The sequence below is a fragment of the Nycticebus coucang genome, chromosome 20 (genome assembly GCF_027406575.1).
Source record: "Nycticebus coucang isolate mNycCou1 chromosome 20, mNycCou1.pri, whole genome shotgun sequence".
Taxonomy (NCBI): domain Eukaryota; kingdom Metazoa; phylum Chordata; class Mammalia; order Primates; family Lorisidae; genus Nycticebus; species Nycticebus coucang.
The window spans coordinates 21,535,243-21,679,421 of NC_069799.1; the positions used below are offsets into that span (position 1 = coordinate 21,535,243).

General features: G+C 38.7%; 1 long non-coding RNA gene across 3 annotated transcripts; it reads left to right on the plus strand.

Moving 5' to 3' along the window:
* The first annotated feature begins 3,234 nt into the window (after positions 1-3,234).
* LOC128573007 (uncharacterized) lies at positions 3,235-107,251 on the plus strand. 3 transcript variants are annotated; one of them, XR_008376293.1, is made up of 6 exons: positions 3,235-3,405; positions 22,034-22,129; positions 24,969-25,062; positions 36,616-36,780; positions 51,916-52,015; positions 103,509-107,251. It is a non-coding gene; the product is annotated as an uncharacterized LOC128573007 (long non-coding RNA). The 3 variants fall into 3 exon arrangements; XR_008376295.1 differs by lacking the exon at positions 36,616-36,780; XR_008376294.1 differs by lacking the exon at positions 24,969-25,062.
* The last annotated feature ends 36,928 nt before the right edge of the window (positions 107,252-144,179 follow it).

Below are 144,179 nucleotides of genomic sequence, written 5' to 3' on the forward strand. Positions count from 1 at the left end.
GAAAACTGTAATAGGGATTTGCTTATTTTCATTACAAAAAATATTTGAAAATTATTAGGTTATTTTATGTGATTGTCAACAAAATAGTACTACAGATAGCATATGGAACAGGAATTTTTTTTTATTTTATTTTTTGAGAGACAGAGTCTCACTTTGTCACCCTTGGTAGAGTGCCATATCATTACAGCTACGGAAAGAGAATCGCTTCCTCAAACTTCAAAATAATTGTTGCTTTTCACAAGATGATGCCAAAGGCAAAGAAGGAAGCTCCTTCCTCTTCCACCCCCCAAATCCAAAGCCAAAACAAAGGCATGGAAGGCCAAGAAGACAGTGCTAAAAGGTAACCACAGCCACACAAAAAAAGGATATTCAGAAATCACCAACATTTCGACGGCTGAAGGCTCTGTGGGTCCTCTGGAGGCAGTACACATCCCAGGAAGGGCTTCCCCAGGAGGAACAAGCTTACCACTCTACCATCATAAAGTTCTCCCTGACTATGGAGTCTACCATGAAGAAGAGAGAAGAAGACAACACACTTGTGTTCATTTGGATGACAAATCAACAAGCACTAGATCAACAGACTGTGAAGAAGCTCTATGACATTGATGTGGCCAAGGTCAACACCTGGATCAGGCCTGATGGAGAGAAGAAGGCATATGTTTCACTGGCTGCTGATTATGATGCTTGGATGTTGCCCATCAAATTGGGATCATCTACACCAATCCACCTGTTTAATTTTAAATACAGGGTGGACATAAATTTTGTGTGAAATATAAATAGTAAAGTGTTTTATTGTTTTATTTATTTTTTGAGACAAGAGTCTCACCGTGTCACCCTCAGTAGAGTGCCATGGTGACAGCAACCTTAGACTCTTGGGCTTAAGAGATTCTCTTGCCTCAGCCTCACAAGTGGCTGGGACTACAGGCACCTGCCACAATACCTGGCTATTTTTTTGTTTCAGTTGTCATTGTTGTTTAGCTGGCCAGGGATGGGTTCGAACTCACGAGCCTGAATGTATGTGGCTGGCACCCTACCCACTGAGATTTGGGCACTGCCAGTAAAGTGTTTTAATTTAAATTGAAATAGTGAAGATTTGGCCTGTTGCACAGTGGTTACAGCGCTAGCCACATAGACCAAGTGTGGCAGGTTTGAACCTAGCCCAGACCAGCTAAACAACTGCAACAAAAAAATAGCTGGGCCTTGTGGCAGGCGCCTGTAGTCCCAGCTACTTGGGAGGCTGAGGCCAGACAATCACTTAAGCCCAAGAGTTGGATTTTGCTGTGATCTGTGACGCCATGGCACTCTACTAAGGGCAACATAGTGAGACTCTGTCTTCAAAAAAAAAAAGAAAGAAAGAAAGAGTGAAGTTTCAAGTTTAAATAGTAAATTGTACATGAACTTTATGTCCACATTGTATATATATTTTTACCATAAAAATATGTATATAATTGCTAATATGTTGTTTCCATGAGTGAAAAACATGTATTTACTTTGTGTGTATATTATAGCACATATATATGTAAATATAATTGAAATTGACAAAAGGATATAATTTATATTCATGGCTAAATACAAACATCCCTTAGGCACAGCTGTATCCCAGAGAAGGCACAAAGCCCTGTGTAAAAAGAGCTACAGAGTTTGTTAGGAAAAGTTCATGTTGTAGCTGATCCCTTCTCCCAGGAAGTATACCACATACCCCTACATTGTGCGTATTATTTGGGAGCTTAAATATCACCTCCTGCATGAAGCCTCCTGCAATGCCAACTCCCTCACTGAAGACTAGAGGGAATTTCACCCTTCTTGGAACTGCCATAGCCAGCCTTTGCTTTAACTGCCTATGTTTTTCATCTGTTTATAAGATTATGAAATTCTTTTTGTGCATGTTTTTACCCAGACATCATGATGTATCCCTAAGGTGTTGGTCATGATTGCTGCATGAAGGAAAACAGGTGTGACAGGGATTGAAGTACATGCTTGGGGGAGATGGGCTAACCTTAAGTGCAGGGTAGCCCTTCCACAAAGGCTCAGTTATACACAACAGAAAGGTTATACACAACAGTTGTGGAGAGTTAAGGTAATTACATATGTGGGCTGCTTGCCTAAGTATTGCCACTCGCTCTTTCCTCACATGTTCTTTCCCCACAGCCCCCATGAAGAAGTACCAAGCATCAATGTTTAACACATGCTTACTAACGAGGGACTGATCTTATCTCATTCCGGAACATTGAGTTACTTTGGGGACTGCCCCTAAGTCACAAAACGTCTCTAGGCTTGCCAGGAGACTGTCCTGTTCTCAGTGTTTCCTTTTAATGTGATAAGAATCAGTCACTGTGCTTGTAAGCATGTGTGTTGAAAACGCCTTCAAAGGAGAGTCTGACTCCTATTTTAATAATAGGAGCTCAAGCCTAGCACTGACTGAACACTCAGTAAATACATTTTCATTTCTTTAATCAAAATTTGTTAAACCTTTACTGTGGCTTAGTACATACTCAGTGGTTAGGGTGTCAGCCACATGCACTGGGGCTGGTGGGTTCAAACCTGGCCTAGGCCTGCTAAAACAATGATAAAAACAACAACAACAGCAACAACAAAAAAATAGCCGGGCTTTGTGGCGGGCACCCATACTCCCTGCTACCTGGGAGGCTGAGATAAGGCAATCGCTTACCGGTGGTTCTCAACCTTCCTAACACCGCAACCCTTTAATACAGTTCCTCATATTGTAGTGACCCCAAACATAAAATTATTTTCCTTGCTCCTTCATAACTGTAATTTTACTACTGTTATGAATTGTAATGTAAATATTTGATACGCAGGATGTGTTTTCCTCTGGTCCAAAGGGGTCGCGACCCACAGCTTGAGAACCGCTGGAAGCCCAAGAGTTTGAGGTTGCTGAGAGCAGTGAGGCCACAGCATTCTTCTACCCAGGGTGACATAGTGAGACTCTGTCTCAAAACATAAATAAATAAATAAATAAAAACCGTTACTGTATGGCAAGCACAGAGGACTATCAAGATAAATAAAGTCATGGTACTTGCCCTTAATAAAAAAAAAAAAAAAAAGTTCTGTTGTGAAGAAACTGTTAGCATTCTGGTCTCTTTCAGGGTCCTGTCAGTAGGCATTCCTGTCACTCAAGGTGAGAGGTGGGGCCTGAGGCCCTATCCAATCAGGGATGCTCCAATATGAACTGTCCATTCAGATGCACAGCCTGAAAGAAGAAGGCGGCTCCGGGAATGGAGCAACGTTTCTCTCTAGAGCTGGGCGCTGAGCTGGGGGCTCCTCTTCAGCTGTTCCGTTTCCTGGAGATTCCAAGTGTCTCTGTAGCAGCCTCTTGCACCCTGTGACCTGCAGATACTGGGAGATCTGTAGGGAGGACAACGGGACATCCTCGAAGCTTGGAAAATAGTGAGTATAGGAGACTGGGCGTCCTGAGAGGGGGAGGGGCGTGGTTGGAGCCAGAAGTGGCTGTGGCGGACCAGGCAGTTTCCCTTCAGTTTTAGAGTCTTCAGAGTGAAGTTTGCCACTGGCACCCCTTGGCTCTCGGACCCCTCTTGGCAAAAGGTGGAGTGGGGCAGGGAGTTTGGGCCCTGTTGCTTGAAGCCTTCCTGGACCTGTTACTTGGACCATGGCCCAGAGCTCTCTCTGAGCAGCTGTGTGGCTGCAGCGCTGCGTGTCCCTCCCACGTGGTGACAATGGAAGGGTCCTCAGGGAAGAATCCCAGCTGAGTGTATGGGGCTTGTTCATGGGGGAGCCCGTAGTCCGCGGGACCCCCAATCCCTCCATTTTGTTCAAAATAAATTTAGGGCAGGGCTCCCTGGCTCACTCTGTTGCCGAACCAGAAGAGGCTCCGTTGCCTGCTTTTGTAGTTAAACAGGGACAGGGAGTTGTTTCCTTAAAAGGCTTTATTATCAGAAAGGCTAGTAATTCCGGAGGACAGCGAGAGTAATTTTGTAAATGTTGTTTTGTCTGTGTAACAAGTTTAATAATTTATATAATTTCAAAAGTATACTAAAAAATGTTCTATACTTAATGTGATTAACAACATGTAGGCAAATTAAATGCACATAACAATTAAAAATCTAACCAAAAATCATCATCAATGAAACATCATTAAACATGCTATTAACTTGTTCTAAAATGCCTCATTACTTCCTCATTTTTTTTTCAAGATTATTACCTTTATTCCCTATTTCTGGTTTGGCCTGTTTGACTGACTTACTCTTCCTATGTTTTAAAGTGCATTCTCAGTTCATAAATAGCTAAGGAAGGTCGTGGGGGTGTCTGTGTCTACCACATTCTCTACTTTTATTTATTTTATTTTCATATCTGTGAAATTGATTTAAATGGAAAAAATCATTATGGTTAAATTGACTTGCAGGCTGTGCTGGTTAATTTTGTTTCTTGAAATTTGTAAAACATATGAATGGTATACATTGTATTTATAACATTAAAAAGCTTATAGTATAATACAAGAATAACTATGAAGATCGTACTTAGGTAATCGTTGGGTAATTATAACAATACTTTAGATAGAAAGTGTTGGATATTCTGAAAAATCTTGTTGGTTGTATTATTTGTACTATGTTACTTATACATTTAAACTTGTTTTTAATGAGTTGGGAACTGTTCAATAAATTGAAGCAGTATATGGACTTTAAAGTTTTTACATCTATGTTTTTTAAAAAAAATTATTTATTTATTTATTTGGAGACAGAGTGTCACTTTGTTGCCATTAGTAAAGTGCCACAGCAACCTCAAACTCTTGGGCTCAAGGGATTCTCTTGACTCAGCCTCCCAAATAGCTGGGACTACAGGTGCCTGCCACTTTTAGAGAGACTATTGCAGGACTAGAAGCTTAGTCTTGGCTAGTTTTAGAGATGAGGTCTCACTCTGTCTCAGGCTGGTCTGCAACCTGTGCACTCAGTCTGTCCAACTGCCTTGACCTCCCAGAGTGCTAAGATTACAGGCATGAGCCACTGCACCCAGCCTATGATTGTGTTTTAATACTCTATAATGGCACGTTGATTTTTTAGTACAGCTACTCCTACTTGTTTCCTTTCAACACTCAGAGAGTTTATGGCTGGAGAAGTTGTATTAAGGGCCTTGACGGTGGCACAGGCCAATGGAGTAATTTTCAGATTTAGTCCAGTTGCTATTGTTTGTATGACAAAAATGGCTAAAGTCGTGTATTTAGCAGGGCTAAAAGGTGTAGGTGGCTATTATAGTTTTCAGGGAGGTTAATATCTTAAGTTATTTTAGACCAAGTGGACTTAAAATTATGTAACCAGTGTAGAAAAGGGGTTAATTTTAGCAAACAGGGTTTGCCTGTATTGTCACAGGGATATAAGAAAAAGCCTGGGTGCCATAATATAAAAACTGTCTTCAGGGTAGCTTGGTGTGTCTATTGGCATAAGAACAAAGATGGTTAAGTTACAGTTAAGTAAGGAATTATTCAGGTTAGTGTATCAGAATGGGCACCTTTTAAACGTAATATGTTTATGACTAGTAGTTTCAGTTTTCAGTTGTATAGGAACTATATATTTTTTCGTGACAGTAGTGGTTGTTTTTTAAATATAAATATCTCAGTATATCATAATGTTGTGGATATATGGCAAAAGTGTGACAATTCTGTTAAGTTCTGGCTGGTTCACACCTCCATTTGGCATGAAGTAAATACCTGTTCTATATAAGTACTTCTAGTAAGATAGAAATGAGACATATTTATGACATTTTGGGTTGAAGAAATCTATATGTTTTAATGTCAGCTAAATGGGACAAGGTTCTGGGATGAGCACACAACCCTGTATAGTCTCAAGAGGATGATGACTAGGAATTGTATCTCTTCAATCTTTTTTTTTTTTTTTGCAGTTTTTGGCTGGGGCCGTGTTTGAACCCGCCACCTCTTGTATGTGGGGCCTGCGCCCTACTCCTTTGAGCCGCAGGCGTCGCTCTATCTCTTCAACCTTAATGTGGTGTTTCCTCCAGTCTACTTTTTGTAGGCCTCAGCTGCTTGTGCAGTGAGATATAGCTTGAGTGGAGTGTGGTGGGATGAGGCTTCTAGTCCTGCAAGTTTCATTGCTGTGGTGTGATCAACAGAACATCTTTTGGACTAGTCTTTTTTTTTTTTTTTTTTTTGTAGAGACAGAGTTTCACTTTATTGCCCTCGGTAGAGTGCCGTGGCGTCACACAGCTCACAGCAACCTCCAACTCCTGGGCTTAGGCGATTCTCCTGCCTCAGCCTCCCGAGTAGCTGGGACTACAGGCGCCTGCCACAACGCCCGGCTATTTTTTGGTTGCAGTTTGGCCGGCGCTGGGTTTGAACCCGCCACCCTGGGTATATGGGGCCGGCGCCCTGCTCACTGAGCCACAGGCGCCGCCCGGACTAGTCTTTTTTTTTTTTTAAGTTATTTTTCTCTGGCCCGTCTTTCCAGTTTTCGAGGTGGTCTTGGTTACCAGGATAAAAGGGATGTACATTTTCTGTAGGGGTTGACTGGGGTCAGGGAAGAGAAAACTTGTGAATAAGGGATAACACTCCTGCATTTTTTGTACATAGTTTTGTATTTTAAGATTAAATTCTGCTGGCTTGCTGCCTATAGCTCAGCAGCTAGGGCGCTGGGCACATAACCGGGACTGGTGGGTTCGAACCTGTCCCAGGCCTGCCAAACAACCATGACAACCACCACAACAACAAAAAATAGCCAGGCATTGTGGTGGGTGCCTGTAGTCCAAGCTAGTTGGGAGGCTGAGGCAAGAGAATCACTTAACGCCAAGAGTTGGAGGTTGCTGTGAGCTGTGATGCCAGGCACTCTACCCAGGGCAACAGCTTGAGATTCTGTCTCAAAAAAAGAAAAAAAAAAGATTAAATTCTGCTTGCCCTGACATTTGCATTGAGACTGCCTGAAAGGGTTTCTTTTCTTTTCTTTTTTTTTGAGACAGAGTCTCACTATGTCATTCTCCGTAGGGTGCCAGGGTGTCACAGTTCACAGCAACCTCCAACCCTTGGGCTTAGGAGATTCTCCCGCTTCAGCCTCCCAAGTAGCAGGGATTGCAGGCACCTGCCACAGCCCAGCTATTTTTTTGTTGCAGTTTTCATCGCTGTTTACCTGGTTCAAACCCGCCTGCCTCTGCGTATGTGGCTGGAGCCCTAGCCACCGAGCTATGGGCACAGACCCCATCAACTAGTTTTCAAATGGCATTATCTTCTGGTATGGTGGGAGTGGTTTTTTTAGATCTGTTGTCTGTTTAGGGGTTGTTTCTTGTACAAAGGAAATACTAAGTATTTATTTTTTGATTATCTGGGTGAATTGCCTGTTTCCAGCTTATGGCGGAGGGAACTCGGGTGAGACTTTTTTGCAGAAATGTGTCATGTCATGAAGTCGTTTAATGACCTGCCATGTTAGACTTCTGGGTAGCATGATCTGTCCGTGGATGTTGATGAATTAACTATTCTTTTATTATGGAATTTTTCTGTTTTCTTTTTTATTTATTTTCTTATAAGTGGGATTGAAATCAGATAGGTGTAGAGGTGGCATTAAGGGGTTGTTACTGTCAGTCCTGCAGCTTGCTTTGCTGCAGTGTCATCCTCTGGGTTTCTGTTGGCACAGGATTGTCCTTTCTGGTATTCAGAGCAGTGCATGACTGCCACCTTGCGAGAAAGCAAGACAGTTTCTAATAATTGCATAACTTCCGAACTGTTTTTGTTATTTATTTATTTATTTATTTATTTTGAGACAGAGTCTCACAATGTTGCCCTCAGTAGAGTGCCATGGCATCACAGCTCACAGCAATCTCTAAGTCTTGGGCTTAAGTGATTCTCTTGCCTCAGCCTCACAAGGAGCAGGGACTGCAGATGTCCGCCACAACACCAGACTATTCTGAACTGTTTTTATTTTTATTTACCTGTTTATTTTTTGAGACAGAGTCTCACTTTGTTGCCCTTGGTAGAATGCTGTGGTGTCACAGCTGACAGCAACCTCCAGCTCTTGGGCTTAGGCGATTCTCTTGCCTCAGCCTCCCGAGTAGCTGGGACTACAGGGGCCTGCCACAATGACTGACTACTTTTTGTTGCAATTGTCACTGCTTTTTTTTTTTTGTTCTTTTGCCTAGCCAGGGCCAGGGTGGACACTGCCACCATCGGTATATGGGGCCGGCACCCTACCCACTGAGCCACTGCGCCACCTCTAAACTGTTTTTAATATATGTAGTTTTTCTGGTGCTAGTCATCTCCTTTTTTTATACGGCATTTTGAGTCTGAGGAATTAGACAAGAAAATTTGGCCGTGTGCGGTGGCTCATGCCTGTAATCTTAGCATTCTGGAAGGCTGAGGTGCGTGGGTTGCTTGAGCTCACATGTTTGAGACCAGCCTGAGCAACAGTGAGACCCCTTCTCTACTAAAAATAGGAAAACTGAGGCAAGAGGATCATTTGAGCCCAAGAGTTGGAGGTTGGTGAGAGATATGATGCCACGGCACTCTACCCAGGGTGACAGCTTGAGACTCTATCTCAAAAAAAAAAAGAAAGAAAATTTGGGGTCCATATAAATGTTTAGTGCTTTTCTTTTTGACAGTTTTAATGTCCTGGTTAGAGCAATTAGTTCAACTTTTGGGCCCAAGTCCCTGGTAGAAGGGCTTTTGTTTCTGCAGGCCTTTCTGCAGTCACTACTGTATAACTTGCCCTTTGTATACGTTTTTCAATATAACTGCTTCTGTCTATATAAATAGTTCAGTCTACCTCTTCAGAAGCATTATCTGATGTGTCTCCTTGGCTAGAAAAGACTTGTTAAGGGAGGCGCCTGTGGCTCAATGATTAGAGCACCAGCCCCAAATACCAAGGGTGGCAGGTTCGAACCTGGCCCCGGCCAAACTGCAACAAAAAATAGCTGGGCATTGTGGTGGGCGCCTGTAGTCCCAGCTATTCAGGAGGCTGAGGCAAGACAATCACCTAAGCCCAAGAGCTGGAGGTTGCTGTCAGCCGTGACACCACAGTACTCTACTGAGGGTGACAAAATAAGACCGTGTCTCTTAAAAAAAAAAGAAAAGAAAAGACTTGTTTAGTTAAGTCTAGACACTAATGTTCTTTTGGTTCATGAGTAAGGTTAGAAGTAGAGTGGCTGGGTTCAGTCAGCTATTACTTCTAACCATATTTCAGGTTTAGTAATTAATATAGATTGATATCTTTTCATCCTACCTGCAGTTAACTGTAAGTTGCTTTTTGGCAGAAGTAGGAAGAAGACTTGATGAGGGACATGAACCATAGTCAGTTGTCCCAAGGTGAATTTTTCAGTTTCTTTTGAAAGATCACCAGTCACAGCCAGGATTTGAAGACAGCCAGGCCATCCAGTAGCTGTAAGTGGAATTGTTTAGACATATATGCGACTGGTCTGGGAATAGTGCCAATTTTTTTGTATCAGTACACAAAGGCCAAACCCCAGTTCCCCATCTTTCATGCACATATAGAAAGAAGGGTTTTGTTAACTTAGGCCAAGGGCAGAGGTCCTAGAGAGACTTTAACTTTCTCCAGGGCTTTGTCTCTCTCTCTCTCTCTCATACACACACACACACACACACACACACACACACGCACTGTCTTTTCAAGGCCTGATACAAGTGTTTAAGAATTAAGCCATAGGGCTTGCCGCTCATGGCACAGTGGTTATGGTGCTAGCCACATACACTGAGGCTGGCAGGTTCAAACCCAGCCTGGGCCAGCTAAACAACAATGACAGCTGCAACAAAAATTTAAAAAAAGCCAGGCGTTTTGGCAGGTGCCTGTCGTCCCAGCTACTTGGGAGGCTGAGGCAAGAGAATCACTTAAGCCCAAGAGTTTCAGGTTGCTGTGACCTATGATGCCACAGCACTCTACCAAGGGTGACATAGTGAGACTCTGTCTCAAAAAAAAAAAAAACAAAAATAAAAAAATAAACTTAGGTACTATTAAAATGTTAAAGAGTTTAATTTATTGGAAATAATTATAAAAATTAATAATTATAAAAACAAATTTTAGATTAGGCATGCTGAATACTTTTGAAAATGGAAAGCTTTTTGGAAATAATAGTCCAGAAGAAACTGCAATTAACCAGAAATCTTTTTACAGCTCTCAGGAGATGGTGATGAAAATCGTGATTTCTTTTCTAGTAGTGGGACTTCATATATATTTTAAAATGTTGAAGAAACAAGCAATGATTATTGAAATTTCGAATGAAAATGACAAATAATGATGTACAAATCATTTACTTTTCTTCTCTTTCTAATGAAACCCATTGATTTATTTTGAAATCGCCCTTCCAAGCCCATTGATTTCGGTTATTAATGATGAACCAAAGCCTGAATATTAAGTACCTTATAACCTAGTCTTGCTCCCCTCATCACAAGAGTAGGGATGGACTCTCTAAAATGTCCTTATATAACAAACAAATAGCAATTCATCGATCTTCAGGCATGAGTTGTAGTTTGGAGGTCCCAGAGTAGGTGGGGTATGCGGTGATTGAAGGCAAGGCTCTCACAAGGTGCATAAGAAAGCAAACCAGGCATGGTGGGTCAGGCTTGTAATATTAGCACATTGGGAGGCTGAGGCTGATAGATCGCTTGAGCTCAGGAATTGGAGACCAGCCAGAACAGGAGGGAGATTGGTCTCTAAAAAAAAACAATAATAATAATGATAGTCTGGTATAGTCCCAGCTACTTGGGAGGCTGAGGAAAAAGGATCCTGTGAGACCAAGAGATTAAGGTTGCTGTGAGTTGTGACACCACGACACTCTACTTAGGGTGATAAAGTGACACTCTGTCTCAACAAAAACAAAAAAACAAAAGTGAAATCAAATCAAATTCTTGAACCGATTGATTGCAATTATGTATTGATCTTATTTGGACTATCCAAGGAAGCTTTCCTAGTTTTTTAATCAGAAGAGAATTGTCAATTTGTGTTAGATAAGCTTAAATTTTGTTTTCTGGTAAGGTGATGTTGATATGCAGAAAATTATTCATCAAAAAATTGTAGCTCAGGCATGCTGAGTACTTTTGAATATGGGAAACTTTTTGGAAATAAGCCTGAATATTAACTCCCTTATAACCTAGTCTTGCTTCCCTTACCACAAGAATAGTGATGGACTCTGCAAAATTTCTGTGTATAAGAAACAAACTTCTTCCCAAAGTAAAAACAGTTGCCTTCTATTGTTTTCCTTTTAATTCTTTATCTGCTGCAGAAAATCCAACCACTCTTGGAGAATGGCTTTTTGTTTTGTTTTGTTTTCTTTCTTTTTTTTTTTTTTTTTTTTTTTTTAGCAGAGTCTCACTTTGTCACCGTTGGTAGAGTGATGTGGCATCACAGCTCACAGCAACCTCAAAGTCTTAGGCTTAAGTGATTCTGTTGCTTCAGCCTCCCAAATAGCTAGGAATACAGGCACCTGCCACAAAGCCCTGCTACTTTATGTTGCATTTGTCATTGTTGTTTAGCTGGCCTGGGCCGGGTTTGAACCTGCCAGCCTCAGTGTATGTGGGAATTCTCTCCTCAGCCTCCAACATCTGGAGGGTGTGTTTTGTCAGGAACATGTCAGGTGGCCGGTCTGGAAAGATTGGGAGTCCGAGAGCAGCACGCTGTATGTACCAAATATATCAAGCTCTGAGGAGTGAGTTTTGTTATTGTCTATTCTTTTTTTTTCTTTGTAGAGACGGAGTCTCACCCTATGGCCCTCGGTAGAGTGCTGTGGCATCACACAGCTCACAGCAACCTCCAACTCCTGGGCTGAAGCGATTCTCTTGCCTCAGCTTCCCGAGTAGCTGGGACTACAGGCGCCCGCCACAACGCCCAGCTATTTTTTGGTTGCAGTTCAGCCGGGGCCGGGTTTGAACCCGCCACCCTTGGTATATGGGGCCGGCGCCTTACCGACTGAGCCACAGGCACCACCCTGTTATTGTCTATTCTAATAGAAGTCTATTTCTGACAGTGCATTTTTGGTAATCTTAGAAATAGCCTTTTCTATGAAGAGGCATTGGGCCTTATAAAGAGGCATTGGATTAAGTCACTTTTAGAACAAATATACCTTAGAAAATTCTAACTTTAAGTGACCAGAAGATGGATTCTTTAAATTAAAAACAAAAATTCCTTAATTAAAAAAAAATTTTAGAGAGCTCTCATCATCTTAAATAATTGCCTTATTTATATTGATAAGAAGACCAAATTCAAAGAAAAAACATCAGTGTTGTTTGCTACCCTTAAAAAACAGATGCGCATAAATATGAATTAGACAAATGTTACTCCACCTTAAATCGCCCTCCAACTTATCTTCCTCTCTATCTTCAATTACCTATTCCTGATCTTCCAGAAGATCTTTTAGATAATAGGAGGGCCCGAGCTCCCCCACTGCACAAGGCAAACAATTGTGTGAGTGGCCCCTGTTTGTATCCCTGTTTTTTACCTTATTTGTGGCCTCATTTACCCAACCTGTGATGTGTTTGTGGTTTGTCTGTGTATTTCCCTTATATATTGAGGAAAATAAATAAGAAATGCACATGGGAAGCTCACTGTCTTGGAAACTATGATAAAGTGTTTTTTTCTTTCCTTTTTTTTGTTTTGGAGACAGAGTCTCACTCTGTCACCCTAGGCATAGTACCGTGGCATCACAGCTCACCACAACTCTTGGGCTTAGGTGATTCTCTTGCCTTAGCCTCCCGAGTAGCTGGGACTACATAAGCCTGCCACAATGCCTGGCTATTTTTTGTTGCAGTTGTCACTGCTATTTTAGCTGGCCAGGGCCAGATTCGAAGCCGCCACCCTCGGTATACGAGGCTGGCACCTTATGCACTGAGAAAAAGGTGCTGCCCTATGATACAGTGTTTTAAGAAAGGGTTTACAGTTTACCATGTGCTAACCAGTATGTATCCAGGAAGATTAAGAACTTTGTGTAAATAGGAATAACTCCAATGCCTTATTGTTCAGGTGATCATGGTATCCCTTAAGATAAAATTAGTTTTACACCTGTTATTAAAGTTCAAGTGTCCGAATATTGTAAAACTGCCACTTCTGTAATATTTCTAAATTTGCTAGATTCAACTGTAAGCTTATGTTCTTGATTTTAAGCTGCTACATTCTATAAGGCCTAAGGGCATATTCTCCCTACTTAGGCCAGAAACTATAAGGCACAGTTTAGTCCACAGGATCACTTCTTCCCTGCTCAAACTTTGTCCCCTAGCTATTCTAAGAAACTGAATGTTCTGGTTTCCTGCTTCCTGCCGTAAACTCTAGGCCTAGTAAACGAATTAAAGACACAGGTCTTGTCCTTTGTGGCCATATGAGACTTAGGGGAACAATGAAAAGACATTAGAAAAGACACCTGTGTTGTGGTTTTGATACCAGAATTTCTTTCTTCAGCAGGTCTTTGGTCTTGGAGATTCCAGAAGTGAGCCCATGGGCCACAGATCAGTGATAAAGTGAGATTTTGTTAGACAGAAAGGCATGCAGAGGGAGTGGAGAGTGCCAGAGCTTCTCTCAGGGAAGAGGAGACCCAAGTCAGAGGGTAAATATTGACGTTTATCTAGGGGTAAATATTGACCCTAAGGCAAATTTTAGCCAAAACTTGGTAGATAAAAACACCTTTATAAGCTAAATGAGTGGTTTTTTTTTTTTTTTTTGAGACAGAGTCTCAAGTTGCCCTGGGTAGAGAACTGTGGCATCATAGCTCACAGCAACCTCCAACTTGGGCTCAAGCTATCCCCTTGCCTCAGTTTCTCTATTTTTAGTAGAGATGGGGATCTTACTTTTGCTCAGGCTGGTCTCAAACTTGTGAGCTCAAGAGCTCAAGCAAACCATCTGCTTTGGCCTCCCAGAGTGCTAGGATTACAGGCATTAGTCACTGCGTCTGGCATAAAAGAGTGTTTCGGTTTTTTTTTTTTTGAGACAAAGTCTCTCTTTTGTCACACTGGGTAGAGTGCAATGGAATCACAGCTCACAGCAACCATAAACTCTTGGGCTTAAGTGATTCTGTTGCCTCAGCCTCCCAAGTAGCTAGGACTATAGGCACTTGCCACAATGCCTGGCAATTTTTTGGTTGTAGTTGTCATTGTTGTTTGGCAGGCCCGGGGTGGATTTGAACTCGCCAGGTATGGTGTATGTGGCTGGTGCCCTAGCCTCTGAGCTACAGGCACTGAGTCCCATAATAGAGTATTTTAACAAATAAATAAATGCAGTCCCTCCCCTACTACAAGGTTATTACATTTTTGCAGCTTTTTATTTTCCTCTGGGGAAAGGATTGAGATGTGCGCTCCTTACTCAAGGTAGAAAGTCCCAGGGATGTTTTAGGTTATTTTGTTCATAACCTTGCTAGATTCCCAGGGGTTGTGGCCTAGAGAAGGCAACCTGTTTGTGCTCTCTTACCAAAAAAACAAACAGAGATGGGGAGTCCTTGTCTAGCCCTGAGTGAAACAAAACAAAACAAAACAAAAACTATCAGTGTTATGTTCCATAAAATATCTCTCATTAGTAAAATGTAATACTTTGGCTGTTTAGATTGTTTAAGAGGCGGCGCCTGTGGCTCAGTCGGTAAGGCACCGGCCCCATATACCAGGGGTGGTGGGTTCAAACCCAGCCCCGGCCAAACTGCAACAACAACAACAAAAAAAATAGCCGGGCGTTGTGGCGGGCGCCTGTAGTCCCAGCTACTCGGGAGGCTGAGGCAAGAGAATCGCTTAAGTCCAGGAGTTGGAGGTTGCTGTGAGCTGTGTGAGGCCATGGCACTCTACCGAGGGCCATCAAGTGAGACTCTGTCTCTACAAAAAAAAAAAAAAAAAGAAACTGAATCTTTGCCAAAAAAAATAATAATAAGATTATTACCTTTTAAAGCTAGTAATTAGGCTCAGTGCCTTTAATTCAGTGGTTACAGCGTCAGCCACATATATTGGGGCTGATGGGTTCGAATCTGGCCCAAACAAAAATGACAATTATTACAAAAAATTGTGGGGTGTTGTGGTGGGCGTCTGTAGTCCCACCTACTTGGGAGGTTGAGGCAAGAGAATCACTTAAACACAGGAGTTTGAGGTTGCGGTGAGCTGTGACACCATGGTACTCTACTGAGGGTGACATGAAATTCTTTCTCAAAAAAAAAAAAGCCTTCTGATTATCAGTTTAGCCAAGTGAATAATTAACTTCATAGTAAACTGTGATTCTGTTTTGTGAAAAGTGGTTTGTTTTATCATTTAAGAGTAAGAAAAATTAAGACAGAAAGGAAAATAGCATTGTGTAAGAAAGAATGTTGTGTGGTAAATTTTGTCCTGAAACAGAACAGTTATTTAAGACAATGAAAGGCAGGGCAAAAAAAGAAAAAAGAAAAAAAAAGAAAGGAGGTTTTGGGTTTTGAATGTTTGTAGATTGTGTATTTAAATGAGGCTCCTAAAAGGAAAGTTGTAAAGGAATTTACATGTAATCCATGTTGACTATGTATTGTCTTTAGAATGTTTTGGCTTATAATCTTGTTTGAACGAATGCTTTAAGCCTTTGGTATTTGACAAATCTTCCAAAATCAAAACTCTAAATTTGGACTTTTCTTTTTTGAGACAGAGTCTCACTTTGTGTCTATTGGTACAGTGCTATGGCATCACAGCTCACAGCAACCTCAAACGCTTGGGCTCAAGCAATTCTCTTGCCTCAGCCTCCCAAGTGGCTGGGACTACAGCTGCCTTCCACAATGCTCGTCTATTTTTTTTTAGAGACAGAGTCTCACTTTGTTGCCCTTGGTAGAGTGCTGTGGCCTCACAGCAACCTCCAACTCCTGGGCTTAGGCGATTCTCTTGCTTCATCATCCCGAGTAGCTGGGACTACAGGCCCCTACCACAATGCCCGGCTATTTTTTTGTTGTTGTTGTTGCAGTTTTGCCTAGGTCGGGTTTGAACCCACCACTCTTGGTATATGGGTCCAGAGCCCTACCCACTGAGCCACAGGCACTGACCAGCCACAGGCACTGACCAGCCACAGGCACCACCCAAGGTAACTTTTAAGACATCTGATATGCCGTGCTCCAGACACACACTGGAAGCTGGCAGCTCAGTGCAAGGCTGAAACTTCAAGGGACTTTTCTTAATTGGACTTTGAACTGAATTTTGGGAAAGGCGTGGGGGATATCACATGGGGAAAAGTAAAAACTCATATGTGTATTAGCCCACCACCACAGTACTACTAAGGCCTGAGTAGAGAACCCAAGAGGAGTCACAATCTCCAAAATCTAAGTGCTGAAAAGTAATTAATATCAGCACCTGCAGAAGCAAGCTGATATTTATACCCCAAATTAAAATATATTGAAGTCTCAAAAGGGAAAATAAAAGAGGATTCAAAACAGAGAGGAGACTAGAAGCTAGTCAGCGAATTGAAAACCTACTCAATTGGTTCCCCTGGTTAACTACTCTCCTATTCACTCTTGTAGAACCCCTCATCCTACTCCTCCTAGAACATGTGTGAGAATGAAGAAGTAAAAGTTTGATCAAAGATTTGAAGTTCCCCAAGATCAGGAGTAGGGAATGAGATGGTGAGCTGGTGGGCCAGGGCCCACCTCATCCTTTCCCTTTCCTCAGAAAATAGGGATGGGAAGGGAGGCTGAACAGGGGACACAGGGGATGAGGCCTTGAAGAACACACACAAGATAAGATCTTGCTTATTTCGTGTTACACACACAGGCAGGATAAGGTCATGCTGACCCCATTTGATTCTAAAAATGGTTTTGTATCTAGCTATTATTTTACTTAACCAAGTAACTACAAGTGCCGTACATGCCGGTTGTGAAGTACATGCTGGTTGTGGAGTCCTGCGGCTTGCTTGCTGCATCATCCAACCTATGAAAGCTGTGTTTTAACCGCAGTCAGTGCTGCTTTCCCCAGTTCTCCCTGAGGCTTGTGGAGACAGCCAGCCTTCCGGTCTAAATAAAGGCTCCTTATTGGTATTTTGACGATTATTTATCTGGTGGTCTTTTATCGCCCCATAAGAAGTTTCGTTTAGAGGTGTATGAGAGTATGTGGATGTGGTGTGACTGAGAGTACTCTGAGGGTGGAGTTAGACCTCCCTTCACAGAGCCTAGGGGAGTGTTGGTTTGCTCCTCTGGCTAAGTGGCAGCTACAGTGGGAAATCAAGGTTGCCCAGGTTAAGAAATGTGTGCATGTGAGTGCTTGGAGAATGATTGAGATGAGTAACAATAGGTGGGGTTCACTGTCCCTTCACAGGGTGAAATGATTGTGTGAGTGGCCCCTTCTTCCCTGCTCCAGCTTTGCCCCCGGCTATTCTGACAGAAACTGGAAGCTCCAGGTTTTCTGCTTTCTGTCTCAGACACAGGTCTAGTCTTTGGCAGCCATGTGCCCATTTGAGAATTAGGGGGAAAATGAAAGACATCAGAAAGGATGCCTGTGTTGTAGTTTTGTTATTGGAATTTCTTCACTGAGTCCTTAGTTTGGAGGATTCGAGAATTGAGCCAATGTTCCACAGATTAGTGATAAAATGGGATTTTTTTGTATTAAGGGTTATGCAGAGAGAGTGGAGACTGCAAGAGCTACTGGCAGGGGGGAGGAAGCCCAGGTCAGAGGGCTTAGGTCCTTGGTCTAGAGGTAAATATTGGCCCTAAGAGATATTTTGGCCAGGATGGGGTAGATGGAAAAATACCTTTATGAACTGAAAGGGTGTTCTAGCAAATGAATAAATGCAGCCCCTCACCTTGGGCAAGATATTAGGTCTTTGCTGCGGTTTTTGTCTGGGTAGGGGATTAGGGTATATGCTCCCAAGTCAGGGTGGAGCCAACCAAAATGTTCAGTGCTGCTTTGTTCATGACCTTGCTAGGGTACAAAGGGTATGGCCTGCAATGTGCTTCTGCCTAGAGATGAAAGTATGAGTTTTGAGCTCACCTTGAAAGAAAATATTACCATGAGAATGTGACCACTTCTCACTCCCTACCTTAGGAATGTGACCTTTTGTAACTGTTCCAGGAGATAGCCCCAGGAGCTGCAGCAAATGTTTACTATTAAGCAAATATTTGACTGTTAGTCTTGTCTTAAGACAGTTGAATAGTGAACTAGAGTTCTTCTTATCTAGTTAGAGTCCCAGGTGTGTGTATTCTCTCTTACTTTATTAGAGCCCCTGGCATGTCTGCTATTCCCGCCTACTTTGTAGTTTTTGCCTTTATAAGTTTGTAAAAAACTGCTGTGCGGGGCTTGAGTTCTCGGCTCCTAAAAGAGTTGTGAGTCAAGCCCCAGTATACTGGAATAAAAATCCTCTTGCGTTTTTGCATCAAGCGACGTCTCTTGCGGTTGATTGGGGTGGTCAGAGCTCTGGGCTGAGTGGGGGGTGATGCCCCAAGTCTTTCAACCTAAGCCTGAAAATGGGGGTTCCCTGTGCAGCCCTGAGTGGGAAAATGTTATATTGTGTGTCAATGTTATAGTTCATAAAATATCTCTCATTTGTTGCTTAAATTGTTGGGGAAACTGATTCTTTGTCAAAGAATAAGACTCTTGCCTTTTACAACTTCTAATTATCAGTTTGGCTGAGTGAATGGTTGACTTCATAGTGAACTGTGATCCTATTGTATGGCAGGTGGGTTTTTGGGAATGAGAGAAAATAGACAGAAAGTAAAATGGCATTGTGTAAGAAAAGAATCTTGTGTGATAAATTTTATCCAGAAACAGAATGTTTGCTTAAGAAAGTGGAAGGCATGGCTTGGCACCCATAACTCAGTGAGTGGGGCACTAGCTACATACATCAAAGCTGGTGGGTTCGAGATCTACCTGGGCCTGCTAGATACCTGTTTAGAAATTGCAAACCTTTGCTTCTCTACTTTAAATGTTCTTGCCTAATGAGTTTGTTTCAAATACTCTTTACTCCTTTTCTTATAATACTTAAGAGGCTCTGAAGACTTCTCCCCTACCTGTATATCGTAGTTTTCTTTCTATTCTCTTCATCTAGTCTTCTTGTGTTCCCCCCAAAATTCTAACTGTAAATTTATGTTCTATCAAAAAAATATATATATGCATATCTATGTATATATACACATATATATTATGTACTATGATGTTGGAAAAGTTTTCCTTGTGCCAATTTAAAATGGGAAAATGTGGATACCCAAGTTTGCCATTGTGGATAAGCCTGCATTGGATTTTAGCAAAGAAGGGAAATATGTACTGTTTAGGTTCCATCTGAAAGCTCCATCAGTTCTATGTAGAATACGATGAAGTGAATGTGGCCAGGAGTGGTGCCTCACACCTGTAATCTTAGCACTCTGGGAGGCCAAGGCAGGTGAATTGCCTGGGAACATGAGTTTGAGTCAAGACTGAGCAAAAGTGAGACCCATCTCTAAATAATTGCCGGTTGTTATGGTGGGTGGCTATAGTCCCAGCTACTGGGGAGAATGAGACAAGAGGATCGCTTGAGCCCAAGAATGTGTGGTTGTTGTGAGGTATGGCACCACAGCACTCTACACAGGGAGGCAAAGTGAGAACTTGTCTCAAAAAAAAAAAAGATGCAGTACATACACTTGTATAGAAGATGTCATTAAAGGCCTAAAGTACGTCATAGTTCTGACAAACAAAATAATTAGAAAAGGCATGCATTCTAGTATGTTGAAAGGCTATTTAAAGACCTCCTTACAGGTTACACAACATGATAAATATCTCTACCTTGAGCTTTGCATAAAACTGTTTTTCTTTAAACTTTCTTTTCTTTTTTTTTTGAGACAGATTCTCACTTTTTTGCACTTGGTACAATGCTCTGATATCATACTTCACAGCAACTTGCAACTCTTGGGCTATAGTTATTCTTGTCTCGGCCTCCCGAGAACCTGAGAGTACAGGTATCCACCACAAGGCTCAGCTAGTTTTAGAGATGGGGTCTCGCTTTGGCTCAGGCTCATCTCCAACTTGTGAGCTCAAGTGATACACCTGCCTTGACCTCCCTGAGTGCTAGGATTACAGGCATGAGCCACCATGCCCAGTATTTTTGAACTAGTTTTTATCAGATTCTGATTTACTTCATTTGGCCAGTACTGTCACAGCAGTGAGATTGTGTCAGCACTTGTGAATCAGCACCTGCTACGAATTCATCCAAGTACAGTTAATGTTAATTTCATTCACTCAGTTATGGTTTTCTTTGACACATGTTCCATTTTAGCGTTCAGTAGATTCTCTCTATTATAAACAAGTAGTTTGGGGGGATTTTCCAACTGATGTGCATAAACCAAAACATTTTTTGTGAAGGTCTCCTTTCTTCTCAAATTTTCTTTTTATAAGGTAAAGACTCTCACCCATATTTACTGCCTCAATCATTAACTGGGACAAATTCAGCCACTACAATTTAGTGTATGTTTGACAAAATATTGTCATGGGACAGAATCACCATTGAGCTTATTGGAAATTCAGAAATTCAAGCTTCCCCATGTATCTTCTGAATCAAAATCTGTTTATTGTTGTACACATTAAAATATTAGAGGTACAATTTAACTCACGATGACATTTTTAGAGGAGAAATATACACAATGTATACTATTTGATGGAAATAAGCCACAACAATCTACATGCTCATATTGGTGGCCTTATTTTTGTATTGTGTCACACAAAAATGCATAGTATCTACACTGGTTCTGTGGATGTATGCCATCCTATTTCCACAGTGTTGGAGAACACATGAGACAATTCATCTCTCCTATACACATCTTATTGCATAATCCCACTCACTCATATAAATCAGAAACAGCTCTCTTCACTCTCTCACTTAACTGAAAGTGAAATTACATCTCCTCATGGCTTCTTGGTAAATACATTTGATTTTCTTTTTTTTTTTTCAGGAAATATTGATATTTGAAGATGTGTCTGTAGAATTCTTTATGGATGAGTGGGCCTTCCTGGACCCTGCTCAGCAGAATTTGTGTGAGAATGTCATGTTACAGAACTACAGAAAACTGGTTATTCTTGATGAGGATAACTCAAATACACAATTCTTAGTCTACACTAAGCATTTTATATTCTTTCTTTGCAGAAAGTCTTTATGGAGTTTCTTCTTTGATTACATGAGTTTATGTGTGTATATAGGCATAAGAAAAACTTAAAGACTCCTCAGTATAAGGAAGAAAATATTACAGATGTTCTATCTTAATTTTAATCTTATGCTTTCTTCAGCTGATGTATGTTTTTCACAAGATTAATGGTAATTTTAGACAGTGGCATAGAATTATTGCCTATAACTTTAAGTCAAATTTCTTTACTTTTTTTTTTTTCAGATAGAGTCTCACTATGTTGCCCTCAGTAGGGTGCCCTGGTGTCCCAGCTCACAGCAAACTCAGAATCTTGGGCTGAAGTGATCCTCTTGCCTCAGCCTGCCAAGTATCTAGGACTTACAGGCACCCACCACAATGCATAGCTGTTTTTTTTTTGTTGTTGTTGTTTTTGTTGTTGTAGTTGTCATTGTTGTTTGGCATTCCCAGGCTGTGTTTGAACCCACCAGTCTTGCTGTATGTGGCCCACACCCTAGCCGTTGAGCTACAGGAGCCGAGCCTCTAGCACAGAGGTTCTCAACTTGTGGGTCGTGACCCCTTTTTAATAATGAAAATACATTTCAGCATTAGGAAGGTTGAGAATCACTTCTCTAGCAACAAATTTTATTTCAGTAGTACTGGGTAGTGGAACTAAGAATCTTTTTTTTTTTTTTTTTATTAAATCATAGCTGCGTATATTAATGTCATCATGGGGCACCATACACTGACTGTACAGACCGTTTCACACATTTTCATCACACTGGTTAACATAGCCCTCCTGGCATTTTTTTAGTTATTGTGTTAAGACATTTACATTCTACATTTACTAAGTTTCTCATATACCTTTGTAAGATGCACCGCAGGTGTAATCCTGGAACTAAGAATCTTTAACGTTTAAATATTTTTTAAGTGTTCTAAAGTTAGTGTAAGAAACTTCTATTCATAGATTATTCCTTCAGGATTTCCTAAAATGTTCTGTTCTCTACTTTAGCAAGGTACTAGATTGTTAATTAGAGAATCCCAACGAGTCATGTTTCTTTCTCTAATAAAACAGGTCTTGGTATCTCTAAGCCATCACTTATCACCTCTCTGGAGAAAAGCAAAGAACCCTGGAAAGCAAAGATACAACAGACAGTAGTCAAGTACCCAGGTAGGTTGTACTGAATGATGCAGGTAACACTGGTCAGAGGTCCCAAGTTGAAAGTGGAAACCAAACAGCACAATGTGATTAGGAAAGCTTATCTCCAATAGAAATGGTGTCTGAGAAGCGTAGCTTTCATTTGCAACTCAGTTCTTATTTTTATTTTAGTTTTATTCTTATTTGCTCCTTGAAACAGAATCTTACTCTGTTGCCTCAGACTGGAGTGCCATGGCATGAGCCTAGCACAGAGCAACCTCATCCTTCTGGGTTCAAGTCATTCTTCTGACTCAGGCTCCTAAGTAGGCACCGGTATAGCCACAATGCCTGGCTAATTGTTTTCCAATTGTTTTTAGTAGAGATAGGGTCTTGCTCTGGTTCACGCTGGTCTTGAACTCCTGAGCTCAAGAAATTTTCCTGCCTTGGCCCCTTCGAGGTGCTAGGTTTACAGATGTGTGCCACCATGCCTGGCCATGTTCTTTATGTATTTTTTTTTAAATCTTGTTTATGTGGGTTTTTTTTTTTTTTTTTTTTTTTTTTTGTGGAGAGAGAGTCTCACTTTATGGCCCTCGGTAGAGTGCCGTGGCCTCACACAGCTCACAACAACCTCCAACTCCTGGGCTTAAGCGATTCTCTTGCCTCAGCCTCCCGAGTAGCTGGGACTACAGGCGCCCGCCACAACGCCCGGCTATTTTTTGGTTGCAGTTTGGCCAGGGCCGGGTTTGAACCCGCCACCCTTGGTATATGGGGCCGGCGCCTTACCGACTGAGCCACAGGTGCTGCCCTTCTTTATGTATTTTTGAATGTCTTTACTTTTCAGTGATATTCCTTCCAGGTAACAGTAAGAACTAACATCCCATAGCTTATAAACCACTGCAGTGTCTGACTGCTCTTCCTTTGCTTTTTTTTTTTTTTTTGAGATAGAGCCTCAAGCTTTTGCCCTGGGTAGAGTGATGTGGTGTCACAGCTCACAGCAACCACCAACTCCTGGGCTTAAATGATCCTCTTGTCTCAGCCTCCCAAGTAGCTATGATGACAGGCACTCGCCTCAATGCTTGGCTACTTTTGGTTGTAGTTGTCATTGTTGTTTCACAGGCCCAGGCTGGATTCGAACTCGCCAGCTCTGGTGTATGTGGCTGGCGCCTTAGCCACTTGAGCTACAGATGCTGAGCCTCTTCCTTTGCTTTTAAGGTCATAAAGATATTTATGTGTTTTTGAGAATGCCTGTGATATTTTATTTTGAATTCTCTTTAGGCCGAGTGTGGTTGCACATACCTGTAATACTAATAGTCTGTAATGGCTCGGTGCCCATAGCACAGTGGTTAAAACACTAGCCTCAGACAACAAGGGTGGCATGTTTGAACCTGGCCCAGGACACCTAATAGTCTGTGAGGCCAATGTAGAAGGATTCCTTTAGCTCAGGCAGACAAGACCAGCCTGAATAAGAGTGAAACCCTTTCTCTACTAAAAATAGAAACATTAGTTGGGCGTGGTTACTCTCACCTAAAATTTTAGCACTTTGAGAGGCTGAAATGGGTGGATTGAGTTCAGTAGTTTGAGACCAGCCTGAACAAGTGCAAGACCTCATCTCTACTAGAAAAAGCTAGCTGGGCATTTTGACAGACACTTGTAATCCCAGCTACTTGTGAAGCTGAGGCAAGAGGAGTGCTCAAGTCTAGGAGTTTGAACATGTTGTGAGCTGTGATGCCATTGTTGCAGGAAGACAAGGCCCAATAGAGAGAAAGAGAACCCAAACACCACGTTTATTAGAGGAAGGGCTTTATTTACTAGCCAGGTTATGGCATAGAAGAATTCCAAATGGACATGTTCCCTGACTGGCTTAGTCTTTCCCTTTTTATTGACAGTCATAAAGTTCCACCCTACACGTTCCTTTCTCATTGGCCAGTTTGAATTAAATGGGAGATTCTATGCTAATCCAGCCCATACAGAACTACAGGATTTCACATAATTTGGAAATTTGCAAGTTCCAGGAAGTCAAGTTTACAAATGCCCAAGAGCTGAGACACCATGGATAGTACCCTGCAGGTGTATCCTTGTGGTCTCCTTGAGAAGACCTGTTCTCCTAGATCTCACCCTTCTTGGCTATCCTCTCTCATTCCCCCCTTTGAGACTCCAATATATTTCAATTTAGGGGTCTCAATATCAGCTTGTTTCTCTAGGTACCGATATCAATTACTTTTTAGCACTGATGTTTTAGGGACTGTGACTCTTCTTGGGTTCTCTACTCAGCCTTTAATATTACCATGGTGGTGGGCTAATATACATAGGAGTTTTTACTTTTCCGTGTGAAATTCCCCCTCCCTTTTCCCAAAGTCCAAAGTCCAATTAAGAAAAGTCTTTTTTTTTTTTTGTAGAGACAGAGTTTCACTTTATGGCCCTGGGTAGAATGCCATGGCATCACACCGCTCACAGCAACCTCCAACTCCTTGGCTTAAGCAATTCTCTTGTCTCAGCCTCCAGAGCAGCTGGGACTACAGGCGCCCGCCACAATGCCTGGCTATTTTTTTTGCAGTTTGGCTGGGGCTGGGTTTGAACCTGCCACCCTCGGTATATGGGGCCGGCGCCTTACCGACTGAGCCACAGGTGCCACCCGTAAGACAAGTATTTTGAGGAGTTTCCTCAGGCTTCAGCTGTGTGTTCGCCAGCCACCTCCAGGTATGTGGCTGGAACAGGGCATGTAGACTGTTTTAAAAGTTACCTTTACTTTCCAAGGGGCAGTGAAGTCCTACTCAGCCAGCTGTGATGTCTCCAGGTGAGGATTTCCTTTTACCTTCACTGCCTCGCGTGTGCTCAGGATAATGTTGTGAAGTCCTTTCTACCTTGGTTTCAGGTTGAGAAGTTTCTGATTCTATACCTGGACTTGGTCCCCTGAATCCTCCAGAGGGAAAGGATATACAGACAGAAAAGACTGGAAGTCCTCAAAGGTCATTGCTCCATATGACTAGATTCCTGGGAGTACTGTCAGTTTACCTTAAACTGGTTGCAGGTGACACACTGTAGACAGTTTTGGCCAGGGCTGCCAGGTGGGAGATTTAGAGGTACTGGCCCAGCAACTTCATCAAATACTCCTGTCACCACGGTGGCTCCTAGAACCTGGGGGACTGCTACTCGTCCATCTGGCATCTTTATTCATTCTCTCTCCATTTCCTGGCTCCTCTCTGCTGCTAACTGTTCCTTCTCTTCCCAGGAAGTAGATAGGTGAGTGCTCCAGAACCCACAGGATGAGGGGAGCCACTCACAACACCTGGTATGATTTGGATGTAGAGCTTTTTGCCTCAGTACCAACCCTATTTTTCCCTTTAGTGATGGTGGAAGCGTCTCCTTGATGTTCAAGATAGTGCATCACTTCTTTCAACCTTCTGGAGTTTCCATAGTGCCTCTAGCGACTGAAGTATCTCTTGCTAAGGCTTAATGTCCTTTTCTCTGGAATTTAATAGTTCTTTCTCCTTTTATAATGCCCTGTGTACATGGAGAGTCAGAAAAGCATTCACATTTTTCTGTTGACTTGGGTCTAAGGTTCAAGTCAAGGCAATTAACTCAGCCTTTTGAGCCAATGATTCTTGGGGTAGGTAGGGGCTTAGCCTCTACAGTTTCTGTTAAGGTAACCACTGCATACCCAGCTCACCCCTCACCTTGGGCTGTTGTGTAGCTGCTTCAGTCTACATACAAGTCCCAGTTTGCAAATGTTTAAGGCTGGTCATGCAAGTCAGGTCTGCCCTAGAATACACATTATTTACAACTTCCATACAGTCATGTTCAGTCTCTCTTCCCCTGACTGCTAAGAGCATGGCTGGGTTCAGGGTGTTCTCTAGATGTCATAAAAGACAGTCCATGTCTCAGGCGTGGCCCCCCTGGGTAGGGTGCCCTTAAAAAAGGTCATTGACATATTGGAACAGCACAAATTTTTTTTTTTTTGTAGAGACAGAGTCTCACTTTACTGCCTTCAGTAGAGTGCCATGATGTCACAGGACTCACAGCAACATCTAGCTCTTGGGCTTCCGCGATTCTCCTGCCTCAGCCTCCCGAGCAGCTGGGGGAGAAGCACAAATTCTAATTCCTCAGCCTGGAATTTCTGGAGGTCACGAGCCAGCAGTTGTCCAAAAATTGTGGGTGTTTTGAACCCCTGGTGGCAACCTAATCCATGTGTACTGGATTGCAGTTTCCATGTCTGGTTTCTCTCACTGGAAAGTAAACAGACTCTGGCCTCCCAGAGCAAGACTTATACTGAACAAAAGCATATTTAAGTCCAGGCAAGTGTGTCACTTGGCTTCTGCTGGCAGCAGACTCAGCAGAGTATACAGATTAGGCACAGTAGATACAGTGTTACAGTTGCACCATTTACTGGGAAATTCCCGTTTCAGGTTTTAATTTTTCCTGAAGTGTCTATATAGACACAGTAGATAACATTTATTACTGCACAAATTTTTCCAGTGTGGCGAGTCTTAAGGCTTCAGAGTAAAAATAACTACTGTATATAATTATATATTCTTTGGCCAGTCTCTTAGTGCCATTTAACAGATTAGTTTACTAAAACAGTTATGTCTTCTTTTATGAGTTGACAGTACAGACAAAGCTGGGATTTAATATAGGTGGGCGACAGCCTCTTTTCTCTTTAAACCATTTTTCTCTCCAATTTCTCTCTTTACTAAAGTCAAATTATAGCAGAAGTAACTTTGTTGCCAAAATAAACTGTACCTTCAGTATACTGATTATTCGCATAAAGCACAGTAAGAATAATTCATTCTTAGCCATCTAAGCTCTTCTTTCCTTTGTAATTGGCTTTGCTGGAACCTTTTATAAGGAATCTTAGGCTGGACTTAACTGAAAGCTTTCACAAGCTCAGGTTTCATCTGTGCCATTAGATACCTGTATGCATTGGGTAAATTCCTCTTCTCTTGGGGTCCCAAGCATATTTCGATTCCTGGACCCATCAACAAGCGACTTTCATTACCTTCATTACATGTTTCCCACAGATCAGGAAACATTATTGATGGGTATCTGGCCAGTTTTCCAAAGGGCTTATTTCTTTTTCTTTTATTTTTTGTTAAGTCATTTGTACATAGATCATAAATACATTTATGCCGATATGGAAGTCAATGTGTTGATTATTTGTACAAATTGGAGTGCTTACATCCTACTAGTCAACATACCTTTCACCTCATTTACCCAATTACAGCATTAAGACATTTGTGTTCTACACCTGATAGATCAAACTTGTACTTGCAATGTGCTCCATAGGTGTGGTCCCTGTACTATCCCTCCCTTTGATAACCCACCCCCCTCCCCTTCCTTCTCCCTCCCCTTCTCTCCTTCATCCTCGGCTAAAGTTGCATTTCATTTTTCATATGCAAGTGTGAGTGATTATAAATTGGTTTCACAGTAGTACTTAGTGCATTGGATATATATTTTTTCCATTCCTGAGACTTTACTAAGAAAAATATTTTTTTTTAAACATTTTTTATTTTTATTTATTTATTTATTTATTTATTTATTTTTTTTGTGATTTTTGGCCAGGGCTGGGTTTGAACCCACCACCTCTGGCATATGGGACTGGTGCCCTACTCCTTGAGCCACAGGCACCGCCCTAAGAAAAATATTTTACAACTCCATCCATGTAAACATAAAAGAGATAAAGTCTCCTTTTTTTTAAGTGCTGCATGGTATTCTATGCTATATATACACCACAGTTTATTAATCCATTCATGGGTTAATGGGCACTTGGGCTTCTTCTATGATTTGACTATTATGAATTGAGCTGCAATGAACAATCTGGTGCAAATATCTTTATTGTTAAATGATTTTTGGTCCTTTGGATATACACCTACAAGAGGAATTGCAGGATCAGATGGCAGGTCTACATTTAAATCCCTGAGTGTTCTACAAACTTCCTTCCAAAAGGAATGTACTAGCTTGCATTCCCACCATCATGTAGAAGTGTTCCTTTTTCTCCACATCCACGCCAACATCTGTAGTTTTGAAATTTTGTGATGTGGGCTACTCTTACTGGAGTTAGATGGTATCTCAGAGTAGCTTTAGTTTGCATTTCTCTTATGATTAAAGATGGTGAGCATTTTTTCATGTGTCCGTAGACCATGTGCCTGTCTACTTCAGAGAAGCTTCTGTTCATGTCTCTTCCCCACAATGAAATGGGATCACTTGTTCTTATCTTAGTAATAAGTTTGAGTTCTCTGTGGATTCTGGTTATTAGACCTTTGTCAGAAATATAACTTGCAAAAATCCTCTCCTATTCTGAGGGCTGTCTATTGCTTTACTTGTTCTTGGCAATGCAGAAGCTTTTTAATTTTATCAGATCCCAGCAATGCATTATTGATGTTGGTTCAATTGCCTGGGGGGTACTCGTCATAAAGTATTCTCTCAGGCTAATTTTTAAAGCATTTCCCCTACAATTTCTCTAAGAATTTTTATAGTTTCATGTTTTAAGTTTAAGTCCTTTAACAAGTGAGAGTCAATTTTTGTTAGAGGAAAAAGAAGTGGATCCAGTTTCAGTCTTTTACAGGTTGCCAGCCAATTCACCCAGCACCATTTACTGAATAGGGAATCTTTCACCCAATTTATATTTTTAATAGATTTATCAAAAATCAAATGACAATGAGTGTCTGGATTCACCTCTTGGACTTCTATTATGTTCTATATATCTACCTCTCTATTTTTGTGCCAGTACCTTGCTGTTTTGATCACTATCGATTTACAGTATAGTCTGAGGTCTGGATGCATAATTCCTCCCGATTTGCTTTTTATTTCTGAGTAATGCCTTGGCTATTTGAGTTTTTTTCTGTTTCCATATAAAACGAAGTACAGTTATTCCAGGTCTTTAAAGTATGACAGAGGTGCTTTACTAGGGATCGCATTAAATCTGTAGATTGCTTTAGGTAGCATAGAGATTTTAACAATGTGGATTCTTCCCAGCCATGAGCATGGTATATATTTCCATTTGTTAACATCTTCAGCTATTTCTTTTGTCAGAGTTTCATAGTTGTCTTTATAGAGAACTTTCACATCCTTAGTTAGATACACTCCCAGATATTTCATCTTCTTTAGTGCTATTGTAAAGGGAATAGAGTCCTTGATTGTTTTTTCCCCTTGACTATTGTTGGTATATATAAAGTCTACAGAGTATTAATTTTGTATCCTGAGATGTACCATATTCCTTGATTGCTTCTAGGAGTTTTGTAGTTGATTTCCTGGGATTTTCTTTATAAATAATCATATCATCTGCAAAGAGGGACAGTTTGATCTCCTCTGGTCCTATTTGGACTCACTGGATTGCCTTCTTTTGCCTGATTGTAGTGGCTAAGACTTCCATTACAATGTTAAAAAGCAGTGGAGGCAGTGGACATTTTTGCCTGGTTCCTGATCTGAGTGGAAATGATTTCAATTTAACTCTATTCAATACGATACTGGCTGAGGGTTTGCTGTAGATGGCCTCTATCAGTTTAAGAAATGTTCCTTCTATACCTATTTTCTTAAGCGTTCTGATCAAGAAAGGATGCTGGATATTATCAAAAGCTTTTTCTGCATCAATTGAGAGAATCATATGGTCTTTGTTTTTTAATTTATGTGATGTATTATATTTATGGATTTACGTATATTGAACCATCCTTGGGACCCTGAGATGAAACCCACCTGGTCGTGATCTATAATTTGTTCGATGTATTGTTGGATTCTGTTTGCTAGAATCTTATTGAATATTTTTGCATCAATATTCATTAGAGGTATTGGTCTATAATTTTCTTTTCTTGTTGGATCTTTTCCTGGTTTCAGAATCAGGGTGATATTTGCTTCATAGAATGAGTTGGGAAGTATTCCTTCTTTTTGTATGTTTTGGAAAAGATTAAGTAATATAGGTACTAGTTAATCTTTAAAGGTTTGGTAGAATTCTGATGTGAAGCCATCTGGTCCCGGGCTTTTCTTTTTGGGGAGATTTCTTATAGTTGATGCTATTTCAGAAGTTGTTATAGGCTTGTTCAACGTATCCACTTCTTTCTGGCTAAGTCTAGGAGGGTGGCATGTTTCCAGGTATTGATGTATTTCCTGCAGATTTTCATACTTCTGAGAGTAGGGTTTAATGTTATTTATTAAGGATTTGTTGAATTTCTGAGGAGTCTGTTGTTATTTGGCCTTTATCATCTCTGATGAAATTAGGGATTTTACTCTTCTACTTCTGGTTAGGTTAGCCAAAGTTTTATGTATTTTATTGACCTTTTCAAAAAACCAACTCTTTGATTGGGTGACCTGTTGTATGATTCTTTTGTTTTCAATTTCATTTAGTTGTGCTCTAATTTTAGTTATTTCTTTTCTTCTGCTGAGTTTAGGGTTGGAAAGTTCTTCCTTTTCCAGTTGATTGAGATGTCCCATTAAGTTGTTGACGCCTCTCTTTCTGTTCTCTTGAGGAAGGCTTGCAACGCTATAAATTTTCCTCTTAGGACTGCCTTTCTGGTATCCCAGAAGTTCTGATAGTTCATGTCTTCATTATTGTTTTGTTGCAAAAGTTTGGTAATTTCCTTCTTAACTCATCTATGACCAAGCTATCATTCAGCATGAGGTTATTTAGTTTCTATGTTTTTTGTATGCGTGTGCAGATTGCTGTTGTTACTGAGTTGACCTTTTATTCCATGATGGTTCGAGAAAATACAAGGAACGATTTTTATTCTTTTAAATTTGCTGAGATTAGCCCTGTGATCTAAGATGTGATAAATTCTGGAGGATAATCCATGGGCTGATAAGAAGAATGTGTATTCAGTTTTGTTAGGATGAAATGTACTGTACATGTCTGTTAGATGCAAATGTTGAATGGTTAAGATTAAGTCTAAAATTTCTTTGCTTAGCTTCTTTTTGGAGGATCTATCCAACACGGCCAAAGGAGTGTTAAAATCTTTGACAATTATGGTGCTGGGGGAAATCAAGTTGCTCATGCCTGTTAGAGTTTGTCTTATAAATTGGGGTGCATTCTGCTTGGGTGCATAAATGTTGATAATTGAAATGTCATCATGTTGAGTGTTGCCCTTAACAAATAAGAAGTGATCATCATTATTTTACCTTACTTTAATTAGTTTAAAGCCTATTGTATTTGCAAATAAAATTGCAACATCTGCTTTTTTTCTGATTTCCATTTGCCTGAATTATAGATGATCATCCTTTCACCCCAAGTCTATGTTTATCTTTTAAGGTAAGGTGAGATTCTTGAATGCAGCAGATGTCTGGCCTGAGTTTTATTTCTTTTTTCTTTTTTTCTTTTTTATTAAATACTAGCTGTGTACATTGATATATTCATGGGGCATCCTTCACTAGCTGCACAGACCGTTTACTAAGTTTCACATATACCCTTGTAAGATGCACTGCGGGTGTAATCCCACTAATCCCCTTCCTTCTACCCACCTCCTCCCTCCTTCCTCTCATTTTCACCCCTCCCCCTATTCTTAGGTTGTAACTGGATTATAGCTTTCATGTGAAAACCCTAAATTAGTTTCATAGTAGGGCTGAGTACATTGGGTACTTTTTCTTCCATTCTTGAGATACTTTACTAAGAAGAAGATGTTCCAGCTCCGTCCATGTAAACATGAAAGAGGTAAAGTCTCCATATTTCTTTAAGGCTGCATAATATTCCGTGGTGTACATATACCACAATTTATTAATCCATTCGTGGGTCGATAGGCACTTGGGCTTCTTCCATAACTTAGTAATTATGAATTAAGCTGCAATAAACATTCTGGTACAAATATCTTTGTTATGATGTGATTTTTGGTTTTCTGGTTATATGCCCAGTAGAGGGATTACAGGATTGAATGGCAGATCTATTTTTAGATCTCTGAGTGTTCTGCATATCTCTTTCCAAAAGGAATGTATTAATTTGCATTCCCACCAGCAGTATAGAAGTTTTCCACTTTCTCCACATCCACGACAACATCTCTGGTCTTGGGATTTTGTGATATGGCCTAATCTACTGGAGTTAGATGATATCTCAAAGTAGTTTTGATTTGCATTTCTCTCATGATTAAAGATGATGAGCATTTTTTCATATGTGTGAAGGCCGCACGCCTGTCTTCTTCAGAGAAGTTTCTCTTCAAATCCCTTGCCCAGCCTGCGGTGGGATCCCTTGTTCTATTCTTGCTAATGCATTTGAATTCTCTGTGGATTCTGGTTATTGAACCTTTGTCAGAGACATAACCTGCAAATATCTTCTCCCATTCTGAGGGCTGTCTGCTTGCTTTATTTACTGTGTTCTTGGCTGTGCAGAGGATTTTTAGTTTGATCAAGTCCCAGTAGTGTATTTTTGAATCTGCTTCAATTGCCCGGGGGTTCCTCCTCATAAAATACTCGCCCAGACCGATTTCTTCAAGGGTTTTCCCTGCACTTTCCTCTAGTATCTTTACAGTTTTATGTCTTAAGTTTAAATCTTTGATCCAGTGAGAGTCTATCTTAGTTAATGGTGAAAGGTGTGGGTCCACTTTCAGTCTTCTATAGGTTGCCAGCCAGTTCACTCAGCACCATTTGTTAAATAGGGAATCTTTTCCCCACTGAATGTTTTTAATTGGATAGTCAAAGATTAAATAACGGTAAGTAGCTGGGTTCATCTTTTGGTTCTCTATTCTGTTCCAGACATCTACTTCTCTGTTATTGTGCCAATACCATGCTGTTCAGATCACTATGGATTTGTAGTATAGTCTGAGGTCTGGTAACGTAATTCCTCCTGCTTTGTTTTTATTTCTGAGTAATATCTTGGGTATTCGAGGTTTTTTTCTGATTCCATTTAAAATGAAGTATTGTTTTTTCAAGATCTTTAAAGTATAACAGTGGAGCTTTAATAGGGATTGCATTAAAATTGTATATTGCTTTGGGTAGTATGGACATTTTAACAATGTTGATTCTTCCTAGCCATGAGCATGGTATGTTTTTGCATTTGTTAATATTTTCAGCTATTTCTTTTTTTAAAGTTTCACAGTTCTCTTTATAGAGATCTTTCACATCCTTTGTTAGATAAATTCTCAAATATTTCATCTTCTTTGGCACTACTGTGAATGGGATAGAGTCCTTAACTGTTTTTTCAACTTGACTATTTTTGGTATATATAAAGGCTACTGATTTATGAATGTTCATTTTGTAACGTGAGATGCTGCTGTATTCCTTGATTACTTCTAAGAGTTTTGTAGTAGAGTCCCTAGTGTTTTCCAGATATACAATCATATCATCTGCAAAGAGCGAAAGTTTGATCTCTTCTGACCCCATATGGATACCCTTGATTACCTTTTCTTCCCTAATTGCAGTGGCTAAAACTTCCATTACAATGTTAAAAAGCAATGGAGACAATGGGCATCCTTGTCTGGTTCCTGATCTGAGTGGAAATGATTCCAATTTAACTCCATTCAATATTGGCCTGAGTTTTTGTATCCAGTCAGCCAACCTGTATCTCTTTAGAGGGCAATTTAAGCCATTCACTTTAATTGAGAGTAATGTTAAACCATATAGAGTTTTGCGTATTTAGTTTTTCGAAAGTCCAGCAAATGTTTTTAATCCTTTTGCAACTATGGTAGTTGAAATTTGATCAAAAGTTTCTGATCGAGTTTACTTTGTTGGTGGAGGATTGTGTTGTTCATTATGAAGGATAGGTCTGAGAATATCCTGAAGAGCTGGTTTAGTTATGGCAAATTTGTTCAACATGTGAATGCCATTAAAGTATTTAATTTTTCCATTATAGATGAAACTCATTTTAGCTGGATACAGCATCCTCGGTTGAAAATTATTTTGTTTAAGAGATTGAAGGTCGTTGACCAACCTCTTCTAGCTTGAAAGGTTTCAGCAGAGAGATCTGCAGTCATTCTAATGTTCTTCCCCTTGTAGTTTATGGTTTTCTTATGTTTTACAGCTTGTAGAATTTTTCCATATTAACTTCGGCAAAGTTAATTATAATGTGTCTGAGAATTATTTGGGTTGAGTCATGCCAGTGTTCTGAAATTGCTATCTGAATTTCAGAATCTCTTGGCATGTCTGAAAAATTTTCTTTGATTATTTGATGAAGTAAAGCATCTGTTTTCTTTACAACAACCTTATCACCTTCAAGTATTCCTATAAGGTGAATATTAGATTTCTTCGAATTATCCCATAGCTCACTGAGAGAATGATCTGTTTTTGTTCTCCACTTTTTTTCCACTTTGAGCACTTGGAGAGTTCAATATCTTTGTCTTCAATGTCAGAAATCCTTTCTTCTGCCTGCTCCATTCTTTTACTGAGGGATTCTACTGTATTTTTCTGGTCTTTGAGAGCTGCAAATTCTTGCTTCAATGTGTCAAAATGTTTGGTCATTTTGTCTTTGAATTCGTTGAATTCATGAGACATCTTTTCAATTACTGCTTTGAATTCTAATTCCATCTTTTCCTCCATTCGATTGATTTTGTTTTCTATCCAAATTCTGAACTCGATTTCTGACATCTCAGTTATTGGTTTATTAATGGGATCTCTTGCTGTGTCTGCTTTATTGTTCCTTGGGGGTGTTGATCTACTTTGATCATTCATGTTGCCAGAGTTTTTCCACTGATTCCACCGCATGATTGTTTTTCACTGTTGGCTAGGCCTTCAGGTAAGGTGAAATTGGATTGGGAGTTCCTGGAGTTGTGGTTAACCAGCCCTTTTTTTAAGGATCTGGGACTGATGACTGCAGCTTTTCCCTCTTTAGCTTTGCAAAGTACCTGTACAGTATTACAGTCTGAGGCTGAGGAAACCTGCTTGGTGTGTTGGGGTTAGGTGGCTCTGTCTTTTATTCAGCTGGTTCTTGTCTGATCCTGGTGGATCAGTGACTCTTGTGAAGTCTTAGCTGTGGAGAAAAACAAGCAACTAAGACACTCCCCACACCCCCCACCCACATGGACTGGAAGAGGAAAATCAACCCTTCCCATTACTGTACAACTACAGTACCACGCGAGAGGGTCCTTGGGTGATTGGCCCATGTTAGAGGTTCCAAACCAATTGACACAGTCAGTACAAATTCTCCAGTGGGAGAGTTCAAGAGGTCTCCAGCAACTAGATGTCAGAAGTCTACTGGCTGCTCACATTTGGCTTGATCTGGTGCTCTATGGAGTCAGAAAGGCCTACCCGGTAGCAGAATTGGACCAGGGGGCTGAGTCTCTTTCTCCACTTTGCTCCTTTTTCATGCCCAGTCACTGGTGAGGGCTGCAGTCCTGCTCCCTCCAATAAGCAGATGTTCCAGGGATTAATACCTGTCAGTCAAAGGAAGGTCAGTGCCCTCACGCCCTGCCACTGCCCTCTGATACCTGTTAGCTGGGGGCACTGAGGCCTGCCTGCCTCAAGTGCTCAGTAGCCACTAACATGTGTTCCACCTGGACTCAGTCTAATCCTGAGGGTACCAAGTCAGCAAAAGCTTTTCTCCCTCAGCCACTGCACCTTTGCCCCTGCTGCTCTGCAGCACAGGTACCCCTATAGAGTGAGTTCTGGTTTCTTCTGGCAGTCCTCAGAGTTGAGGAGGTGTCGCTCCAAGATTAGACCTTGGCTGGATCACTCTATTGGCAGATCTTTGTGGAAAGTGATACTGTGCAGTTCCCCTGCCACTGCCGAAGCTAGGGAGTTCTGGCTATTAGAGCAGCTCTGGGAGTATGTGGCACACAGATCCAGCAGCAGGCTGGGGGATGCTGCACACAATTCTGGCATTGTCTGGTGCTCAGTGGCTTTGCCAAGGAGAGCGCTTGGCTCATGATTCTGGCCGAATGGGATGGTGGCTCTAGAAGTCTCTTGCTGGGTGGGGAGCTGTGCAGAGGCAGGGAGGGTGCCAGGTACAGGGCATGGGACCCTCGGCTCTAGCAGTCTCTTGCCCTGTGCAGCACGGAGGCAGGGAGCTTGTTGGGTGCAGGGCAATAACGCATGGCTCTAGCAGTCTCTGGCTGGACGGGAGCTCAGCACAAATTCAGGGAGGGTGCCAGGGACAGGGGCGGTACACACGGCTCTAACAATCTCTGGTCTCACATGTCTCGGAGGCAGGGAGGGCACTGGAGGCAGGGTGCTGATTCCTCAGCTCTAGCAGTCTCTGGCCAGGCTGTGGGTGGGGTGCTTGGTGTGGTAGACTGTTGGGGTGGCACTGCTCTTGAGCCTCCTCCCACAGTCTCTGCAGAGGTTGGGCTTCTGATTTATTAGGTGAGGGGAGAAGGGTGAACTGGAAGTTCAGAATGGCAGGGAAAACGTTAGTTCAATTTTTCTGCCTGGCAAGGGAGTGCTCAGAGTCACAGCAGGGTCCCTCTGGGGAAGTAGTTTTCATTTCCTCTAGCTCTCACACATGGAGTGAGACAAGAGGTCGTCCTCAGTTCACCACGAAGCTGTAGAAAAACTGAAGTTTCCTTTCTTGGAGTTGCAGCTTGCATCAGCAGAAGTGATGTTATCACACTTCCCTCTTGGCTTGGATCCCAGTCTTCAGCTTAATTGGGTACATTTTGGATGTTTTCCTTCCCTCTGGACAGGAGTTCTTGTTGGAGGCTGCCTCCAGTCGGTCATCTGCCTAGAATCACCCCTGTGAGGATACAGAGAGTCAGCGAGAGACTTCTGGACCCCAAGAAGAGGACTAAAACAGTGGAAAACCGGCAAGTGGTTGCATGTGTTTAATCAGTCTAAACCCGCCCACAACTGTAAGTTCAGTAGCAGCGAGACTGCAAACCAGAAAGGCCTTACCTGTGAACTGTTTTGGTGTCTTTGGACTTGGCACTCAGTTGGACTGCCTTGGGGAGAGCCTGAGTGGGAGTGCAGAGAACTTTGGCCATTGTCTACGGCCCCAGTCTGAGCTGCTGAGCCAGATGGAGCTAATAGTGTTTGGCTGTGGGCCACAGGGAGCCATTGTGAGTGATCTGCCCCGGCAAGCTCTGCCCTCAGGGTCGCAGAGCTAGAATTGGGTGGGAGCCAGTAACCTAGCAACTGAGTAGCCTAAGGGTGGGATCTGAGCCACCTTGCAGACCCAACCCTCAGGGACAGAGTGACACTGGTTTTGGCACACTGAATAAGTGGATAGCCACTTCAGGAATGATTCCAGCAACAAGCACTTTTTCTGGAAAAGCTTCTGCTCAGCAAGTTTACAAGTTCAAAGTGCCTTTTAAGTGGGCTGAAGAGAGATTTAGGGTGTCTACCTACTGGGGTTTGAGAAATCAGCAGCCTCCAGTCGTATCAGAACTGTGATTAACATCTCATAGCCCTGAAGACCACGTGTTACCCAGACAATATTCAACAAAATATACATACTGCTTTGTTTTTGGTTGTGTTTTTTTTTTTGTTTCTTTGTTTTTGTTTGGTTGTTTTTTTGTTTATTTTGATGTTGTTGATGTTGTTTTGTTTTTTAATTTCAACCTTTTCCGTACAGATATTTTTTCTTTATCAATTTTTTTAGTTAAGTTATAATTTCTCATTGCTGCCTTTTTCAGTAACTAGAACTTCATTTTTGCTAGTGTTTCTACCCCTATTAATTGGTTTTTCACCCAATTTTATCCCGTAAAGTTTTTTGTTTGCTTGTTTTGGTTTGATTTATAGCATTTTTTGTCTTTTCCTCTCTACTTGGTGGAGGTGGGGTACTGTGTATGATCAGGTGAGCAAAGAGCTGCTGACTTCAAGTTAACCACCAAACTGGGCACCCCCAGAAGGTGGATTTTTTTTTAAGGTTGTGTCAAAGTACCCTACTGTACACCTATATTGCTCTGTCTCCCTCTGTCTGTGCCTCTCTTCTTTTTGACAATATTCCTTTTACCCTCCCCCTCTCCTTTCTCTATTTTTTTTTTCTTTTCACTCGGTCCTTCTTTCTTTCATCCCTTTTTTGCTCTTCAACTTTCTCACCCTTCTGGTCTTGTACCAGAAAGGACTCATTGAACCTTTAGTCCACAGGCATGAGAACTTAAAAAGCAAGAGAAAGTGAAAGGAAAATTAGGGCAAGGAAACAGACAAAAGAAATCAATCATGAGGAAGAATCAGCAAAAAATTCCAGGCAACATGAAGAACCAGTCCAGAACAACCATGCCAAGGGACCATGAGGTAGCTACTGCAGAAGATTCCACCTATAAAGAAATGTTAGCAATGACAGAAAGGGAATTTAGAATACACATTATGAAAACAATGAAAGAAATAATGGAAACAATGAAGGAAACTGCTAATAAGTGGAAAATAACCAAAAGGAAATCCAAAAACAGGGCTGCAAGACCCAAGCCCATCTAGTCCAGCAAATAACACCATAATCATTTCCGTATGAGTCTTAATTTTAGTAGATCTTCTGATGCTTTGATTTTCCATCACACTTCCAGGTCTGGGCATACTTTCTTAATTTGAGAGCAATGTATCTAATAGCGATTCCTCACCACCTTCACTGTTGTTGAGGTGGTGAGAACAACTGGTAGCGGCCCATCCTAACCTATCTTCCAGGGTTCCAGGTTGGTGCCTCTTTAGCCAGACTGAGTCTTCTGGCTGCACACAGTTCTGTTCACCAGCAGTGGGGATCAGGGTCGCATTGGGGTTTTTTTGTGCTGCCTTTATGGTTTCCCGTCTATGCCAGGTTGATGTTTGCAACGCCTGCAATGCCTTGAGGAGAGAGTTCTGCTAGTCTCTCATCTCCCAGCTGGGGAATCAGTGGCAGGGGTCTCCCAAACATTATCTCATAGGAATTGAGTAAAAGGGCAAAGAGAAGAAGCCTCACCCAATTTTTGCCAGTTTCTAGGTGTAACTTATTTAAGTCTTCTTTAAGTCTTCTACCTGTTCTAAACTCTGGGGCCTATAGATGCAATGTAATTTCCAGCTTATGCCCAGGACCTTTGCCAACTCTTGAGTTATCTGGGCGATGAATGTCAGGCCATTGTTGGACCCTATCTTTAAGGGTAAACCAAACTGGGGGACAATTTCATTTAAGATTTTTTTACTACTACTTGTGGTGTTTCTGATTTAGTAGGGTAGGCCTCAGTCCATCTGGAGAAGGTGTCAATAAAAACTAAAAGATATTTGTATCTATGCTGGGAACGGTCCAACTCAGCAAAGTCCACTTCCCATTGTTCCCCTAGAAACTCACTGTGGAGTCTGGTCCCTAGAGGCATCTTAGGTCCATTCCCAGCATTCATTTTTACACACGGTTGGCAACAAGACACCACCCACTGAGCTATGTTCCTCTGATGGGGGATATAGATGTCCTTCTGGAGAAGTTCAATCAGTTTAGTGCCTCCCAAGTGGGAACAGTCATATATTTGATGCACAAACTCTCTTCCCAGCTAGGCCAGGACGAGGACGAGGACATGCTGATCAGACAGAATTAGGGAACCCTGGGGGCCTTTGGAGGCATATAGCTTATTTCCTAGTTCTCTCTCTCCTGGGGTGTATGCTGGCAATTCAGGCAGTGCCTGAGGAGCGAGGGCAGGAAGTATTTTGAGTGGTTCAAACAGCTCTCCGGGGAACTCTCATGCTGTGTGGTCAGCTAAAGCATTTCCTTTAGCAGTGGAAGAGTCTTCAGCCTGGTGCCCACCACCTTTTTGGGTAGCCAGATGGCTTCCAGGAGAGTTAGTATTTTTTTCTGGTTCTCAATTTCTCTTCCTTCAGAGGTCAGGATCCCTCTTTCCTGATATAGGGCCCCATGAATGTGTATTGTGGTGAAGGCATACTTGCTGTTGTATAGATGTTGACTTTTCCTTCCCACACCGCAAGGTTTGGGTTACAGCAATCCGTTCTGCCCACTGAGCAGAAGTTCCACGCTTCAGAGCCCAGACCCATATAACTTGATCTAAAGTCACTACTGCTGTTCCAGCATAGCTCACCCCCTATGAAACGTAGCTGCTTTCATTGGTGTAGAGGTCCACTGCTCCTGCCTCAGACCATGGCTCATCTGTCGCATCCTTTAAGTCCAACACCATGTAGTATCCATGGTCTGGAGGAAGCAGGCTCAGGAGGGCATATGAGTTGGGCACAGTAGGGTGGATGGTTTCCACCCCCTTGTTTACTTCCCATAAATCCTGGACAGGTCTGCAGTCATTTGTACCCAGTTTCTGGACTGGCAGCAAGGGCGTTTTCCAGGCTGACTGGCAGGGACTCAGGATCCCAGCATCTTTCAACCTTCTGATGTGAACTGCGATGCCCTTCCTGGCCTTTAGAGAGATTGGATACTGTTTAACTCTTACCGGTTGGGCTGACTGACGAGGCATATAAAGGTTTCTCAATGTCTGCATTGAGAAATGGAAGAGTGGTGGGCAGCCAATCCCGGGGGATTATTTTCTACCCTGACTCCAGGAATTTATTTCTATAGCTGCGTCTGGAGAGCATGTCCTGTAGGTGAGATCTCTCCACCCAGGAGGTGGTATTCTTCTGATAGAGGGCAAGTCAGAAGAATCCAGGATGGACCTTGCAGAGGGGATTGGTAGTTAATTTCACCTCCCCATCTCCAAAAGAAATTGTGGCTAGTAGTTTTTGGAATAAGTCTCTCCCCATCAAGGGGTATGGACATTCTGGCATCACTAGGAAGGAGTGGGTGTCAGTTCCTTTTCCTAAATTAGTTATTCTAGTCCATGGGTATGATTCAGTGTACACTATAGCTTCCGGTATGGTTGTTTGATACTTTAAGAGTGGGCCTGCCACTTCCCTTAAGACAGAGAAGGTGCAGCTGGGCATTGTGGCAGGTGCCTGTAGTCCCAGCTACTTGGTAGGCTGAGGCAAGAGAATTGCCTAAGCTCTGGAGTTGGAGGTTGCTGTGAGCTGAGATGCCACAGCACTCTACTGAGGGTGATAAAGTGAGATTCTGTCTCTACAAAAAAAAAAAAAAAAGACAGAAGGTGGCTTCAGTGTACACAAGGAAGTCTACTGTTTGGTCCCCAATGTCCAAAGTTACCATGGGCTCCTGGGGGCCTAGTGGTATGGGGCCCACGCCCCTTTGCTCCAGTTCTAGAATGGGGGCCGTAGGAGTCAGCTGGCTCCTCTTTTTCTTGGGATACTCATTTTTTTAATGTCTGGTTTCTTTGCAGTAGGCACACTGGTCTTACTTCAGTGGGATTCTGTCTCTCTTACTCCTTTTTTCCCCCTTCTCTTCTCTTCTTCCTCTTAAATCTTTGGTGGAATCCCAGTCCTACAGGGTAATGTCTAGTACCCGGGCTAGCTTCTTTGACTATTGGATATCTGGGTCATCTCTATTGTTAAGCACTCGTTGGGCTACCTCTACTAGATCAGATAACAGCTTTCTCTCAAAACCCTCTATCTTTTATAATTTTTTTGTGGATATTTGGGGCTGACTGGGAAACAAAGGTGATATTAATAGCCTGTCTGTTTCCCAGAGCCTGGTGGTCTATTGGAGTATAGAGGCAGTAAGCCTCTAGGAGGTATTCCAGGAATGCAGCTGGGCTCTCATCTGCCTTTTGAATTGTTTCTCTCACCTTTGATAGGTTAATGGGTTTTTGAGCTGCTGCCTATATGCTTTTGAGGAGCCTGTTGGTAATTGTTGAGAGTCTTATGACCTTCATTGGTGTCGGGGTCCCAGTGTGGGTGGACACAGGGAAACAGATTCTGGCAGGTGGGGTCCAAAGTGTTTGTCCATCTGGATCTAGAACAAGCTTTTGGGCTTCCCTAACAATTCTGTCTCCCTCCTCACATGTGAAAAGCATCTGTAGCAACTGCTGACAACCGTCCCAAGTTGGTTGATGGATAAGGAAGATTGTCTCTAAGAGTGAAATTAACTTGTGTGGTTGCTCTGAGAAGGAAGGGTTCTGTAATTTCCAATTATACAAATCACTGGTAGAAAAGAGAACATACACCATAAGTGGTTGGATATTGGAACATACACCCTTAGGTAGGGCGTGTGACCTAGCGCAAGGGTAATACTGGGGCTGGAGATGAAATAGTGGACACGGCGGGATCTGACTTGGGATGAGGAAACTGGTAAGGATGTCCACTACGAGTATGCGGAGCACTATGCATTTGACTCAAGTCAGGAAAAGGGGCTTCCTCTGCTGAGGGATGTTGGGGATGGAGTGGTGGAGGAGGAAGAGGCTCTGTTATCAAATCTACAGCCTCCAGGTTCTCAGTAGGTTTGGGGATTACAAGCTGAGCTGGTTCATTTGCTCCTCATCCCCTCCTCCCATGCTCCCAACCTTACCCTACCTCACCCCTCCTGGCCCTTTTTCCATGTGGTTTGTGTGAGGAGAATATTTCCAGCATTTGAGCCTTTTGTACAGGCTTTAAGATAGGATGGCCTTTCCATAATTATGTTGATCCAGACTTGAATATAAGGGATTTGAGATGCCTGGCTTCCCAAAGTTTATTCTCTATACCTGGTAGGCTAGCAGTAAATATGTGCCGCCCCCTGGGGGCCATCCCACTCCAAAAGTGGGCCACTCTCCCACAGAATTTCTGGAGATCAAAGGCATTGACCTGATACCCCTCCCCATGGGCTCTTTGCTGAAACTCAGCAAGTTTGGAAGCTCCCTGACCCATGTTTTTAACTATCCTATCTATAGGGGTACACTGAAAGTTTATAATCTTTTGGCTGAGTATGGCATAAGCTTTTTCTATGAGAGGTTTTAAGAAAGCTTGTGCTGCTAAATCTTGGAGAGAGGCCACTTGGGAGGGCACTTGGGAGGCCTTGGATCTAGGACAGGGTAAGCACTATTTGGCCAGGGCCCGGTATAGCAGAGGGGATCCCGGAACCAGGAGGGATAATGAAAAAAATAATGGGCAGTATATTCCCAGTGGTCAGAATACCTTTCCAGTATTCCATGATAGGCTTTTTAAAGAAAGAATACTCCCCTTACTATATCTACAGGTTTAACAGAGTGGCATCTCCACAAGTCTCATCTTTGTCTAAATCAGCAATTTAGATTTATAGGAAAAGTAACAGGGTGACAGAAAAGTTAAACCAGTAGGTCAACCAGGTGTGAATTCTGGAGCCAGTATGGGATGATCACATACTAGAAACATTCTCACGTGGTTGATGATACCCAAGTTGATCACATTCTGGCCTGTGCCACACATAAGTCCCATGTCCAGTTCAATCCCTAGCATGACAAAATTCTTTATTATGCTGATCAGGAAAACAGCACTGTATAGTAATTTTGCAGAAGAAGCAAGAGTCTGGATGGTATAAGCAGCAGAAAAGGTGCCTAATTTTTGGAGAGAAAGCTTTCCCTAATTTTTGGAAAAGTGATGGCCCCAGGTGCAGGCAGGTCATTAAACTCAAAAGAAGATTAGGAAGGAGAAAAAGGAAAGAGTCAGGATGTACAGCTAGCCAGAGAGCTACATTTTCTCCCAGAGTCTAAGTGGCAGGGGCGCTAGAAGCCAGCCCAACAGCCATAACAAGAACAATGCTGTAAGAGTAATGAATACAGGATAATAAGGAAAAAGTTCTAAAAGTGGCTCTGAAAGCCTTGTAAATTAAGAATCTGGTGCACAAGCTCACCAATGCTATCTGATCTCGTAGCATAGAGAAGAAGAAGGCCAAGACCTTGGCCCTTAATTTGACTAATAAAATGGAGGGTGACACATAAGGCAGAGAAGAAAATAAGGGAAGAGCTCCGGGGTGAATTTCAGCAAGGTTCTCTGATACACTAGATCAGTAACCCACAACAGAATGTGTTCCACAGAACGAGAACAAGGGTGAGTCCATTCCTCTAATAAGTATCTAAGGAAGAGGGCAAATTTCCAGGACAGATAGAGACCCCAGTCAAAACTCACAGAACTGAGGGATATGGACAAACATGTGCACTTAAAACACACACCAGCTTTGTCTGCCCACATGCCCAGAGGAACAGAAGACCCAATCTTGACATAGGTGTGAGGTATAATTCTTGTTCCAGGTCAGAGGGCCCTATTATGGTGGTGTGATTCGCCGTTAAGCCATAGGATAAGGTGTAGGATGGCAAGGGGGGGTCACCACACAGAAAAGATAGGACACAGGGGCAGAGACAGACAGTAAACCAAAAGGTCCAGAACTCGAGTTTTTTTTCTTTTTTTTTTATTGTTGGGGATTCATTGAGGGTACAATAAGCCAGTTACACTGATTGCAATAGTTAGGTAAAGTCCCTCTTGCAATCATGTCTTGCCCCCATAAAGTGTGACACACACTAAGGCCCCACCCCGTCCCTCCCTCCCTCTTTCTACTTCCCCCCCATAACCTTAATTGTCATTAATTGTCCTCATATCAAGATTGAGTACATAGGATTCATGCTTCTCCATTCTTGTGATGCTTTACTAAGAATAATGTGCAGAACTCGAGTTTTTTAAGAAACAACCCCCAGTTCCTGTGACTGCGTCCATCCGTGGGATGCTTGTCCCAGACTCACTGGTGAACACACACCTGACGATTTTCTCAGAGAAGTTGTTTTGGTTTTTAGTTTATGTGGTGTGGATCGGGTCCTGGCCTCACACACAAGGCTGAGGGATTTCATCTCAGTGGCCACTCCCTGGGTGAGAACTGGTCTTGCAACAAACCATTCCTGTGGGTCTTAGCCCTAAGCTGGTGCCTGGGGTGAAATCTAGCTGGGGCCTCTAAATGTTATAGGACAGACTTGAGATATCAAGACCCAAAGCCAATCAATAAAATTCCAATAGGAAGTCTTATTAAAAAGACCAATTGGCTGGCTGTTCCCTGGTATGGGTCAGTTTAGATAAGGTAAGCTGATGCAATATTGGGGTGAGCTTGATGATCAGAAAATTGCTGAAACAGGTATTGTTTAAACATTTACAGGGTGTACAGTAAAAATAATCACAGACAGACATTCAGTGGCATTAGTCTTAGTCATTTTTTCTAAAAATATCTTTTTAACCGTCAGGTCTGGTTCAGCTTATTGGGATCCTCAGTATGGTGAGCTTGTACAGAGTAAATAGGAGAAGTGGGTGTCCGCTTCTATAGCCCAGTCTTCTTGGCTGCACTACTTCCACTTCCCTTTTTTTCCTTCTGCTTCTTTTAACACTTCATTAAACAGTAAACAGTTTATTATAATTTCTTACACACTTATCTTAAAATCACACCTAATGTCTAATGCTTTCTACTGTTTATCATTTATTATTAATCCTTTGTTATCTATTTTACTTACTCTTAAACTATTACTAAGTATTAGTAACTTTCTTAAGCTATTGTTAAGTATTAGTAACCTCCTTAAACTATTGTATGCCCTCGCACTCCCCCATTGATTGTGTCTTGTTGATCTAGCAAGCCAGCTTCACAAAACTTAAGGGGAAGGAGGGAGTGAAGCAAGAAATAGAGAAGGCAAAGAGGGGGATGAGAATGACAGGATTTTTTTCTCATGTTACCATGATGTGTGTAGGAAACATCATAAGTCAAGTAAAAATAAATATGCCCATGGGACATCTCTTTGCAAATCATATCAGACAAACAGAAGCATGCATGTGTGTCTATTACAAAAAAATAAGAAAGGTCTCAAAACATATAGTCTCATGGCACAAGGACATAGGAGGCAAAGTGAAAGGTCCCACACTGATCTAATTTGGGACAATTATCTCAACAACATGCACAGACTATAGTGTATGGAATCATATCAAATACACAAAAGATCATCTTAGGAAAAATATCCTTTACCTGTTCTCTTTGTTTGCCACAGTATCATTGTTATGACAATGGATAAAAAAGATTAAAGCTTTAATTCTTCTTTTCCTGATAGGTTAATTTAGAATATAGAGAAAACACAATTTTTTTAAAAGTTGACTTCAAGATGTCATGGAGGTACATGTGTTTTAGTTACATTGTTTGCTTTTCTAAACTTTTAAGTCCAAGGTATAGGTATGCCCTTCACTCAAAAATGTCTAATGTACCCAGGCCAAGTGCCTATTGTGTCAGAATTTATCCTTCCCATTCCTGTTCTTCCCCTCCTCCCACACAATTTTTTTTCCCCACAGTTCTTTGGCCAAGGCCAGGATTGAACCTGCCACATCTGGTGTATGGGGCCGGCGTCCAACTCCTCCACAGGCGCTGCCCATCCCCCACACAAATTTTATTGTGTTTTCCTTAGTAGGAGCAAACAGGTGTTGATCAAATAGTTCCAATTTAATACAGAGCACAAGGAGTGCTTATTTTCCTGTTCTTCTGATACTCATCTCAGAAGAACCTTCTCCTGTTCCATCCACTTTGTTACAAAATACACTGGATCACCAACTTTTTAAGGTTGAATAGTAGTCCATGTATACATATACCACATTTAATTCATCCATTCATGTAGTGATGGGCACTTGGTTGTTTCCATATCCATGTGATTGTGAATTGTGCTGCTGTGAACATTTGAGTGCAAGTATGGTGGGTCTACATTCATTCTTTTGAGAAATCCCCATACTGCAGGGGGCTGGACTACACGATTAGGATTGGGATGCCCAGCTTTGGAGCACCCAAGAAGCTGCTGGGTTGGGAGTGCTGCTCTTGGCTAAAGGGGGCAAGTGGTGGGTGGGCTGAGAGCAACAGGGCATTGAGGCGGCCTGCTGCCCCTTCCCCCCACGCCTTTGAACTTGGGACAGAAGCTTCCAGAAGCTCCCCAGGCTGGCGCCTGCTGCGGAGACAGAGGCCTCTCCACGGACTAGCATGGTGGGAGAGCAGCCGTGGAGGAGAGGATGAGATTGAAGCCGGAGACCCCGGAGCTTGAGTGTTCCCCAGAAAATGGCTGCAGTGGTGGTGGCGGCCTCATCACCACGGAGCCTTGGCATGAGGACACGGCCCAGGCCTAGGCCATCCAGAACTACAGCCATGAGCAGCCTCTGGGGCAGCTGCTCTAGGTAAAGACCCTGAAGAAACTGAAAGGCCTGTTAGGAGGAGTTTTCAAATCCCCAGGAAGGGCAGAGAAAAGAAAGGTGGCGCCTCCCCTTCTCTCCAGCCCCTCTTCTCTCACCTCTACATCTTTTCATTAGAATCTCTCTATCTCCTCTTCCCACACCCATCCGAGACAAGTAAACCCGCATGTGGCGCCAGCCGCCTCTCCTGTCACTGCTGTGGAGCCCAGCTGCTGTGCTTGCTGTGAGAGGAAAGCAGTGGAATCACGTTCTCTGCCTCCCCCCGTCCCCTTGGAATTTGGAAGTAGCTCAGGTTTGAAGTTTGTCCCTAAGGCTGCAGCTTGCAGATAGGAAAGATGGTGCTCGGCACTCCTCCCTCCCAACTCCTGAAGTCAATGAAGCTGATGTGTCCTCCTAAGGAAGCTTCTGAGAAGTCTCACTGGAAATGGCCCAGGACTATGGTTTCTGGGGTTTTCTCAAAGGACACTACGTTCTGAGGATCACGAGTGGAAATTCTTCGCTGTGTCTACTTGATATTTGCTTGATGTCAGCATCTTTACTTATTTAGAAATCTCCGTTAGTAGAAGTAATCAATGCACACCGGTTATTTCCCATCACACTTCATTTCCATGTAGATTTTTTCCCCTTCTCTTTGAAGCATTAGATTCAATAGGTCTCTCTCTAAACTTAGCTGTTTTTTTCTTGTATTTGAAAAGAATGGGAAGGTAGATTCTTGATGCAGTAATTTCCCCATAGAAAAAAAATGAGAAGTTAGCTTATGCACAACTTCAGAAGGTAGAACTTCAGATTTTATTAAAAAAAAAGTTCAGTCTTAGTCTTTGGAATCAAAATGGGGACAGTTGCATTAATTACGTTTACCTTTTTAAATCTTAACGCCATATTGTTATTTGGAGTCAGAATTTCTAATGGAGAACAACATTAATATGGTTGAGTTATTAGAGTATTATTTTTGACTGTCCAGTAATTTTACATATTGTGGATTAAGATTTCCTTTTGCCCTACTGAGTGGTTTAGTTTTTCTTTATTTACCTTGGAAAATAATAGAAATTTTTCATTTTCATAGAGATTTTGTTGAAATTTGAGTCTTAGTAAGACATAGAACCTTGGCTGAAGCTTGTGTTTCTTTCCAAATGCATAACCAGCATCATTTGCACAGCTGGACTTGCAAAGTAAGATAGATGTTTTGTTTTTGTTTGAATGACAAGCCAAAGAAATAAATACAGATGTGAAAAACCATTTTGATAAAGATGAAGTTAACCTTTGTCCATGAACCTGAATATTTCTAGAAATATCTTTTAAATGAATTAATGTGTTATTTTAGGGTTCCAAAATAAGCTTTTCAAAGGTCAAGATTGTCAGTTCTTTTGCTGTATTTAGTTAAGATGTATGGCTGTAGTCTATGTGAGAAAAGTTAGATGCCCAGCCTGAATCATCAATTGTTAGAAAATAAGTTGGAAGTACATTCAGATGGGCCCTGGTGATGAGGTAGGAGGTTGGACATTTTTTAGTTTATTTATTTTATTAATTCATTTATTTTTTGAGACAGATTCTCACTATGTGTCCCTCGGTAGAGTGCCATGGTCACAGTTCACAGCAACCTCAAACTCTTGGGCTTAAATGATTTTCTTGCGTAAGCCTCCAAAGTAGCTGGGACTACAGCTGCATCCATTTTTTTGTCACGGTTGTCTTTGTTTAGCAGGCCTGAGCTTGGTTGGAACACACCAGCCTGGGTGTATGTGGCTGGCGTCATAACTACTATAGTACAGACTCAAGCCTGAACTTTTCTTTAACCTGGTAAACACTTTTTAAAGTCTATTTTATTTTAGGGTAAGAATAGGAATAGATCACAGTATACTTTAGCCCTTTGTGAGGACCAGAAAATTGTCCTATAGGTCCTTACAGTTGGGTTGGAAATGTGAGAAGGCAGTAGGAGTGGTGAGAAGGCATTGTGTTGCTGTTTTTTTTTTTTTTAATTAGATAAATCTGAAAGGTCAAACCAACCCCAATTTGCACTTCCTTTCTATTTGCCCTACAGCAACCCCTTCAGCACATAGGCCTTGCGGAAATGGACTGTTAAACAAACATATCCTGCAGAGACAGGGGATTAGCCCAGAGTACAGCAGACCCTGGTGAAAGGGCATTCATATCCTCCATTCCCCTGGTAACTAATCAACCCCCTACCCTGTAAATCTAACCTTGCAAAGATCCTACCTGCCTTCCTCCCCTCTCAACTGAAAAAAGGTATTTAAAAACTCTTCCTCTGTGATGCCGGGCTGAGAATTTTTCACTGTGAACCTATCTCTGGTGGCCGGCCAATAAAGGACCCCATATGCAATTTGAACAGTGTGCAGGTGTTTTCCATAGAAGTCCACTGGCATTTGGTACAACAAATCAAATACAGAAGTTGCTGAGAAACACATCTCCATTGAATACTAGTTAAAGGTGTATCAGTGGACTTTTTTTTATGTTTACTGAAAATGAGTAATTTTTCACTTTCCTAAATACTTAATGCACTGAGTGGCCACTGTTGAAATAATGAACTAGTAACTTAAAGAAAATTTATAAAAATTAAACAGGCAGCTATTTTTACCGCTATAAACTTTATTTCCATACTGAGAGAAGTTAATGCTAGGAGATAGAATTTAATAGAAAAATTCAGCTTTTTAAATTTATTTTTGAAAAAAGTTTTTCATCAGAAACGGTTCAGGTACTACTAGTTTTACAATTTATCCCAACTTCATGTTTTGAAAGGTTTGAAAGACAAAGGTATCTTTTATAGGATTTAACTAGGTATTATTAGTTATGATCATATGAGTCTTGTCCTGAGTATTAGATAATTTTCAGTAGTCCGCTTGAACTTTTCACTACGTAAAGTTCTGTTGCATTCATATTTTAATATGGTAGATCTTTGGGACTATGCTTTTCCAGTGAAATTTAAAATTAGGATTTGACTGTTTTTTATACCTTAAAATGTAAATACCCTGTGACTATAGATTGTTTTCTCAAAGATCTTAGTCTTGACAATAGTATGACATCCAAAATGCTGCCATTGTAATTGAGTAATATTGGCAAACTTATACAGTGCTTATAGACATTGTTCTTTGCACTTCACATGTATTGACTGAATGAAGTCAATACACTTCACATGAATTGACTAAATATCAACAATATGTGGTAGGTACTATTTTACCTACCACAGAAGAAACTAACGTACTGAGAAGTTATTTAACTTGCTCAACATCACACAGCTCGTAAATGGTAGAGCTGGAATTTAAGCCTACCTGTAGAGTATTTCTTACCACTCCTCAAACCCTATAGCAAGAATTTTAGAAAAAAATCAGAATTTAAGTTAGTTGCTTTTGCTCTATCCAATTTGTTAAAGAAGAAAAGGGGGGTTAGTTTTCCCTATTAGAGAAATATTCTGTATGTATTTATCCTTGGACATTTTGAGAGTCGGAAATTATGTTCACTATCAACATTAATCCCAACAGATTAAATAACCTGATCATTTCATTTAAAAAAAAAAAAGAAATCCCCAAACTACTTTTCATTTAGGTTGAACTAGTTTGCAATCCCACCAACACTGCATGAGTATTCTTTTCTCTCTGTATTCATGCCAACATCTGTTGTTTTGGGAATTTATAATATGAACCATTATCATATGTGTTAGATGATATCTCAGTGTGATTTTGATTTTCACTTCCCTGATAATTAGAGATGTTGAGCATTTCTTCCTGTGTTTGTTTGCCATCTCGTTTTCTTATAAAGGCATCATTTTATTGGCCTTCAGGCTATATTATAAGGCTATAACAATCAAAACAGCATGATACTGGGGCGGCGCCTGTGGCTCAGTGAGCAGGGCGCCGGCCCCATATACCGAGGGTGGCGGGTTCAAACCCAGCCCCGGCCAAACTGCAACCAAAAAATAGCCGGGCGTTGTGGCGGGCGCCTATAGTCCCAGCTGCTCGGGAGGCTGAGACAGGAGAATCGCCTAAGCCCAGGAGTTGGAGGTTGCTGTGAGCTGTGTGATGCCACGGCACTCTACCGAGGGCAATAAAGTGAAACTCTGTCTCTACAAAAAAAAAAAAAAAAAAAAAAACAGCATGATACTGATATAAAGTCTTTGGCTACGAACAGAGAATAGACCTTTGGATCAGAACAGACAATCCAGATATGAAACCATCCTCACATGCCACCTGACCTATGTCAAAGCTAACAAAAATGTACAATAGGGAAAAGAATTCCTATTCAATAAATGGTGCTAGGAGAACTTGATAGCCAACATAAAATACTCCAAAACGACCAGCACCTTTCACAGTGGATAAAAGAAAAACCTAAGTCATCAAACTATAAGAATTCTAGAAGAAAGTATAGAAAAAAATCCTTATATTGACTGAGCTAGGGAAAAACTTATAAGGAGATCCAATGCATTCATGGCAACATGAAAAATAAATAATTGGGGTCTGGTCAATTTAAAAAGTTTCTGCATAGCCAAAGAGACAATAAACAAAACAGACAACCTACAGAATGAAAAAAGGTATTTGCATGTTACATGTTCAATAGAGGACTCATAAGCAGAATCTACAAAGAACTCAAGCAAATTAAGATCAAATGTTACCATTAAAAATTGAGCAAGAGACTGGGTGCAGTGACTCATGCCTGTAATTCCAACATTTTGGGAGGGTGAGAAGAGCAGATTGCTTTAGCTCAGGACTTGAATACCAGCCTGAGCAGGAGTAAGGCCATGTCTCTACTGAAAATAATAATTCTAATGGATATAACATGACAACCAAAGTTAAATGAAGTATCCAGGCAGTACCAGATCCCTTTCTGAAGAGGAAACCCTGACTGCAGCTGAGAATGAGATCCTATTGTTATTCAGGAGATTAAGGGGAAGGGTTTCGAGCTCTAGGGTGGAATCTGTCCAATCAGGCTCTCAGAAAAAGGAGGAGTGAATTCCACAATCTAGCAAGGCTTTTTTTTGTGTCAACCCACCAAGGTCAATCAGAGAAATTTTCATTTCTTATTCTTCCTTGTAGAAATTCTGAGTGTGCTACCATGTCCTCTGTATCCTTGTGACCAAGAAGTGCTGAAAAATCTGAAAGGAGGATGTTAGGACAACATGGAAGCTGGGATATGGTGAGTGTGTGGGGATGGTTGTCCTGGGGGGAAGGAACCAACTAGAATCAACTGCGGTGGGTCCGATGCCTCCCCATATCATCTCCAGATTGTGTGGACCTAAGTTCCTGCTGGATGGTGCAGCTCAGCTTGTGGATCTTTCTGGCTACAGGATGGAAGTTAAAATTGCAGCCAGGACCCTGGGAGTCCTGTTCCATTTACAAGTGACTTTGCAGAGACAGATGCCCTCTGTGTGCAGCTGTGCACCTGCAACCCCATGTCTCCCCAGATTGGGCATTAAGAGGGAACAAATTATCAGGGGAGAATCCAGACTAAGTGGTTAGTGGTGTTGGTAAGTCCTTGGTCTTGGGGATTCAAAGAATGAACCCAGGGGCATAGATAGGTGGTAAGGTAAGATTTTATTAGACAGAAAGGGATACAGAAGGAGTCAAAAGCACCAGAGTTTCTGGCAAAAGGAAAGAAAGATCCAATTTGGAAATCTTTCTCAGGGATCCTTTATCTAGAGTTATCTCAGTATTAAATCCTTGCAGTTTTTCCACAGGGAAGGACTTAGGGTATGTGCTCACTACTTAAGGTGGAGCCACCCATTATATCTAGCTCGGTTCTTGACCTTGCTAGAGCCCAGAGGGTGTGCCCTGGAACAGGCAGGCTGTTTGTGCCTAGAGATGAGTGTCTGATTCCTGAGCTTCCCTTGGCCTAGAGAATGGAGGGTCCTTGTCAAGCCCAGAGTGGGAGAACCCTGAATCAGTGTCCCTATTCTGTATTTTTGCCTGTTAGAAATTAAAAAAAGTCTCAAAAGTAAATGAAACTGAGGCACTGTTAAAACTTTAAAGAGTTTATTAGAGCAAACAGTCATAAGGAACCCACCCATGGTTTGCGTTTGGGGGTCTGTTAACTGGATGAAGAGTGTCCCACCACTTGTCATTGTCAGCTACTATACAGAGATGGGAATATGTCCACCAAACTTTAATTCTCATGAGTCCAGTGATTCTGTAGAACAGTGAGAGTAGACTTTCCAAGATTGTTCTGTTCTTCTATTTTCAAAATATCGATTTTATACATCATGGTTCACAGTAAACATCACAATAACCCTTATTTTAAATAATAATCAGCACAACTCAGTGATAATGTATTATAACATTTCCAGTTCAAAAGTTAAGTTCCTAAATTTTCCTAAATCAAAGACCACATTAATATTTTATTTTATTATTTTTCTGAGACAGAATCTCACTTTGTCATTCTTGGTAGAGTGCTATGGCATCAGAGCTCACAGCAACCTCAAACTCTTGGGCTCAATAAATCCTCTTGCCTCATTTTTGCATTTTTAGTAGAGACAGGGGTCTCATTCTTACTCAGGCTGGTCTCAAACTTATGAGCTCAAGCAATCCACCTGCCTTGGCATCCCAGAGTGCTAGGATTACAGGCATGAGTCACTGTGCCCAACCAATTCTTATTTTGAACAATAATCAGCATAATTCAGTGATCTATTACAACATTCCAATTTCAAAGGTCAATTTCATAAATTGATTTTGCTAAGGTATTCAAGATGGACATCTTTATGGTGGTAGCTAAATTTACAAACAATATCAATAGGAAACAGGAGATGAAGATCAGGTAGAACTTATTCTGACAAGAACAGCTGTGACATGTCAGCCTTACTATCTGACATTCTTATTCTCACTCCCTGTGCTCTCACTATCACCCTTCCCCCCCAGCATACCTCTCCTAGGGCTTGTAATGAAATTCTAAATTTCTCCTCCCTTCACCATATTCCCAAATGTCAACTTCCTGTTCTGTGAAGTGAATGTAAGCGGCGTCGCAGAGTATAAGTCCTGCAATTGAAATTGTCTAAAATAAAAAGAAGGCCACAGCTCTTTTTGGCATGCGACAAAAATCTTTATTTTACCTCAACTTATATAGGCAGTACTGCAGGTCCACATCATAAATTACTAATCTATTAGATGAAACCCAAAGTCCCAGGCCCTAACCACCTGGTGTCAGGATCTCTACAGCTTAGGCGATAACAACACTTCTAACCTTATCTAAAGTTGTTCTTATTCTAAGTAATTGGAAGTAACATGCTATAAAAACCAGAGCTCTGGGAGATCAAACGTATACAATGCAGAACTCTGGGGAACCAAAAGGTTACAATGTCTGACCTTTAACAGACCATCTGGAGGTAGTCATCCATCTTTAGGGAGCAGTCTGGAAATTCCTGAGATATACAGAGCCTGCCTTCAAGCTCTGCCTCCATGCTCAGGCCAAAAGTCAGCAGACCCTGTCTCCTATATGAGTAGACCTGTAACAGTAATGGAGTGTTAGCCAGGTTTTTCCGTTCCATCTCACAAAGACTGTTAACTTACTCTCACAGAAAGAATCTGTATAAAAGTCTTACATATAGGCTTTTCACCTATATTTCCCCCCTTTTCTGGTAGTTCTTAGCATTCAAATCCATCATCATCAATGCAAAAATTGTGGCATGTCTTTCATTTTCTTGTTTGGTTTGATTAAGTCTTCTACACCCAATGTATAAAGTTAAACACAAAATTAATAATAATGCAAAAGATCTAACAGAACTTCCAATCAAACCATGAATTTTGGGTAATGTGTTTATTTATTCTATCATCTATACCCTTTAAAATCGGATCTCCATCTACTTTATCTACCTTATGTTGAAAAGTTGAATATGCCTCATGCTGTAAATTAACAATATCAACAGTTAAATTTTCATGATTTAACAGATTTTTTTTTTCATTTTTTCCCAAGGAAATTTAATTTCATTATAAATAACAGGAGTAATACAAAAAGATGTCATATTCCAATCACATTTCAATTTTATCTGCTTCTTTAAACTAACCAATTCATGTCCTAACATAACAACAGCTTGTTCTAAATCTGATAATTCATTATATGTCTTGGTGTCAATTTGCTTTTGGGCAGTCCAGGACTTTTCAGAGTTCTTATGCTGATTGGCAACAAAGTTCTGAGTTTTAATATTTTTTGTTAACGCAATGCCAGCAATAGCAGCAGTAGCAGTAATGGCAATGATCCCCAAGATGGCAGCAATAAGCAAGCTAATGAAACATCTGCTTCTTTTCACGATCTTATCTGCCAACAGCTGCAGGATGGAAAGTGTCAGGGATTGTTGCCAGGGTCTGGTCAGGTTAATCGGCAGCCACACTCCCGTGCGAGCCCGCAGCAAGTATAATTGTTCCTTGGATGGATTAAAACTCAAAGAATTGTTAACACAAGTAAACATTTGACAAATAGGATAAAACAATTCTCCTGTTACTTTATTCCAAGTAACATTACCTTTTAGCCATACAAAAGTTAGGTGTAAACATGCTTGAATGTACATGGTGTTATTCACTGCAAACTTCATTTCTTATTCTTGGAGGTTATTATGGAAAAATAATCCTCCAATCCAAGCCTTAAGATGTTGTAAATCTGCAACAATTTTCCACAAATGAATTTGTTTAGGATATCCTGCAATTTCAGGTATCGAGAATGGGGGGAACCCTTCGTTCATTCATGAAATATATTTAAAAGCAGAAGTTGACACTTTACTCTCATTATATAAAATTCTTAAAGGCAAAGCTGATTCTAAGTCTGATCTTTAGCCATAGGTCCCAAATCCATAACTTCTCCACTTGTAGTGTTAAGAAGCATATGTGCATATTTCCCTTCACACTTGGTCCAGTGCACCCATTCACTGATCTTGGAGAATATATGTATTTTACAAGGTGGCAATTCAGAATTATAGGAAATTTTGTCCATATGGATCTTGTCCAAGTAATAAGCACTTACCATGAACATTTCAGATATCTGACTTTTATCCTCAGGCTTATGGTTATAAAAACTAGTGCAAGTTTGAATAGACATATTAAGACAATGGGGTGATCTCCAAAATATATAGGCAGACCAATCACTCCAGTTCTATAATTATAAATTGTCATGCCTTCTTCTTCAGGTCTAAAAGATCCTCTGGTGTCATAAGGACCAGGGAGCCAGGATGAATCATTAACGTAGATAGACACAGTAGGGTCTAAACTGCTAATGCATCAAAGTAAATGAGGGTTAAGAATGTATGTCTAGTATTCATATTTCTGTCCTTGAGCCTGGGCAATTAAAATGGCCATCATAGCTAAGAACAAAGTAGGAACAGTCATCTGCTGGTGTGTGTTCTTTACTAGAGCTTCCGCTTGATGGGACAAATTCTTTACCTGCCCCCAAATCATCAGGGATGCTCCCCTTGTCCCATCTAGAGCTGCTCATCTTTGCTTTCAAGATGTCATCACTTTCGGTTTGGTCAGGCGGGATATCACTTGTTCCTCTGCTTCCATAGAGTGTGTCCCGCAGGCCCTGTCGAAATGTCAAATTTATGTCTGGAACCCAAAGTTCGGAATTTTCTGTAGATATATGACATGTGCTGGTGTCCATAAGTTTGTTAAGGTGTACTTGTAATGAAGAGGTTGATTTAATGGGCGGGGGAAGTAACCTTTATCCAGTGTTTATGGACTGGAGTTTCATTTTTATCATCCATATTCAAAAAATTTAAATTAAAAAGAGCTGAAGATAGTCTATTCTTGGGGTGATATTATATTGTTCTCTTCCATTTTTTTTTCAAAAGCATTTCTTTTAAAGTTCAATTTTGTCTTCTAATGATGGCTTGTCCTATACTATTATAAGGAATGCCAGTAATATGCTTTATATTATGTAATTTAAAAAGGCTTGAGATTTATTATAAATATAAGCAGAATCATTATCTGTTTTTATAGTTAGAGGTTTGCTCATGACTGAAAAACTTCTAGTAAATGAGAAATTACAGCATCAGCTTTTTTGGATATCATTTCTGAAGCCCATGAGAAGTGGGAATAAGTAGCAACAGAATGATGGATATATTTTAATTTTCCAAATTCTTGAAATTAAGTAACATCCATTTGCCATAATTGATTGGATTAATACTCCTCTAGATTAACTTCTATAGGTAAATGTGGAGCTGTTGATAAGTAGGTTGATAAGTAGGGCAAGAACATATTATAGCTCTTGCAGTATGCCAAGAAATAGCTAGTCTTCTTTTTAAAGCTTGACCATTAGTATGATGTATTGTATGTTCTTGCTGAGCTAATACTGAGTTAATACTGAACCTACTAACTGATCAAAAGTTTGATTTCGTGAAGAAATAGGTCCTGGACAATTAGAATGAGCTCTAACATGGATAATGTATATGGGAAATGATCTATTTCTAATTAATTGTTGAAGAAAGGAAAACAATAAAGTAAGTTCTTGGGCATTAGTTGGTAAAGTAACAGTTTCAATAGTTTGAACTATGTGAGTAGAATAAAACGAGTCAGATGTAATGTTAAGAGCTTGGTCAGGAAAATCTGTTAATAATAATATAATAGTAAATAATTATGCCTTTTCTACAGATGGATAAGAAGATTGTTGCACTTTATGAGTATGAGGACTTAAATATCCAGTTATTCCCAATTTATTTGCATCTGTATAAAACATTTCTGCATATAGGATGGGTTTTAATTTTACTATTTTAAGTAAAATCTAAGTAGTATTTTTAAAAAATTGAATTCTTTTATTTGGAGGAAAATGATTATTATCTATTAAAATGATTATCAATATAGTCTGATAATGCAGTTTTCCAATCAACATTTAACATAAATAAATCAGAAATTTGATTATTAGTTAAAGGAACAATGATTTTTTTCAAGATCTCTTCCAACTAATTGTCTTAAACATTGTCTCTCTTTTAAAATTATAAAAGCCATTTTTGGTCATATATTTCCATCTTTTTAGATGCTTTATTTGGTAAAAAGCAAAATTCAACAAAAGATGTTTCCTGCACAATCAATTCTGTAGGAGAGTACATGGATGGAAAAACGTAGATGTAGAAGTTGTTAATTTGAGAAATCAGATTTAATTGAGCATCCTGAATATGTTCCTCAACCCACTGTAATGCTTTTTCAGCCTCCAGAGTAAGCAGTCTAGGGCTATGGAGGTTAGGATCCCCTTCCAAAAATGGAAAACAAATTAGTAAGAGAATAAGTAGGAGTTCCTAAGGGTGGCCTTATCCCATTAATATCTCATAATAATTTTTGAAAATTGTTTAGAGTTTGAAGGGAATCTCTTCTAATTTGAACTTTCTGAGGAATAATATTTTGAGCAGTAATACAATATCCTAAATATTCCCAAGGCTCTTGAGTTTGTACCTTGTCTTCTGCTAATTGAAGACCATAGTCTTTAAATTTTGAGCATGCCAATTGATATAATTTCTATAATTTATTAAAATCTGGATGTGTCAATAAAATGTCATCCTTATAATGTAAACACATACACTCTAGAAATGATTTTCTAAGTTCTTCTAAAGGTTGATCTATAAATAATTGACACAAGGTGGGGCTATTGAGCATACCTTGAGTCAATACTTTACAGTGAAACCTCTGAGTAGGTTTTTCAGTGTTTAAAGCAGGAACTGTGAAAGCAAAACATTCTGTCTTTTGGTTGCAAATGAAATTAAAAAAGCAATCTTTTAAATCAATAATAATTATAGGATAATGTTTGGTATTAAGGTAGGATTAGGAATTCCCGGTTGCAAAGACCCCATCAGGTGGATAATTGAATTAATTTTGCTTAAATCTATTAACATTCTCCATTTACCTTATTTCTTTTTAATTACAAAAATTGGAGAATTCCAGGAACTTGTAGATTTCAATTTTTCATCAATTAACTGATCCAGTACTTCTAATTTTATCGAAGGAAAGGGCCACGGCTCCACCCAAACTGGTTTATCTATTTTCCGTTGCAAGGAAAGGGCAAAGTGCTGGGCAGAGGCCCCTAGGAAATATTTATTTCTGATAATGAAGGAAGCCGTAGGCCTGTTTTATCATTGTCCATCCGAGTTATTTCAAGCTTTCTAGGAACATAAAGCTGAGTTGGATCATAGGCCATATTAAACATAATATTTTTAGCAGACTTTGAAATTGTGGGAATGGTAAGCATAGCTCCCCATTGTTGTAATAAGTCTCGGTCCTGTAGTCCCACCTACCAGGAGCCTGAGGCAAGTGAATCATGTAAGCCCAAGAGTTTGAGGGCTGCTATGAGCTGTGATGCCAGGGAACTCTACCAAAGGTGACATAGTGAGACTCTGCCTCCAAAAAAAAAAAAAGAATGGTGCTGTCAAGTCTTCTACTTGAAGATTTAATTATGGCAATTTCTTGCCATATTGCCTGTGCTGCGCATCAAATTTTAGTATAATTATGTTATAAATTAGTTTTCTGTCTATTTCAGAATAGTGGATAGAATTTCTGGGGTGGAGATTATTCTTTCTTATTATATTTCTGAAATGCTGTCTAGGGTTTCCAGACATGATATAAACCCATAAGATGTCCCACAAGTTTCACTGTACAGGCATCTCTTTCCAGGACTTCCAGTCACAACACACAGTTGTGCAGCACATTGTATACTGCCCCAAAATTGATAGGTGAGATCATCTCTCTGGCTCATTGGGAGCTACAGTTTCATTTTTAGCAATTAGAGCCAGTTTATCTAAAAGATAAATTCACAGAGCACCACTCATTCCAGCTGTGTTTCATTGCACACGTGCATTGAGTAGATCTTAGAATTTCAATTCCCTCTTCTCCTCTTACAGAAATGTTCAATGATGTGTAGAAGGCACTTGCAATGTCCTTATCTCTCCAAGACCTAAATCTACAGCTGCAAAATTTAAATAAAGGTCCTGGGGTTCTTCAGGTTGTGTTAGAGACTTTCCATGAGGGAATCTCTTCTCCAGCTTTTTTACAATCAAGAGAACAGAAACAGATTGATTCCACCAAGAAACTAGATAGAAGATCTGACTTCAACCAGGAATGAACAAGACATGTCCAGATTTTGAACTGAGACTACACAAAACCTAGGGGAGACATTTTCTTCATTAAGAGACACTGACATTGATAATATATAACTAATTTCTTTGAGACAGAGTCTTATTTGTCACCTTCCTAGAGTGTCATGGCATAACTTCCAGCAACCTCTTGCCTTAACTTCCATAGTAGTTGGGACAGATGTCTGCCACAATGCCCAAAATGTTTTTTGTTTGTTTTGTTTTGTTTTGTTTTTGAGACACAGTCTCAAGCTGTATAGAGTGCCATGGCATCACAGCTTACAGCTCACAACAACCTAAAACTGTTGGGCTCAAGTGATTCTCTTGCCTCAGCCTCCCAAGTACCTGGGACTATAGGTGCCTGCCACAATGTCTGGCTATTTTTTTTTTTTTTTTAGAGAGGGGATCTTGCTCTTGCTAAGGGTTGTCTGGAACTCATGAGCTCAAGCAATCCACCTGGCTTTGTCTCCCAGGAAGCTAGTATTGTAGACATCAGCTACTGTGCCTGGTCTTAACCACCTCATTTTATCTGGAGTCAGATTAAAAACTCTACCCATTTTATTCATTTATTCAGGGATTAATGATATGCTGTTATGTGGCCATATATTTCTCTATGGAGTAGTGGGAATACCTGGATCCTAAAAACTCTGCCCATGGCCATTTGGTCAATGTGTTATTTATTTATTTATATTTTAGGAACTGTTGACATTCAGGGATATCACCATAGAATTTACTCTACAAGATTGGGAATACTTGGACCCTGCTCAGCACAATTTGTGTAGGGATGTGATGTTAGAGAACTACAAAAACCTGGTCTCCGTGGATAAGAATACCTTACCTTCAGAATATCTAATTTACCTCATGGGTTTTTTTTCCTTCCTTTGCTGAATGTGTCTAAAGCTTGCTCTTTGTGTGAATGAATCTCAGATTCCTGATATAAGAGAGAAAGGTTTGGTTTGCTCACTTATGGTTTTTTGTTTGTTTTAATTTCTTTTACTGTGCAGAAACTTTTTAGTTTGCCTTTTAGTGGTTCTATTTTGGACATCGTCTCACTATGTTGCCCTGGGCAGACTACCATAGCATCACAGCTCACAGCAACCTCTAACTCTTGGACTTACATGATTCTCTTGTCTCAGTCTACCAAGTAGCTGGAACTACAGGCACCTGCCACAACCCTGGCTAGGCTTTTAGTGTTTTTGGTTGTAATTTTTTTAGTGTGGTAAAAACATCATTACAAAAGCTGCTGTTGAAGAGATTATTCCCTATGTTTTCTCATACAAGTTATATAGTTCTGGTATTACATTAAATGTTAATCTATTTTGAGCTTATTTTTGTATACAGTATGAAAATTCAATTTCGTTATTGTGCACAGGGATGGCCACATTTTATTATGATTTATTAATGAGTTTATACTTTCTCTTTCACATCTCTACATGTCCTTGCCAAAAACTAGTGCTGGCAATTACATGTAGATACTAACAGGCTTATTTCTGTTTTTTCTATTCTTCTCCATCAGTCTATTTGTCTTTTTTTAGGTCAGTACCATTCTCGTGTTTAGCATAGCTTTGTAGTAGTTTGAAATAAAGAAGTGTGAAAATCTCCAGTTCTCTGGATATTTTCTTGGAGCTTTGGGAATATTTGTGATTTTATAGCAAATTTTGATTTCTTTACTATTCTGTAAATAATGCCATTGTAATTTTAATAGGAATTGTATGGAGATTGTAGATTGCTTTGTATAGTATAATCATTTTATATTAATTATTTAAATGTATGATTAGTGGAAATGTTTTCATTTATTTGAATCTTCTTTCATTACATTCATTAATGTCAAATTTTACTCAACAGATCTTTCACTTCCTTTGTTAAATTGAGTCTTAAAATGCTTTTTAAAGTTCAGATTAAACTAGTTCATACTAGTAGCTTACATAGTTTTTCTGGGTTGTAGTTTTCCCCTTCACCAAGGAAGTTTTAGTATTAACATTTCCTTCTTCTTTGTTTTAGAGGCTCAAATCATTAGTTGGGGGGTATCATCTGTTTTTTCTTACTGAGAGAATCATCTTGCTGCTTTCTACTGAGATGGATGAAAGATTATTATTAGAGTGGTCTTTTGCAAACTCTTCAGGAACGTTGGTTGTTGCTGTCACCATGAGGAGAAGGTAGGTGTGGGGACTGGTAGGGAAGGTAAGACCATGTTTAGCTTGATTGCTTCTAGATGGATGAAATAAATTTAGTCAGAAAATTTATGAAAATCAGTCCCATTCTAAAATTTCCCAGGATGATAAGAAAGGGGGTGACTAAGGGAATTACTATAACATCCACCAAGGTCTAGATGTTTTGCCTCATGTTTGGAGATTGGAGGCAGAATTCAGGATGGCATTGATGCTGCCCCATACCTATTCCGACTATTTTAACATTAAAGCAGCACTATTCCTTCAAGAGCAAGCAGGTGCTCCCTTCTGCTACAGTTTAAAGGTTAAGAACCTGTATGTTTTATAAGGAAACCCTGTCAGGGAATCTAACTGTTCCTGTAAGTGGGCAAGTGTACGCTAGTTTTTATCAGGGCTTGTGCTGCCTCTGCATCACAAGACGGTTGTAGGCCTAGGATATATTTCCTGTGGCCCCAGTGGCTACTCTAGTAGCAGCTGCTGCTCCAGTACAGACAAAAATAGTAATTAATGGAAGTGCCAGTTTGTGGAGGCAGCCTGCACAATGGGAAGGCCAGCTGGCTGAATCCTGGGCAATTTGGATATCTGCATATAGTAGTCCCAGGGAACAGCATTCTGTCCAGCAAGAGGGTAGCACCCAGGATATTTGGTTGCCATGCACCCAGTATCTCCCTTTTGCTGGAGGCTGTTGGGTAGTGCATTTGATTTTGGCTACTATAACAGGAGCTGATTAACAAGAGGCATGTTGTCCTCATCCTTGGAATTTTGTGCCAAGCTATTCAGTTTCTTGGGCTGTTAAATGTCTCCAATATGGGATGAATCAAGGGGAGAGCAAATGAAGAACTATTTATCTGAATGTCTCACAGCAAGATTCCATTTGAACAGTATTTGAGATCCTCCAAGGAAGTTTAGGAAGATTGATATCTCTAGAAGTCTTTGGAAATCTTCAATAACCCTTTTCAGTCCTGGTCATTGGAGTGAAGGTCTTTATGAAAAAGTTGAGTTGGCTTATCTAGCAGAATTAATCCAAGTCAGGTTTATCCAAGCCACAGAGCACCAAAAATGTTGGGTTTCAGGGCAGCTTCTTGAATCCTAATATGTCAGGTTTCTGAGAGCTTCTTGGGTATTCATTCTTGGAGTGCTCTTGGATAAAAATGACCAGAATTTCTAAGTAAGGCAAGCATGGAAGAAGGTTTATGAAGAAGAGAAAGGTAGGTTGACAGAGTAAGAAATTTTGCAAAGCAGGATACATTCACTTTAGTCAGCAAATGGGCCTCCATTGTCAGAGCAAGAAGGCAAAGAGGCAGCATGGAGTTGTTAATCTATTGTTTCTAATTTGGTACTGAGTACATGTGATGCTCATTTTTTTTCATTATTGTGATACCTCAGGATAATGTTCATAAAATCCATTCAGATTATTACAAAAGATATAAAATTGCCATCTTTTCATGGCTGCATACTAGTCCATTGTATACATGTACCAGAGTTTATTAATCCATTTCTGTGGTGAAGGGCACCTGGATTATTTCCACATCCTTATAGTTGTAAATTGTGCTTCTATACATAACATTTGAGTGAAAATGTCCTTATGGATAAAATGACTTTTTTTCTTTTGGGCAGATAACTAGAACGGAATTGCTGGATATAATGGTAGGCCTACATTTAGTTATTTGAGGAATCTTCATACTTCTTTCCTACAGAAGATATACTAGTTTTTATCCCCACCAACAATGCATCAGTGTTTGCTTTTCTGGGCACTCACTAGGTGATTCTGAGAAGGTTAGGTGGTATCTGTGGTGGTATCTTAAGAGGTTTTGATTTGCATTTCTGTCATGATTGGGCATGATGATCATTTTTTCATGTGTTTGCTAGACATGTGTAAGTCCCTATGTAAGTTCCCAAAGTTTCTTCTTCTTTCTCTTGCCCAGTTTTTAATGGGGCTGTTGATTTGCTTGAGTATTTTATAGATTTTGGTCTACACTTTGTTGGATTTGTAGCATGCAGAGACCTACTTTCATTCTGTAAGTTACTTTCCTGTGTTGAATTTGTTCTTACCTGTCTTCTTTCCTGATCAGTTTTTATTTATTTATTTTGTTGCTGCAATTTCCAGTGAGGTCTTCATAAATTCTTTCCTTATGTAGTAAGATGAAGAGTTTTCCCACACTTTCTTCTAGTGTTTTTATAGTTTTGTATCTTACATTTAAATCTCTTATCCAGAATGACTTAATTTTTGTGGGTTTTGAGGGGTGTGTGTTTAGGTTTAGTCTTTTACATGTAGCTAACTAGTTGTCCCATAATGATTTATTAAATTTTTTTCTATATCGGCCTAGGTAGAGTGCTGTAGTGTCACAGATCATAGCAGCCTCAGACTCTAGGATTTAAGTGTTTATTTTGCCTCAGCCTCCCAAGTAGCTGGGACTACAGGCACCTGCCAAAATACCCAGCTATTTTTTTTGTTGTAGTTGTCATTGTTGTTTGGCAGACCCAGGCCAGGCTGGAACCCTCCAGCCCTGGTGTATGTGGCTGGCCCCCTAGTTGCAGAACTACAGGCACTGAGCTGATTTATTAAAATATTATAGTATTTAATTTTATTGTAGGTAGGATTGTTTTCTTAACCTTTTCTCAGATCATATGTTTTTACAGTTTAGAAATGCAAGTCAGTTTTGAATGTTGACTTACAAATTAAGTGAATGGGTTTATTATTTCTAAATATTTTGTGGGCAGTGCCTGTTGCTCAGTGGGTTGAGTGTCAGCCCCATACACCGAGGGTGGTGGGTTCAAACTCAGCCCCAGCCAAACTGCCACAAAAAATAGCCACCCATTGTGGCTGGCACCTGTAGTCCCAGCTACTTGGGAAGCTGAGGCAAGAGAATCACCTAAGCCCAGGAGGTGGAGGTTACTGTGAGTTGTGACACAATAGCACTCTACTGAGATTGATAAAGTGAGACTCTGTCTGTAGAAAATAAATGCATACATAAACAAATAATTTTATTATAATATTTAAAGTTTTGTATGTATCTGACCACTTTGTCTATAAGCAAGAGAGTTTTAATTCTTTATTTCTGATTTGAATGTCTTTTGTTATTTTATTACCTAATTACTGTGACTTTATCTAATACAATTTTGAATAAAAATCATCAGATTGGGTACATTTATTTGCTTGTCTGATGCTAAAGCAATGTCTGTTAGAATTTTCACTGCTAAGAATAGTACCTAAGAGCTTTTTATATATGATTTCTTTATGTTGAGATATATATCTTTGTATATATAGAATTTCAACTTTTTATATGAAAGTGTATTGAATTTTATGAAATGTTTTAAATAAATATTTTAAGATAATCATATAATTTATATCATTTCTGTTTTTGTAGTATATCTTTTTTTGTTTATATATGTTGCTATATCCTTGCATTCCAAGTATAAATCCTACTTATTCTTGGTATATAATCTTTTACACATGTTGAAGAATTTCATTTCTAGTATTTTGTTGAAAATTTCTGCTTGTACCTTAATCAGAGATAATTGTTTGTGGTTTTCTTTCTTATACTATCTTTATATGGCTTCGGTATGAGGATAATGGTGGTCTCATAATTTAAGTTTGGAAGTCTCTCCCCCTTTAGTTTTTTGGGAGTTTGGGAAGGATTGATTATTTCTTCTTTCAATGCTTGATAGAATTTACCTGTGAAATCATCCATCTTGTCCTTCTCTTTGCTAGAAAATTTTTTATTACTGCTTCAAGATTTTTCCTCAGTATTAGTCCATTTAGTATTTCTACTTCATGATTTTAATCTTAGTGGGTTGGTGTTGCGTGAACCGAGACGCGAATGAGCAGCAGCTTTGCTGTAGGTGTAAACTCGCTCCTGTAATTATTAAGTCAAGAAACAGACTATACACCGTTTGATGGCATATAGCAAAGTTCTTTATTCCACGTTTAAGTTTTATACTCTTCCAGTCACGTACACACCTAATCCATTATCTATTAGCTGAATTTTAACTTGAAAGGAAATTTATCATATCAATGTAACCACTTGTGTAGTAAATCTCTTCCTCTAAACAGTGACTAGTTTTCCAAGTAGGGCACAAAGACGAAAACAGCTATAGGGGAACAGAGTTAATCTTCAAGCATTCACTCAGTTTACTCAGTATGAAGTAACGACTGTGACCTTCCTTCAGGGCAGAGCACCTATAGACCTCTGACAATATGTTGTTAACATATGTCAACCCTCTGGCCCGTATCTCTGAGGAAGGGCGGCATGCCCTTGGATCTCAGGCTTCACGGGGTGTACTGCTTCAGAGAAAAGGCCTAAGGAATTTTCCAAAGAGCCTAACTCTGTGAGTAACCCAGGGGGGTCCAAGCGTCTTAAGCCTCTGGAAGAAAAGCATGTCATTTTAAACTCACACTGAATTTACTTTGTGTGCTTGATGTAGGATAAGTTTATTTCTAAATATTATCCTACAGTTGGTATATGAGTTGAGTGGAAAGTGATACATATGTTTGTTAGGTCTGGTTAGTCCACAGTGTTTTATAAGTGCACACTTACTGGTTTTCTGCCAAAATTATCTATTCATTGTTTTAAGTAGGGCAGTGAGATCTCCTTTCATTATTGTATTTCTTTCTATTTTTTCTACTATTCTGCTAATGTTCACTTTATGTATTTAGAAGTTATAGTGTTGCATACATATTAATCATATATAATCATGACAATTTAGCCTTTTTGTTAATAAATAGTAAATGATTTTTACCTTTTTGTCAGATTTTTCATACAAGACTATTTTGTGCTATGTAATGTATGATCACTCCTGCAGTCTCGCTTAAATTAGCATACAATTTTCATTTCAATCCTTTCATTTCTTGCCTATTTGTACTTAAATCAAAAGTGAATTACTTGTAAGCAGAATAATATTAGATTTTTAAAAAAATCCATTCATCTATGTTTTATTCCATTTTAAGTGATATAACAATCAACAGACTAGGTAAATTATAAAGAATAGAAGTTTAGGCTTGGCGCCCATAGCTCAGTGGTTGGGGCACTGGCTACATACAACAGGGCTGGTTGTTCTAATCTGGCCCAGGCCTGTTAAACAATGATGACAACTACAGCAAAAAAATGGCAGGGAGTTGGGACAGACACCTGAAATCTCAGCTACTTAGGAGGCTGAGGTAAGAGAATAGTTCCAAAAGCAAACAAACAAAGCAAATAGAAGTTTATTTGACATTTAGTTCTTGAGGCTGGGCAAGGCAATAACATGTTACTGACGTCTGGAAAAGTCCTTTTGGCTGAAGCATAATGGGAAGGAGACCAAAGAACTGATGGAGAGCAAGGTTGTGGATCAGGTAGAGCTGTTGTTATTCTTGTTGTTGTTTTAAATAACAGAACTATGTTCATGATAGCTAACACTCATTCAATAAAAAAATAAAACCCCAATGCACTCAATTTGCTCTGATGGCCTAATCAGTTTTTAAAGGCCCCACTTCTAATTTATTTATTTATTTATTTATTTTGAGAAAGAGTTTCACTTTGTCAAACTGGGTGGAGATGTGTGACATGATAGCTCACAGTAACCTCAAATTCTTAGTCTCAAGAGATCCCTTTCTTCAGCTTCCTGAGTAGCTGGGACTATAGGCACTGGCTACAACACCCAGCTAGCTTTTCTATTTTATGTAGAGATATGGTATGTCAGTCTTGCACAGGCTAGTCTTGAACTCCTAAACTCAAGCAATTCACCTACCTTGGCCTCCCAGAGCACTAGGATTACAGATGTAAGCCACTCTGAGGAGCCCAAGGCCCCACTTTTATTTCTAGCATAGAAATTAAAGTTTACTATCAATTTTGTAGGCCATAATTTATAGCAGTGTCTTTTCATTGGATAATTGTATCTCTTTATATGTAAAGTAATTTTGAATAGGGAAGGAGTTTCTATTGTAATTTTGTTTTCTCCATTTTTTTTTTTTATTTTTGGGGATTCATTAAGGGTACAATAAGCCAGGTTACACTGATTGCAATTGTTAGGTAAAGTCCCTCTTGCAATCATGTCTTGCCCACATAAAATGTGACACACACCAAGGCCCCACCCGCCTCCCTCCGTTCCTCTTTCTGCTTTACCTCCCCCCAGAACCTTAATTGTCATTAATTGTCCTCATATCAAAATTGAGTACATAGGATTCATGCTTCTCCATTCTTGTGATGCTTTACTAAGAGTAATGTCTTCCACTTCCATCCAGGTTAATACGAAGGATGTAAAGTCTCCATTTTTTTTTTTAATCGCTGAATAGTATTCCATGGTATACATATACCACAGCTTGTTAATCCATTCCTGGGTTGGTGGGCATTTAGGCTGTTTCCACATTTTGGCGATTGTAAATTGAGCTGCAATAAACAGTCTAGTACAAGTGTCCTTATGATAAAAGGATTTTTTTCCTTCTGGGTAGATGCCCAGTAATGGGATTGCAGGATCAAATGTGAGGTCTAGCTTGAGTGCTTTGAGGTTTCTCCATACATCCTTCCAGAAAGGTTGTACTAGTTTGCAGTCCCACCAGCAGTGTAAAAGTGTTCCCTTCTCTCCACATCCACGCCAGCACCTGCAGTTTTGAGATTTTGTGATGTGGGCCATTCTCACTGGGGTTAGATGATATCTCAGGGTTGTTTTGATTTGCATTTCTCTAATATATAGAGATGATGAACATTTTTTCATGTGTTTGTTAGCCATTCGTCTGTCATCTTTAGAGAAAGTTCTATTCATGTCTCTTGCCCATTGACATATGAAATTGTTGACTTTTTTCCTGTGGATTAATTTGAGTTCTCTATACATCCTAGTTATTAATCTTTTCTCTGATTGAAAATATGCAAATATCCTTTCCCATTGTGTAGGTTGTCACCTTGCTTTGGTTATTTTCTCCTTAGCTGTACAGAAGCTTTTCAGTTTAATGAAGTCCCATTTGTTTATTTTTGTTGTTATTGCAATTGCCATGGCAGTCTTCTTCATGAAGTCTTTCCCCAGGCCAATATCTTCCAGTGTTTTTCCTATGCTTTCTTGGAGGATTTTTATTATTTCATGCCTTAAATTTAAGTCCTTTATCCATCTTGAATCAATTTTTGTGAGTGGGGAAAGGTGTGGGTCCAGTTTCAGTCTTTCTTTTTTTTTTTTTTTTTGTAGAGACAGAGTCTCACATACCGTCCTCAGGTAGAGTGCCGTGGCATCACACAGCTCACAGCAACCTCTAACTCTTGGGCTTAGGCGATTCTCTTGCCTCAGCCTCCCGAGCAGCTGGGACTACAGGCGCCTGCCACAACGCCCGGCTATTTTTTTGTTGCAATTTGGCCGGGGCTGGGTTTGAACCCGCCACCCTCGGCATATGGGGCCGGTGCCCTACTCACTAAGCCACAGGCACCGCCCCAGTTTCAGTCTTTCACATGTAGACATCCAGTTCTCCCAACACCATTTATTGAATAGGGAGTCTTTCCCCCAAGGTATGTTCTTGTTTAGTTTATCAAAGATTAAATGGTTGTAAGATGTTAGTTTCATTTCTTGGTTTTCAATTCGATTCCAAGTGTCTATGTCTCTGTTTTTGTGCCAGTACCATGCTGTCTTGACCACTGTGGCTTTGTAGTACAGTCTAAAATCTGGTATGCTGATGCCCCCAGCTTTATTTTTATTACTATGTAATTTTGTTTTTCTATGCATTTTATAATTTCATTGTTTATTTAATAGTACAATATTTCCTTTTTTCCCCACTTTTTGGATTTCTTCTTGTCATTGGTATATGCTTTGATACTCTCTTTTCTGTATGTACTACAGTTATTTTTTTAAAATTTGTCAGAAGATTAACATACATTTTATACTTAGAACCTATACTTATTTTAGCTTAAGATAATTTAATTTCTGTGCATAAGAAAATCAACAAATTCACCCCTCCAAACATTTTATACTGTTTATGTTACATTTTGCAAATTTTTGTATTGTGTATCCATTAACAAATCATTTTAGCTGTCTTCCTTTTAATCGTTTCCTTTTGTAACTTTCATATTAGAGATAAAAGTGACTTATGCACCACGATTACAATATTAGTGTTTAGTATTCCACTTTGTATTTAGTGTTTCCAGTGAAATTCACATTTCAATGTTTTCATCATTAGTATTCCACCATTTTATTTTAAAAATTCAGCAGATATACTAGTCATACATTTTAAATGTTCTTTGTGTGGGAATGTCTTCTTCATTTTTGAAGGTCAGATTTGTCAGATATGGTCTTTATGGTTGACAGCCTTTATTTTTTATCCTTTATCATGTTAAACATATAGTTTCACTTCCATCTCACCTACAAGATTTCTGCCTAAAAATATCTGGTAATGGTTCCGTTATCTCTTGCTGCTTTTATTTTTTTTTTTTTAATTTTTTTTAACTTCTCTTTTTTTTTTTATTGTTGGGGATTCATTGAGGGTACAAAAAGCCAGGTTACACTGATTGCAATTGTTAGGTAAAGTCCCTCTTGCAATCATGTCTTGCCCCGATAAAGTGTGACACACACCAAGGCCCCACCCACCTCTCTCCTTCCATCTTTCTGTTCCCCCCATAACCATAATTGTCATTAATTGTCCTCATATCAAAATTGAGTACATAGGATTCATGCTTCTCCATTCTTGTGATGCTTTACTAAGAATAATGTCTTCCACGTCCATCCAGGTTAATACGAAGGATGTAAAGTCTCCATTTTTTTAATGGCTGAATAGGATTCCATGGTATACGTATACCACAGCTTGTTAATCCATTCCTGGGTTGGTGGGCATTTAGGCTGTTTCCACATTTTGGCGATTGTACATTGAGCTGCAATAAAAAGTCTAGTACAAGTGTCCTTATGATAAAAGGATTTTTTTCCTTCTGGGTAGATGCCCAGTAATGGGATTGCAGGGTCAAATGCGAGGTCTAGCTTGAGTGCTTTGAGGTTTCTCCATACTTCCTTCCAGAAAGGTTGTACTAGTTTGCAGTCCCCCCATTAGTGTAAAAGTGTTCCCTTCTCTCCACATCCACCCCAGCATCTGCAGTTTGGAGATTTTGTGATGTGGGCCATTCTCACTGGGGTTAGATGATATCTCAGGGTTGTTTTGATTTGCATTTCTCTAATATATAGAGATGATGTACATTTTTCATGTGTTTGTTAGCCATTTGTCTGTCGTCTTTAGAGAAAGTTCTATTCATGTATCTTGCCCATGGATACAAGGGATTGTTGGCTTTTTTCATGTGGATTAATTTGAGTTCTCTATAGATCCTAGTTATCAAGCTTTTGTCTGATTCAAAATATGCAAATATCCTTTCCCATTGTGTAGGTTGTCTCTTTGCTTTGGTTATTGTCTCCTTAGCTGTACAGAAGCTTTTCAGTTTAATGAAGTCCCATTTGTTTATTTTTGTTGTTGTTGCAATTGCCATGGCAGTCTTCTTCATGAAGTCTTTCCCCAGGCCAATATCTTCCAGTGTTTTTCCTATGCTTTCTTGGAGGATTTTTATTGTTTCATGCCTTAAGTTTAAGTCCTTTATCCATCTTGAATCAATTTTTGTGAGTGGGGAAAGGTGTGGGTCCAGTTTCAGTCTTTTACATGTAGACATCCAGTTCTCCCAACACCATTTATTGAATAGGGAGTCTTTCCTCCAAGGTATGTTCTTGTTTGGTTTATCAAAGATTTGGTGGTTGTAAAATGTTAGTTTCATTTCTTGGTGTTCAGTTCGATTCCAAGTGTCTATGTCTCTGTTTTTGTGCCAGTACCATGCTGTCTTGAGCACTATGGCTTTGTAGTACAGACTAAAATCTGGTATGCTGATGAGCCCAGCTTTATTTTTGTTACAGAGAACTGCCTTAGCTATCCGGGGTTTTTCTGGTTCCATACAAAACACAGAATCATTTTTTTTAAATCTTGAAAGTACGATGTTGGTATTTTGATAGGAATGGCATTGAATAGGTAGATTGCTTTGGGAAGTATAGACATTTTAACAATGTTGATTCTTCCCATCCATGAGCATGGTATGTTCTTCCATTTGTTAATATCCTCTGCTATTTCCTTTTTGAGGATTTCACAGTTTTCTTTACAGAGGTCCTTCACCTCCTTCGTTAGGTATATTCCTAGGTATTTCATTTTCTTTGAAACTATGGTGAAGGGAGTTGTGTCCTTAATTAGCTTCTCCTCTTGACTGTTATTGGTATACACAAAGGCTACTGACTTGTGGACATTGATTTTATATCCTGAAACATTACTGTATTTTTTGATGACTTCTAGGAGTCTCGTGGTTGAGTCTTTGGGGTTCTATAAGTATAAGATCATGTCGTCAGCAAACAGGGAGTGTTTGACCTCCTCTGCTCCCATTTGGATTCCCTTTATTTCCTTGTCTTGCCTAATTGTATTGGCTAGAAATTGCAGCACTACCTTGAATAGTAAAGGTGATAGAGGACAACCTTGTCTGGTTCCAGTTCTAAGAGGAAAATCTTTCAGTTTTACTCCATTCAGTAGAATATTAGCTGTCGGTTTGTCATAGATAACTTCAATCAGGTTTAGAAATGTGCCACCTATGCCTATACTCTTCAGTGTTCTAATTAGAAAAGGATGCTGGATTTTATCCAATGCTTTTTCTGCATCTATTGAGAGGATCATGTGATCTTTATTTTTGCCTCTGTTAATATGGTGGATAACGTTTATGGACTTGCGTATGTTAAACCAGCCTTGCATCCCTGGGATGAAGCGTACTTGATTATGATGAATGACTTTTTTGATGATAAGCTGTAATCTGTTAGCTAGGATTTTGTTGAGAATTTTTGCGTCTATGTTCATGAGTGAGATTGGTCTGAAATTCTCCTTTTTGGGGGGTCTTTTCCTGGTTTTTGTATCAGGGTGATGTTTGCTTTATAGAATGTGTTGGGGAAGATTCCTTCTTCCTCAATTTTTTGGAATAATTTCTGCAGTAGAGGAATAAGCTCTTCCTTGAAGGTTTGATACAATTCTGGTGTGAAGCCATCTGGACCAGGGCATTTTTTGGTTGGAAGATTTTTTATTGTTTCTTTGATCTCAGTGCTTGAAATTGGTCTGTTCAGGAGCTTTATTTCTTCCTGCTTTAGTCTAGAGAGAGGGTGTGATTCCAAATATTGATCCATTTCTTTCACATTGTCAAATTTCTGGGCATACAGTTTCTGGTAGTATTCAGAGATGATCTCTTGTATCTCTGTGGGATCAGTTGTTATTTCCCCTTTATCATTTCTGATTTTTTTACTAGAGATTTTTGTTTTCTATTCCTCGTTAGTCTGGCCAATGGTTTATCTATTTTATTTATTTTTTCAGAAAACCAACTCCTTGTTTCATTAATTTTCTGAATGATTCTTTTGTTTTCAATTTCATTGATCTTTGGTTTGATTTTGGATATTTCTTTTCTTCTACTGAGTTTAGGCTTAGATTGTTCTTCTTTTTCCAATTCCATAAGATCTCTTGTGAGATTGTTGATGTGCTCTCTTTCTGTTTTTCGAATGTAGGCATCTAAAGTGATGAATTTTGATCTCAAACTGCTTTTGCAGTATCCCACAGGTTTTGGTAGCTTTTGTCTTCATTGTTGTTATGCTCAAGGAAGTTAATGATTTCCTGTTTTATTTCTTCCTTCACCCATCTGGTGCTCAACAGAAGATTGTTTAGTTTCCATGCCTTTGGTTGGGGTCGAGCATTTTTGTTAGAGTTGTGTTCCACCTTTAGTGCCTTATGGTCTGAGAAGATACAAGGGAAAATTTCAATTCTTTTGATTTTGTTGATCTTTTTTTTGTTTCCCAGGATAGATCAATTTTGGAGAATGTTCCATGGTGTGATGAGAATTATGTATATTTCTTATCTTTGGGATGGAGTGTTCTATATTCGTCTATCAAGCACAGTTGTTCTAGGGTCTCATTTAAGTCTCTTATATCCTTTTTTAATTTCTGTTTAGAGTATCTGTCCAGCTCTGTAAGAGGAGTGTTAAGGTCCCCTGTTATTATGGTATTATCAGATATCATATTGCTCAGACTGAGTAAGGTCTGTTTCAAGAATCTGGGAGCATTAAATTGGGTGCATAGATATTTGGAATTGAAATGTCTTCTTGTTGTATTTTTCCCTTAACCAATATAAAGTGACCATCTTTGTCTTTTTTGACTTTAGTTGCTTTAAATCCACATGTATGTGAAAATATGATTGCAACTCCTCTTTTCTTTTAGTTCCATTTGCCTAAAAATTGTCTTCCAACCCTTGACTCGGAGCTTTAATTTGTCTTTTGAAGCCAGGTGTGTTTCTTGCAGACAGCAAATGGATGGCTTGTGTTTTTTAATCCAGTCAACCAATCTATGTCTCTTCAGTGGGGAATTCAAGCCATTAACATTTATTGAGATAATTGATAAGTGTGGTAGTATTTTATTCGTGTTATTTTGTGAGAGTCCATTGCTTAGTTTTATCTTTTGCATCAGTGTGGAGGTTTGGTTCTGTCCTTTAATTTCTGAGTTCTTCCTTTGCTGCTGATCCATTGTGGTGGTCAGTGTGCAGAACAGGTTGAAGTATTTCCTGTAGATCTGGTCTTGTTGTTGCGAATTTCCTCAATGTTTGTATATCCATAAATGATTTGATTTGTCCGTCAATTTTGAAGCTTAGCTTAGCAGGGTACAGAATTCTGGGCTGGGAATTGTTCTGTTTAAGTAGATTAAAGTTAGATGACCATTGTCTTCTTGCTTGGAAAGTTTCATTAGAGAAGTCTGCGGTCACTCTGATGGATTTGCCCCTGTAGGTCAACTGGTGCTTACTCCTGGCAGCTTGCAGAATCTTTTTTTTGTCTTCACTTTGGACAGGTTCATCACAATGTGTCTTGGAGAAGCTCCGTTAGAGTTGAGGTGACCTGGGGTCCAATAGCCCTGTGAAAGCAGTGTGTCAGAATCTTTGGTGATATTTGGGAAATTTTCTTTTATAATATTCTCTAGTATGGCTTCCATTCCTCTGGGGCATTCTTCTTCCCCTTCTGGAATTCCTATAACTCGTATGTTGGAACGCTTCATAAAGTCCCGTGATTCTGACAGTGAACGTTCTGCTTTCTCTCTCTTCTTTTCTGCCTCTTTTACTATCTGAGTTATCTCAAGAACTTTGTCTTCTATCTCTGAAATTCTTTCCTCTGCATGGTCTAACCTGTTGCTGATACTTTCCATTGCATCTTTAAGTTCCCTGATTGACTGTTTCATTTCCTTCAGCTCTGCTATATCCTTTTTATATTCTTTATATTGCTCATCTCTTATTTGATTCTGTTTTTGGATATCCTTTTGTTATTTTCCACTTTCTTTCGTTGTTTCCATCATTTCTTTCATTGTTTGCAACATGTGTATTCTCAATTCCCTTTCTGTCATTCCTAACATTTCTGTATAGGTGGGATCCTCTGCAGTAGCTACCTCATGGTCCCTGGGCGGGGTTGTTCTGGACTGGTTCTTCATGTTGCCTGGCGTTTTCTGCTGATTCTTCCTCATGGGTGATTTCTTTTATCTGCTTCCTTGCCCTAATTTTCCTTTCACTTCCTCTTGCTCTCTAAGTTCTCGTGCCTTTTGACTAAGGGTTACAGGACCAGAAGTGTGAATAGGTTTAAGAGCAAAAAAGGGATGAAAGAAAGGGGGACCGAGTGATAAGGGAAAAAAAAGTAAATTAGAGAAAGGAGAGGGGGTGAGTAAAAGGAATATTGATAAAAAGAAGAGAGGCACAGAAAGAGGGAGACAGAGCAATATAGGTGTACAGTAGGGTACTTTGATACAACCTTTAAAAAAAACAAGCTTCTGGGTGTGTCCAGTTGGGTGGTTCCCTTGAGGTCAGCAGCTCTTTGCTAACCTGATCAGACACAGTACCCCCCCTGCACTAAGTAGAGAGGAAAGACAAAAATGCTATAAATCAAACCAAAACAAGCAAACAGAAAACTTTACGAGATAAAATTGCATGGAAAAACCAAATAATAGTGGTAGAAACACTAACAAAAATGAAGTTCTAATTATTGAAATAGGCAGCAATGAATACTATGCAGCCTTAAAGAAAGATGGAGACTTTACCTCTTTCATGTTTACATGGATGGAGCTGGAACATATTCTTCTTAGTAAAGTATCCCAAGAATGGAAGAAAAAATACCCAATGTACACAGCCCTACTATGAAACTAATTTGGGACTCTCACATGAAAGCTATAACCCAGCTACAACTTAACAATAGGGGGAAGTGGGAAAGGAAGGGGTGGGTAGAGGGAGGGGGATCGGTGGGATCACACCTGTGGTGCATATTATAGGGGTATTTGCGAAACTTGGTAAATGTAGAATGTAAATGTTTTGGCACAGTAACTGAGATAACGCCGGAAAGGCTATGTTAACCACTGTGATAAAAATGTGTCAAATGGTTTATGAAGTGAGTGTATGATGCCCCATAATCATATCATTGTATACAGTTATGATTTAATAAAAAAATTTAAAAAAAAAAAGGAAATTGTAATTAAAGTAGAAAAATTGAGAAAGAAAAAGGATCTGTATGGAAAAGGTTGAACTTAAAAACAAAACAACAGTCCAGAACATCAAAATAAACAAGAAAAAACAACCAATAACAAAGCAGTATGTATATGTTATTGAATATTGTCTGGGCAACACGTGGTCTTCTGGGGTATGAGATGTTTATCACAGTTCTGATGCGACTGAAGGCTGCTAGTTTCTCAAACCCCAGCAGGTAGATACCCTAAATCTCTCTTCAGCCCACTTAAAAGGCTATTTGAACTTGTTTCCTTACTGAGGAGAAGCTTTCTCAGGGAAGCGCTTGTCGCTGGAATCACTGCTGCAGTGGCTATCCACTTACCCTGTGTGTCAAAACTGGTCTCCCTCTGTCCCCGAGGGTTAGGGCTGCAAGGAGGCTCAGACCCCGCCCTTCGGCTACTTGGTCGCTGGCTTACCAGCTCCCACCCAATTCCAGCTCTACGAACCTGAGTGCGGAGCTTGCCGGGGCAGATCATTCACAATGTGTGCCTGTGACCCAGAGCCAAACACTATTAGGTCCGTCTGGCTCAGCGGCTCAGACTGGGGCCCTAGACAAAGGCCAAAGTTCTCCGCACTCCCGCTCAGGCTCTCCCCAAGGCAGTTCAGCTGAGTGCCAAGTCCAAAGACACCAAAACAGTTCACAGGTAAGGCCTTTCTGGTTTGCAGTCTTGCTGCTACTGAACTTACAGTTGCGGGCGGGTTTAGATGGATTGAACACACGTGACCACTTGCCAGTTTTCCATTGTTTAGTCCTCGTCTTGGGGTCCAGAAGTCTCTCGCTGACTCCCTGTATCCTCTCAGGGGTGATGATAGGCAGATCCCACCAGCCAGAGATGCCTGGAGTCCTATATCCCCAGACTCACAGTGCCCAGATGCAAGGAAGCTGTTACTCGGCTGCCATCTTGCTCCGCCTCCCTTGATTATTTCTCTTGCTCCTTTGAAAATTCTCACCTTTTTCAGGGTGTGGTGTCTCATGCCTGTAATCTTAGAACTCTCGGAGGCTGAACTCAGGAGTTTGATACCAGCCTGGGTTAGAGGAAGGTCTTGACTCTATTAAAAATAGAGAAACTACCTGGGCACTGTGGCTTGCACCTTTCATCTCGGTAGGTGGCTGGAGGAAGGGAATCACTTGAGCCTAAGAGTTTGGGGTTGCTGTCAGCTATGATTCCATTGCACTTTACACTTGGTGAAAGAGTAAGATTGTCTCAAAAAAAAAAAGTTTCTCATTTTTTCTTTGGATTTTTCCAATTAAAATTTATCCTGGGCAATTGTTATTCAGTTTTCTTCATATACTTTGATTTTAACAAAACTATGTCCATGTAGTTTTGAGGGGATGACGTTCTTTTTTTTAATAAAAAACTTTTTATCTGTTTATTTCTCATTTTAAAATCAAAAAATGCATATATTTCTTCACTTAGTGATGCCCTCTCAGACACATTTCTTTCCTTTACTCTTTGTTTTTTTTCTCTGTATTTGGGTAACTTCAAATGGCCTGCCTTTGCATTTGTTGAATTGTTATTCTGAATAGCTGAATCTCCTATGATGCCATTACATTTTCAGTTTGACATTGTAGATTTCAGCTGAAGCTCTTGTTTTGTTCTTTTTTCTATTTCTATTTTTCTTTTTCTCTATTTCTTTTTTCTATTTGTGTATTAAAATTCTCATTTTGTTTATGCACTATTTTACAATTTTTTTTTAGTTATATGTGTTATTTTTTGTCTCTTGAGATAAATTCATATTCAGCCTTTTTTTTTTATTGGCAACATTCTCACTATGTCACCCTTGGTAGAGTGCTGTAGTGTCACAATTCACAGCAACCTCAGACTCTTGGGCTTAAGCAATTCTATTGCCTCAGCCTCCCAAGTTGCTGCGACTACAGGAACTGGCCACAATGCTGGGCTATTTTGTTGTTGTTGTTGTTGTTGCAGTTGTCATCATTGTTTTAGCAAGCCCAGGCTGGGTTTGAACCCTCCAGTCCTGGTATATGTGGCTGGTGCCCTAATCATTGGGCGGTGGGCACCAAGTCTCATCTGTCTTCTTTAGAGAAGGTTCTATTCATCTCTACTGTCCATTGATATATGAGATTGTTGGCTTTTTTCATGCAGATTAATTTGAGTTCTCTATAGATCCTAGTTATCAAGCTTTTGCTGATTCAAAATATGCAAATATTCTTTCCCATTGTGTAGGTTGTCCATATGCATTGGTTGTTGTCTTCTTAGATGTACAGAATCTTTTCAGTTTCATTAAATCCCATTTGTTTGTTTTTGTAGTTTTTGTGAGGAATTCTTTTGCATAAAATCCTTCCCCAGGTTAATATCTTTCAGTGTTTTCCCCAAACTTTCTTTTAATTGTTTCATGCCTTAGACTAAGGTCTTTTATTCATCTTGAATCAATTTTTCTTTTCTTCCTTTCTTTTTTTTTAGAGACAGAGTCTCACTTTATTGCCCTTGATAAAGTGCCATGGTGTCCCACAGATCACAGCAACATCCAACTGCTGAGCTTAAGCAATTCTCTTGCCTCAGCCTCCTGAGTAGTTGGACAACAGATACTTGCCACAACACTTGGCTATTTTTTTGTTGGAATTTGGCTGGGGCCAGGTATGAACCCACCACCCTTGCTATTTGAGGCTGGTGCCCAACCCACTGAGCCACAGGCACCGCCCCTAATCAATTTTTCTGAGAGGAGAAAGGTCAGGGTCCAGTTTCAGTCTTTTACATGTGAATATCCAGTGCTCCCACCACCATTTGTTCAATAGGGAATCTTTGCCTCAGTGTATGTTCTTGTTTGGTTTATCAAAGATTAGGTGGTTTTAACATGTTAGTTTCATTTCCTGGTTTTCTTTTCAATTCCAAATGTCTATGTTTCTAATTTTGTGCCACTATTGTGCTGCTTTGACCAATATGGCCTTGTAGTATAGCCCAAAGTCTGGTATGCTGTTGCCCGCAGCTTTGTTTTTATTATTAGAACTGCCTTAGCTATTTGGATTTTTTTTCTGGTTTCATAGAAAACAAAGAGTTATTTTTTTCCAAGTCTTGAAAGTACAATGTTTGTATTTTAATAGGGATGTCATTGAATCAGTAGATTGCTTTGGGAAGTATGGACATTTTAACCATGTTGATTGTTCTCGGTCATGAGCATGGTATTATCTTTCATTTGTTAATATCTTCAGCTGTTTCCTTTCTTAGGTTTTCATAATTTTCTTTATAGAGCTCCTTCACATCTTTTGTTTGGTCAATTCTAGGTATTTCATTTTCTTTGATGATATGTTGAAGACAGTTGTGTCCTTCATTAGATTTTGATCTTGGCTGTTATTGGCATATACAAAGGTTACTGAATTGTGGACATTGATTTTATATCCTGAGACATTACCGTATTTTTTGATGACTACCAGGAATATTATGGTTCAAGTCTTTGGGGTTCTCTAAGTATGAGATCAGGTCATAAGCAAAGAGGGAGTGTTTGATCTCCTCTCCTGCAATTTTGGATGCCCTTTATTTCCTTGTCTTGCCTAATTGCATTGGCTAGAACTTCTAGCACTATGTTGAATAGTAGTGGCAAGATAGGACAACCTTGTCTGGGTCCAGTTCTAAGTGGAAAAGCTTTCCGTTTCACTCCATTCAGTAATGTATTAGCTGTGAGTTTGTCTTAGATAGCTTCAATCAGTTTAAGAAATGTGCCACATATGCCTATACTCTTCAGTGTTCTAATTAGAAAAAGATGCTAGATTTTATCCAATGCTTTTTCTGCATCTATTAAGAGGATCATATGGTCTTTTGTTTGTCTTCTGTTGATATGGCAAATAATGTTTATCGACTTGCATATGTTAAACAGTCCTGGCATCACTGAGATGAAACTGACTTGATAATGGTGTATGAGTTTTTTTGATAATAAGCTGTAATCTATTGGCTAGGATCTTGTTGAGCATTTTTGCATCTATATTCATTAGTGAAATTGGTCTAAAATTCTCCTTTTTAGGTATTTTCCTATTTTTGCTATCAGGGTGATGTTTTCATCATAGAACATGTTGGGGAAGATTGCATCCTCCTTAATTTTTTGAAATAATTTCTGCAGTGTGGGAATAAGCTCTTCTTTGAAGGTTTGAGAGAATTCTGATGTGAAGCTATCCTGACCAGGGCATTTATTTTGTTGGGAGAGTTTTTATTGTTTCTTTGAGCTTAATGCTTGAAATTGGTCTGTTCAGAAGATCTGTTTCTTCCTGGCTAAGTCTAGAGAGAGGGTGTGATACCAAAGATTGATCCATGTCCTTCATATTGTCAAAGTTCTGGGGATAGAGTTACTGGTAGTATTCAGAGATATCTTGTACCTCTGTGGCATCAATTTTTATTTCCCCATTATCATTTCTGATTGAGGTTGCTAGAGATTTTAATTGTTTACTACTTGTCCATTTCTCTTTAGTCTGGCCAAAGTTTCATCTATTTCATTTATTTTTTCAAAAAACCAACTTCCTGTTTCATTAATTTTCCAAATGAGTCTTTGGTTTTCAATTTCACTAATCTCTGATTTAATTTTGGATATTTTCTTTCTTCTGCTGTGTTTAGGCTTACATTGTTCTTCTTTTTCCAATTCCATAAGATGGCTTGTGAGTTGTTGATGCACTCCCTTTCTGTTTTTTGGATGTAGGCATCTAAAGTGATAAATTTTCCTCTCAGGAATGCTTTGGCAGTATCCCACAGGTTTGTTACCTTGTGTGTTTATTGTTGTTATGCTCAAGGAAGTTAATGATTCCTTTTTCATTTCTTCCTGTACCCAACTGTAATTCAGCATAAGGTTGTTTAATTTCCATGCCTTTGTGTGGGGTTGAACATTTCACTTGGAGTTGAGTTCCACCTTTAATGCATTGTGGTATGAGAATATACAAAGTAAAATTTCAATGATCAATAAATTTGAGGATATAATTAATTTTGGAGAATGTTCCATGGGATGATGAGAACAATGTATATTCTCCAGCTTTTGGACAGAGTATTCTATGTATATCTATTAACCACAGTTGTTCTAGGGTCTCATTTAAGACCTTTATATCTTTGTTTAACTTCTGTTTAGAGTATCTGTCCAGCTCTGTAAGAAGACTATTCAAGTCCCCTGTTATTATGGTATTATAAGAGATCATATTTCTCAGAGTAAGTAAGGTCTGTTTTAAGAGACTGGGAGCGTTTAAGTTGGGTGCATATATATTTAGAATTGAAATGTCTTCTTGTTGTATTTTTCCTTGACCAATATGAAATGTGTTTTTTGACTTTAGTTGCTTTAAATCCACATATATCTGAAAATAAGATTGCAACCCCGCTATTTTTCTGAATTCTGTTTGCCTGGAAAATTGTCTTTCAACCCTTACTTCTGGGTTTCAATTTGTCTTTTGAGGCTAGGTGTGTTACTTGCAGACAGCAAATGGAAGGCTTGTGTTTTTTAATCCAATCAACCAGTCTGTGCCTCTTAAGTGGGAATTCAAGCCATTAAGATTTATTGCATAATTGATTACTGTAGTAGCATTCTATTCATTTGATTTTGTGAAAGTCCATTGCTTAGGTTTATCTGTTGCCTCATTGTGGAAACTAGGTTCTGTCCTTTAATTTCTGGGTCCTTACTTTGCTGGTGGTCCATTGTGATGGTCAGTGTGTAGAACAGGTTGAAATATTTCCTGTAGAGCCAGTCTTGTGGAAAATTTAATTAATGTTTGCATATCAGTAAAAGATTTGATTTCTCTGCCAATTTTAAAGCTTAGCTTAGCAGGATTTAGAATTCTGGGCTGGAAATTGTTTTAATTAAGTAGATTAAAAATTAAGCATTGTCTTCTGGGTTGAAAAGTTTCATTAGAGAAGTCTGTAGACACTCTGATGGATTTGCCCCTGTATATCAATTGGAACTTACTCCTGGCAGCTTGCAAAATCTTTCCTTGACTTAGACAGGTTCATCACAATGTGTCTTGGAGAAGCTCTATTTGAGTTGAGGCAACCTGGGGTCTGAAATCCCTCTGAAAGAAGTGTGTCAGAATCTTTGGTGATATTTGGGAAATTTTCATTTATAATATTCTGTAGTATGGCTTCCATTTATCTGGAGTATTCTTCTCCCCCTTCTGGGACACCTATTATGTTTGAATGCTTCATAAAGTCCCATAATTCTGTCATTGAACATTCAGCTTTCTCTCTCTTTCTTTCTGCCTCTTTATCTGAATTATCTCAATATCATTGTCCTCTACCTTAGTGATTCTTTCTTCTGCATGGTCTAATCTGTTGTTGATACTTTCTATGGCATGTCTAAGTTCTCTAATTGATTTCTTGAAACCTATAGCTCTACTATATCCTTTCTTTAGTCTTAATGTCTTTCATATCGTGTTTGATTCTGTTTTTGGATTTCCTTTTTGTTATTTTCCATTTTCTCAGCTTTTTCCTTCAATTGTTTTCATCATCTGTATTTTAAATTCCCCTTCTGTCACTTCAAACATTTCTTTATAGTTGGAATCTTCTGTAGTAGCTACCTCATGGTTTCTTGGGGGGTGGAGTTGCTCTGAACAGGTTTTTTTTGTTGCCAGGATTTTCCTGATGTTTCTGCAGCATGAGTGTTATATTTAACTGTTTTTTCCCCCTAATTTTTCATTCACTTCCTCTTGGCTCTTGAAGTTACTGTGCTTCTGATCTGAGGTTTCGATGAGTCATTTTGGTACAGCATTAAAAGGAGATTGAAGAGCAAGAAGAGAAAAAAAGATTTAAAAAGAAAAAGGAACACAAGTGAGTAAAAGGGAATATTAACAAAAAGAAGAGAGGTACCGAAATTGGGAGACAGGAATAATAAAAAAGTAGAGTAGAGTACTTTGACCTACACCTTAAAGACCACCAACTTTTGGGGGTGCTGGGTTGGATGATTCCCTTGAGGTCATCACCTTTTCCCCAGTTTGAGCAGATATGATACCCCACCTCTACCAAATAGAGAGGAAAGACACAAATAGTATATATCAAACCAAAAGAAACAAACTGAAATCCTTACATGATAAAATTGAGGGAACAACCAAATAATAGGGGTAGAAATACTAGCAAAAATGAAGTTCCTGGTTTTAAAAAATTCCGCCATGTAGCCGGGCATTGTGGCGGGCGCCTGTAGTCCCAGGTACTCGGGAGGCTGAGGTAGGTGAATTGCCTAAGCCCAGAATTTGGAGGTTGCTGTGAGCCGTGTTACGCCACGGCACTCTACCGGAGCGCAATAAAGTGAAACTCTGTCTCTACAAAAAAAAAAAAAAAAAAAGTTCCACAATGGAAAATTATATTTAAACTAGAAAAAGGAAGAAGGAGAAGTAAAAAAAAATAAACAAACAAACAAACAAAAAAAAAAACGCAATCTAGGTTGAAAATGTTGAAGTAGAAAAGAAAAAAAAATCATAGAAGTATATGTAGTCTACTAGATATTGTCTGGCTAACAGGTGATCTTCTGTGGTACGAAGTGCTAATCACTATCTTTCTACAGCATATAAGATAGAGATTGGAGGCCTCTGCTGACTTCTTTATGCTCAATCCCTGCAGGGTTGAGAGCATGAATCTCTCCTCAGCCCACTTAAAAGACACTTTAAACCATTAACCTTGGCTAAGCAGAAGCTTTCTCAGGAAAGTATTTGTCGCTAGGATCCCTCTGGAAATGGCTACTTGCTTATCCAGGCACCAAAACTGGCCTTTAAGGGCCCGGGTTGTAAGACAGCTCTCCTACTTCCAAACACTGATAGCTCCACTCTTCCCAGCATCTCAGTTGTGGCCTTTGGAACTGCTCCCAGTCAAGAGATCACTCTCTCAGGGTCTCTGAGTCTAAGCCTTGTTCTGTGACCCTGACGGCAGAAACTTCAGGGGCAGTTATCCCACAATGGCTGCATGTACAGCCCACAGCCAAACAATGTTTGCTGCTTTAAAACCAGTGGCTCAGTCCTGTGCTCTGGAAAACACTTAAAGTCATCCTCATTCTCACCCAATCTTCTCCCAAGTTAATTCAACTGAGTGCGTAAGTCCAAACAAACAAAACAACCTACAGGGAAGACATTCCCTACCTACAATCACACTGATGTTGTAGTTACCACTGCAGGTGCCCGATGTCAACCACTTGCCACATCTCCTCTGCTTTTGTCCTCCTGGAACTACAAGCACCCGCCACAATGTCAGGCTATTTTTAGAGATGAGATCTCACTCTGGCTCAAGATCGTCTTGAACCTATGAGCTCAGGCAATCCAGCCACCTGGGCCTGCTAGGATTATAGGCATGAGCCACCACTCCCAGCCCTTGTTGTGGTTTTTATTCCTAGTTTTATTCCACTGTAGTCAGAAATAATGCTTTGTGTATATGGTGAGTATATATGTATGGAATACTTGTAAAGGCTCTGATCAGTGGTTCAAAATTAAATAAAATTCCTTGTCTTTTCTGGTGGCAATTTTTCCTTTTTTTTTTTTTTTTTTGAGATCAAGGCTATTGCTGTCACCTGTGCTAGAGTGCCATAGCTTCAAACTAGCTCACAGCAACCTCAAATTTTGAGTTCAAAGGAACCATCAACCTCCCAAGTAGCTGACATTACATGTGCAGCCATGATGGCAAATGTTTTTTTGTAGAATACATGGGGTCTGGTGTCAATGTCGTGAATTCCACCTTGTCTCCCACCTCAGCCTCCTAGGGTGCCCTTTGTGAAAATTTTTTGGTGTAAGACATTTTTTATCAATGTGGGACTATTTAACTTTTCTTCAATCACATTCCTTTTCTTTCTTTCTTTCTTTTTTTTTTTTTTTTACTTTCATTCCATTTGTGTCTTTATCTCTCAAGTGCTTTTGAAAAAAGCAACGTTGGATGTTATTTCTTGCATTTATTCAGACAAAAGATGTCTTTTACTTAACTTATTTATATAAAAGGAAATATGGAAACAAAAATGATGGTTGCATTTTATTTATTTTTGTAGTATTGCCTGATGAAGAAGGTAAGGCTGTCTATCACTGTCAGTTAATATGTAGAGATAGAGATAGGTCCACTAAACTTTATTTGATATAAGGTTGTGGTTCTGGAGAACAGTAAGAGTAGTCTCTCTGAGACAGTTGTGTTTTTTCATTGTAATTTGATGTATTTATGTTTAAAATGATTACTATGTCAACTCTTAGTTCAAATAATAATTGGCAGAACCTATGACTCATAAATAATAATCATTTTAATTTAAAAGTTAATTTCCTAAATGAATTCACCTAAACTAAGATACCATTTTTTTTAAATTAAATCATAGCTCAGTACGTTAATGCGATCATGGGGCACCATACACTGCTTTAATAGACCATTTGACACATTTTCATCACACTGGTTAACATAGTCTTCCTGGCATTTTCTTAGTTATTGTGCTAAGACATTTATATTCTACATTTTCTAAGTTTCACATGTACCCTTGTAAGATGCACTGTAGGTGTGATCCCACCAATCACCATCCCTTTGCCCATCCTCATCCTCCCTCCCCTCCCTCTCCCCCTTCCACATATTCTTAGGTTATAACTAGGTTATAGCTTTCATATGAAAGCCACAAATCAGTTTCATAGTGGGGCTGAGTACATTGGATACATTTTCTTCCATTCCTGAGATACTTTACTAAGAAGAATATGTTCCAGCTCCATCCATGTAAACATGAAAGAGGTAGAATCTCCATCTTTCTTTAAGGCTGCATAATATTCCATGGTGTACATATACCACGATTTATTAATCCATTCATGGATTGAGGGGCACTTGGGCTTTTTCCATGACTTAGCAATTATGAATTGGGCTGCAAGAAATATTCTGGTACAAATATCTTTGTTAAAATGCGATTTTTGGTCTTCTGGGTATATACCTAGTAGAGGAATTATAGGATTGAATGGCAGATCTATTTTTAGATCTCTAAGTGTTCTCCAAACATCTTTCCAAAAGGAATGTATTAATTTGCAATCCCACAAGCAATGTAGAAGTGTTCCCATTTCTCCACATCCACGCCAACATCTCTGGTCTTGGGATTTTGTCATATGGGCTAATCTTACTGGAGTTAAATGATATCTCAAAGTAGTTTTGATTTGCATTTCTCTGATGATTAAAGATGATGAGCATTTTTTCATATGTCTGTAGGCCGCACATCTGTCTTCTTCAGAGAAGTTTCTCTTCAAAACCCTTGCTCAGCCTGCAATGGGATCACTTGTTCTTTTCTTGTTTATACGTTTGAGTTCTCTGTGGATTCTGGTCATTAAACCTTTGTTGGAGACATAACCTGCAAATATCTTCTCCCATTCTGAGGGCTGTTTGCTTGCTTTACTTACTGTGTTCTTGGCTGTGCAGAAGCTTTTTAGTTTGATCAGGTCCCAGTAGTGTATTTTTGAAGATGCTTCAATTGCCTGGGGAGGTCCCCCTGATAAAATACTCACCCAAACTGATTTGTTCAAGAGTTTTCCCTGAACTCTCTTCTAGTATTTTTATAGTTTCATGTCTTAAGTTTAAATCTTTTATCCAGTGAGAGTCTATCTTGTTTAATGGTGAAAGATGTGGGTCCAGTTTCAGTCTTCTACAGGTTGCCAGTCAGTTAAAGCATTTGTTAAATAGGGAATCTTTTCCCCACTGAATGTTTTTAATTGGCTTGTCAAAGATCAAATAACGGTAAGTAGCTAGGTTAATCTCTTTGTTCTCTATTCTGTTACATACATCTATCTCTCTGTTTTTGTGCCAGTATCATGCTGTTTTGATCACTGTTAATTTATAGTATATTCTGAGGTCTGGTAGCATGATTCCTCCCACTTTGTTTGTATTTCTGAGTAATGTCTTGGCTTTTCAAGTTTTTTTCTGATTCCATATAAAATGATGTATTATTTTTTCAAAATCTTTAAAGTATGACAGTGGAGCTAATAGCGATTGCATTAAAATTGTATATTGCTTTGGGTAGTATGGACATTTTAACAATGTTGATTCTTCCCAGCCATGAGATGCTATGTTTTTCCATTTGTTAACATTTTCAGCTATTATTTTCATAGAGTTTCATAGTTCTCTTTAGAGAGATCTTTCATTTCCTTTGTTAGATAAACTCCCAAATATTTCATCTTCTTTGGCACTACTGTGAATGGAATAGAGTGTTTAATTGTTTTTCCAGCTTGACTATTTTTGGTATATATAAAAGCTACCGATTTATGAATGTTGATTTTGTAACCTGAGACACTGCTGTATTCCTGGATCACTTCTAAGAGTTTTGTAATAGAATCCCTGGTGTTTTCCAGATATACAATCATATCATCTGTGAAGAGTGAAAGTTTGATCTCTTCTGACCGTATACGGATTTCCTTGATTGCCTTTTCTTGACTAATTGTGATGGCTAAGACTTCTACTACAATGTTAAAAATTAGTGGAGACAATGGGTAACCTTGTCTGGTTCCTGATCTGAGTGGAAATGATTTCAGTTTAACTCCATTCCACATGATATTGGCTGTGGGTTTGCTGTAGATGGCCTCTATCAATTTAGAAAATGTCCCTTCTATACCATATTCTTAAGTGTTGTCATCATGAAAGGATATTATCAAAAGCTTTTTCTGCATTGATTGAGAGAATCATATGGTCTTTGTTTTTTAATTTGTTTATGTAATGAATTATACTTATAGATTTACAGATATTGAACCAGCCTTGAGACCCTGGGATAAAACTGACTTCATCATGATGTATAATTTGTTTGGTATTTTGCTGGATTCTGTTTGTTACGATCTTGTTGAATATTTTTGCATCTGTATTCATTAGTGTTATTGGTCTATAATTTTCTTTTCTTGTTGCGTCTTTTCTTGATTTGGGGATCAGGGTGATGTTTCCTTCATAGAACGTGTTGGGTAGTCTTCCTTTTTCTATATTTTGGAACAGGTTGAGTAATATAGGTACTAGTTTCTCGTTAAAGGTTTGGTAGAATTCTGACGTGAAGCCATCTGGTCACGGGCTTTTCTTTTTAGGGAAATTTCTTATGGTTGATGCTATTTCAGAACTTGATATTGGCCTGTTCAACATTTCCACTTGATTCTGGCTAAGTCTTGGAAGGTGACGTGCTTCCAAGTATTGATCAATTTCCTCTAGATTTTCATATTTCTGAGAATAACCTTTCTTGTAATGTTCATTATGGATTTTTTGAATTTCAGAGGAGTTCATTGCTATTTCATCTTTGTTGTTTCTGATTGATGAAATTAGAGATTTTACTGTTTTTTTTCCTAGTTAGGTTAGCCAAAGGTTTATCTATTTTATTGACATTTTCAAAAAACCAACTTTTTAATTTATTGATCTGTTGTATAATTCTTTTGTTTTCAATTTCATTTAATTCTGCTCTAATTTTGTTTTTTTTTTTCTTCTACTGCGTTTGGGGTTCTAATATTCTTCCTTTTCCTGTTGCTTGAGATGTCCCATTAAGTTGTTAAGTTCCTCTCTGTTCTCTTGAGGAAGGCTTGCAGTGCTATAAATTTCCGTCTTAGGACAGCTTTTGTGGTATCCCAGAGGTTCTGATAATTCGTTTCTTCATTTCCATTTTGTTCCAAAATTTGGCAATTTCCTTCTTAGTCTCATCTCTGACCCAGCTATCATTCAGCATAAGGTTATTTAACTTCCATTTTTTTTGTATGAGTATGCTGATTTCTGTTGTTACTGAGCTCCAGTTTTATTCTGTGGTGGTCCGAGAAGATGCAAGGAATAATTTCTATTTCTTTAAATTTATTGAGGTTAGACTTGTGACCTAAGATGTGATCGATTTTGGAGTAAGTTCCGTGGGCTGATGAGAAGTATGTGTATTCAGTTTTGTTGGGATGAAATGTTCTGTACATGTCTGCTAAATCCAAATGTTGGATGGTTAGGTTTAAATCTAAGATTTCTTTGCTCAGCTTCTTATTGGAGTATCTATCCAACACTGCCAAAGGAGTGTTTAAATCTCCTACTATTATGGAGCTGGAGGAAATCTGGTTGCTTGTGTTTGTTAGAGTTTTTCTTATAAATTGTGGCATATTCTTGTTGGGTGCATTAATATTAATAATTGAAATCTCATCATATTGAGTATTACCCTTAACAAATATGAAGTGACCATTCTTATCCTTTCTTACTTTTGTTTGTTTAAAGCCTATTGTATCTGCAAATAAAATTGCAATACCTGCATTTTTGTGATTATCATTTGCCTGAAATATGGATGACTATATACTTTCACCCTGAGTGTATATTTGTCTTTTAAGTTAAGATGTGATTCTTGTATGCAACAAATATCTGGCCTGAGTTTTTGCATCCAGTCAGCTGACCTATGCCTTTTAGAGGACAGTTTAAGCCATTCACATTAATGGAGAATATTGATAAGTCTGGTAAAATTTTGGATATTGAGTTTTTCAAAAGTGCAGTGTACATTTTTAATCCTTTCATCACTGTGGAAGTTGAAGTTTGGTCAAGTTTCTGAGTGAGTTTACTTTTGTGGTAATGGATTGGGCTGATCATTATGAAGTATAGGTTGAGAATATCCTGAAAATGTCCTTTGGTTATGGCAAATTTCTTTAACATATGAATGTCATTAAAGTATTTAATTTCTCTATCATAAATGAAACTCAGTTTTGCTGGATATAGGATCCGGGGTTGAAAGTTACTTTGTTGTAGAAGATTAAAAGTTGATGCCCACCCACTTCTGGCTTGAAAACTTTAAGCAGAGAGATCTGCATTTATTCTAATATTCTTCTCTTTGTAGGTAATTGATTTCTTGCGTTGGGGTTCTTTCAGAATTTTCTCCTTCATATTAACTTTAGTGAAGTTAATTATGATATGCCTGGGGGATGTCTTATTTGGGTTGAGTCATTCTGGGGTTCTGAAACTGTCTGCTATTTGAATTTCAGAATCTTTTGGCATGTCTGGAAAATTCCCTTTCATAATTTCATGGAGAAGGGACTTTGTGCCTTTCGAAGCCACTTCATCACTTTCAGGTACTCCAATGAGGCAGATATTAGCCTTTCTTGAATTAACCCAGAGCTCTCTGAGAGAATGATCTGCTTTCGCTCTCCATTTTTCTTCCTGTTTGAGAGTTTGGGAGCCTTGAAAGGCTCTGTCTTCAATGTCAGAAATCCTTTCTTCTGCTTGCTCCACTATGTTCCTGAGGGATTCTACTGTATTTTTGAGATCTTTGAGGGTGCAAATTTTTGCTTCAGTGTGTCAAAATCTTTGGTGGTTTTGTCTTTAAATTTGTTACATTTTTGAGACAACTTGTGAATTTCTCCTCAAATTTCTAATTCCAAATTTTCCTCCATTCTATTAATCTTGTTTGCAATCCACATTCTGAATTCTATTTCTGACATCTCGGCCATCTATTTATGAATAGGATCTTCAGTTACATCTGCCATATCTTTCCTTGGGGATGTTCCTCTATCCTGGTTATTCATGTCACCAGAGTTTTTCTGCTGATTCTGCCCCATGATTATTTTATACTGTTTGACTTTTCCTCTGGAGCTTTGTTGAGGACCCATGCAGTGCTACGGCCTGAGAAACTGGGGAGCTGTTTTGTGTGGTGGGGCTAAGTGGCTCTGTCTTGTTTTCAGCTGCTCTCTTTCCGACCGTATTGAAACAGTTACTCTGGGTTGAAGTCTCTGCTGTGGAGAAATACCAGCAATTAAGTCACCCTACCCCCTGACAGGTAACAATTGGAAAAGGAATATCCAATGTTCCTACAACCGCACACCCTGGGCACCACTTGGATAGTCCTCTGGCAATTGGCTCCATTCAAAAGGTCCAAATCAGTTTTCTCAGTTAGCACCTCTCTAAGGTGGAAGAGTTTGAAAGGTCTCTGGAAATTAGATCGCAGGGGTCTAATGACAACTCAACTATGACTTGCTCCAGTGCTCCATGAAGTCAGGAGGACCCACCCAGTAAATAGGTTAGTTTGGAAAGGTTGATGGCTCTTTCCCCATCTTGCACCTCTGTCACACCCAGTCACTGATAATCCCGCAGGACTGTGACCCAGTTGCCTCCAATGAGCAGATACTCCAGGGGTTTCCACCTGCCTGAATCACAAGGAAATCTATGTCTGCTCAGCCAGGGTGCTGCTCTCTGCCTTTATTCAGCAGGGTGAGGTGAGGCCTGACAATCACCATTGCTTGATGGAAGCTGGGGGGTGTTCACTCATTCCAGCCTTGCCTCTGATTGATGTTACTGACAGAATGGAACAACTTTGCCAGAGTTTGTTTCTCTCCCTGCTAAATTTCCCTACAGAAGAGGAGCTGTTTTGAGTTCCTAGAACCTGTGCCTCAGGCCCTGTCTTTGCCGTTGTATGGTCTCAGTTGTTTGTATTTGCAGCACAGTTACCTGTCAGCACAGTTACCTGTATTTGCGGCACAGTTACCTGCCCTCCTTTGTTTAAGCTGGTGTTCCCCTGGGGCCTGGGTTCATCTTAGGCTCAGTAAAGTGGTCTTCTAGGTCAGCTCCACCTTGGGAATCTCCTGGCTCTGTGCGTGCATTTTCTAGTCCCCACGCTCCACCCAGGCTGGTACCGACTCAGGCAAACCCTTTACTCACAGGGTCCGTGTTTACGTTTCAGATCTGTTCTGTGGTGGTTGCAACCTGAGAAGATGCCCGGCCTCCTCTGGTTGCCCAGAGAAACAAGGGGTGTGACTTCAGAATATCTGGGAGTAAGCCCTATTGTTGCCAATATCAGCTGCTTTTCTGTGCCTCAGGGCACCGCCACTCTGGTGTGGTTCCCTCTCAGCCGACTGTCCTCTCCTTGCTCCCATGCCACCAAATCAGCACTGACCTGCTGCAGTCCAGGCCCTGTCCACACCCTTCGAGAAATCACCCAAGAATCTGGAGTCCTGGTGGGACAGGCCTTCAGACCTCAGAGTGAGAGTGGAGGGGAGTGCTGGGAGCTCAGAATTGCAGGTAGAGAATATATACAGTGTTATACAGTTTTATGACTGGCAGAAGAATGCCATGGCATGCTAGTGGGGGAGGTAGGTCCAGTTTTTAGAGGGTCTCTCCTGTGGAGTATAGTGGGAGGACGTTTGAACTCTGCTCTTTTGTTTGTGGTTCACTCCAAGCCATTCTCATGCAGGAGGGGACTGCCGTCCACTTGGTGATGGATTTTGTACCTTTTGTTTGTATCCCTGGGGTCACAGCTCACCTCAGCAGGGTTGATGTGTGTTCTTCAACCTTCTCTCTTGGTGCAACTCTAATCCACCAGGTTACTTGCTAAATTTCTGTCCTTTAACTCTCCTTCTGGACAGGAGCCTCTGTGGGAAGCTGGCTTCCATCAGCCATTTGTCTCCACCTTAAGATGTCATTTTTAAGGTGGGAGATAAATTTATAAAGCTGTAAGAAAAGGAAATGGTGATGAAGTCAGGCTGAACTTAAACTGACCAGACCAGCTGTATCATATCTGTCCTAGCTTGACATACTCTCTTATTTTCACCATATATGCTTTTATTTCCCATTTCTTTTCTTTTTTGTTGAGACAGAGTCTCACTTTTATCGCCCTTGGTAGAGTGCTGTGGCATCACACATCACACAGCCTCCTCCAAATCCTGGGCTTAGGTGATTCTCTTGCCTCAGCCTCCTGAGTAGCTGAACTACAGGCACCTACAATAATGCCCAGCTATTTTTTTGTTGCAGTTTTGACCAGGGCTGGGTTTGAACCTGTCACCCTTGGTATATGGGGCCATTGCCCTACACACTTAGCCACAGGTGCATTCCTCCCTTATTTCCCATTTCTAGTTTAATATTTCATATGTATGAAATAGTTTCACATGGAAATAATGACTATGATTCATTGTATTTGTTCTGAGATTGAACTTATTTTGGTAAGGCATAGATTTAATGTTATACTGGGAATAACGTGTAGTAACATTTGTAAAGGATAAAATTAAATTAATAACAAATAAAGATGTCTGATAATAAAACACTTCCCATTCCCACAATAGAAATTTTTAACTTTTGTCTTCATATTGTTTTGTAGTTCACTGGTTCCATTTGAGTTTGTTGGATTTATATTCAGGGGATAAGCCTAGAAGTGGAAATAATGTAATTTGGACAACTTAATTATTGTAGTTGTTGTAAGTAGGACGTCTCAGAGGTTAGTACAATTTCTGTTGAGTTTGTCAGGTCTTTTTAAGTCTTCAGGATAACTTTGTTAATGGCTACAATGTCTGTAGATTTCAGGAAGCATGGCAAGGGACCTATTCTTAAGTAATTCATAGTGTGGCATAGTGTGGCTCAGGACGTGGTAGGGCTTGTCATAGTAGAGATTAAAGGTTATGTTGTGGAGGCCATGAAAATGTTGGGAAATTACTCTGTGTAGAGAGTTTAAGGCCAGCTGAGTAAGTTTTTTGGTCTGAGTGGCTCTGTTACTGGAATGTAGGATCTGAAAGATACATCTCAAAAACAAGTCCAGTGTAAAGATGTACAATGAAACATAACATTAATCTGGTTTACACTCACAGGGATGAAGTTAAGGATGTGTTCAGGGTACTGAAATCATTTAGTAGTCACCTACAAATATTTACAAGTTCTGGGTTTTGAGTGTAGGGTTTGTATGAGAGAACACTATTATTTTTATTTATAGCTTTAGCACAGTTTTTAAGATTATATTTAGTTTCGAAAATTTTTATAGACCTGATCTGATGTTGTGAGCAATTGAAGTAAATATTTCTGAAAATTAGTTGGTTGTGGAGTCACTTGTGAGGTCGTATTGTGGCCACATCACTTATTGGGAAATTTTTTTTGAGGTTTTAATTTTTCTTAAGGTATTTATATACAAATAGTAGACAGTGTTGACTATTGTACAGATTTCTTCTCGTGTAACCAGCACGTGATCTTTGTTGAGCCTTCAGGCTTTTGTAGTTGTTTGCTTATCAGTTTCAGAATCAGAAACAAATTTCCTTGTTTTTTTTTTTTTTTTTTGAGACCAAGTCTCACTCAGTCTCCCTGGCGTTGAGTACCCTGGCATCATAGCTCACAGTGTTACTGGGAATTCTTTCTTCTGTTGGTTCTTGGTCTCAGGGATTCAAAGAATAAATCCATAGAACACAGGTAAGTCATACAAAAAAATTTATTTACACAGAAAAGAATACAGAAAAAGTAAAAAAAGCAGCAGAGCTCTTGGAAGAGAGAAAGATCCATGTTGGAAAATCTCCACCTAGGTCCTTTGTCTAGGGGTATATATAGTTGCGTGTGTCCTTTTAATTACATTTGGCCAGGATTTTGGTGATTAATGATTAAAGGGCAATACGAATGAGCTATTCTGTTCATGAAATTTCCCAGGCCTAGGAAAAAGGGGGGTGGGAGTGTTTATCCCTGAATTGTGGAACACCGTGTCACTCATAGGCATGTGAAATGCTCACTGGGGAGTTGTGAAGCCAGAAGAGATCTCCCTGTGTCCAAGGATGGTTCTGGGATTGGCATGTGCAGCATCACAGGTCATGCCATGGTCACCCTCAACTCACTAGGGGTCCCCAGGCTTTGGCCATGCTTGCCCCTCTCTCCTGCATTTGATTCTCCAGCCCTGACCTCCCTGAGACCCATGTATCAACAGAGGTGGGGTGGGTCCTCTCTGGCCCAAGCTGAGGACCTACTAACCCTGTATTAACAGCAACCTCAAACACTTGGGCTAATCCAGTCCTCTTGCCTCAGTCTCCCAAGTAGCTGGGACTACAGGTACTCACCACAAAGCCTGCATGTTTTTGGAGACAGTGTCTTGCTCTTGCTCAGGCTGGCCTCCAACTCTTGAGCTCAGAAAATCTACCTGCCTGCGCCTCCCAGAATGCTAGGTTTACAGACATGAGTCACAACATCTGGCCCACAGATAAATTTCTAATTACATTTCTTTTGGTATATAGTCTGGAGATTGGGACAAGTATTTTCAGTCAGGTTTTGTAATGTTGTTTCTGGGGCAGTCATCTCAAAATATGTCAGAGACTTGAACTTTGGGGTCAATATTTTTAACTTTGTTTCTTTTTTCAGTGTCCACTTTGAAATTAAAAAAAAGAGTATAAGTTAAAACCTAATATGTTATCTTAGGGTTAAGAAGCAGGAAGAAAAATAAATCACAGCAAAGTTGATTCATGTACATAATTTTAAATTTTTTGGCTAGTCTTTTCATCCTGTTAACAGATGAGTTTAGTCAAACAGTTATATCTCATTTTATGAAGTGGTCCTGTAGACAATTCTTGGATTTAATATAGGTGGGCCACAGTTTTTTATTTCTTTAATTACATTTCCCTCTTTCTAATTTCTCATTTTACTAAATACAAATCATAGTAGAATTAATGTAATTATCAACTAAACTGTACTTTTAGTATACTGGGTCTGATTATTTGCATGAAGTGTAGTAATAATAAGTAATATCTATCCATGCTTTTTCTCTTTTACAATTGGTTTTCTTGGAACATTTCATGAGGAATTTCAGGGTATTGAAAGTTTCCTAGGTTTTATCTGTGTTATTATGTACTTGTATGTATGTATTGGGTAAATTCTTTTTCTCTTAAAGTTCTAAGGTAAATTGGGATTTCTGGACCTGTCAGAAAGTGAACCTCAAACTCTTGGGCTCAAGTGATACTCTTGACTCACCCTGGCAAGTAAATGGGAGTGCAGGTGCCCAGCACAACGCCTGGCTATTTGTAGACATGGGGGTCTGGCCCTTTCTCAGGCTGGTCTTGAACTCCTGATCTCAGGCAATCCACAGGCTTCAGCCTCCCAGAATGCTAGGATCAACTTTAATTTTTTAACATAGTCTAGATACCTCTGAAAGTGTTATTCTATTTAAAGCTTTAATAGAATGACCAGTATTTTTTATTGTATTTTATTAATATAATAAAATGAGAACACAAAAAAACATTCTTATTAACTGATGCAACTAACTATATTGTCAGAAATTAAGAATATTTACAAATGATTTTTAAATTCCTGAGAAATAAAGGAGAGAGAACAGTAAATGTTTCTAATTTTGTATATAAGTACGTACCTTGTTGAAAGTTATAAATAATTCAAAATACAGAAAAGCATTTTTTGACTTCTGGAAAACAGAGCACAGAAAGAATTAGCAATGTTTTAAGCAAAAAGTCATAAAACTTAGTTTAGTCCTGTGTAATTGATTTCTGTTCTGTTTTAATTCTTTTGTTTTTTTCTCAAGCTTTCACCCTTGATAGAGTGTTGTGCAGTCACAGCTCACAGCAATGTCAAACTCTTGCGCTTAAGCAATTCTCTTGCCTCAGCCTTCCAAGTAGCTGGGACTACAGGTACTCACCACAATGCCCGGCTATTTTTTGGTTGTAATTGTCATTGTTGTTTGGTGGGCCCAGGCTGAATTCAAACCCGCCAGCTCTGGTATATGTGGCTGGTGACCTAACCACTTGAGCTAGAGGTACTGAGCCGTGTTTCAGTTTTTTTAATTAAAGTCCTGGAAGTGGTTTTTAGTTTGAAAGTATATGATCTTTTAAGTCATTAGAAATTTGTATTTAACAGAACCTGTTAATTTTTTCATTAGTTTTTTTGAAGAACAAACTTTGGACTTAGTTACAAAAAAACACTTTTTTTTTGAGACAGAGTCTCATTCTGTTGCCTTTGGTAGAGTGCCATGGTGGCACAGCTCAAAGCAAAATCAAACTCCTGGGCTTAAGCAATTTTCTTGTCTCAGCCTCCCAAGTAGCTGGGACTACAGGCGCCCACCACAATGCCTGGATATTTTTTGTTGCAGTTGTCATTGTTATTTAGCTGTCCCGATTTGGGTTCAAACCTGGCACCCTCAGTGTATGTGGTTTGTGCTGTAACCACTGTGCTATTGGCACCAAGCCTACAAAAAACGGATTGAGATGAATCAAAATGTTATTATTTATTACATACACTACAACAGACTAATATTTCATAATATTAGAACATATGTATATATACAAACTTAATTCATGGAAAATTAGCACCATTTCATATCTGATAATACTTCTTACATATTTTTAACACACTGAATAAGCCTAATATATCTTTTTCAGACCTTTGGTGGTCTTAATATTTAGAAAAGACTGAACTTAGAGTTTTGATTTTTGAAAAGTTTGACAAATATTAAAGCCTTAAAATCTTTGTTCTAACTAGCTCACAGGTGAAAAGGCAATATATAGTCAAATGGATTGCATGTAAATTTCTTCACACCTTTCCTTTTGTGAGTTCTATTTAACCTATTGACATAATTTACAAACATTTTAAAACTCTGTTTTATCCTGTCTTTCACTTATTTTTACATAACTAGTCATTCTGTCTCAGGACATAATTTATCACATAAGATTCTTTCTTACACAATGTTATTTTTCTTTCTCTTCAGTTTTTCTTACTCCCAGAAAACCACTTTTCCCAAAACAGGATTAGAGTTTACTCTAAAGTTAATTATTCACTTTGCTAAACTGATCATTAGAAGATTTAAAAGGCAAAAATCTTATTATTTTTTTTTTGTGTGCGAAACAGTCTCTGTATGTTGTTCTCGGTAGACTGCCATGGTGGCACAGTAACCTCAAACTCTTGGGCTTAGGCAATTCTCTTGCCTCAGCCTCCCAAGTAGCTGGGACTATAGGTGTCTGCCACAATGTCTGGCTAGTTTTTTTTGTTGCAGTTGGTTAGCTGACCCAGGCCGAGTTCAAATCCGCCACCCTCAGTGTATGTGCCTGGTGCCATAACCACTGTTCTATGGGTGTCAAGGCTGCAGTTGTCATTGTTGTTTAGTAGGCCCAGGCTAATTTCTAATCTGGTAGTCAGTGTATGTGCCTAGCTCCCTACTCACTGAGGTATGGACCACCAGCTGCAAACATCTCATTTTTGACAAAGCCTCAGTTTTGCAAACAATTTTAGCAGCTGCAGTTTTATATTTTACACATGACTCGGGAATTTTATGAAATGTAACATCACTTTAAGGTTTTAAGTTATTGTAAAGTTTTGTAGCTGTTGTCTTCGGCAAGGAGAACATGTCCTTATGCCTCATAACAGCCACCTACTTACCTGAGCTCAGAATTTAGAGGCTTAAAATTAAGAACATAAGTTCACAGTCAAATCCAGCATAATTTAAAAATATTAAAGAGGTATGGTTCTATAATTCTTAAACTTCTGATTTTAATATCAGTTTAAAAACATTTTATTTATCAAAGGATACCAGAGTTATCTGAACAAAAATGTATTTAAGTTCTTTTCTGCTTTTCTGATAAAATACTTAATATAAGCATTTACTTTTTTTTCAAAGTCAATTAATTAGAGTTCTTTTTCACATTTTGGTTGTGAAATATCACAGGTACATGATGTATACAAACACATAAACTAACATGTAGAGAAAAGCAGAATTTTTTTTTTTTTTGGTTGGGGATTCATCAAGGGTACAAGAAACCAGGTTACAGTGATTGCATTTGTTAGGCAATGTCCCTCTTGCAATCGTGTCTTGCCCCCAAAAGGTGTGGCACACACCAAGGCCCCATCGGAGAAACAGAATTTTTATTTACCAGCTTTTAAACATATGTGTTTATTCTATTAATTCTTTAATTCGCTAATTTATTTACCTTAGCAATTTATTTAGGTTTTAGTTATCATTTCAAGTTCCTTTTTTGCTAGGTATTTTATACCCTGTAAAATAAATAAAGAAATGTATATATATGTACATAATGTATAAAATTTATGAGTTTAAAACAGTAATTAAAAGTATATTTATAATTACTGTTTTAAACCTATAAATTTTACCAAGAACAAAACAAAGTTATTATTGTAAATCATACAACATCAACATCATTATAATAATTCTAGGCCCTATTCAAAGACCAATGATGATAAATCAGCTAGGTGGTGTTACACTAAAATTGTATTGTTTTTTTGCTTACAGTTAGGTACCCATACTGAGATCAGTCACGTCTGTCATTTGGTATTGAGGATAAGCTCCCATAATACATACCAGATAGACAAAATCAAATTTGAGAACAAAATCAGAACTGATGAGAACAGAATTTCTCAGTATAAAACCAGATTCTGCAGGTGGACCTTCCTTATTAGTGATGATGTGTGTGAGGACAGAGCGCCAAGATTCTCCAGAGAAGAGCACTGCTAGGAGCATTGGCGGACTCTTTCCCGGGCATGCCTGTTCAGGCAACTGCTAGGCTTCCCCAGCAGCACTTACTGGAGTAGCCTAGGGGTCTCTTTTTGGACGCCAGAAATGCTACTGGATGAAGAGGTTGAATGTCCTGCCACTGTCAGCCAAAATGCAGAGATGGGGATAGGCCCACCAAACATTATTTGTCAGAAGGCTGGGATTCTGGAGAACAGTGAGAGTAGCCTCTCCAAGACTATTCTGTTCTTTCGTTTTCAAAATTACAGTTCTATAAATTTAACCTTAAAGTGAAGACCATGTCAATCCTTATCTTAAATAATAATCAACAGAACCCATGACTCAAACAATAAACAGCATTTGAATTTCAAATTAATCTTCTAGGTCAAACCACCTAAACTATTCAAGATGCATCTCTAGGGTGGGAAAAAAATTTACAAAACAGTAAGAATGGGAGAGAGTGGGAAAAAGTCAGGCAGGTCCTAATCTGACCAGACCAGCTGTGTTGTGTCTGCCATAGCCTGACAGACTCTATCTTATTCTCACTACATGTGCTTTCCATTGATCTTGCAGCTATTTTGTTTGTTTTATTTTACTGTTTTTCTTTGTTTTGTTGATTTTCCCAGTGATATAGTTTCAGTCCTTTCTTATTTCCTTTTGTGTATCTAACTATACTTTTTAGATTATTCTTCCTTTTAATTTTAAATCTCCCCAAACATTGAGATGTGTAAGTATTACAGTTATTTTCTTAGTGGTTACTGTAGATGTTAAAATTTCTGAAAGTTTTAACAAACTATTTCAAGCAGATAAAATCATTAATTGCATACAAACTCCCTGTGTTTTTACAACCTCAATTACATTCTGTTAACGTTATGAACTATTTCCTTTTCTATTTTCTTTTCATCAACTCAAATTTATGTTTGTTTAAGACTTAATCTTTTGAAATCTATTGCAGAATTAAAACTATTTTTGTTCACTATCATTATGATGCCACAGAATATATATGTATATAATTGCATTAACTATAGGACTCTATGTAATTCTATATATTCACACAGTGTGTGGCTAATATTTTATGTTTCAATATGAAAATTTAGTCTGTAGAAATTCATATAATTTCTGAATTCATATGTAATTCTATATATTCACACAGTGTGTGGCTAATATTTTATGTTTCAATATGAATAATTTAGTCTGTAGAAATTCATATAATTTCTGAATTCATAAAATTCTGATGTTTAAGAGTTATACAACTGTGACATCTATAATATTTCCAGGCTGTGTCTATTAGTATAATTTTTTTTTGAGGCAGAGTCTCGCTATGTCACCCTTGGTAGAATGCCATGGTGTCCTAGCTCACAACAACCTCAAACACTTGGGCTTAAGCGATTCTCTTGCCTCAGCCTCCATAGTAGTTGGGACTACAGGTGCCACAACACTCAGATATTTATTTTTTGTTGTTGTTGTAGTTGTCATTGTTGTTTGTCAGGACTGGACCAGGTTCAAACCCGCCAGCCAACATGTATGTGTCTGGTGCCCTAGCCACTGAGCTACAGGAGTTGAGCCTAGGTATAAATTATTAGGCTTTATTTTGATAATTGAAACATTTTATTTTTTAATTTTTATTGATTAATTGATTGATTAATTGAGACAGAGTCTCATTTTGTGACCTTCACTAGAGTACCTTAGTATCATAACTCACAGCTACCTCATACTCTCAGGTTCAAGCCATCCTTTTGCTTCAAGCACACAAGTAGCAAAAACCACTGGAACCCACCATAGTGCCTTGCTAATTTTTACAGATAGGGTCTCACTTTTATCAGGCTGCTCTCAAATTCCTAAGCTCATGTGATCCACCTGTGTAGGCATTCCAAAGTTCTAGGATTACAGGTCTGAGCCACCATAACTATCCTGTTTTATTAGTCTATATTTATGGAAAAATTTTTCAGAAATAGATTTGTGCTAGATAGATTTATTTTTTAAATCATTTTGAATATATTATCCTACACCTTTCTGGTCTGTAAGAATGTTTGCTAAAAATACCATTGATCAGGGTGATGCCTGTCGCTCAAGGATTGGGGCACTGGCCCCATATGCCATGGGTGGTAGGTTCAGACCCAACCCCAGCCAAAATTGCAAAAGAAAGAAAAAGTATTATTGGTCATTTTACATGAGTGTCCTTGAATATGTCATGTAACATTTTTTTTTGCTGATTTAAAGATCCTGTTTGTAACTTTAAAATTGTTGATAGTGTATGTTTCTTATTTGGGTTTCTTTTTGTTGTTTCTAGTTAAAGTAGGTTGAGATTATTTAATATTTATACAATTTTCTCCCTTAACTTTAGAAAGTTCTCAGACATATTTTCAGGTAATCTTCCTGCTTATTTTCCTCTCGTTCATCATTATAGAGTTTCCATGTTAAATAGTATAGCATGCTTGATGATAATAAGTCTCTTAATCTCTCTTCACTTTTCTTCATTATTTTCTTTTTGTTTTCTTGCCTAATAATTCCTTTTTTTTTTTTTTTTGAGTCTAACCATGGTACCCTCTGTAGAGTGTCATGGCACCACAACTGACAACAACCTCCAACTCTTGGGCTTAAAGTGATTTTCTTTCTCAGCCTCACAAATAGCTGGGACCACAGGTGCCCTCCACAATGCCGAGCCATTTTTTTTTTTTTTTGTATTTGTCTATGTTTTAGCAGGTCCAGGCTGGGTTCAAACCCAGCACCTCTGGTGTATGTGGGTGGTGCCCTGGCCACTGATAGATGGGCACCAAGCCTTGCCTAATAATTTCAAATGAACTATTAGCACATTTTCAGAATTGTTTTTCCTGCCACATCAAGTCTGCTGTGGATCCTTTCTAGTGAATTTTTAAAAATCATTTCATTTTCATTTTTCAGCTGTATACTTTGAGGGGTTTCTGTTAATTTTAATATACTTGTCTATAACTTCATTTTCTTTGTACATTGTTTTTCTCCTTTTATTTTATTTATTTATTTAAGGCAGGGCTTCACTATGTTGCCCTCCATAAAGTGTTGTGGCATCACAACTCACAGCAACCTCAAACTCTTCGGCTTAAGTGATTCTCTTGCCTCAGCCTCCCAAGTATCTGAGACTGCAGGCAACCATCACAATGACTAGCTAAGGACAGGCATTAAAATTATTTCAAAAAACTTCACTTTAGATCACTTGAATACTTTTGACATTCATTGTACTGTCTTGCTTGGTTTGTCTGATTTATTTTCATTTATAATAATATTGTGATCATTGACAAACAGCTTCCTGTCTAGGCTCCTGTTGCTCACTGTCTAGGATGCCAACCACATACACCAGAGTTAGTGTGTAGCTCTGGGCCTGCCAAACAACAATGACAATTACAAGAAAAAATAGCCAGGCATGGTGGTTGGCACCTGTAGTCTCAGCTACTTGGGTGGTTGAGGGAAGAGAATCACTTCAGCCCAAGAGTATGAGGTTGCTGTGAGCTGTGAAGTCATGGCACTCTACCAAGGGCAAACATAGTTACACTCTGTCTCAAAATTTTAAAAAAAGAGAGAAAAAGAAAAACAGCTTCCCATTTCCTCCTTCAGAGAAGGCTTTGTTCACAGGAAATTTAGCACCGTTCAGTCCTTCCCCCAGCCACTCTGGGCACGTCTCCAAACTGTTGGCAAGATAAGTCTTTTGTGAGTCCTTTGTATATTTTCCTACTAAAAATATTTGTATTTCTTGTTAAAATACCTTAATGTTTCTCTTCTATGATAAATGCCATATGTTCTGCAGTGTCTCTTACTGCCATAGTTATTCAACTTTATTTTCACTTGATTCAGATGTCATTTAAATTATGTCTGCATTTTTTTCAGCACCACCTATTGATGGAAGGAAGAACGAGTCCTTTAAAAGCCCCAGAGAAATCCAGGACTTTGGGTATATGTTTGGATTATGTTTTCAGCCAGAATGTTTTGAAGAGAAGAAATTTAAAATTGAAGAGCATATTTATGAATATCATCAATTTGATGACTCCTTCATTCAAACTTTGTTATTCTTCCACCAACAACCATTACCTTCACATGCCAAAATCCACAACTGGAATCAGTATAGTAAGATGTTTATCCAATAATCATTGCTTGATCATTATCAGGGATTAAATAATTAGGGAAAACATTAAATATTCAGGAAAATTTTGATAATTCTTTTTACAAAATTTTACACTAAATAATTATCTAGGTGATTATATAAATGAGAGAATTACCAATGTAATGAACTTGAAAAGATCCTGATTGCTATATAGACTCGTACTCTATAAATGCCTAAAAGCTCAATATCCAGAGATCCTGTGCAAATGTAAGAAATGTGAGAAAGTCTTTCATCAATGTTTGAAGCTTATCATCTGTGATGATACACATAAGTGAGAGTGTGTATTTCTACATTTGCATCGAATATGTGGAAGCTTTTCCCCAGTCAGGAAATTCATATGGTAACAAAGTCATACAGATAGAATACATGCAAAAATGCCTCAGTCTTCCAACCTAAGAAATTACACAGTTCATAGTGGAGAAAACCCCTACAAGTGTAAAGAATGTGGCAAAGATTTTAATAATTTTTTTAAACTTTAGAGAAAGAGTATCAGAGGACTCACAGTGGAGAGAAACCCTACAAATGTGAAGAATGTGGTAAAGCCTTTAAATGGGGCTCAACACTTACAAAACATCAGAGAACTCATGCTTTAGAGAAATCCTACAAATGTGAAGAATGTGGCAAATCCTTGAACAAGTTCTCAGCTTTTATAGCACATCATACTGGAGAGAAACCTTACCAATGTGAGGAATGTGGCAAAGCTTTTTTTTTTTCTAGAGACGGAGTCTCACTATGTCGCTCTCAGTAGAGTGCTAAGGCTTCTTAGCTCACAGCAACCTCCTGCTCCTGGGCTCAGGCAATTCTCTTGCCTCAGCCTCCCAGTAGCTGGGACTACAGGCACTTACCACAATGCCAGCCATTTTTTATTGCAGTTTGGCCAGGGTCGAGTTCGAACCCACCAACCTTAGTACATGGGGCCAGCACCCTACTCACTGAGCCAGGCGTTGCTTTTAAATGGTGCTCAGGTTTAACAGCACATAAGATAATTCATACTGGAGAGAAACCTTACAAATGTATGGAATGTGGCAAAGCCTTTAAGCAGTGCTCAAAACTTAAACAATATCAGAGAATTCACCCTGGAGAGAAATCCTACAAATGTGAGTAATGTTTCAGTCTTTAAATGCCTCTCATATCTTACAGCACACAAGAGAATTTATGTTAGAGAGAAACCATACAAATGTGAATAATTTGACAAAGCCTTTAACCAGTCCTCACATCTTTCAGCACACAGGAGAATTCGTATAGGAGACAATGCTTACAAATGTGACGAATGTCTCAAAGCCTTTAACTGGTGCTCAGTTTTTGCAGAACATAAGAGAATTCATACTGGAGAGAAGCGTTACAAATGTAAGGAATGTGGCAAAGCCTTTAAATCATGTTCAGATCTTACAACACATAGAAGAATTCATACTGGAGAGAAAACCTTACAATTATGAAGAATGTGACAACATTTTTAACTGGTGCTCGCATCTTACAGCTCACGAGAGAAGTCATACTGAAGAGAAAACCCACAAATGTGAAGAATGTGGCAAAGCCTTTAAGCAGTGCTTGAAACTTAAATGACATCAGAGAATTCACAATGGAGAGAAATCTTACAAATGTGAAGATTGTGGTAAAGCCTTTAAATGGGGCTCAGTAGTTACAATGAGAATTGATACTGGTGAGAAATCCTACTAATGTGAAGAATGTGGCAAAGCCTTTAACTAGTGCTCAATTGTTTCAAGGCACCAATGATTTCATTCTGGAGAAAAACTCTACAAATGTCAAGAATTCAGCAAAGCCTTTAACCAGTACCCAATCCTTTCTAGGCATCAAAGAATTCATTCTGAAATGAAACCCTACAAATGTCAAGAATGTGGCAAAGTCTTTAACCAATACTCACACCTTTCTGGACATAAAGGAATTCATTCTGGAGAGAAAACCCACAATTGTAAAGAATGTGGCAAAGACTTTAACAATTGCTAAAACCTTACCCAACATCAGAGAATTCACACTGCCCAGAATCTCTTTAAATGTGATGTATGTGGGGAGGCCTTTAACTCTCACTTTAGTTTTATAAACATCAGAAGGTTCACACTAAAGAGAAACAATACTAATACGCAGAATTTTGCACTTCCTTTTTATATCTGACTCACATCAAAAAAACTCTAATTTTGAGGAGAACCCCTAAAAATTTGAGGAATGTAGCAAAATGTTTAACTGTCTTTCAAGGCTTATTCAACATCAGAAAATGTGTATCACAAAGAAACCATAAGTACGTTAAGACTGGCCACATATTATTAAAGTTCAGGCCATAGACAATATCAGGAAATTTATATGAAAGAGAAACTATACGAATGTAAAAATATCTGAACATTTATGCTACAGAAACCCTATAGATATAATACAAGTGAAAAGAGTTTTATCCCAAATACACAACTTGGACATCATTAGGGAGTTTGTACAAAGACAAACATTTAACAAGTACAATAAATGTGCACAAGTATTTAATTAAAACTGAACTCTAAATGCCTCTGAGGATTCACACAAGTAATAACTAAAGGATGTTTTCAGACTTTAACTTAAATTAGTTACTGTAGAGAAAAATGTGAAGCCCGTTAATTTCATGTTATTTTTTCAAAAGACCAATAACTTTTATGTTTTGCCATGTATAATTATTAGTATATTCATGGATGCTTTGCACTGAAAATATTTAAAATTATTCAAAAGTGGGCATGACAGCAGGTCACACCTGTAATCTTAGCACTGTGGGAGGTGGAGGTGGGTGGATTGCTTGACCTTATGTATTCTAGACAAGCCTGAGCAAAAGAGTGAGACTCCCCATATACTAAAGTAAAAAATTTTGAACATTCTGACAGGTGCCTGTAGTCCCAGCTTGGAAGGCTTAGGCAAGAGGATTGCTTGATTCCAGGAGTTTGAGGTTGCTGTCAGTCAAAATGCCATGACACTACCCAAGTGACAGAGTGAGATTCTGTCTCACACCCACAAAAAAAATCCAGAAGCAAATATTGATGTTATTCAATCCTCATATCAGTCAATGCTATAAAGTCATTCCTAACATGTATATGAAAATATGTGATCTGTTGTTTCTTCCTTGGGGCTATGTGTGGCCATTTAATGTTATGTGAACATGATTAGTATCAATTTTTCCATGGAAGATCAATGGTGAATGTAAACTACACTAAGAAAATGTAAAAATTTTCTCAATTTTTCTCAATCCTCAGGATAGCAAGAGGGACTTTGTCTAACAATTGCAATCAGTGTAGCCTGGCTTATTGCACCATCAATGAATCCCCAACAATAAAAAAAAAATGTTGGGGGGGCTTTGAACCATAAAAGTGTGATGCATGTAAACATACAAAGGGTAATTTGGACATTTTTCTCTGGATTAAAGAGTAAATCTTTCTAAATTTTGAAAATGCATGGTTTTTCCACTTGTGTTTCAAGTAAAAAAAACAAAACATAAAAACCTGGCCCATTAGTTAAAACACTGATATATCTTCATAGTAAAAAGAAATACAAGTCTTGACTATTATTTCATTTGATAAAAGACATAGAAATCTTGAATATTATTTGATGTAATGTAAGTAAAAATAAAAACATCTTTACAGACTCGGTGCCTGTAGATCAGTAATAGGGCACTGGCCACATACACCATGGCTGGTGTGTTCCAACCTGGCCTGGGCCTGCTACAAACAACAATGACAACTATAACAAAATAAAATAGGCAGGCATTGTGGTGGGTGCCTGTAGTCCCAGGTATTTGGGAGGCTGAGGGGAGGGAAACACTTGAGCCCAAGCGTTTGAAGTTGCAGTAAGCTGTGATGGTAGGGCACTGTACAGAGAGTGACACAATGAGACTCTGTCTCAAAAATTTTTTAACAGATATCAGAGGAAAATAAAAATAAGTCCTACATCTCTACAGATATAAAAGGATAGTAAAGGAAACTTCTACCTAAAGGTAACATCAGTGTGCTCTAAATAGCGTCCTTTTTTTTTCTTTTTTCCTAGAGACCGAGTCTTCACTTTGTTGCCTTGAGTATAGGCATTACAGCTCACTGCAACCTCCAGCTTTTGGGTTTAGGTGATTCTCTTGCTTCAACCTCCCAAGTATCTGGGACTACAGGAGCCCACCACAAAGCCTGACTATTTTTTGCTGCAGTTTGGCCAGGGCCAGTTCCAACCCATGACTCTCAGTATATGTCACTGTCACTCTACTCACTGAACCACAGGTGCCTCCCTAGCCTGCATTTTAAAAGAAAGGTTTAGTAGTACTATCTTAGATAAAAGTAATGCCTCTTGAGCACTGGTGATCAAGGAGCACATAGTGAATTACAAAATGTTTTATTCAGGCTATGAGCTAATAAACTTGCCTGAATTGAAAAAACTAAATGTTTTTTTAATGTTTTAACATTGATGCACAGTGAATGAAATGTGATTCTTCCACTAATGCTAAACTTTCTTATCTTGTTCAAGATTGTAGTGACAGGTGAAAATAACATACTATTTTGGTAATACAGTGGAATAACCTCCTTAATAATCTCTTTCCTGCGGCCTAGAAATTTGAATATTTTATAGAGTATTGTCCTCAAAGTTATTATTTTGTGTTAATTTCTGTTTCTCATAACAATGGAGATGTTGTTATAATAAAGATTATATGGGGCCATAATTTAAAGTGTTATCTTTAATTCCTATATTGCCATTCATAAAATTTTACCCAATTTTTTATTTTTATTTTTTTACACATGGCCCTTTTGTAGGCCATTTGAAAACAGAGATATTTTCTTTTGATTTAGGTTTACTATAACATACAATATATCAAATAAACTGTATAAAAGGACAGTGGGGACAGAAATATCTGTGTGCATTAATATTCAGAAGAAAATGGAAATGGTGGATCAAAACAGAAAATTTGAAAGAGTTGATGATTTCCAAGCAAACTCAACTTTCCACATTCTCAAACCAAACTTACTTTCTCTACATTAAATTTATTTCTTAACATATCTCATGTCTTCAGGGTGCAGAATCACTCCCATAGAAATTCTCTTTTTTACTTGCCACCTATTCGGTTAAAGTAATTATGTGAATTTTTTCTCCCTCAAATTGTTGAACATAGATGGACTATCACATCATCACACTTTAGGATGGTTCAGCTTCAACTCTCCAAGTTGCACTAAATGGCAGGATAGAGTTTCCCATTGTGACTTCGCAGTTGCTCACTTCTCCACAAAGCTAAATGCTAACATAGATGTTGATATTTTCATATGCTATGATAACAGTAAATTCCATCTAACTTTTTAACCTTCATATCAGAAGATAACTTGCATCTGTGGCCACTTCAAAGATTTTAGAAAGGGCCAGTTCACTGTAAATGCCACATGGTGGTCTTACCCTATGGTGGAATGTAGTATTCTATTTTCATATTCTCTAATCTCTCTGCTTTTGGGGGGCATCCCTGTAGTTGCTTAATAGTCCACATGCATCTCATAATTGGCCAACACTACCCCAAATTGATGAGGAGTAACACCTCAAATTTTCTGCTCCAATACTTACTTACACTTGCCCATATTTTGGTTACTTTAATTGTGCTGGCTGGCTCATCAGTTGTTTTATAAAACATCCATACATTCAAAGTGATGCCCAAACACACAGAGTCAAGAAACCACTGGAAAAGGCAGAGAAGTTCAGCTCATCGGTAGAGGTTGTGACTTACAGAATTTATGGATAGGTGCATGGACATGGGTAGCAATAAGACAGGTATATGTCCGTGCTGTTACAACCCAGACAGAGTGCTTAGATACTATAAGTAATGGGTATACATGTTAATGTGTAGGAGAATTACCGTTGGCCTTCCTGGAACAGAGGAAAATGCCAATTTCATTTGCATCATTAGCTGCACCTTTTGTGATAACACCAGGCATTTTGACCTAAGATCAGAATGTAAGGTAATATGTGCTCTTATACAAGAAACAGTTGGTAAAGTTAACATCTGAGAAGTATTCCCTGAACAGGGATTAATCAGAAGTCAGTATAGCATATTTGCATCCAAGATGGAGGTATTTTAGTCTCCACAAAGCTCCCTACCCAGCAGCATGGATTCAGGTAGCCCTTAGGAATTCAGGGTAGCTCAGTGGAAGCTCTCAACCACACAGGTTGGAATCAGTAGGATCTCCAATATAGGCAATTGAACTTGTTCAAGTCTCCATTATTCCCAACTTTATTGTTTCTCATCCCCTCTACAGAAAATGTTCCAGAAAATTTGAATATCACACACCAAAAAAAAAAAAAAAAATCATACCACATTCTGCTCATCAAGTAAAAGTAGGAGACTGGAGATGGAAACAAGTGTTGGAGGGTACAAAGACAATTGCAGGATGGAAGAAGTACAGGGTCAGGAGTGCATGTGTGTTTTACACTCTCACTGGAGTTTAAGATGCACATCACTGGTCATGTCTAATCTAGGCCAACAGGAAGAGAGATGCTTTGTCCATAGGTCAGAAGTGTGAAGATGGGAGGCCCTGGTAATGAGGTGGAGAGATAGCAGGTGGGTTCTTTTGTAGGGGTAATGACCTGGTAGAGTTGGTCTTTGGCTCCAATGCAGAGCTATTCTATTGGAAGGTAGCTGTTTCCAAGGTGCTGGGTCCATGTAGGGACCCTTAATTCCTACCTCAAATTATGCCAACAATTCCACAGGACGCCGGACTTCTGATGATTCTGTCTGCACTGCTTGTGGACAGGCTTGTTGCCTATATTAGGGAGCAGGATGGCAGAGGTATCTCATATGCTAAATGAACAGTTGTGTTGCCCAGTTTGGGGTTCTAATGGGTATATCTGGGACAGACAAGTTTTTCCTGTGAAATTGCCAATTATTCCAAGATTCTTAGCTCATTGCCTAGTTAGTGACTTGTGTTCCAAGTAGCTTATGAGAAGGATCTGGGAGACTCATACATTCATAATTGATTCTCCCTGATCAGATCTCAAAATAGTACTTGTAAAAGAGGCCAATTACTGTGAAGACCCTGTTTTGTTAGTCACAGGTAGCACCTTGGTGACATTTCTGAGTGGTGGAAAAGGTAGTGTTGTGCAAACTGCCTTACATGGAATTTTGAAGACTTCAGCATAGCCTTTGTGGCAGCAATTCCAGGGTAGCTGGACAGAATGAACTCAGTCATGTCTTCCAGTATTTTTTGTCCCACTGTCAGCATGGATTTACTTTGCTGGGGATCTAGACAAGCATAGAGATTCCAGGAGTTCACAGCTTGGTCAGTGGGTAGTACTGAGATTCAGGATGGAGGCATCTTGAGCAAGAATGCCAGGTTGGGGAAGGAGTGAGCCTCTTCAGGGGGCTCTGTGCAATAACTTATTTCTTGAGCTTTGTGTTATGTCATATGTAATATGTGAGGGTGATGAGCCTGTTTTATAGGCCTCAAAGATTTTTGATGGGGTTCAAGAAAGAAAAGAATTTTGAGAGTGTCTGTGCCTGCCTTTTCCTCTGCTTCATGATGGTGAGAACGGTGATGGTAGTGATACGGGGAAAAGAAGACCTCAGGAATCTCTGGCTTGTCTCCGCTCCCCAGAAACATTCCTTTTGGGATATAGGGAGATGGCGAGAGACTTCTGGACGTCAGGAGGAGGACAAAAGCAGGGGAGATGTGGTTAGTGGTTGCGATCGGGCACCTGCAATTGTAACTAGAACATCAGCAAGATTGCAAGCAGGGAAGGCCTTCCCAGTGCATTGTTTTGTTTGTTTGGACTTGGGCACTCAGTTGAATTACCTTGGGAGAACTTGGGTAAGAGTGTGGGTGACTGTAAGCATTTTCCATTGTGCGTAACTGAGCCACTGGGCCAAAAGGAGCTAACATTATTTGGCTGTGGGCTGCATGTTCAGCCATTGTCAGAGGAATTTCCCCGCAGGCTCCACCCTCAGGGTCACAGAGTGAAGCTCGGACTCAGAGACCTTGGGTGAGTCTCTGAGTGACTTTGAACTGCTCTAGTGACTTTGAGCAGTACCAAAGGCCATGACTGTGATACTGGGGAAGAGCAGAATTATCAGTGTTTGGCAGTAGGAGGGCTGCCTTGCAGCCTGGGCCCTAAGAGTCCAGTTTTGGTGTACTGGATAAGCACCCACTTCTGGAGAGGTCCCAGTGACAAGTGCTTTCCTGGGAAAGCTTCTGCTTAGCCAAGGTTAAAATTTTAAAGTGTCTTTTAAGTGGGCTGAGAAGAGATTCATGCTCTCAACCTTGAAGGGATGGAGGGCAAAGAAGTCATCAGAAGCCTCTAATCTCTATCTTATATGCTGTATGAGGATTGTGATTAGCATCTTATACCCCAGATGATCACCTGTTAACCAAACAATATCCAGCAAAATACATATAATGCTTTGATTTTTTTTCTTTTCTACTTAAACATATTCACGTTTGATGGATTTTTTTTTTTTACTTCTTTCTTCATTTTTCTAGTTGAAATATAATTTTCTATTGTGGCATTATTTAATAAAAAGAATTTCATTTTTGCTAGTGTTTCTACCCATGTTATTTGGTTATTCCCCCAATTTTATCCTAAAGGTTTTCAGTTTGTATGTTTTGGTTTGATTTATAGTATTTGTGTCTTTTGTCCTTATTTGGTAGAGGTGGGGTAACATATCAATTCAGAATGGACAAAAGTTGCTGACCTCAAGGGAACCATCCAACCAAGAACTGCCAGATTTAGGGCTTTAAGGTGTGGTTCAAAGTATTATACTCTATTGTTTTGTTACTTCTACTCTTTGTGTACCTCTCTTCTTTTTGTCAATATTTTCTTTCACTCACCTCTGCTCCTTTCTCTTTTTTTTTGTTTTTAAAATTTTTTTTCTCTTCTTGCTCTTTAATCTTCTCATCCTTTTAGTCCTGTACCAAAAGAACTCATCAAAATCTCAGACCAGAATCATAGTACTTCAAGAGCAAAAGGAAGTAAAAGGAAAATTAGGGCAAGGAAACAGATAAAAGATAACACTCATGAAGAAGAAACAGCAGGAAAATCCTAGCAACATGGAAAACCTGTCCAGAGCAACCCCACCCACAATGAACCATGAGCCAGCTACTGCAGAGGATTTCATCTATAAAGACATTTTAGAAATGACATAAGGGGAATTTAAAATACAGATGATGAAAACAATTGAAGGAAATTGCTGAGAAGGTGGAAAATAATGAAAAGGAAATCCAAAAACAGAATCAAATGAGAGATGAATGACAAGAATAAAGAAAGGAGATAGCTTTAGCTTCAGGGATTCAAAAACTCAATTGGGGAACTTAGAGGTGCAATAGAAAGTATCAACAACAGATTAAACCATGCAGAAGAAAGAATCACAGAGGTAGCGGACAAAACTTTAGAGATAACACAGTTAAAGAGGCAGAAAAGAAGAGGGAAAGCAGAATGTTCACTGACAGAATTATGGCAATTTATGAAACATCCCAACATACAAGTTATAAGTATCCCATAAGGGTATACCCCAGAGGAATAGAAGCCATACTAGAGAATATTATAACTATATATTTCCAAACATCACCAAAGATTCTGACACAATTATTTCAGAGGGATATCAGACCCCAGGTCACCTCAACTCTAATAGGCCTTCTCCAACACACATTGTGATGAACCTGTCCAAAGTCAAGACAAAAGAAAAGATTTTGCAAGCTGCCAGGAGTAAGCACCAATTGATCTATAGGGGCAATTCCATCAGGGCAACTAGAATTCTCTAAGAAAACTTTTCAAGCCAGAAAACAATGGTCATCTACCTTTAATCTAATTAAAAAGAAAAATTTCCAAACCAGAATTCTATATCCTGCTAAGCTAAGCTTTAAAATTAACAGAGAATTCAAATTGTTTACTGATATGCAAACATTGAGGAAATTTGCCACAACAAGATCAGCTCTACAGGAAATACTTCAACCTGTTCTACACACTGACCATCACAAAGCACCACCAGCAAAGTAAGCACCCAGAAATTAAAGAACAGAACCTAGCTTCCACAATCATGCAAAAGGTAAACCTCAGCAAGGTACTTTCACATAATTAGATGACTAGAACACTACGGCACTTATCAATTATCTGAATAAATGTTAATGGCTTGAATTACCTACTGAAGAGGCCTAGCTGGATAATTGAATTAAAAAACTCAAGCCATCCATTTGCTCTCTGCAGGAAATACACTAAGCCTCAAAGGATAAATTGAAACTCAGAGTTAAGGGTTGGAAGACAATTTTCCAGGCAAACAAAATTCAGAAGAAAAGAGGGGTTGCAATCTTAATTTCAGATACAGGCAGATTTAAATCAACTAAAGTCAAAAAATGGAAAAATGGACACTTCATATTGGTCAAGGAAAAATACAACAAGAAGACATTTTAATTCTAAATATTTATGCACCCAACTTAAATGCTCCCAGTTTCTTAAAACAGACCTTACTTACTCTGAGCAATATGATGTCTTATAACACCATAATAACAGGAGACTTGAACACCCTTCTTACAGAGCTGGATGGATCCTCTAAACAGAAATTAAACAAAGATATAAGGGAATTAAATGAGACCCTAGTACAACTGTGGTTGACAGACGGATATAGAACACTCCATCCCAAAGCTAAAGAATATACATTCTTCTCATCAGCCTGTGGAACATTCTTCAAAATTTATCATATCCTCCAATTTATTGATCATTGAAATTTTACCATGTATCTTCTCTTACCAGAAGGCATTAAAGTTGGAACTCAACACTAACAGAGACTTTCAACCCCTTATAAAGGCATGGAAATTAAACAAATGTATGCTGATTGACAGTTAGGTACAGGAAGAAATAAAAGAGGAAATCAGTAACTTCCTTGAGCATAACAACAATGAAGATGCAAAACACCAAACCTGTGAGATACAGCAAAAGCAGTCCTGAGAAGAAAATTTATTGCTTTACGTGCCTATATCCGAACAAGAGAAAGAGCACATCAACAAACTCACAAGCCATCTTATGAAATTGGAAAAAGAAGAACAATCTAAGCCTAAACCGAGCAAAAGAAAACAAATACCCAAAATTAAATCAGGGATTACTGGAATTGAAAACAAAAGAATCATTCAGAAAATTAATGAAACAAGGAGTTGTTTTTTTTGAAAAAATAAATATAATAGATAAACCATTGGCCAGACTAACGAGGAATAGAAAAGTAAAATCTCTAGTAACCTCAATCAGAAATGATGAAGGGTAAATAACAACAGATACAAGAGTTTATCTCTGAATACTACAAGAAACTATCCACAGTATTTGACAATGTACAGAAAATGAATCAATATTTGGAATCACATCCTCTCCTTAGACTTAGCCAAGAAGAAATAGATCTCCTGAACAGACCAATTGCAAGCACTGACATCAAGGAAACAATAAATGGAAAAAAGCCCTTGTCTGGATAGCTTCACACCAGAATTCTATCAAACCTTCAAAGAAAACCTATTCCCATACAGCAGAAATTATTTCAAAAAATTGAGGAGGATGCAATCTTCCCTAACAAGTTCTATGAAGAAAACATCACTCTGATAGCAAAATCAGGAAAAGACACAACTAAAATGGAGAACTTCAGACCAACTTCACTAATAATATAGATGCAAAAATTCTCAACAAAATCCTAGGCAATAGATTACAGCTTGTCATTAAAAAGTCATACACCATTATCAAGTAGGTTTCATCCCAGGGACGCAAGGCTTGTTTAACATATGCAAACCCATAAATGTCATTCACCATATCAACAGAAGCAAAAACAAAGACCATATGAGCCTCCCAATAGATGCAGAAAAAGCATTTGGTAAAATCCAGCATCCTTATATAATTATAACACTGAAGAGCATAAGCATATGAGGCACTTTTCTTAAACTGATTGAAGCTATATATGACAAAACCACAGCTATTGTTTTACTGAATGGAGTGAAACTAAAATCTTTTCCACTTAGAACAGGAACCACACAAGGTTGTTGTCCTCCATTACTATTCACCACAGTTCTAGAAGTTCTAAGCAGCACAATTAGCCAAGGGAAGGAAATAAAGGGCATCCAAATGGGAGCAGTGTAGGTCAAACTCTCCTTCTTTGCTGACGATACACTCTTATATGTAGAGAACCCAAACGACTCAACCACAAGACTCCTGGAAGTCATCAAAAAATACAGTAATGTCTCAGGATATAACATCAATGTCCACAAATCAATATCCTTTGTATACGTCAGTAAAAGGAAAGATGAGAAGCTAATTAAGGACACATTTCCTTACACCATAGTTTCAAAGAATACAAAATACCTAGGAATATATCTAACAAAAGAGGTGAAGGAACTGTACAAAGAAAATGATGAAACAAAAAAAAAAGGAAATAGCAGGAGATATTAACAAATGGAAGAACATACTGTGCTAATGGTTGGAAAGAATCAACATTTATAAAATGTCTATACTGCCCAAAGCAATCTTCTAATTGAAAGACATCCCTATTAAAATAGCAACATCATACTTTCAAAAGTAGGAAAAGAAGATTCTTTTTCATCTTGTATGGAACCAGAAAAAAATCCTGTATAGCTCAGGCAGTTCTTTGTAATAAAAAAACAGCTGGGGCCATCAGTGTACCAGATTTTAGGCTGTACTACAGGACTATAGTGGTCAAGACAACATGGTAGTGGCACTAAAATAGAGACATAGACATTGGGAATTAAATAGTAAACCAGGAAATGAAACTAACATCTTACAACCATCCAATCTTTGAAAATCCAAACAAGAACATACAAGGGGGGAAAGACTCCCTATTCAATAAATGGTGCAAGAACTGGATATCCCATGTGAAATTCTGAAACCAGACCTGCACCTTTCTCCACTCACAAAAATTGATTCAAGATGAATAAAGGACTGAAATTGAAAGCAGAAAGGATAAAAATCCCCAAAGAAAATGTAAGAAAAACACTAGAGGATATCAGCTTGGTGAAAGACTTTATGAAGAAGACTTCCAGGGCAATTGCAAAAACAAGAAATATAGACAAAAGGGACTCAAATAAACTGAAAAGCTTCTGTATAGCTAAGGAGACAATAACCAAAGGAAATAGACAACCTATACCATGGGTAAGGATGTTTGCATATTTTGAATCAGACAAAAGCTTGATTACTAGGATCCATAGAGAACTCAAATTAATCCTCATGATACAAGCCAACAACCTCATATACCAATGGGCAAGAGAGATGAATAACAGTTTCTCTAAAGAAGACAGATGAATGGCTAGCAAACATAAAAAAAATGCTCATCATTCCTATTATTAGAAAATGCAAATCAAAACTAACCTAAGATACCATCTAACCCTAGTGAGAATGGCCCACATCACAAAATCTCAAAACTGCAAATGATGGTGTGGATATAAAGAGAAGGGAAAACTTTTACATTGCTGGTGGGACTGCAAGCTAATACAACCATCTTGGAAGAAAGTATGAAAAAACCTCAAAGAACTCAAGCTACACCTCCCATTTGATTCTGTAATCCCATTATTGTGCATCTTCCCAGAAGGAAAAAAAATTCTTTTACTGTAAGGACAATTGCACTGGACTGTTTATCGTAGCTCAATTTTCAATCACCTAAATGTGGAAACAGCCTTAACGTCCACCAAACAAGGAATGGATTAACAAGCTGTGGTATATTTATGCCATGGAATACTATGCATCCATTAAATAAATGGAGACTTTACAGCGTTTTTATTAATCTGGATGGAAGTGGAACACATTATTCTTAGTAAAGCATCACAAGAATGGAGAAGTATGGAGGCGGAGCAAGATGGCGGCCGAGTAACAGCTTCCTTCATCTGGGAACCGTGAGTCTGGGGAGATAGGATTCCAGGCATCTCTGGCTGGTGGGATCTGCCTATCATCACCCCTGCGAGGATACAGGGAGTCAGTGAGAGACTTCTGGACCCCAAGAGGAGGACGAAAACAGTGGAAAAACGGCAAGTGGTCACGTGTGTTCAATCCGTCTAAACCCACCCGCAACTTCCACAGGGACGAGAACTTAAAGAGCCAGAGGAACTGAAAGAAAAAATTAGGGCAAGGAAACAGATAAAAGAAATCACTCATGAGGAAGAATCAGCAGAAAACTCCAGGCAACATGAAGAACCAGTCCAGAACAACAATGCCAACGGACCATGAGGTAGCTACTGCAGATGATTCCACCTATAAAGAAATGTTAGGAATGACAGAAAGGGAATTTAGAATACACATGTTGAAAACAATGAAAGAAATGATGGAAACAATGAAGGAAACTGCTAATAAAGTGGAAAATAACCAAGAGGAAATCCAAAAACAGAATCAAATAAGAGATGAACGATATGAAGAATATAAAAAGGATATAGCAGAGCTGAAGGAAATGAAACAGTCAATTAGGGAACTTAAAGATGCAATGGAAAGTATCAGCAAAAGGTTAGACCATGCAGAAGAAAGAATTTCAGAGGTAGAAGACAAAGTTCTTGAGGTAACTCAGATAGTAAAAGAGGCAGAAAAAAAGAGAGAGAAAGCAGAACGTTCACTGTCAGAATTATGGGACTTTATGAATTGTTCCAACATACGAGTTATAGGAATCTCAGAAGGGGAAGAAGAATGCCCCAGAGGAATGGAAGCCACACTAGAGAATATTAAAAAAGAAAATTTCCCAAATATCACCAAAGATTCTGACACACGACTTTAAGAGGGCTATCGGACCCCAGGTCGCCTCAACTCTAACCAAGCTTCTCCAAGACACATTGTGATGAACCTGTCCAAAGTCAAGACAAAAGAAAAGAATCTGCAAGCTGCCAGGAGTAAGAGCCAGTTGACCTACACGGGCAAATCCATCAGTGTGACCGCAGACTTCTCTAATGAAACTTTCCAAGCAAGAAGACCATGGTCATCTACCTTTAATCTACTTAAACAGAATAATTTCCAGCCCAGAATTCTGTACCCTGCTAAGCTAAGCTTCAAAATTGACGGAGAAATCAAATCATTTACGGAAATAAAAACATTGAGGAAATTCGCCACAAGACCAGCTCTACAGGAAATACTTCAACCTGTTCTGCACACTGACCACCACAATAGATCAGCAGCAAAGTAAGAACTCAGAAATTAAAGGACAGAACCTAACCTCCACATTGATGCAAAAGATAAAACTAAGCAATGGACTCTCACAAAATAAGACGAATAGAATACTACCACACTTATCAATTATCTCAATAAATGTTAATGGCTTGAATTTCCCACTTAAGAGACATAGATTGGTTGACTGGATTAAAAAACACAAGCCATCCATTTGCTGTCTGCAAGAAACACACCTGGCTCCAAAAGACAAATTAAAGCTCCGAGTCAAGGGTTGGAAGACAATTTTTCAGGCAAATGGAATTCAGAAGAAAAGAGGAGTTGCAATCTTATTTTCAGATACATGTGGATTTAAAGCAACTAAAGTCAAAAAAGACAAAGATGGTCACTTTATATTGGTCAAGGGAAAAATACAACAAGAAGACATTTCAATTCTAAATATCTATGCACCCAATTTAAATGCTCCCAGATTCTTGAAACAGACCTTACTCAGTCTGAGCAATATGATATCTGATAATACCATAATAACAGGGGACTTTAACACTCCTCTTACAGAGCTGGACAGATCCTCTAAACAGAATTTAAACAAAGGTATAAGAGATTTAAATGAGACCCTAGAACAACTGTGCTTGACAGACGCATATAGAACACTCCATCCCAAAGATAAAGAATATACATTCTTCTCATCACCCCATGGAACATTCTCCAAAATTGATCATATCCTGGGACACAAAACAAATATCAACAGAATCAAAAGAATTGAAATTTTACCTCGTATCTTCACAAACCACAAGGTACTAAAGGTGGAACTCAACTCTAACAAAAATGCTCGACCCCACCCAAAAGCATGGAAATTAAACAATCTTCTGTTGAATAACAGATGGGTGCAGGAAGAAATAAAACAGGAAATCATTAACTTCCTTGAGCATAACAACAATGAAGACACAAGCTACCAAAACCTGTGGGATACTTCAAAAGAAGTTTTGAGAGGAAAATTCATCGCTTTAGATGCCTACATTTGAAAAACAGAAAGAGAGCGCATCGACAATCTCAAAAGACATCTTATTTAATTGGAAAAAGAACAATCTAAGCCTAAACTCAGTAGAAGAAAAGAAATATCCAAAATAAAATCAGAGATCAATGAAATTGAAAACAAAAGAATCATTCAGAAAATTAATGAAACAAGAAGTTGGTTTTCTGAAAAAATAATTAAAATAGATAAACCACTAGCCAGACTAACTAGGAATAGAAAAGTAAAATCTCTAGTAACCTCAATCAGAAATGATAAAGGGGAAATAACAACTGAACCCACAGAGATACAAGAGATCAGCTCTGAATACTACCAATAACTCTATGCCCAGAAATTAGACAATGTGAAGGAAATGGATAAATATTTGGAATCCCACCCTCTCACTAGACTTACCCAGGAAGAAACAGAGTTCCTGAACAGACCAATTTCAAGCACTGAGATCAAAGAAACAATAAAAAATCTTCGAACCAAAAAATGCCCTGGTCTAGATGGCTTCACACCAAAATTCTATCAAATCTTCAAGGAAGAGCTTACTCCTGTACTGCAGAAATTATTGCAAAAAAATGAGGAAGAAGGAATCCTCCCCAACACATTCTATGAAGCAAACATCACCCTGATACCAAAACCAAGAAAAGATGCCAACAAAACGGAGAATTTCAGACCAATCTCACTCATGAACATAGATGCAAAAATTCTCAACAAAATCCTAACCAATACATTATAGCTTATCATCAAAAAAGTCATTCATCATGATCAAGTAGGCTTCAACTAGCAAGGCTAGTTTAAAATATGCAAGTCCATAATCGTTATCCAGCATATGAACAGAGACAATAATAAACGTTATCCACCATATGATCCTCTCAATAGATGCAGAAAAAGCATTTGATAAAATCCATCATCCTTTTCTAATTAGAACACTGAAGAGCATAGGCATAGGTGGCACATTTCTGAAACTGATTGAAGCTATCTATGACAAACCCACAGCTAATATTTTACTGAATGGAGTAAAACTGAAAGCTTTTCCTCTTAGAACTGGAACCAGACAAGGTTGCCCTCTGTCACCATTACTATTCAACATAGTGCTGGAAGTTTTAGCCAATACAATTAGGGAAGACAAGGAAATAAAGGTAATCCAAATGGAAGCAGAGGATGTCAAACTCTCCCTGTTTCCTGATGACATGATCTTATACTTAGAGAACTCCAAAGACTCAACCACAAGACTCCTAGAAGTCATCAAGAAATACAGTAAAGTTTCAGGATATGAAATCAATGTCCACAAGTCAGTAGCCTTTGTATACACCAATAGCAGTCAAGATGAGAAGCTAATTAAGGACACAACTCCCTTCACCATAGTTTCAAATGAAATTATATACTAGGAATATACCTAACCAAGGAGGTGAAGGATCTCTATAAAGAAAATTATGAAATCCTCAGAAAGGAAATAGCAGAGGATATTAACAAATGGAAGAACATACCATGCTCATGGATGGGAAGAATCAACATTGTTAAAATGTCTATACTTCCCAAAGCAATCTACCTATTCAATGCCATTCCTATCAAAATACCAACATCGTACTTTCAAGATTTGGAAAAAATGATTCTGCATTTTGTATGGAACTGGAAAAAACCCTGTATAGCTAAGGCAGTTCTTAGTAAAAAAAAATAAAGCTGGGCTCATCAGCATACCAGATTTTAGTCTGTACTACAAAGCCATAGTGCTCAAGACAGCATGGTACTGGCACAAATACAGAGACATAGACACTTGGAATCGAATTGAAAACCAAGAAATGAAACTAACATCTTACAACCACCTAATCTTCAATAAACCAAACAAGAACATACTTTGGGGGAGAGACTCCCTATTCAATAAATAGTGTTGGGAGAACTGGATGTCTACATGTAAAAACTGAAACTGGACCCACACCTTTCCCCACTCACAAAAATTGATTCAAAATGGATAAAGGGCTTAAATTTAAGGCATGAAACAATAAAAATCTTCAAAGAAAGCACAGGAAAAACACTGGAAATATTGGCCTGGGGAAAGTCTTCACGAAGAAGACTGCCATGGCAATTGCAACAACAACAAAAATAAACAAGTGGGACTTCATTAAATTGAAAAGCTTCTTTATGGCTAAGGAGACAATAACTAAAGCAAAGAGACAACCTACACAATGGGAAAGGATATTTGCATATTTTCAATCAGACAAAAGCTTGATAACTAGGATCTATAGAGAACTCAAATTAATCCACATGAAAAAAGCCAACAATCCCTTATATCAATGGGCAAGAGACATGAATACAACCTTCTCTAAAGATGACAGACGAATGGCTAAAAAACACATGAAAAAATGTTCATCATCTCTTTACATTAGAGAAATGCAAATCAAAACAACCCTGAGATATCATGTAACCCCAGTTAGAATGGCCCACATCATAAAATCTCCAAACTGCAGATGCTGGCGTGGATGTGGAGAGAAGGGAACACTTTTACACTGCTGGTGGGACTGCAAACTAGTACAACCTTTCTGGAAGGAAGTATGGAGAAACCTCAAAGCACTCAAGCTAGACCTCCCATTTGATCCTGCAATCCCATTACTGGGCATCTACCCAGAAGGAAAGAAATCCTTTTATCATAAGGACACTTGTACTAGACTGTTTACTGCAGCTCAATTTACAATCGCCAAAATGTGGAAACAGCCTAAATGCCCACCAACCCAGGAATGGATTAAGAAGCTGTGGTATATGTATACCATGGAATACTATTCAGCTATTAAAAAAATGGAAACTTCACATTCTTTGTAGTAACCTGGATGGAATTGGAAGACAGTATTCTTAGTAAAGCATCACAAGAATGGTGAAGCATGAATCCTATGTACTCAATTTGGACATAAGTATAATTAATGAGAATTAAGGTTATGGGGGGGAGGAAAAGCATAAAGAGGAATGGAGGGAGTGTGATGGGGCCTTGGTGTGTGTCACACTTTATTGGGGCAAGACATGATTGCAAGAGGGACATTTGCAGTCAGTGTAACCTGGCTTATTGTACCCTCAATGAATCCCCAACAATAAAAAAGAAAAAAAAAGTTAAAAGCAAAATATAGCTTAAGAAATATATGTTTTCCAGCTGATTTCCCCTACAAATGTAATAAACAAAGAAATAAACTGACTTTAGACATCTCAAATTGCTGTCTCAGCAAAGTGACTACAACATTAAAATTAATGAAGCACACAAGAAACACAAGAAAATAAGCCATGTAAACAAAGTTGTAGAAGAAAATAAATACCATGTTAACTTTGGCTCAGTTCAAAAAGTATGAAATTATGAAATTGAAATTATGTATAAAATGTTTAAGTAAATACAAAGAAAATCTAGGAAATCAAAATGAAGTAGAAAGAACACAAAACTATAGCTTGAATGGTTAAATTTGAAAACAAACAAAATAGAAATGAAAAAATAGAAAATGTTGTAAGTTTATGTGTAGTACATGAATTAAACATTAGTTAGACTGAGCTGATGCGGGGGATAACAAACTAAAACTATTGGGAAGATTGAAGTAGCCAAATATAATTAAGAGAAGTAATGATATAAAATAGAAATGTTGCTTATTTGTATTTCATATACAATGTACAAATTCAAAATGAAATATAATAATGAAATAATTATAAATATCTAAATTAGAAAACCAGTCATGAATTTTGGAATTCCAGAGAGCAATGTTTCAAAGAGATATAGTAAAATGTATCTCTTTTGAGTGCAGTGACAAGCTGGCTGACTGAAACCAGCTTTCCACAGAGTCTCCCATCCAGAAGGAGAGTTAAAGGACAAAAATTTAGAATGTAACCTGGCAGGTTTGTGCTGCACCAAGAGAGAAGTTTGAAGAATGCATATCAACCTTGGTGAGGCGAGCTGCAACCCCAAGGATACAAACAAAATGTACAAAACACATCACCAACCAGACAGGAGTCCCCTCCCCCTTGAGAACAGCTCTGAGTGCCCCACTAACAAATGGGCAGAGTTCAAAAGTCCTCCCACTACACTCCACGGGAGAGACCCTCTAAAAACTGGACCTACCTCCCCTACTAGGGTGCCATGGCATTCTTCTACCAGGCATAAAACAGTATAAAACTGTATATATTCTCTAACTGCAAATCCGAGCCCCCAGGACTCCCCTCCACTCTCACTCTGAGGTCTGGAGGCCTGTCTCTCAGGAGTCCAGATTCTTGGGTGATTTCTTGAAGGGTATGGACAGTGCCTAGGCTGCAGCTGGTCAGTGCTGACTCTGGGGTGCAGGAGCGAGGAGAGGATGGCTGGCTGGGAGGGAACCAAAGCAGAGCAGGAGTTCACTGTGGCACAGAACAGCAGCCATCTTTTAACAGCAATATGGCTCACTCCCGGATATACTGAAGCCACACCCCCTGTCTCCCTGGGCAAAAGATGAGGCTGGCAACCACCCATGAGCAAAGGATTTGCCTAAGGCAGTACTGACTTGAAGACTGGGGAAGTTCCCAGGGCAGGGCTGACCCTGAGAACTACTTTACTGAGCCTAAGATGCACCTGGCCCTCAGGGGATGATCAGCCTATAGACAATAGAAGGCAGCAAGATAGAACTGACAAGTAACCAAATACAAAATTAAACGAGCAAAGACAGGGCTTTGGAACTCAAAACAGCTTCTCTTCTGCAGGGGAATTTAGCAGATCCCGCACAGTTGTTCTGTTCTGTTCTGTCAGTAACATCAATCAGGGGTGGGGCTGGACCTGAGTGAACACCCCCCAACCTTCATCAAGAGTCCGAGGTTGTCAGGCCTCACGTCCTCCTGCTAGAAAGAGACAGAGCTCAGCGGCCTGGCAGACTTCCTAGTGATTCACGCAGGTACAACCATCTGGAGTATCTGTTCACTAAAGGCAACTGGGTCAGCCAACTGCACGGCTATCAGTGATTAGGTGAGACAGTGGTGCAAGGTGGGGAAGGAGGCATCAACCTTCACAGACTGATCTATTGGCTGGGTGGCTCCTCCCGACTCCATGCAGCACTGGAGCAAGCCATATAAGAGTAGTCCCCAGACTCCTGTGATCAAGTTCCCAGAGACCTCTTAAACTCTCCCAAGTGAGACAGGAGCTGACTGAGACAATTGATTTGGACTTTTTGAAATGAGCCAATTGCCTGAGGACTATTCAGGTGATGCCCTGGGTGTGTGGTTGTAGGAAGGTTTGATTTTCCTTTTCCAATTGATGCCTGTAGTGGGAAGGGTGACTTAATTGCTGATATTTTTCCACTGCTGATACTTCAACACAGAGTAACTGTTTCACTAGGGTCAAACAAAAACTAGCTGAAGACAAGATAGAACCACTTAGTCCCACCACACCAAACAGGGCCGCAGTTTCTCAGGCCACAGCACTGTACGGGTCTTCAACAAAGCTCCAGGGGAATAATCATGGGGTAGAATCAGTGGAAAAACTCTGGTAACATGAATAACCAGAATAGATCAACTCCCACCCAAGGAAAGATATGGCAGATGTAATTGAATATCCCATTCATAAAAAACTGGCTGAGATGTCAGAAATCGAATTCAGAATTTGGATTGCAAACAAGATTCATAAAGTGGAGGAAAATTTGGAATTAAAACTTCGAGCTGCAATTCAAAAGTCAGAATTAGGAATTCGAGGAGAAATTCAAAAGTTATCTCAAGAATTTAACAAATTTAAAGACAAAACCACCAATGACTTAGACACAGTGAAGGAAGAATTTGCAGCCCTCAAAGATCTGAAAAATACAGTAAAATCCCTCAGTAACAGAGTGGAGTAAGCAGAAGAAAGGATTTCTCACATTGAAGACAAACCATTTGAATGCTCCCAAACTCTCAAAGAGGAAGAAAAATGGAGAGCAAAAACGGATCATTGTCTCAGAGGCCTCTGGAATGATTTGAAGAAGTCTAATATTCGACTCATTGGAATCCCTGAAATTGATGAAGTGGCCTTGCTAGGCACAGAGGCCCATCTCCCTGAAATTATGAAAGAGAATTTAACAGACATGTCTAGAGAGTCTGAAATTCAAATAGCAGACAGTTTCAAAACCCCAGCATGACTCAACCCCAATGACACACCCCCCAGGCATATCATAATTAACTTCACTAATGTTAACATGAAGGAGAAAATTCTCAAGGCAGCCAGATGAAAGAAAGCCATTACCTACAAATGGAGGAATATTAGAATTACTGAAGATCTCTCTGCTGAAACTTTTCAAGCTAGAAGACGGTGGTCATCGACTTTTAATCTCCTAAAGCAAAATAACTTTCAACCCCAGATCCTGTATAAAGCTAAACTGAGTTTCATTTATGATGGAGAAATTAAATACTTTAATGACATTCATATGTTGAAGTAATTTGCCATAACCAAACAAGCTCTTCAGGATATTCTCAGATCTAACCTCCATAATGACCAACCCAATCCTCTACCGCAAAAGAAAAGTCACTCAGAAACTTTTGATCAAACTCCAACTTCCAAACTGGTGAAGGGATTAAAAATGTCCACTGGAATTTTGAAAAACTCGATACACAAAATTTTACCAGACTTATCAATATTCTCCATTAATGTGAATGGGTTAAACTGTCCTCTAAAGAGGCATAGGTTAGCTGACTGGATACAAAAACTCAGGCCAGATATTCTTGCATACAAGAATCACATCCTTAACTTAAAAGATAAATATAGACTCAGGGTGAAAGGATGGTCATCCATATTTCAGGCAAATGGTAATCAGAAAAAAGCAGGTTTTGCAATTTTATTTGCAGATACAATAAGTTTTAAACAAACAAAAGTAAGAAATGATAAGAATGTTCACTCCATATTACTCCATATTTGTTAAGGGTAATACTCAATATGATGAGTTTTCAATAATTAATATCTATGCACCCAACCAGAATGAGGCTCAATTTATGAGAAACTCTAACAGGCATGAGCAACGTAATATCCTCCAGCTCCGTAATAGTCAGAGATTTCAACACTTTTCTGCTATTGTTGGATAGATCTTCCAATAAGAAGCTGAGCAAAGAAATCGTAGATTTAAACGTAACCATCTAACATTTAGATTTAGCAGACATCTACAGAACATTTCATTCCAACAAAACTGAATACACAAACTTCTCATCAGCCCACGGAACTTACTCCAAAATCGATCACATCTTAGGTCACAAGTCTAACCTCAGTAATTTAAAGAAATAGGAATTATTCCTTACATCTTCTCAGACCACCATGGAATAAAAGATGAGCATAGTAACAACAAGAATTTGCATTCTCATACAAAAACATGGAAGTTAAATAACATTATGCTGAATGATAGCTGGGTCAGAGATGAGATTAAGAAGGAAACTGCCAAATTTTTGGAACAAAATGACAATGAGGAAATGAATTATCAGAGCCTCTGTGATACCACAAAGGAAGTCCTAAAAGGGAAATTTATAGCACTGCAACCTTCCTCAAGGGAATGGAAAGAGAGGAAGTCAACAACTTAATGGGATATCTCAAGCATTTGGAAAAGGAAGAACATTCCAACCACAAACCCAGTAGAAGTAAAGAAATAACCAAAATTGGAGCAGAATTATATGAAATTGAAAACAAAAGAATTATACAATAGATCAATAATTCAAAGAGTTGGTTTTTTAAAAAGGTCAATAAAATAGATAAACCGTTGGCTAACCTAATCAGGAAAAAAAAGTAAAATCTCTAATCTCATCAGTCAGAAAAGAAAAAGACAAAATAACAACAGACTCCTCAGCAATTCACAAAATCCTTAATGAATATTACAAGAAACTTTATTCTCAGAAATATGAAAATCTGAAGGAAATTGACCAATACTTGAAAGCACATAATCTTACAAGACTTAGCCAGAATCATGTGGAAGTGTTGAACAGGCCAATATCAAGTTCTGAAGTAGCATCAACCATACAAAACCTCCCTAAAAAGAAAAGCTCGGGACCAGATGGTTTCATGTCAAAATTATACCAAACCTTTAAAGAGAAATTAGAACATATATTACTCAACCTGTTCCAAAAGGTAGAAAAAGAAGGAAGACTACCCAACACGTTCTATGAAGCAAACATCACCCTGGTCCCCAACCTAGGAAAAGATTCCACAAGAAAAGAAAATTATAGACCAATATCACTAATGAATATAGATACAAAAATATTCAACAAGATCCTAACAAACAGAATCCAGCAACACATCAAACAAATTATACATCATGACCAAGTTGGTTTCATCCCAGTGTCTCAAGGCTGGTTCAATGTCTGTAAATCTATAAGTATCATTCAGCACATAAACAAATTAAAAAACAAAGATTATATGATTCTCTCAATCAATGCAGAAAAAGCTTTTGATAATATCCAATATCCCCTCATGATCAGAATACTTAAGAAAATTGGTATAGAAGGGACATTTCTTAAACTGATAGAGGTCATCTACAGCAAACCCACAGCCAATATCATATTGAATGGAGTTAAATTGGAATCATTTCCACTCAGATCAGGAAACAGACAAGGCTGCCCATTGTCTCCATGGCTCTTTAACATTGTAATGGAAGTTTTAGCCACCCCAAATAGGGAAGGTAAGGTGATCAAGGGTATTTACATAGTTTCAGAAGCGATGAAACTTTTGCTCTTCGCAGATAATATGATTGTGTATCTGGAAAACCCTAGAGATTCTACTACAAAACTCTTAGAAGTGATCAAGGAATACAGCAGCATCTCAGGTTACAAAATCCACGTTCATAAATCAGTAGCCATTGTATATACCAACAATAGTCAAGTTGAAAAAACAGTTAAGAACTCTATCTTATTCACAGCAGTGACAAAGAAGATGAAATATTTGGGAGTTTATCTAACAAAGGATGTGAAAGATCTCTATAAAGAGAACTATGAAACTCTAAAAAAAAAATAGCTGAAAATGTTAACAAATGGAAAAACATACCATACTCATGGCTGGGAAGAACCAACATAGTTGAAATGTCCATACTATCTAAAGCAATATATAATTTTAACACAATCCCTATTAAAGCTCCACTGTCATACTTTAAAGATCTTGAAAAAATAATACTTCGTTTTATATGGAATCAGAATAAAGCCACAAATAGCCAAGACATTATTCAGAAATAAAAACAGAGCAGGAGGAATTACGCTACCAGATATCAGACTATACTACAAATTGACAGTCATCAAAACAGCATAGTACTGGCACAAAAACAGAGAAGTAGATGTCTTGAATAGAATAGAGAACCAAGAGATTAATCCAGCTACTTACCGTTATTTAATCTTTGACAAGCCAATTAAAAACATTCAGTGGGGAAAAGATTCCCTATTTAAGAAATGGTGCTGGGTGAACAGGCTAGCAACCTGCAGAAGACTGAAACTAGATAGACTATTAACTTTCACCATTAACTAAGATAGACTCTAACTGGATTAAAGATTTTAACTTAAGACATGAAACTATAAAAATACTAGAAGAGAGTGCAGGGAAAACTCTTGAAGAAATCAGTTTGGGCAAGTATTTTATGAGGGGGACACCCCCAGGCAATTGAAGCAGCTTCAAAAATACACTATTGGGACCTGATCAAACTAAAAAGCTTCTGCACAGCCAAGAACACAGTAAGTAAAGCAAGCAAACAGCCCTCAGAATGGGAGAAGATATTTGCAGGTTATGTCTCCGACAAAGGTTTAATGACCAGAATCCACAGAGAACTCAAACGTATAAACAAGAAAAGAACAAGTGATCCCATTGCAGGCTGGGCAAGGGATTTGAAGAGAAACTTCTCTGAAGAAGACAGGCGCACGGCCTTCAGACATATGAAAAAATGCTCATCATCTTTAATCATCAGAGAAATGCAAATCAAAACTACTTTGAGATATCATCTAACTCCAGTGAGACTAGCCTGTATCACAAAATCCCAAGACCAGAGATGTTGGCGTGGATGTGGAGAAAAGGGAACACTTCTACACTGCTGGTGGGAATGCAAATTAATACATTCCTTTTGGAAAGATGTACAGAGAACACTTAGACATCTAAAAGTAGATCTGCCATTCAATCCTGTAATTCCTCTACTAGGAATATACCCAGAAGACCAAAAATCACATCACAGCAAAGATATTTGTACCAGATTGTTTACTGCAGCCCTATTCATAATTGCTAAGTCATGGAAAAAACCCAAGTGCCCATCTATCCATGAATGGATTAATAAATTGTGGTATATGTACACCCTGGAATATTATACAGCCTTGAAGAAAGATGGAGACTTTACCTCTTTCCTGTTTAGACGGATGGAGCTGGAACATATTCTTCTTAGCACAGTATCTCAAGAATGGAAGTAAAAGTATTCAATGTACTCAGCCCCACTATGAAACCAATTTATGGCTTTCACATGAAAGCTATAACCCAGTTACAACCTAAGAATAGGGGGAAACAGGAAAGGGAGGAGTGGGAGAGAAGATGTGGGCAGAGGGAGGGGGATTGGTGGAATTACACCTGCGGTGCATCTTACAAGGGTATATGTGAAACTTAGTAATTGTGGAATGCAAATGTCTTAACATAATAACTAAGAAAATGCCAGGAAGTCTATGTTAACCAGTGTGATGAAAAGGTGTCAAACAGTCTATGAAACTAGTGTATGGTGCCCCATGATCACATTAATGTACAGAGCTATGATTTAATAAAAAAAAATTTAAACAATGGTCTATATTACTCCAGATCATCTACAGTATCCCTTTAAAAGCAATAATTCTATTATTCCCTTAGCATTTAAATTATCTGAATCCAAACTGTTTTCTTTTTTATATTGAGACATGATTTAAAAAAAGAAAAAGAGCAGGCCAAAAAGAAAATGTATCTCTTTTATTATTTATTTATTTATTAGTTTGGAGACAGAGTCTCACTATGTCACCCTGGGTAGAGTCCTGTGGTGTCACAGCTCACAGCAACCTAAAACTCTTGGGCTTAAGTGCAATGCTCTTGCCTCAGCCTTCCAAGTGGCTGGGATTTCAGGTGTCTACCATGCCTGGCTATTATTTTGTTGTAGTTATGATTGTTATTTAGCAGGCCTGGGCCACTTTCAAACCCACCAGCCCTGTTGTATGCATCTGGTACCCCCTGTGCAATGGACTCCAAACCACTCTTTGAAATGTTTTTTTAGTGAATATCTAAAAAAATTGAAACATATTTAGTAAAATATATATGTGTTTTTATACATTCTCTTAAAAATGTTTAAAATAAGTATTAGACCAATGATGAATGGGGTCATTTGCCATTTTCTTGTTTATTTGCTTGAGTTCTTTCTAAATTTTGGTGATTAACACTTTGTCAAATTTGTAGGATGAGAATATTTTCTCTCCTTCTGAAAGTTTTGTCTGTTTTGTTGATTGTGTCCTCAGCTGTGCAGAAGCTTTTTAGTTGATCAGGTTCCATTTATTTCTTTTTTTGTTGCTGTTGCTAAATTTGCCTCTGAGGTCTTCTTCATAAATACTTCCCTGGCCTAATATAATTAAGAATATGTTTTTCACTTTCTTCCAGAGTTTTTAGTATTTCATGTCTTATATTTAGATATTTTATCCAGTGTGAATTAATTTTTGTACATGATGAAATGTACAGTTTCAGTTTTAGTCTTTCACATGGGACTAACTAGTTCTCTCAGCACCATTCATTAAAAAAGGGATTTTTTCCCCCCAGTGTATGCTTTTGTTTGGTTTATCAAAGATGAGCTGGTGATATGAGGCTGGTTTCTTCTCTATGTTCTCTATAACGTACCATAGATCTATGTCTCTATTTTTATGCCAGTAACATACTATTTTGATCACTACAGACTTGTAGTATAACTTGAAGGCTGGCAATGTGATTTTTTCAGATTTGTTTTTATTCCATAGACTCACCTTGTATATTCAGGCTCTTTCCTGTTTCTATATAAAACAAAGAACTACATTTTCAGGTTTTTCAAATTATGACATTGACATTTTATTAGGGATTGAATTAATCTGTAGATTTCTTTGCTAGTGAAGACTTTTTTGGTCAAGACACATGAACAGAACTTTTTCCCAAAAGAAAAGACAGATGGCCAACAAATGGATGAAAAAATTCCTCATCATCCATAATTATTGGAGAAATGCAAATTTAAACGACTTTGAGATATCACCTAAGCCCAGTGAGAATGGCCCATGTCTTAAGGTGCCAAAGCTGCAGATGTGGCCATGAGTGTGGAGAGAAGGGAACACTTATGCCCTGATGTTGGGATTGCAAATTAGTACAGCCATTTTGGAAATAAGTATGAAGAATACTCAAAGAAAAAAAAGTAGATATTCTCTTTTATTTCACATTTTCATTACTAAGAATCTACCCAGAAGGAAAAATATCATTTTACGATCAGGACATTTGTACTCAAATGTTTAACGCAGCTCAGTTCACAATCGCCAAGATGTAGAAACAATCCAAGTGCCCATCAGCCCATGAATGGATTAATGAACTGTGGTATATGTATGTCATGGAATATTATTCAGTCATAAAAATGATGGAGACTTTCCATCTTTTGTATTTTCCTGGATGTTTTTGAAGAATATTCTGCTAATGTATCTCAAGCATGGAAGAAGTAAAAAATAAAATAAAATAAACCCAAAAAATAATGGAAGAAGAAGCATCCCATGTACTCAATACTAAATTGAAACTAGTTGATTAATAACTACAAGTCCACATGAGAGAGAACACAATTAAATTTAAGATTAGGGAGGGTGGAAGGGATTTGGTAAGCTTCCACTTAACAGCATACTGCCTGGGGGGCAGAACTGGAATAAAACTCGGACTTTGCCTTACTAAAGCACACAATGTAATCAAATTGATGTAATTTCATATTAATCCAAAATTAAAAAAATAAGTATTGGACAAACTGCATAACCCTTAAATAAGGGGAAAAATATGTCAGAATAGTGACAGAGAGAGACCATCTACAAAGGTAAGAGCAAACTATGCACAGTTCGTATAGAGCTAGAAAAATAGACAAATATTCAGAATGTTGAAAAAAATATTCTTGAGTGAAATTGGATATTTAACTAAAGTATTTTAAATAAATAAGTATAAACTTAAACATTTTCAAAAGAAAACCACATTGATTTGATTACGAATAGAAACTTCTCAAGAATGTACTTTAAGAATGAATACAATATTCTTATATATAAGATCTGAGAATCAAAATTAAAAAGTAAAAGCCATGATATGTGAATATCAACTCATGATGGACATTGAACTAAACGAAGCACATAGTGCTAGGCAATGTTGTTTCTAAAAGTGTTCAAATATAATGAAATTGCAATTCCACCACTTTTAATTAAATCAGTGGCAAATCCTGACTGTCTGGATAATTTAACTAATGGAAAAAAGGCTATTTTTTAGAAATTTTTTCCATCACTGGCTTTATAAAACTGGATGATATTTCTGTTGAATATATTGCAGAATAATAGTTACCTTTTTATCAGAACTCATTAGCACCAAAGGACTGACAGTGGCATAGACATTGACTGCTAGTTTCTGGATAGTTAGGATGACTGGCTCATTTGTCCATAATAGAAGTGATAATGATGACATAATATGGTTCATCCAGTACATGAATACAAAGAAACTCACCAGTATCAGAATGGTCTGGGTGGCTCTTTTCTCTGGGGAAATTCTTGGGGAGAAGCTGGAGTGGAGATGCTGAAACATCCTCTGATGCCTGAACAATAGATTCACCATGTACACACTTGATCGGAGCATAACTCCTATACAGAAGACATCACTGAGTGTTATCAGTGTAGAAAGAAAGGTCCTGATGATGGCCTTCATTGGTAAAAGTGAGCAGTATTCACTGAGATATAGCTGATTTGTTTGAGTCACATTGGAAGAAGCAACAGTGTAGAAGATCAGGTAACTGTAACTGGAAAAACTGAAGGACCAAAAGAAGGAAAATATATAGATGATGTAATTTGTAAACGTATGCTTAAACTTCACCAGCCAGGAGCTACTGGGGCTTATGGTGATGGCCTGAATTATGCTCAGGAAGCAGGTGGTACAGATAGAGAGTCCTCTCATCACCCGGTTCACATAGAAAAAGACCTTACATTTGAAGTTGTTCTGAAAATTCAATGGTTCAAACATGTCTGGAGACAACAAAAGCAGTACCATGAAAAGCATCACTGTGTGGACTAAGGCCAAATGGCAAATTATTAGGTCAGTGCACTTAGGCCTATGATTCAAAAGCAGTGTGAAGATGTGGGAGAAAAGGAGCAAGGTGTTGGCTGAGATTCCAAAACAAGCTTGTAAAAGAGAGGCGTCTTTCAATAGCAACATGAGTACAAAATGATGATCTCGATCATATAAAGAAAAGCTTCTTTGTATACCTGGGAGAATAAAAAAGCCACAATGAACCTCATAGTATTGTTGTTCTTTGTTCAGTAATCAAAGTCATCATCACCATTACTATTATTATTGTTATTGTTTCACCCGGTTATATCTGAATGGACTGAGGTTCTGTAAATTATTCAAAATAGTCTAAGTGTTATTTTCTACATCAAATAATTTATATATGTCAAGGTGCAACACATCCACTGTCATGTCTGTGTAGGGTGTCCATCATCTGAACCCCCATTGTACATAGGCATCCCACTTTGAACAGCATTTCTTCACTGTTCTGCATTTTCTTTTACTGTTTATCATCCAGACAAATAAGAGACATATAAGGTCTTTTGAAGGTATTTGTTTGGGCAAATAAAATGAAATTATTGGTAACGGGGAAAAGACTCACCCAAACAAACAATTGGGAAACATTCAGTTGAAGATTTTTCACATTGGATCCCTCTGATATTTTTTATTCTTTGCCACTCTACCATGTTTTTTTTTTTTTTTCTTTTTATCTGTTTTGGCTATTTTGGACCTAACTTGATATTCAAGAGTAATCTTTCTTTTTAAATTAGCAGATTGGTACATTAGTCAACTTGACTACATCTAAATATTATTTTTCTATTACAATGAATCCTAATACATTCCCAGGATCTGTGGTTTAGGAGAGGTATATCTTTGTGGGGGACTTTATGCTATTTAACACAAGTTCTGTTAACTTCTTATCATCAAAGTGTCCCTTGATCTTTCCCTGTTTACTTTTCATCTCAGAAATGTATAAGTTATCTCTCTTCACATCAGGAGATAAATGTTAAATCCATCTCTTAGCTCTCAATTACCAAGAGGCTAACCATTGAATTCACCTACTTCATGACATCCATAAACTTTCATAAAAATAATCACAGGGTGTTTGTTTTCTTGAGAATTAACTTAATACAGAAATAGGCTCATAGACCTTGGAAAAATATGTGTCTTCAGTAGTAAAGTTACTTACGTTTAAATTTTAATCAAGATTTCACAATGATCAAAAACCCTCATAAACTTTCACTGAATAATTTTTCAAGTAATGTCTCATGTTATTTGTCCTAGATGCAGGCATCATCATTTATCATATTAATTTAATCCAAGATTTATAAAAATTAATCTTTATAGCACACCATTTTTTTAAAAACCACATTCAGGGGCTGTGGGGGCAAGATGGCAGACTGAAGCCAGCTTTCCACAGAGGCTCCCATCCAAAAGTTGACCTAAAGGACAGAAGTTTAGCAAGTAAGCCAATGGTTTGGAGCTAAGCCAAGAGAGAATATTGAAGAATGCACATCAAACATTCTGAGGTGAGATGCAACCCCAAGGAAATAAACAACAGGTACAAAATCCCTCGCCAAGCAGATAGTAGCCCTCTCCCCCATGAGAATGGCTTGCAATATACTCTATAAAAATAAGCAAGCAGAGTTCAGATCCCCTCCTATTTTTGTCCCATGGGAGACACCCTCTAAAAACCGGAACTCCTTTCCTATAGAGTACTTACAAATGTGCCATGGCACTCTTTCACCAGGCATAAAACTTTATAAAACAGTGTATATTCTCTAACTACAATGCTGAATTCCCAGAACTCCCCTCCACTCTCACCCCAACATCTGGAAGCCTATCCCACATGGAGTCCGAATTTTGGGGGATTTTCTCCAGAGGAGTGGATAGGGGTTGTGCTGTCACTGGTCTTTGCTGATTCTGAAGCATGGGAGTAAGGAGAAGATGGTGAACTGAGGCTGAGGGAGCCCTATGGGAGAAGGTGAGGTAGTGCCTCACAGCACAGAGCAGTGGCAGCAGTGGTGGGAACAATAGGGTTCACATCCCTGGGGATAATTTGAAGAGACACTTCCAGACTCTCTGGGCAACCAGAGGAAGCCAGGCATATTCTCTGGTGGCAGCCACTAGTGGAACAGATCTGGGAAAGAAATGGAGGCCCTGTAAATAAAGGGTATAACTGAGGCAATACCTGCGTGGGCAGGGTACAACCACACACACACAGATGGCATACTCCCAGGGTAGGGCTGAGCCAGAACTGCTTTGGTGAGCCTAAGAAACACGTGTTCCTCAGGGGATCATAGCTGAGGCGAAGGCAGGCAGGAAGAGTAGAAACCGAAAGCTAAGTGTGACCTCTAACCATGCCTACTCCAGCACAGACTGCAGCCAAGTCAGACACACCAGCTCTGGACAGCGGCACAAACCTGGGCTGAGTAGCATTTTCTGTGAACTAAAACAAAGTCTGATCCACAGGGAAACATAGCTGGGACAGAAACTAATTCTGTGAAATTGTTACGTTCTGTCAGTAATATCATTCGGGGCGGGTATGGAACTGAGTGAACTTCCCCAGCCTCCATTAAGCACCTGAGGTTGTCAGGCCTCAGCTCCCTCTGCCTAATCACCATTAGGCAAAGTGTAGAGGCTTTGCTGAGGAGACATAGATCTCCCTGTGACTCAGGCAGGCACAACCTCCTGGATAATCTGCTCATTAGAGGAAACTTGGTCACAGCCCTGAAGGGGTACCAGTGACTGGGTGTGACAGAGGTGCAAGGAGGCATCAACCTTCCCAGACTAGTTAATTTGCTGGGTGGGTCCTTTTTAACCTCATGGAGTACTGGAGCGAGTCATATTTGAGCTGCCAGCAGACCCTTGCTATCTAGTTGATGGAGACCTTTTGAACTTTCCCACCTAAGACTGCTACTGACTGAAAGAATTGATTTGTACCTTTCGAACTGGGTCATCCAAAAGTAGTACCCTGGGTATGTGGTTGTGGGAAGGTTTGATTTTCCTTTTCCAGTTGTTGCCCATGGTGTGCTGGGTGACTTAATTGCTGGTATTTCTCTACCGCTATGACTTCAACCCAGTGTAACTGATTCACAAGGAGAAAGACCAGCTGAGAACAAGACAGAGTCACTTAGCCCCAACACACCAAGTAAGTCCCCAGTGTCTCAGGACATAGCACTGTACAGGTCCTTTGCAAAGTTCTAGGGAAAAAGGAACAGACACCAGTCCCAGCTCTGGGGCAAAGGGCTAGTTAATCTGCTCATGTAGTCAAAGTTTAAAATAATCATGGGACGTAATCAGAAGAAAAAGTAATCATCAGTAACATGAATAACCAGAGTAGATCAACTCCCCCAAGGAAACATATTGCGAACACAACTGAAGATCCCATTCATAAACGAATGGCTGAGATATCAGAAATCAAATTCAAAATCTGGATTGCAAATAAGATTAATAGAATGAAGGTAAAGTTGGAATTAGAAAGTCAAGAAATATTTCAAAACTTGTCTCAAGAATTCTACAAATACAAAGGCAAAATCACCAAAGATTTTGACACATTGAGACAAGAATTTGCAGACTTCAAAAATCTGAGAAATACAGTAGAATCCCTCGGTAACAGAATGGAGCAAGCAGAAGAAAGGATTTCTGATATTGAAGACAAAGCTTTTGAACACTCCCAAACTCTCAAAGAGGAAGAGAAATTGAGAGCAAAAATGGATCATTCTCTCAAAGAGCTCTGAGATAATTCAAGAAAAATAATATGCGCCTTATAGTAATGTCTGAAGGTGATGAAGTTGCTTTGCAAGGCACAGAGGCCCTTTGTCATGAGATTACGAAGGAGAACTTGCCAGACATGGCAAGAGATTCTGAAATTCAGATAGCAAACAGTTTCAGAACCCCAGTACAACTCAACCCAAATATGACGTCTCCTAGGCACATTATAATTAACTTCGCCAAAGTTAAAATGAAGGAGAAAATTTTGAAAGCAGCCAGATGGAAGAAAAGTATAACCTACAAGGGGATGAATATTAAAATGACTACAAGTCTATCTGCTGAAACCTTTCAACCCAGAAGAGGTAGGTCATCGACTTTTAATTTACTAAAACAAAATAACTTTCAACCCAAATCCTGTATCCAGCTAAACTGAATTTCATTTATGATGGAGAAATTAAATACTTTAATGACATTCACATGTTGAAGAAATTTGCCATAACTAAACCAGGTCTCCAGGATATTCTCAGATCTATCCTCCATAATGCTAGCACTATCCTCCATCACAAAAGTGAACTCACTCAGAAACTTTTGATCAAATTCCAACTTCCACAGGTCTTTAAGGATTAAAAATGTCCACTGGACTTTCAGTAAACTCGATGCCCAAAATTCTACCAGGCTTATCCATATTCTCAATTAATGTAAATGGCTTAAATTGTATTCTAAAGAGGCACATGCTAGCTGACTGGATACAAAAACTCAGGTCAGATATCTTCTGCATACAAGAATTTCATCTTGCCTTAAAAGATAAATATCGACTCAGGGTGAAGGGATGGTCATCTATATTTCAGGAAAATGGAAATCAGAAAAAAGGTGTTGCAATTTTATTTGCACATACAATAGGCTTTAAACCAACTAAAGTAAGGAAAGAAAGGATGGTCACTTCACATTTGTTAAGGGTAACACTCAACATGATGAGATTTCAATTATTAACATTTATGCACCAAATCAGAATGTGCCTCAATTTATAAGTGAGACTCTAACAGACATGAGCAACTTGATTTTAACACTCCTGTGGCAGTTGAATACATCCACCAAAAAGAAGCTATGCAAAGTTTAGACTTAAACTTAACCATTTAACAGTTGAATTTAACAGACATCTACAGAACATTTCATCCCAACAAAACTGAATACACATTCTTCTCATCAGCCCTTGGAACATACTCCAAAATTGATCACATCTAAGGTCACTAGTCTAAACTCAGAAAATTTAAAAGAATAGGAATTATTCCTTGCATCTTCTTGGACCATCAAGGAATAAAAGTTGAACTCCATTACAATATAATCTGCATACTCATACAAAAACATGGAAACTAAATTACCTTATGCTGAATAATATCTGGGTCATAGACGAGTTTAAGAAGGAAATTACCAAATTATTGGGAGAAAATGATAATGAAGACATGAATTATTAGAACTTCTGGGATGCTGAAATGGCTGTCCTAAGAGGGAAATTTATAGTACTGCAAGCCTTCCTCAAGAGAATGGAAAGAGAGGAAGTCAGCAACTTAATGGGACATCTCCAACAACTGGAAAAGGAAGAACATTCCAATCCCAAACCAAGCAGAAGAAAAGAAATAACCAAAATGAGAGTGGAATTAAATGAAATTTAAAACAAAAGGGTTACACAACAGATCAATAAACCAAAAAGTTGTTTTTTTGAAAAGGTCAATAAAATAGAGAAACATTTAGCTAACCTAACCAAGTAAAAAAAAGTAAAATCTCCAATTTCATTAATCAGAAAAGGAAAGATGAAATAACAGACTTCTCAGAAATTCAAAAAATCCTTTATGAATATTACAAGAAACTCTATTCTCAGAAATACGAAAATCTGAAGGAAATAGACCAATACTTGAAAGCACAACACCTTCCTAGTCTTAGCCAGAATGTAGTGGAAATCTTGAACATTCCTACATCAAGTTCTGAAATAGCATCAATCATACCCAATCTCCCTAAAAAGAAAATCCCGGAATCAGATGGCTTCACATCAGATCTCTTCCAAACCTTTAAAGAGGCACTTCTTCTTTGTTAAGAGTAACACTCAACATGATGAGATTTCAATTGTACTAACACCTATATTACTCAATGTTTTTCAAATATAGAAAAAGAAGGAATACTGCCCAACACATTCTATGAAGCAAACAACACCTTGATCTGAAAATGAGGAAAAGAACCAACAAGAAAAGAAAATTATAGACCAATATTACTAATGAATATTGATGTGAAAATATTCAACAAAATCTTAGCAAACAGAATGCAGAAACACATCAAAGAAGTTATACACCAAGACCAACTGGGTTTTATCCCAGGGTCTCAAGGCTGTTTCCATATACCTAAATCTAGAAATATAATTCATCACATACACAAATTAAAAAACAAAGACCATATGATTCTCTCAATTGATGCAGAAAAAGCTTTTGATAATATCCAGCATTTTTTCATGATGACAACACTTAAAAATATGGTATAGAAGGGACATTTCCTAAACTGATAGTGGCCATCTATAGCAAACACACAGCCAATATCATGTGGAATGGAGTTAAACTAAAATCATTTCCACTCAGATCAGGGACCAGACAAGGTTACCCATTGTCTCCACTAATTTTTAACATTGTAGTAGAAGTCTTAGCCATCACAATTAGGCAGGAAAAGGCGATCAAGGTTATCCATATAGGGTCAGAAGAGATAAAACTTTCACTCTTTGCAGATGGTATGATTATATATCTCGAAAACACCAGGGCTTCTTCTACAAAACTCTTAGAAGTGATCAGGAATGCAGCTACGTCTCAGGTTACAAAATCAACACACATAAATCTGTAGCCTTTATATATACCAACAATAGTCATACTGACAAAACAGTCAAGGACTCTACTCCACATTTCTACTCCGTTCACAGTAGTGCTAAAGAAGATGAAATATATGGGAATTTACCTAACAAAGGATGTGAAAGGTCTCTATAAAGATAACTATGAAACTCTAAGAAAAAAATAGCTGAAAATGTTAACAATGAAAAAACATACCATGCTCATGGCTGGGAAGAATGAACGTTGTTAAAATGTCCATACTACCCAAAGCAATATACAATTTTAATGCAATCCCTATTAAAGCTCTGCTGTCATACCGTAAAGATAATGAAAAAATAATACTTCATTCTATATGGAATCTGAAAAAAAATCTCGAATAGTAAAGCATTACTCAGAAATAAAAACAAAGCAAAAAGAACCACACTACTAGAGCTCAGATGATTTTATAAATAGATAGTGATAAAAACAGCATGGTACTTCCACAACAACAAAGAGGTTGCTGTATGGAACAGAATAGAGAACCAAGAGATGAATCCAGCTACTTACTATTATTGGATCTTTGACAAGCCCATTAAAAACATTCAGTGGGGAAAAGATTCCCTATTTTAAAAATGGTGCTGGGTGAACTGGCTGGCAACCTGTAGAAGACTGAAACTGGACCCACACCTTTCACCATTAACTAAGATAGACTGTCACTGGATTAAAGATTTAAACTTAAGACATGAAGCTATAAAAATACTAGAAGAAACTGCAGTGAAAACACTTTAAGAAATTGAACTGGGAGAGCATTTTATGAAGAGGACACTACCAGGCAATTGAGGCAACAATAAAGTACACTACTGAAAACTGATCAATCTAAAAAGCTTCTGCACAGCCAAGAACACAGTAAGTAAAGCAAGCAAACAGCCCTCAGAATGGGAGAAGATATTTGCAGGTTATGTCTCCAATAAAGGTTTAATGACCAGAATCCACAGAGAACTCAAACGTATAAACAAGAAAAGAACAAGTGATCCCATTGCAGCCTGGGCAAGGGATTTGAAGAGAAACTTCTCTGAAGAAGACAGGTGTGTGGCCTACAGACATATGAAAAAATGCTCATCATCTTTAATCTTCAGAGAAATGCAAATCAAAACTACTTTGAGATATCATCTAACTCCAGTAAGATTAGCCCACATCAAAAAATCCCCAAAATAGAGATGGTGGCGTGGATGTGGAGAAAAGGAAACACTTCTACACTGCTGGTGGGAATGCAAATTAATACATTCCTTTTGGAAAGATGTATAGAGAACACTTAGAGATCTAAATATAGACCTGCCATTTGATCTACAATTCCTCTACTAGGTGTATATCCAGAAGACCAAAAATTACATTATAACAAATATATTTGTATCAGAATGTTTATTGCAGCCAAATTCTTAATTGCTAAGTCATGGAAGAAGCCCAAGTGTCCATTGACTCACGAATGGATTAATATATTTATACATCATGGAATAGTATGCAGCCTTTAAAAAGGTGGAGATTTTACCTCTTTCATGTTTACATGGATGGAGTTGGAACATATTCTTCTTAGAAAAGTATTCCAAGAATGGAAGAAATAGTGTCCAATGTACTCAGCCCTACTATGAATATAGACCAAGAATATGGGGAAAGAGTATAGGGAGGAGAAGGGAGGGGGCAGGATGGATTTGGGGAGGGTAATGGATGGGACCACACGTATACTGCATCTTACAAGGGTACATGTGAAATTTACTAAATGTGGAATATAAATGTCTTAATGCAATATCTAAGAAAAGACCATGAAGTCTATGTTAACCAGTTAGATGAAAATATTTCCAATTGCGTATAAAACCAGCACATTTTACCCCATGATTTCATTAATGTACACAGCTATGATTTAATTTAAAAAATTAAGAAAAAGACCACATTCATACAAACTGTGAGATTACGAGCGTGTAATTATGTCTTAAAAGTCATTTATAACTATACTTACTGGACTATAAATAGAAATGTGTGAGGCAATGCAGAAATGTTTAAAGTTAGTGTTTTCAGCTCACTCTCAGATACTAATGACTGTGGTAAAACATTGCCCTAACACCACATGATACATATAAGTTTACAAAGGAGATATTGTTAAGTTGATTAAATCAGTTTCACTATTTCTCTGGAAGCTTAATTTAATAAAGAGACACATTTACCTTATTTGTAAGAAGGAAAGGAGAAATAGTTACCCATAGTTGGATTTTAACTTCATATTAGACCCCAGGGATGGAATAGGATGATATTCATGTAAAGCCATAATGGCTTTCTCATTGTGGGGACAGCATTCTAGTACAAGTAAAAACAAATAGGCAAAGCATACTAACATACGGAAAGTATGTATATATATCACACATATATATGCATTTAAAGTGTTGTATAAGTATTTCACACTTTATACAAAAGATAAAAGTACCTATATAAAATAACAAATGCAAATTTTTAAAGTTTTGTTTCTAGCCCCAAGACTTATCTATATGCTCCCCTTTAATTCACGGCCCTCACTTTGCAAATGAATTTAACATTGTAACAAAGAGTTGGTCCACCTCATCATCAAATGGTGTCTTTCTCCAGTGAGGCTCTTCAAGTCACTGATGCTGAAGTTAGACAGAAAAGAATTATAGTTCCCATAGATTAGGGTTAACAGAGGAAGTATAATTATGTCATTACATATTTTGGAAATGTATTAAGCTGAAAAAAGCAAACAAGTAATAGTTGTCATTAATATACCAAAAAAGTCACTTTTATCAAAATTGTAACCTTAATGTCTGAACTATATTTTTACTTATAAATTTGCAAACTCCAACAAAAAAGAATGAAGCATTTTCCAATCTAATAACAACTGAGAAGAAATGAAATAGAAAAACAGGCATTGAGGTCATCTATGTGTTTGTCGGACTACAAAGAAAAATTAAATTCTCTCTAATCTACAAAGTCCTTAAAAGTCTGAATGCACATGTTGACTCCCACCAGGAGAAGTTACAATTATGAACTGCAGAAGCTCAGCCTGGATCCCTGTCAACCCTCAGAAGACAGATAGTATGGAACATGTTTATCCTCATTATACTGAATTTTAGTTCAGGCAATCATTATTAAATGTTCCAAATTACATGCACACTCATGGGTAATGAATGGTAGGAAGGATAAAACTATTAAATAGACCAGAAACAAAGAACATCATCCCTGAGGGTTTCAATCAGGTAAATGACATGAAGAGCACAACTGTAATTCAAAAAAGAAGGTATTTATAAGAAATCAAGTGCTATTTTGCATAAGATAAATATTTTATTTATTTTACTATGATTGTCAAAATAAATATGTTTTTGAAGTAATGAAGTTTGGTAAAATCTATTTTCTTATCTTGATAATGATACAAATTTTAGTGTAGTATTATTTTAGTGTTTTTTTTTTTTTTTTTTGGTTTTTGGCCGGGGCTAGGTTTGAACCCGCCACTCTGGCATTTGGG